Source organism: Pipistrellus hanaki, assembly GCF_964339955.1.
Source record: "Pipistrellus hanaki genome assembly, chromosome: 8".
NCBI classification, from domain to species: domain Eukaryota; kingdom Metazoa; phylum Chordata; class Mammalia; order Chiroptera; family Vespertilionidae; genus Pipistrellus; species Pipistrellus hanaki.
The window spans coordinates 17806659-17928505 of record NC_140510.1 but is presented as its reverse complement, the minus strand read 5'-3'; the positions used below and the strand labels follow the sequence as shown (position 1 = coordinate 17928505).

The 121847-nt window shown below is 44.0% G+C and overlaps 2 protein-coding genes across 3 annotated transcripts; both read left to right on the top strand.

Moving 5' to 3' along the window:
• Window positions 1-27607: 27607 nt before the first annotated feature.
• Window positions 27608-62607, top strand: MCM6 (minichromosome maintenance complex component 6). Its single transcript, XM_084892256.1, has 17 exons — window positions 27608-27818; window positions 32269-32415; window positions 33860-33970; window positions 34591-34840; window positions 35972-36137; window positions 36427-36572; window positions 37585-37735; window positions 40577-40718; window positions 44231-44372; window positions 45701-45808; window positions 47534-47689; window positions 49376-49504; window positions 52862-53023; window positions 55430-55565; window positions 56553-56708; window positions 58844-58983; window positions 62096-62607. The coding sequence occupies exons 1-17, from the start codon at window positions 27712-27714 to the stop codon at window positions 62210-62212; spliced, it is 2466 nt and encodes an 821-aa protein (XP_084748382.1). The 5' UTR covers window positions 27608-27711; the 3' UTR covers window positions 62213-62607.
• Window positions 62608-68677: 6070 nt separating this feature from the next.
• Window positions 68678-113072, top strand: LCT (lactase; the record flags this gene model as incomplete). Of its 2 annotated transcripts, XM_084892250.1 has the most annotated exons (18): window positions 68678-69191; window positions 75830-75909; window positions 78885-78968; window positions 81218-81320; window positions 82521-82605; window positions 86522-87230; window positions 89954-90599; window positions 90920-92470; window positions 93600-93868; window positions 98208-98498; window positions 99724-99922; window positions 101339-101541; window positions 104350-104459; window positions 106876-107010; window positions 109984-110207; window positions 110931-111158; window positions 111755-112427; window positions 112666-113072. In XM_084892250.1, 17 exons carry the CDS (start codon window positions 68678-68680, stop codon window positions 111973-111975), a joined length of 5652 nt encoding a protein of 1883 aa, XP_084748376.1. In that variant the 3' UTR covers window positions 111976-112427; window positions 112666-113072. The 2 variants fall into 2 exon arrangements, with proteins under 2 accessions (XP_084748376.1, XP_084748375.1); XM_084892249.1 differs by lacking the exons at window positions 68678-69191; window positions 75830-75909; window positions 112666-113072 and having other exon boundaries at window positions 78141-78968; window positions 111755-112610.
• Between the last annotated feature and the right edge of the window lie 8775 nt (window positions 113073-121847).

Here is a 121847-nt window from a genome sequence, read left to right as displayed (position 1 = left end):
AATTTAAGCCACATAAGAATAAAATGCATTACCATTCATCTTTTTCTATATTGTGTAATCCTCAGGCCCTAAACTATAATAATAAAAGCATAATATGCTAATTAGACCATACAACCAAATGACCTTCCAGATGAAGCCAGGACTGCAAGGGCCAATCCCCTTGCATGAATTTCACGCATCTGGCCTCTAGTAATATAATAAAATCGCCCTAGCCCTAGCTCAGTGGATAGAGCATCCGCCTGCAGACTGAAGGGTCCTGGGTTTGATTCCGGTCCAGGGCACATGCCCAGGTTGCAGGCTCAATCCCCAGAAGGGGGATGTGCAAGAGGCAACCAACCAATGTGATTCTCTCACATTGATATTTCTGTCTTTCCCTCTATCTCTAAAAATCAATGGGACAATATCCTTGTGTATTAAAAAAAAAACAATCACACACACACAACTCAAATGAACATGATATATCCCTTCATTTTTTTTCTTTTTTTCTTTTTTTTTTAAATATATTTTATTGATTTTTCACAGAGAGGAAGGGAGAGGGAGAGAGAGTTAGAAACATCGATCAGCTGCCTCTTGCACACCCCCCACTGGGGATGTGCCTGCAACCAGGGTACATGCCCTTGACCAGAATCAAACCTGGGCCCTTCCAGTCCGCAGGCCAACACTATCCACGGAGCTATTATAAACCAGTTTCGGCGGTATTTTTTTCTTTAATTATAAAACATACTGATATTCTTTAATATCTTTCAGAATTGCTTTTTAACTTTTAGTTTATACTAGAATACCGTACTGTTGTTGTTTTTTCATTGGGAATGGGACTTTTTCTATTACATTTTTAAGTTGTTCATTAGTAAAGCATGAGAACATTATCAGTTATCAGGTTTTGTTTGTATTTATATAAATCTTTATTGTTGAAAGTGTTACATATGTCCCCCTTCTTCCCCCATTGACCCTTCCCACCAGCCCCCACCCCCTGCCCCAGGCCTTCATCACTCTATTGTCTGTGTCCATGGGTTATGCATATATACATTCAAGATCTTTGGTTGATTACCTCCCACCCACCCAGCCTCCTCCACTTTTCCTCTGAGATTTCGCACTCTGTTCCATGCTTTCATGTCTCTGAATCCTCTCCATTTATCTGTTTATTTTGTTACTTAGATTCCACATATGAGTGAGATCATATGATACTTGTGTTTCTCTGACTGGCTTATTTCACTTAGCATGATACTCTCCAGGTCCCTCCATGCTGTCTCAAAGGGTAAAAGAGTCTTCTTTTTTAGTGCTGCATAGTATAAATACTATAAATGTACCACAGCGTTTTTATCCACGCATCTACTGATGGGCATATGGGCTATTTCCAGATCTTAGCTATTGTAAGTTGTGCTGCTATGAACATAGGGGTGCATACATTCTTTCTGATTGGTGTTCTGGGTTTCTTAGGATATAATCCTAGAAATGGGATCACTAGGTCAAATGGCAGTTCCATATTTAATTTTTTTAGGAAATTCCATACTGTTTTTCATAATGGTTGCACCAGTCTGCATTCCCACCAGCAGTACACTAGGGTTATCTTTTCTCTACATTCTCTCCAGCACTTGTCATTTGATTTGTTGATGGTAGCTATTCTTACAGGTGTGAGATGATATCTCATTGTCATTTTAATTTGCATCTATCTGATAAGTGACTTTGAGCATTTTTCATATGGCTCTTGACCATCTGTATGTCCACTTTGGAGAAATATCTATTTAGGTCCTTTGTCCTTTTTTTTTTTATTGGATTGTCTTCCTTTTGTTAAATTGTAAGAGTTTCTTATATATTTTGGATATTAAAACTTTATCAGATATATCATTTCCAAATATGTTCTCCCATATAGTGGGTTCCCTTTTCATTTTGTTGATAGTTTCTTTTGCTGTGCAGAAACTTTTTATTTTGATGTAGGCCTCATTTGTTTATTTTCTCCTTGGTTTCCTTTGCCCTAGGAGATATATCCATAAACAAATTGCTACAAGAGATGTCTGAGATTTTGCTGCCTATAGTTTCTTCTAGGATTTTTATGGTTTTCCCAACCTATGTTTGAGTCTTTTATCCACTCTGAGTTGATTCTTGTGTATGGTATAAGTTGGTAGTCTAGTTTCACTTTTTTGCATTTATCTGTCCAATTTTCCCAACATCATTTATTGAAGAAACTGTCAGGATTTGAATCCTGTTTGTTTGTTTTTATGTTTTGTTTGTTCTAGTTTTATCAGTTGCTGAAATCAGACAGTTTCAAGAAGTATTTCTCCCTATGATTCTATAAATTTTTGACTCATGTATTTTGAAACTTTATTAGTAGGCATGTACACTTAACGATTGTTAAGTCTCCCTGATGACTTCGCCATTGCATCTGATGAAACCTCCCCTTTGTAACTCTGGTAATGCTCTCTTTAAATCTGGTTTATCTGACCATAGTATAGATATTCCCATCTTCTTATGCATGTTATATCTTTTAACCTCATCTGTGGTTTTTAGCCCATCTGTGTCTTTATTTTGAGTAAATTTCTTATTTTGAGACAACATATAATTGGGTCTTATTTATCCATTCTGACCATCTCTACATTTTAATTGGAGAGTTTATCCCAAAAGATTTAATGTCGTTATTTGTATGGTTAGATTTGTATCACTTTATTATTTCCTTTTTGCCTCCTCTGGTGTTTGTGTGTTTGTTTGTTTTTTCTTCTTCATTTTTGCTTGCTTTAAAAAAAAAAATGACTAAATATTTTTTAGAATTTTATTTTAGCTTTCTAATTGGCGTTTGAACTAAACTTCTTTGAAATATTTTTGTGCTTGCTCTCAAGATTATAGTTAATATGCACTTAACTTTTACAGTTCAGTTATAGGTGTTAATTTTATATTTAAGGATTTTATATATGTTTATAACCGTAATTTTCCTTTTTCTTTTTTTCTCTTCCTATTTGGATATCTCACTTCCAGCCTGGTTGGTTGGTTGGTTGGTTGGTTGGTTGGTTTTATATTAGAGAGAAACATCAATTTGTTGTCCTATTTATTTATGCATTTACTGGTTGCTTATATGTGCCCTGACCAGGGATTGAACCCACAACTTGAGCGTATTGGGACAACTTTCTATCCAACTGAGCTACCTGGCCAGGGCCTACCAGCCTGGTTTTTTAAATAGTTTGAGACAGAGAAAACTTTATATTTAATGGGATAATGTTCATAGTATTCTGTTTTAAAAGTAATCTCAACTTTTTTTTAGCTTTTGATCCTTTTTGTTCTTTATTCTTTAGTTCATAAATTTATGCTCTTCCTGGCTTCTTTAAGATATTTCTCCTAGTTTGCTAAGTTTCAGTTTTCTTTTTTATTGTCATGGTTAATGAAATATATACTGACTTTTATCAAGTTTTGTACTCACCATTGTTCCTTATATCTGTATATTTCCTTCTGGGTTCACTTTTCTTCTTACAAAAGTACCTCCTTTAATGTTTCTTTAAGTTAGGGTCTGTTAGTTATAAACTCGAAAGTGTCCTGTACTCTTGAATAATAGTTTGGCTCAAGATAAAATTCTAGGTTAGCAATTATTTTCGCTTAGCACTTTGAAATATTATACCATTAAATTCTCTTTGTTGCCTATGAGCAGTTTGCTGTCAGTAGAGTTGTTTTTTATTTGTAGATAATCTTGCCTCTTTCCATGGAAGCTTTTAGGTTGTCTCTTTATCTTTGATATTCTACCAATTCTTTGTAATCTGTTCAACAGTTATCTTGCTTATTCAGCATACTTTTGGTCTAGGAGCCACATTTGTTTTCAAGTATGGAAAATTATCTGCAAGTATTTCTTCAAATATTGCTTATTTACCATATTTTTCTCTCTCTCCCTTTTAAACTCCAAATAGCTAAATTTGGGTTTCTAACTATTTATGTCCCATCCCAAAATTTCTACTGGTTTATTCTTACATTCTTTGGTGGCAGTTATGCCATCATTTATGCCTTTTGATAAATTCTTTATCATACTGTTCTACAAAACATTTTTGCCTATGTCTTATTTTATTTTTGTCCATTCTTGACATGTGCACATAGAAGGAATTATCACATGTAAATTCATTTGACCATCTTTAAAAAATTATAATATGGAAGAAAATAATATTTAAATAATAAGTAGATGCTATCTCCTAGTATAGTAGTTTTCAAGCTAAGTTGTGGATATTTGCAATGGCTATGGGTGGTAGGCGTTATAGGAAGTTCTCTCTTGGCCTATTGCCTGGAACAACCAAGGGTTCTGCTAGGATAGTCAAATTCATATTGAGGCTCTGTCATGGATTGGATCATCTCTTGTATCGCATAACTTCTTGCATTTGAGGTTTTTTCTATTTCTCTTTAACATATTTCTAATAGCATTTTTGAAATAAGACTTGAACTCAAGCTGAAACAAGTTTAAAAAAAAACAACACATTTTCCCTTAAGTGACTGTTTGCAAAGTTATACCTTTTGTACACTCTTCCAATTATTGTTTGTTTGTACCTTGATCAATTAAAATGAGGCACCAGGCTCTTAATTATTACCCAGAATTATTATTGCTGTTTGTCATAGATTAAGATGTCATTGTGTCCCTAGAACAAATAAATGTTCTAATTTCAACACCAGTAATCTTTTAAGGAACTCTTTTTACAAATAACTTTTTAAAAGCTTATCTCTTCAAGATGTTCATCTTCCCTGGCAATTCAATTGAAACACCAATGAGATATCAAACTGGCAATGGTGATAAACATGCTTATTGTTGGCAACAAGATGGAGAGTTGGGAACTTCGAGGTACTATTGTAGAATATAAACTGGCTCTCAGCCAGCCTTTCTGGAAATAGGTTATCAATATGTATCAAAATGTGAATGTACATACTTTTTAACCCCACAAACCTTCACTCTGAGAATTTATCCTAAAAATACAGCTGCACAAAATGATGTTGTAAGGATCTTTATTGCAGTAGTGCTTATACTAGTGAAAAAATTGGAAACAACCAAAATATCCATGAATAGGGCATTAAATAGTACTTTATCCATATTATAGGATGTTAATCATTGAAAAGCGTAATATAGGCAGTCCTTGTTTTGCACAATTGTGGAGGACTCTAAAAAATGACCACATAGCCCTACTTGGTTTGGCTCAGTGGGTAGAGTGTTGGCCTGCAGACTGAAAGTTCCTGGGTTTGATTCCAGTCAAGAGCACATGCCCAGGTTGCAGGCTCGATCCCTAGTGGGGGGTGTACAGGAGGCAGCCAATCAATGGTTCTCTCTCATCATTGATGTTTCTCTATTCCTCTCTGAAATCAATAAAAATATATTTTTAAAAAAATAAAATAAAAATGACCATATAAACCAAAACTGTGCAAAGCAATGTTAGTAATTAAAGGCAAAAGAAACAAGTTACTGTCAAAACCGGTTTGGCTCAGTGGATAGAGCGTCGGCCTGCAGACTGAAGGGTCCAGGGTTTGATTCCGGTCAAGGGCATGTATCTTGGTTGCGGGCATATCCCCAGTGGGAGGTGTGCAAGAGGCAGCTGATCGATGACTCTCTCTCATCGATGTTTCTAGCTCTAGCTCTCTCCCTTCCTCTCTGTACAAAATCAACAAAAATAAAAAAAAATATAAAAAAATAAAAAAAAACAGAAAAGAAAAGAAACAAGTTACTGCCGAAACCAGTTTGGCTCAGTGGATAGAGCGTCAGCCTGTGGACTGAAGAGTCCCGGGTTTATTTCCGGTCGGCCTTGGTTTTGGGCACATCCCCAGTGGGGAATGTTCGGGAGGCAGCTGATCGATATTTCTCTCTCATCGATGTTTCTAACTCTCTCTCCCCTTTCATTTCTGTAAAAAATCAATAAAATATATATTTAAAAAAAAAAAAAGAAAGAAAGAAAGAAACAAGTTACTATTAAACATTGGAGGAAGAACCTGCTATTGTTCCATCTGGGTGTTGCTGTTGACCTTCCTGTGTTGAGCCTATGTCTTCATAAGCTTTTTAGCAAGCATATGTAGAACACTTCTATTTCATGGTCAAGACAGGATCAGAGGCCATGTATACTAACAACAAATTGGTCTGTTTTAATCTGTTGTGTTTTTTTTTCATGACTTTATCTACTTCCTCGTCTTGATTTATAAGCAAAACCTAGAAAACCTACAAAATTTGTCTTATGGTTTATATAGGAAAAATACAGAAAATATTGCTGTTATTTTTGGTTAAGAAAGTCAATTTTGTACAGTTTATTTCGATGTAAATAAATGTAAAAAAATGAATTTGTTTAAAAAATAAAGGTGAAAAATACAATTGTTATGTGATCTTTAAAATTTGTCAAACATTAAAAATTCTCAATATTGGTTATAAGTTTATAGGGAAGAAAATAAAACTAATAATTATTTAGTACATTATAATTTAAAATAGAAGCATTGTGAATTAAAGTGCCTTATTGCTTTGTAAAAAAAAAAAAAAAAAAAGTCTTGCCAAGAGAAATGTAAACAGTGCTTTGCTTCCCTTCTTGTCTCATAACTTTCAGTATGGAGGGACCATCTCTCCATCTTGTCATACTCTTCCTAAGTTCATTCATAACAGCTTCTAACACTTTATCCTTTTTACCTGGAATATCACTAAACACCTCCAAGCATTCCTTCCATGTAAAGGTTTCTGCTTTTGTCACTTCCTCTGAAATATCACTTGTTTATGTCAATAAGTTCATCTTTACTAAGTTCCTCTGGCTGCACATCTGGAGTTTCTCAAATATTGGCAATATAAACACTCCCACAGCCAGCTATTCTGTACTCCACTTACTAGTACATTGGATCCAAACGTCAATTATGGAGTTACCACTTTTTGTTTCTTTTCTGCACTTTAATCTGTAGGCAATTTCTTCTTTCAATTATCTGTTTTTGTAACAGATGAGTCCATCTTCATCAGTGGAAGACAAAGAGGCAACACACCTCCACACTTGGCTGTCTGTGAACTGAATAATATGTGCAGTGACCAATCACTGACAGACTTGGGAAGAAGTGACATGATTGGTCAGTGATCATTATGAACATCTGTTATTTACTGAGTGATCTGTGGACTGAAGATCTAGCGGTGAAGTTTGTACAATTATTCTGTTAATATACCAATTTGTTAGGGGAATGGTGTAATTTAACAAAACTGTGATAACTGGAACTTATACTTATCAGAACCATGCAAAACCAGGACTACACATACGTATATTCATAGTCATTGAAAGCTCTTCATGTGAACTGGACATTCTCTTTTCCCCCTTCCTCTCCCCACTCTCTGCCCTTTTCCACTTTGCGGTGTGCTCTGGAAGGCTACCTCATGGACTGCATCATCCAGGACCCTTCCCACTGGCTTCTAATTGGGTTAGTCATTGGAAGACACCGCGAGATCAGATGAAGGGATAAGGGAAAGGTCAAGGTAGTTATTTTCCTTCTCTGCTGGGCCACATTTTGGGCCTGGCTTCTCTCTCAAGGTCACAGCTTTTTCCCAGGTTCCAGGTACTACTCCCTCTTCGTCCCTTCAGGCCTAGAGGTGGTAATTGCTACACAAAGTTGCTATCTCCAGGGTGCTTCACCACCCCAACCTTCCCAGACCTTTGTTTACGTCTTCTCCACGAAACTCCCTTCAAGCATACTTCTCCTGAGTGTGCCATGCTTCCCACCAGGACCCTCACCTAGCTATCAGGCCACACTGTGCATGGCAAATGATGTGTACATATCCAAACATGTGCATGTACTTAGAGTTCTGAAAGGAGTTAAGTAGCAACATTACTTTTAACACTTTTCACTTTTCCAATCTGCTTTTAAAAATAAGAAAAAAATATATAAGGGAAAGAAAAAATAAATTTCATATATTGAAGGATCATTTTAGCTTCAAAGTAGTTATTTTTCCATGACATTCTATTTATTTATTTATTTATTATTGTTTAAAGTATTACAAATAGTAGTACATATGTCTCCTTTTTTTTCCCCATTGACCTTCCCCTAGGCTCCCCTACCCCCGGCACATGCCCTCACACATCCCCAGTGTCTTGTGTCCATTGGTGTGCTTATATGCATACATACAAGTCCTTTGGTTGATCTCTTTCCCCCCCACCAACACTCCCCAGCCTTCCTGCTGTAATTTGACAGTTGGTTTGATGCTTCTCTAACTCTGTACCTATCTTTTTTTTCATCAGGTTATAATGTTCTTTGTTATCCATAAATGAGTGAGATCATGTGGTATTTTTCTTTCACTGCCTGGCTTATTTCACTTAGCATAATGCTCTCCAGTTCCATCCATGCTGCTACAAATGGTAAGAATTCCTTCTTTTTTATAGCAGCATAATATTCCATTGTGTAGATGTACCATAGTTTTCTAATCCACTAATCTGCTGATGGGCATTTAGGCTGTTTCCAAATCTTAGCTATTGTAAGTTGTGCTGCTATGAACATAGGGGTGCATATATCCTTTCTGATTGGTGAATCTAGTTTCTTGGGATATTTTCTTAGAAGTAGTATTACCAGGTCAAATGGCAGTTCCATTTTTAAATTTTTGAGGAAATCCCATACTGTTTTCCACAGTGGCTGCACCAGTCTTCATTCCCACCAGCAGTGCTCGAGGGTTCCTTTTTCACCACATCCTCTTTAGCTCTTGCTGTTTGTTGATTTGTTGATGATAGCCATTCTGACAGGTGTGAGGTGGTACCTCATTGTTTTGATTTGCATCTCTTGGATGATTAGTGACTCTGAGCATGTTTTCATGTGTCTCTTGGCTTTCTGAATGTCCTCTGTTGAAAAATGTCTATTTAGGTCCTTGGCCCATTTTTTTTATTGGGTTGTTTATCTTCCTTTTGATAAGTTATATGAGTTCCCTGTAAATTTTGGATGTTAAACCCTTATCAGAGATAACATTGGCAAATACGTATGTTCTCCGATGCAGTGGGCTTTCTTGTTGTTTTGCTGATGGTTCAAAGTAGTTATTTTTCTAATTTAGCCAAATCTTTATAGTTCTCAAGTTAATTACTTTTTAACATTCAGCCAGCCATATCTGATTGAGGGTCTTTAAAACTGTTCTAATAAAGAAGAGTTAATCATGCAGCAATTCCTATTAAGGAACTGCTGAAGAGAGACAAGTTTCAGGAATTAAATGAGATTAGTTGTCTGCTGTCTTAGAACATGCTGTATGCCCTAACAGACGCCTGCATCTGGGCTGTTGCTGGATCCAATTTAGGATAGCTAACATTTCCAACTGAAGAAAAACCACTGACATACAAAGATAGCTTCATTACTGCTCTGACTGGTTATCAATCAAAGCTCCACATATTCAACCTAATATTTCCTTCAGAACTAGACCTAATTAAAAATTCCACTTGTGAGAAGCATTAAAATGCTAACTGCAAAGTTCCTTTTTGTATTCTTATTGCTGTCACCAGAATATTTAACAAGGCCAACAGATATGGTGGCCGCTAAATATATACAAATTGGACTTTGAAAATGCTTTTGTGACTTTATCGTTTGAAATGCTTAAGGTGTTTTTTTTAATGTTAGTTCATGTCTTTTATTAATCCATATACAATTAATCGTCTTCCAGTTTGTTGAATCAATAGGTCATATATTTGTCACAATAATACTCATCAAAGTAGCTGCCCATGAAATCTCCAACACCACGTTCTTCTGAAGGGCACTCCGCATCAAGGTGACTGACTCTGCCATTGTCCTCCCCTGTGGTATTTCAGGACCCCAGCCTTGCCGTTTCCTCCCGCTGCAAGACTTCTCTTCCTTTTCCTAACACCACCAAGAAGTCTCAACACAAGATGAAGAGTGGACTCCTTTTGAAAGTTCTAATCAGAGGAGGAGGTAAGATGGCGGAAGAATAGATGGGCGGATTCTGAGCCCTCTCCCGAAGCAGAAAGAGAGAGCAACTGAGGGTCTTGTGCTGTGAGTGTTTATTGGCAAGCTGGGAGACAGCGAACACCAGAAGAAACTGCTGGGGGGCTGCTGACAGAGGTGCCCCTCACAGGGAAGCACCCACGCGGGCTGTGTCCCTGCCCGGAGCTACCTACCGGCTTGGACGGGGAAACCTCGCCATCTTGAGAGGAAGATAGGATCGTGTCAGAGGCCTGAATATCCACAGCCGCAGCGACCACCAAGCATCTGTGACCCCCAGAACGCGGATCCCAAGCGGCGCGAACACTTGCCCTCACAGGATTGCCCCACTGCTCAGCGAAAAGGTCAGATTTCGTGGGGAGAGGGTGGAGAGCGCTCGCGGCGAAAACAAAAAGCCTGTGCGCACAGAGCGCGCTCCCGGAAGCTGGAGGACAGGGGTGGTGATTACAAGTAGAAGCCCCCGCTGTTGGGCGGTTGTCACCCTTGAAAGTGGACGGGGCTCCTAACAGGGGAGATATCTAAAGAGCAACACATTTGGATCCGGCTCGGAGGGATATCGGAGAGTTGCGGGAGATTGAAGTTGCTCGGACCTGCCCCCTCCCCCCCTCCATAGTTCCAGCTTCAGAGAGGACGGAAAAAAAAAAAAAGCTGGAGAGGCTTTAGAGTCTGGGAAGTCAACCTAGAAACACTGCCCCCAGAGGCTAATTCACAAATTGACTCTAGTGTAATAAAAACAAAGCAAAACCTGCCTAAAAATCAGGACTGGATCATAACAATAGAGGAAGCGAATGACCTTCATTACTGCTAATTTTAATTAAATTTTTAAAATTTTATTATTATTTTTTTTTAATTTTTAAATTTTTGTTTTTTACTTTTGTTTTCATTATTTGCAACGTTTACTCAAGAAACTATTTTTTTCTTTTTCCTCACTTGATTTTATCTTGATAATTATTACATTGTATATGTAATCAACATTATTACTACTACTAATTTACCTTTTTCATCTTATTTTCTTTTGTTTATTTTTATTATTTTTATTCCATTTGATTATATATATATATATATATATATATATATATTTTTTTTTTTTTTTTTAAATTTCAGGATTACTGTTCTACAGTCTTTATCTATCCTTCTTTCTCCAACGCTTTATTCTATCTCAACCCTACCTTTATGCCCTCACCCTCTTTCCAATCTTTTCCTTTGATACCCTGTTTATCTTAACCCTTTCCTGCTCTAGATTTCCCCATTCCATCTGTCTACCCCCTCCTAAAATTTCACCCTACTTGTATATATCTAATTTCCAACTACCTGCTCCAAACCCATTCACACCTCCCTCGCAGTTGTCCTAAAAACAAAACAAAAAAAAAAACAGTCTTACTCTCTAACTCTGAAGTTGTATGTTGAATGTTAACTTTACTGAAGTTGTATGCTTTTCTTTTATAAGATTGATTTGCCTATGCTTTTTGTTTGATTGCATGTTTTTGTTAGCTGGGTTCTAGTCACCCTTATTGGTGGTTATTAATATCGCAAACACATTTCGATTCAGTGCCTTGTGTGTTGTACCTGGTTGTGTTGTATTTTGTGCCTTTAAATCAAAGCAGGAGAGAGAGAACTACACAACCAGACATCATAGATCATGGGGAGACCAAAAAACAGCCCGCATATGAAAGAAAAGCAGGCTTCACCAGAAAAGGAAGTAAACGATATAGAGGCAAGCAACCTACCAGAGCAAGAATTCAGAGTAACGATCTTAAGATGGCTAAAAAGAATGGAAGACAAATTTGACAATTTGAGTAAGACCCAAGAGGAAATGAAAAAAACCCAAGAGGAAATGAAGATGACTCAAGATGAAATGAAAAATGACATCGCTACTATGAAGAACTCAATAGATAGCATCAAGAGCAGACTAGAAGAAGCAGAGGATCGCATCAGTGAGCTAGAAGACAAGATGGAAAAAAATACCCAATTAGAGCAGCTTCTAGAAAAAAAAATTAAAAAGCAGGAGGAGAGCCTACGGGAGCTTTGGGACAATGCAAAACAAAACAATATTCGAATAATAGGGCTTCCGGAAGGAAAGAAAACCGAGGTAGACATGGAAAATGTATTTCAAGAAATAATGACAGAAAATTTTCCTGAGATAGAGAAGAAAAAACCCACACAAATCCAAGATGCTCGCAGAGTCCCAAGCAAAATGGATCCCAGAAGACCGACGCCAAGACATATTATAATTAAATTGGCAAACACCAATGACAAAGTTAGAATCTTAAAAGCAGCCAGAGAGAGACAGAAAGTTACATATAAAGGAACTCCCATCAGACTAACAACTGATTTCTCAACAGAAACTTATCAGGCCAGAAGGGAATGGGATGAAATATACAAAGTCATGCAAAGAAAGGGTCTGAATCCAAGAATACTGTACCCAGCAAGACTATCAATCAAAATTGAAGGGGAAATCAGGAGCTTCACAGACAAAAAAAGACTAAAGGAATTTATCTCCACCAAACCAGCAATGCAAGAAATGCTCAAAGGTCTACTGTAAAAATAAATAGGAAGCGAAGAAGGAACACAGGGGTATAGAATAAAAATGGCATCAAATGAGTACCTATCATTAATAACATTAAATGTAAATGGTTTAAATGCTCCAATCAAAAGACATAGGGTAACAGATTGGATAAGAAAACAAGACCCATACATCTGCTGTCTACAAGAAACCCACCTCAGAAAAAGAGATGCACACAGACTGAGGGTGAAGGGATGGAAAAAGGTTTTCCAGGCAAATGGAAATGAAAAGAAAGCTGGGGTAGCAATACTTATATCTGACAAATTAGATCTCAGAGTGAAGGACATAACAAGAGACAATGAAGGCCACTTCATAATACTAAAGGGAGCAATCAAACAAGAAGAAATAACCCTGGTAAATATATATGCACCCAATACGGGAGCACCCAAATACATAAAAAAACTGCTGGAGGACATTAAGGGAGAGATTAACAGCAATACAATCATAGTAGGAGATTTTAATACCCCACTGTCACCCTTCGACAAATCATCCAAACAAAAAATCAGCAAAGAAATATCAATCCTAAATGACTCACTAGACCAGATGGAATTAATTGACATCTTCAGAACATTCCACCCCAAAGCCACAGAATATACATTCTTCTCAAATGCACATGGGACATTCTCAAAGATAGACCACATTTTGGGACATAGGCAAAGTCTCTTCAAATTCAAGAAGATAGAAATCATATCAAGCATCTTCTCAGACCATAATGGCATAAAACTGGAAATTAACTACAATAAAAATAATCCAAAGAAATCAAACACATGGAGACTAAACAGCATGCTATTAAACAAGGACTGGGTTACCAGAGAAATCAAGGAAGAAATTAAAAACATCCTGGAAACAAATGACAATGAAAACACAACAATCCAAAATCTATGGGACACAGCAAAAGCAGTTTTGAGAGGGAAGTTCATATCCTTACAAGCCTATTGCAAAAAACTAGAAAAAAGTGTAACAAATGATCTAACTCTACAACTCAAAGAGTTAGAAAAAGAGCAACAAGAAAAGCCCAGTGTAAGTAGAAGGAAGGAAATAACAAAAATCAGAGCACAGATAAACGACATAGAGACCAAAGAAACAATACATAAGATCAACAAAACCAAGAGCTGGTTCTTTGAAAGGATAAACAAAATAGATGGACCTCTAGCCAGACTAACCAAGAAACAAAGAGAGAGGACCCAAATAAACAAAATCAGAAATGAAAGAGGTGAAATAACAACAGACCCCACCGAAATACAACGGATTGTTACAAAATACTATGAACAACTCTACTCCAACAAACTGAACAACCTGGAGGAAATGGACATATTCCTAGAAAAATATAATCTTCCAAAACTCAATCAGGAAGAATCTAAAAATCTCAATAAACCAGTGACTTGGGAAGAAATTGAAACAGTCATCAAAAAGCTTCCAGCAAACAAAAGCCCAGGGCCAGATGGCTTCACAGGAGAGTTTTACCAAACATTCAAGGAAGAACTAAAAACTATCCTCCTCAGACTATTCCAAAAAATCCAAGAGGAAGGAACACTTCCAAATTCCTTCTATGAAGCCAGCATCACCCTAATACCAAAACCAGATAAAGACAACTCAATGAAAGAGAATTACAGACCAATATCCCTCATGAACATAGATGCTAAAATCCTCAACAAAATTCTAGCAAATCGACTCCAGAAGAGCATCACAAAGATCATACACCACGACCAAGTAGGATTTATTCCAGGAATGCAAGGATGGTACAATATCCGCAAATCAATAAACGTGATACATCACATAAACAAATTGAAAGATAAAAATCATATAGTCATATCAATTGATGCAGAAAAAGCATTCGATAAAATCCAACACCCTTTTCTGATAAAAACTCTTAACAAGGTGGGAGTACAAGGATCATACCTCAACATAATAAAAGCTATATATGATAAACCCACAGCCAACATTATACTCAATGGGCAAAAACTAAAACCATTCCCTCTAAGAACAGGAACAAGACAGGGATGCCCACTCTCGCCACTCCTGTTTGACATAGTACTGGAAGTACTAGCCATTGCAATTAGACAAGAGGAGGAAATAAAAGGCATCCAAATTGGAAAAGAAGAAGTAAAGTTATCCTTATTTGCCGATGACATGATATTGTACATAAAAAACCCAAAAGACTCCATTAAAAAACTAATTGACTTAATAAATGAATTTGGTAATGTAGCAGGATACAAAATTAATGCCAAGAAATCCATGGCTTTTCTATACACCAACAGAGAAACTGCAGAAACAGAGACTAAAAAAGCAATTCCATTTACCATCGCACCAAAAAAATTAAGATACCTAGGAATAACTTTAACTAAGGAAGTAAAGGACCTATATGGGGAAAACTACACGACACTGAAAAAAGAGATAGAGGAAGATGTAAGGAGATGGAAGAACATACCATGTTCATGGATTGGTAGGATCAACATCATCAAAATGTCCATACTTCCTAAAGCAATCTATAGGTTCAATGCACTCCCCATTAAAATACCAACGACATATTTCACTGACCTAGAAAGAACTCTCCAAAAGTTCATTTGGAACAATAAAAGACCCCGAATAGCCACAGCAATCCTGAGAAAGAAGAGTAAAGTAGGAGGGATCTCAATACCAGACTTCAAACTATATTACAAAGCCACTGTTCTCAAAACAGCCTGGTACTGGCACAAGAACAGACATATAGATCAATGGAATCGAATTGAGAACCCAGATATCAACCCAAATCACTATGCTCAACTAATATTTGACAAAGGAGGCACGAATATACAATGGAGTCAAGACAGTTTCTTCAATAAGTGGTGTTGGGAAAATTGGACAGACACATGCAAAAGAATGAAACTAGATCACCAACTTACACCATTCACAAAAATAAACTCAAAATGGATACAGGACTTAAACATCAGACGGGAAACCATAAAAATACTAGAAGCATCCACAGGCAGCAAAATCTCAGACGTATGCCAAAAGAACTTCTTCACTGATACTACCCCTAGGGCAATGGAAGCTAAAGAGAAAATAAACAAATGGGACTACATCAAAATAAAAAGCTTTTTTACAGCAAAAGAAACCATCAACAAAACAACAAGAAAGCCCACAGTGTGGGAGAACATATTTGCAAATGATACCACTGATAAAGGTTTAATCTCCAACATCTACAAACAGCTTATACAACTAAATAAAAGGAAGATAAATAATCCAATTAAAAAATGGGCAATGGACCTAAATGGAACATTTTCAAAAGAAGACAGAAGGAAGGCCAAAAGGCACATGAAAACATGCTCAAAGTCACTAATTGTCCGAGAGATGCAAATCAAAACAACAATGCGGTACCATCTCACACCTGTCAGAATGGCCAACATCAACAAATCAACAAACGACAAGTGTTGGCGAGGTTGCGGAGAAAAAGGAACCCTCGTGCACTGCTGGTGGGAATGTAGACTGGTGCAACCACTGTGGAGAACAGTGTGGAGTTTCCTCAAAAAACTGAAAATGGAACTCCCATTTGACCCAGTAATCCCACTTCTAGGAATATATCCCAAGAAACTAGAAACACCAATCAGAAAGGATATATGCACCCCTATGTTCATAGCAGCACAATCTACAATAGCCAGAATTTGGAAACAGCCTAAGTGTCCGTCAGCAGATGATTGGATCCAAAAACTATGGTACATCTACACAATGGAATACTATGCGGCCATAAAAAATAAGGAATTCTCATCATTTGCAGCAAACTGGATGGAACTGGAGAACATCATGCTGAGTGAAATAAGCCAATCAATGAAAGAGAAACACCACATGACCTCACTCATTTGTGGATAACAAAGAGCATTATAAACTGATGAACCAAAAGATAGATATAGAGACAGTAAATCAACAAGTAGACTGTCAAATTACAGCGGGGAGGGGAGGAAGATCTGGGGGAGATAATAGATCAACCGAAGGACTTTTATACATGCATATAAGTATAACCAATGGACACAAAACTCTGGGGAGGGAGGGGATGTGTGGGAGGGAGGGTGGGGGGCAAAAAAAAAAAAATCAATAAAATATATTAAAAAAAATAATAATAAAAATAAAAAAAATAAAAAACTGTGATATATCTACAAAAAAAAAAAAAAAAAAAGAAAGTTCTAATCAGACAAAGTATATCCATCTCTCAGTTGCTTGCCAGCAAAGATCAGTCTTTGCTGACCAGGAGGAATTCCTTCCTTATCCTGGATATTGGCCTTAACATTTTCTGTGGTAGCTGAGGGTTTAGCCTCAAGAATGATGATCTTCCCTGTAAAGGTTTTCACAACAATCTGCCTTTTGGCGGTGTTTACACCACAGATGGTGGATGGGGAAAGCTGAAATGAAGGTTTGGTTGTTGTTTGGTTTGGAGTGTTTTTGTTTTCGTTTTAATATTTTAAAATATAGCCGAAACCGGTTTGGCTCAATGGATAGAGCATCGGCTTGGGGACTAAAGGGTCCCGGGTTCGATTCTGGTCAAGGGCATGTACCTTGGTTGTGGGCATATCCCCAGTAGGGGGTGTGCAAGAGGCAGCTGATCGATGACTCTCTCTCATCGATGTTTCTAATTCTCTATCTCTCTCCCTTCCTCTCTGTACAAAATCAATAAAATATATTTTTTAAATATATATTTTAAAATATATTTTTATTGATTTCACAAAGGGAGAGAAACATAAATGATGAGAATAATTAATCAGCTGCCTCCTGCATGCCCCCCATGGGATGGATCCCACAACCTAGGCATGTACCCTTGACCAGAATCAAACCCGGGGGTCCTTCAGTCCTCAGGCCAATGCTCTATCTACTGAGATAAACCAGCTAGGGCTGGTTTGTTTTAAGGTGGTAAGAAAGTAAAACATTTCTTGAATGTTTTTTAAGAAACCTATCATCGAAGAGCACCCTAAAAGATCAGGTCACTGGAATTTGCTCTTACAGTTGCAAAATGCACTGTGGGTTAAAGAGATTTCCTCCATAACATTTTTACAAATGCCCCACTTCTTATTATATTCAAAAAGTATAATAATAAAAAAAAATCCTACTTTATTTTTACTTTCCAAGTCTAGAATACATGGACCTAAAATTACTCAACAGAATACTGTGCTGACCTATCCACATGGAGTGCTGTCAGGTTTGGGTGGTTCCTGGGACAGGAGAAGCTCTTACTCAGGTCCAAACTGTGGTTCAAGCAGCAGTACCCACAGTTCTAATGGTATCAGTGGTAGGAAAAGGCACCATGTGGAGTTTATAGGAGCCCCAACATAGAGCCCTTAGCTCTGGAGCAAAGCTATGCCATCTGCCTCAGAAAAGTGCACACCATTCAATAAATAGCCCCTGGCTCGCTACACGGTTCTGGTGGCAATAAAGCACCTGTCAGTAGGACATCAAGTGACCACATGGCCAGAGCTTCCCCTTATGTGCTGAGTTCTATCAGATCCACCAAATTTTGAGGTCCAAAATCAATCCATCCAAAGACCGTGTTTAGTATATGTGCAGCTGGACAGGAATAGAAAAAAGGCTGGATAATCGGGACTCCCAAAGCCCCTTGTCATTACCCTGTTGCTTTAATGCATTTCAGCTTAAACTTATGGCCTGTGTGGGGGTGGAAGGAACCAAGGAGACTCCCTTAGGACCAGCTGTAAAGTTGTGCTGCAGACCCTCTCAAAGAACCCTGCCAGCCCTAGCTGTTTTGGCTCAGCCTGCAGATCGAAGGGTCCCGGGTTTGATTTCGGTCAAGGGCACGTGTCTCAGTTACAGGCTTCTCCCCAGCCCAGGCCCTAGTCAAGACATGTGCAGGAGGCAACCAATTGTGTTTCTCTCACAGCGATATTTCTCTCTGTCATTCCTTCTCTCTTCCACACGCTCTAAAAGTCAATGGAAAAATATCCTTGGGTGAAAATTAAAAAAATAATAATTTCCTGTTGAAACACAATTATTCTCCCCAAAAATCACCCTCATTTTCATCAAAGAGTCAAATTAAGACCAATTTATTTACTGTATTAACTCTAGTTATAATTTGGCCTGATTGTTTGCATAAACACAAGAATAATAGTTGATCATTTAGGCTATTTTGTAAAAAATATGCTTTGCTGGAATCTCATGAGGAAGTTTTCTCCCGGGGCAAAGAAGACAAGCTACACAGTCGCCCTCAGGCTTTGCCTACAATGCCTACAGAATTGGGGTGCATTCCACAAGCTGAAGTCCCCACAGGTGTCTTGAGGTTCCTTTCATGCCATCTCTCAGGAAAGTAACCTTCGTTCCTTACCTGGAGAAACCACCATGAACCATGTGACCAAGTAAGGTACTAGGCTGTTTATCAAGGGTTTTATTGATTTCAAAGTCAGTCTTCATTCCTTAGAGCTTTCTGGTGACATCCAGAGCCCTGGCATGTCTCTCTCAGACATGGCATTCCAGTAAAGTTTTGGTTTATAAAACCACAATTGGAAACTGACTTATGACTGTTGTGAAGAAATCAGATTCTTATTGGACTCATGCACACAAATACTTGCCATGAGAACAATAGTACTCATTAAGGGTTTCTAAATTTTGGAGTGGTCATGTATGGAGAAAAATATAAATTCCTCAATATTTCTTGTCAAAGTATAATTTACCAAATTGCTTTAAGAAAAGAAACAAGTTCTTTTATGTCTAGGAAACAAGAAGGTTAAAAATCAGCAATATTTTCAATAACAGTTACAAAAACCATACAATTATTTTTAGCTCATTCAATCCTCTAATCAAATTCCGTTTCTCCTGAGTTTTCTTGCCAGTATTTCTATAAATCCAGAGAACCTTTGGATTCATTGCAGCAACTCCTGGGCCTCCAAACACTTCAGTATAAAGTACTATTTTTTCTCTTTACAAGGAGAGTACCCGCCCACTCCGCTGTTGCCGCTTCGGCAGCCTATTCAAGGGTACTCCTGCAGCTCCGGCCCTTTAGGATAAATACTTGGGGAGTTTAAACGATTATTCCCATATTTTTCTTTCTCAGTAGAAACTGAAGAGTAAACTAAGTCCCCCAAAAAATAAGAAAGCAAGCAAAGAACATCAGGAACCAAGTTACATTATATACAGACAAGAACTCTCATTAGAAACCAAACAACAAAGAGACACAAAACAGCAATCAACACCGACACTCTTATATACGATATTGACAGGCATGTCAACCCACAGACAAGAACTTCACACTGTTGTTCCTAAACACGGATCTCCTCTTGTTCCCAGTTTAGAGGATATCTAAGAGTGAAGCCATAAATATAAGTGGACCAATCAGCCAGAATGCAGCCCCAGGGCTGCCAGACGGGGTTGCCAGAGCATTTCCTTATGCTTTTTGAGTGATTTGACACCCACAAACAGAAACAGAAGGTACCTTAAATATGCCACTCCTGGCTTACGTGCTTGAGACTTACAGATAATTAGGCGCCCAAACAGAATGTGGATTCAACCAATAGCAAAGGTGACTGGGAACGTTTGTAAGCACCTAAGAAAAGTCTTAGAGTAATGGTAAGATATGTACACAGATAATAATTTAATTTTTAAAAAATAAGGGGGGAAAATAAAAGAAAAGTCTTAGAGTAAAAAAAAAAAAAAACAGCTGCTAAGGAGTTTCCACAGATGCCGGCAAGAACTTGCCCAAGTCCAGGCACCCCGAAGGGTTTGACCTTAGGGCTCAGAGGAGGGTGTCCCAGCCAAGTGGCCAAACTACGTTACCGGCAAACCCCTAGTTGGGCTTCGGCTGCCTGTTGCTGTGTCCAATACGGAAGGCAGGGTTGAGTCATATTAGGCATTTATTGTGAAGGCTAGCCAACCAGGAAGACAGGGTGCTTTCAAGCCTTCAAATCCTGCCTTTCCAGCAAAGTGTAGGGAACAGGATTATAAGAGGGAAAGTGGCTAATGTGTTACATGCAGCCCTAGGGGTCCACAGATATCAGCTATTGTAGTCATCAGGCGATAAGATGATGTTGATGAGATGGTGTGTTTTTTTTGTTTGTTTTTGTTTTTTAAATAAATTTTTATTGTTCATATTATTACAAATGTTCCTTCCCCCGCCCCCCACCATTGCTCTCCTCCACCAGGTTCCCACCCCACCCTCTGCTCTTTCCCCACTCCCTATTGTCCTCATCCATAGGTGCACAGTTTATGTTCAGTCTCTTCCCACATCCCCCTCTCCCCTTTTCCCCAAGAATCGTCAGTTCACTCCCCTTCCATACCTCTGATTCTATTATATTCAACAGTTAATATTGTTCATCAGATTTTTTTTTTTAATTTCCTTGGTTTTTAGATTCACTTGTTGATAGTTAAGTATTTGTTGTTCATAATTTTTATCTTTATTTACTTTCTCTTCTGAAAGAACCCCCTTCAGCAATTCATATAATTCTGGTTTGGTGGTGATGAACTCCTTTAGCTTTTTTTTTATTAGTGAAGCTCTTTATCTGACTTTCGATTCTGAGTGATAGCTTTGCTGGATAGATTATCTTTGGCTGTAGGTTCTTACTATTCATCACCTTGAATATTTCTTGCCATTCCCGTCTGGCCTGCATGGTTTCTGTTGAGAAGTCAGCTGACAATCATATAGGTGCTCCTTTATAGGTAACTACCTTCTTTGCTCTAGCTGCTTTTAATATTCTCTCTTTGTCTTTTGCTCTTGGCATTTTAATTATGATTTGTCTTGGTGTGGTCCTCTTTGGATTCCTTTTGTTTGGAGTTCTGTGCGCTTCCTGGACTTGTAAGTCTAATTCTTTCACCAGGTGGGGGAAGTTTTCTGTCACTATTTCTTTCAGTATGTTTTCGATGAGATGGTGTTTTAACTCCTGGTGGGTTGGCCTGACCATGCTTATCTGTTCTGCTTGCTGGATTCACAGCTGGGTCACCTCCTCAATTGTTTTGCACAAGCCTTGGAAAGAAAACTTAAGAAAAACTTAACCCCCTATTCACGTGTTCTAGGATTTAAAATAATATGAATATTTTTCAGATTAATTCAGGTGCTCTATCTATCAGATTATAGGTACCCCCTCCTCCCCATCAGGAAAAGAAGTCCCTATAACTTCAGGCTGTAAAAACCAGTAAGGGAAGTGGCTGAGTGACGTGGAGGCTGCTGGAGTCCCAGGCAATTCCTCTTAAAGGGCCCATGCACAGAATTATACAGACTCACTCATTCTGAGCTCCAGCTCTGGGGCAACAGCTTGAAAGAATACAGGGGGGAACTAAATTGTCTGGCATTAGCCAGAATGCTGAACTTGGAGGCAGTTTTTTTCCAAGAAGAAAGTACTGGGACCACCCACACACACAGAGCTTACTAGCAGACATCATATCTGAGACTTCATCACACCGTTGGCCCAGTCCTGGTGATTCCCTGAGATCCCACCCCACCCAATTTGCAGCCCCACTTAAGCTTTTTGCAGTATGTTTTCCATATAAATGGCCTGTTCTGGCTCAGGCTTCAGATCTTCCTAAAATCTCTCAAACAACTGCAGCTGGACTCAGTGTATCCCACACCTCTCTATAAGTGCCCACAGTCCTAGCAGTAACTGCAGCTTGCCAAGGCTCACAGCTTAGCCTCTCCTGAGCACTTCCTAGCCCAACACAAATAGTAGCCATCTGCAGATTGCTCTGTAGCTCATGCTAGGTGACCCCAGGCAGGGCACAGGCAGTGGCTAACTTTGCACCTCCCAGGAGGCCCCAGAGCCAGTGCACCCACTGGACAGCTTCAGATCATACTATATTACAACTCTACACATCCACAAGTAACACACTCAAGAGGCAGACTCAGTGAGCACCAAAGCCCCACTAAATCAAATCCTGCTCCATAAGTGTCTCCTGCACAGCAGCTCTTCTGCTGAGTTGCAGCAGGTCCTCACAGCCAATTGGCCTGAGGGTTTAATTCCTCCCAGTGACACCAATAGCAAGTAAGCCTCAACTACAACAGGATAGTGCACACAAATTACACAGGAGCACATCTAGAGTGCCCAGTTCAGGTGATTGGGGAGACTGGGCCACTGGGCCCTACAGGACACCTACTACACAAGGCCACTCTACCAATTCCAGGAGATATAGCAGCTCTACCTAATACATAGAAACAAATACAGGGAAGCAGCCAGAATGCAGAGACAAAGAAATATGTCACAAATGAAAGAACAGAAGAAATTTCCAGAAAAAGAAATTAAATGGAAGCAAGCAAACTACTAGATGCAGAGTTCAAAACAATGGCCACAAGGATGCTCAAAAAACTTAATGAGAGTTTCAAGGAACTTAGTGAGAGTTTAAAATAAATTAGTGAGAACATCAAAAAGGACCAGTCGGAAATGAAGGATACATTAACTGAAATAAAGAATAATTTACAGGGAATCAACAGCAGAGTAGAGGATGCCAAGAATCAAATCAGTGATTTGTAATATAAGAAAGCAAAAAACACCAAATCAGATGAGCAAATAAATAAAATAAAAAATATGAAGATAGTGTAAGGAACCTCTAAGACAACTTCAAGAGTACCAGCATTTGCATTATGGGGGTGCCAGAAGGAGAAAAGAGAGAGTAAAATATTAAAAACCTATTTGAAGAAATAATGACAGAAAACTTCCCTTACCTGGTGAAAGAATTAGACTTATAAGTCCAGGAAGCACAGAGTCCCAAACAAGAGAAACCCAAAAAGTCCCACACCAAGACACATCATAATTAAAATGCCAATAGTTAAAAACAAAGAGAGAAGCATGTTATTTATTGATAGATTGATTGATTGATTGATTTCAGAGTGGAAGGGAAAAGGAGAGAGAAACATCAATGATGAGAGAGAATCATTGATTAGCTGCCTCCTGCATGCCCCCTACTGGGGATTGAGTCCATAACCCAGGCATATGCCCTTGACTGGAATAAAACCTGGACCTTTCAGTCCACAGGCTGATGCTCTATCCACTGAGTCAAACCAGCTAGGGCCAAAGAGATAATCTTAAAAGCAGTAGTTAGTTACCTACAAGGGAGCATTCATACTACTGTTAGCTGATTTCTCAACAGAAACTTTGCAGGCCAGAAGGGAGTGGCAAAAAATATTCAAAGTGATGAATAGCAAGGACCTACAACCAAGATTACTCTACCCAGCAAGGTTATCTTTTTTATAAAGGAAAGGAAAGGCGAGAAGAGGAGAGGAGAGGAGAGGAGAGGAGAGGAGAGGGGAGGGGAGGGGAGGGGAGGGGAGGGGAGGGGAGGGGAGGGGAGGAGAGGAGAGGAGAGGAGAGGAGAGGAGAGGAGAGGAGAGGAGAGGAGAGGAGAGGAGAGGAAAGAAGAACTTATATGCATATATGCATTACCCATGGACACAGACAGTAGGGTGGTGAAGGTCTGGGGTGGGGTGGGATCTGGGTGAAAGAGGGCAATGGGGAGATAAAAAGGGATGGGGACATCTGTAGTACTCTCAACAATAAGGATATAAAATTAATTAATTAATTAATTAATTAATACAAATTTTCAGGCCTGGCCATAGGCTTTCCCTAGCAGGACTCTATCCACTGCACACTAAGTGGATCACTGGAATTGATGGCGAATAGGGCCACTCCTTCCACCTCTTGAATCTTGGACTCTTGTATTCTACCTAAAAGGCACCATGCATGTTACAATGGTTATTGATTTAGGGTTACATACTACATCCTGGAGGTGATATCTCCAGTGGTCATACTCCTCACATATTTATGTTCATTCTTCCCTGGGTCTCTTCTTCTGAGGCCCTGGGCAGAAGTCTTCTTCAGGTACCTCCTGTGAGACCTCCTTATAGAAGAGAGGACGGAGAAACCTTGAAGATGGAATTAATATACAAAGTAATTGAATCTGAGAAGTGCAAGGGTGAGCAGTGGTTGATGCTGTTGTTACTGTTTGGGGTTACCAGCTGGGAGATGACAAGAAGAGATGAGGAGACGTTGGTTTTTGTCTTCTTGAGGGAGATTTCAATCAGGAGGCAAAGCGTAGAAAAGCAAGCAAGAATTTTTTATTGCAGCAAAAATATACTTAGGAGAGAGTGAAACAAGGAAGAGCATAGAAGAAACAACAGGCGAACCTAGGCTGGGCTGTGTTCGCTCATTGGGAAGTCAGAGAATAGGGGGTCCCTGAAGACAGGTTCAGGGAGTTAGCCTGGGACAAGCTGCTACTGCCCATTGCTGCCCTGGTTGCAAGTCTCATGAGGTCCCTTACAAGTTAGGGGATTACATTCCTGCGGGGGAAGGAAAAGAGGAAGGGAATGCACCCTGGAGGGACAGCACCCTGGGACTGAGCAGCTGCTGTCCATTGCTCCTCTGGTTGCAAGTTATATGCGGTCCCTTAGAGGTTAGGGCATAAGTGGGGGGTGAGGGGGGACCTTCATTTTTAGGGTTTTTATTTTTATTTTTTTTTAATATATTTTATTGATTTTTTACAGAGAGGAAGAGAGAGAGAGAGAGCTAGAAACATTGACCAGCTGTCTCCTGCACACCCCCACTAGGGATGTGCCTGCAACCAAGGTACATGCCCTTGACAGGAATCGAACCTGGAACCTTTCAGCCTGCAGGCTGCTGCTCTATCCACTGGGCCAAACCTATTTCAGCATTTTTTCAGGGGTTTTAAAGGCTGGGCGTTTAGGGTTTTAAGGGCTGATCAATAGAATATTCATCAACTTTTTTATATAATAAATCTTTATTGTTCAGATTATTACAGGTGTTCCTCTTTCCCCCTCTTCCCTCATAGCTCACCTCCACCTGATCCCCAACTCCACCCCATGCCCTTACCCCCCGCCCCTGTCTTCATCCATAGGTGTAAGATTCTTGTCCAATCTCTTCCCTCACCCCCTGAGAATTGTTAGTCCAATCCCTTTCTATGTCCCTGATTCCATTATATTCACTAGTCCATTGTTCTTCAGATTTTTTATTCACTTGATTTTTAAGTTCGCTTGTTGGTAGGTATTTTATGTCTTTTTGTTGTTCATAATTTTTACCTTTACTTTTTTCTTCTTCCTCTCCTTAAAGAATACACTTCAGCATTTCATGTAATTCTGGTTTGGTGTTGATGAACTCCTTTAACTTTTTCTTGTCTGTGAAGCTCTTTATCTGACCTTCAATTCTGAATGATAGCTTTGCTGGGTAGAGTAATCTTGGTTGTAGGTTCTTTTTGTTCATCATTTTGAATATTTCTTGCCACTCCCTTCTGGCCTGCATAGTTTCTGTTGAGAAATCAGCTGACAGTAGTATGGGTACTTCCTTGTAGGTAACTAGCTGTTTTTCTCTTGCTGCTTGTAAGATTCTCTCTTTGTCTTTTGCCCTTGGCATTTTAATTATGATGTTTCTTGGTGTGTCCCTCCTTGGATTCCTCTTGTTTAGGGTTCTGTGCGCTTCCTGAACTTGTAAGTCTATTTCTTTTACCAGGTAGGGAAAGTTTTCTGACATTATTTCTTCCACTAAGCCTTCAATATCCTGCTCGCTCTTCTCTGGCACCCGCCGTCCCGGAGGCTCCTTACACTGTCCTCACACTTTTGGATTCTTCTTTCTTTCTGCCTCTCTGGTTGGGTAATTTTTTTCTTCTTTATATTCCAGATCTTTGGTTTGATTCTTGGGGTAGGTTGATCTATAGTTGAGTTTCTGTATATTCTTTATTTCAGAGATTGTATGCTTAATTTCTGATTGGTCCTTTTCCTTTTTTTTTTTTTTTTTGTATTCTCTTTAAGGTCCTTGAAGGTCTCACCAAGCTTCTTGGAGGTCTCATCAAGTTTCTCAAAGGTTTTTAGAAGATTCTTGAGTAATCTTATAAATGTGATTCTGACCTGTGTGTCATCCATTAGTTTATTCTCCTCCATCTCTCCCATTAGTGCCATGCTTCTGTGTTTCCTCATTTTGGCCATTTCCCTGTGTTGATAGAGTAGCTTTATGTGGTTGTTGACCTATTAGGGTCAGTAGCTCAGCTTCCCCAATCACCTCAGTTTTTCAGCGCTTGTGCCCTGGATTCTGCTCTTTCTCTTTCAGTCTAGATGAAGGGCTTCCTCTCAGCCAGCTTTCGTTTGGTTTTAAGGAGATAGACGTTTGTTTTATAGTTTTTCCTTGGTCTTGTTTAGGTGTGTTTACCCAGCGCCGCCATCTTCCTTCTCTCTATTCATCAACTTTTATGTTGATGTACCAAAATGAGATTTATTCTCGTCTGTCCTTGGGTGTGGTTGGCAAATAGCACTAATTGTATTTCTGTTGTCTTCCTGAGTAGGGTAATTTAAGCTATCTACCCTCTGGGGAGGAGTGCAAACCATTTACTCTCAAGTGTCCTTGGTTTAAGGAAGATAGTATTTACTAGATGTCTCTGCAAACTACTCTTTCTAGTTCCCCCATTCTGCTTGTCCTGGAATTTTTCTAGCTTCTTACTGTTCTATAACACTGTGATGTGCCACCCAGATACCCTCTTCAGGAGTCCATTGCCCACCAGCAGCTGGGACTGTTGGCTGTTGAAGGCTAAAAGCCATAGCCTCTGGGAATTGCCTTTGACCAAAATAAGCTGCTTCACTTAGTTACACTTCTTCCCCAAGGGCATCCCGCATTCCATAACTGGTTGATGCGGGAGTCAAAGGCCCAGTCCCCATACCTCGATTTTCCCAGGTCAGCATTACCAGAATAATTATGCCAACTCTCCCCTGAGTACTCACCCCACTGGGGATCAAGCCTGAAACCAAGGTACATGTCCTTGACCGGAACTGAACCTGGGACTCTTTGAGTCCACAGGCCTATGCTCTGTCCACTGAGACAAACCGACTAGGACTAGGCTCTTTTCGTTTTACAGTTTACTTCCTCCAAATAAACAACTCAAGCATTCTACATCTTTTTTTTTTCACTTCCACAGAACTTTACGACTACTATTTAATTGATATTAGTGGAATGATTTGAAGAACATTTAAAAAAAAAAAAAACCACCGAAAGATCTGGCCTTGCTCTAGAAACCAAATCCCCCAGGGACCCGACCACCACTGCGCAGGCGCAAAAGCTGCACTCCGGCTTCCTTCGGGTCTTTGCATTTGGCGCGAAATCCCCGCGACGTGGGCGGAGCTTGGGGAGAAGCCGTGCTCATTGGGCAGGCTTGGCGCGAAATCTCCGAGTTCCTGCGCCACGATTGGCTCCGGCCGGCGAAGGGGCGGGGCTGAGACGGCGGCGGCGGCGGCGCGCGCAAAGCTGCGACGGCGGCGGCGGTAGGGGAGACGCGACTAGCGGCGGCAGAGTGTGACTGCGGCGGCTCCTCAGCGCTCAGCAGCGATGGACCTCGCGGCGGCCGCGGAGCCGGGCGCCGGCAGCCAGCACGTAGTGGTGCGCGACGAGGTGGCCGAGAAGTGCCAGAAGCTCTTCCTGGACTTCCTAGAGGAGTAAGTCGCGGGCTGCCCTTGTTGGCGGAACTTCCCGAGCCGCCCCCCTCCACTTCCGGAGCCCGGGGGGGCCCAATGCCGGCGCGTGGGGCCCGCGCGAGTTCGGAGCCGAGGGGTCGCGCGCCTCGGGGAGCGGCCCCCCGCCCACATGGTGCTTAACCCGCCCTCTGCGAGGCGCCCGGGGCGGGCCGGGCTGGTTTCCGGGGGTGAAGCCGCGGGGAGCCCTTCCTCCAGCTCTTCCCGCGCCCAGGGCCGTGCTGAGCGCGGTACTCCGGTCATTCATTCCCGCCGGCGGGCGTGCAGCCCAGGTCTCCGGTGCAGACACTGAGGCGCGGCGAGGACAGTAGCTGTCAGCTAGGCCACGCGTTGGCAGGTTGGAGCGGAGGCCGAGCTGGCGTTGGAAGCCTGGCAGAGGCCTGATGGGACCAGACAGCCGGGACCCCGGGGTCAGGGGCCCCGAGCACCTTGGCAGCCCGTGGCGCCTGGAGGTGAAAGTGCTAGAGGGGACCCTGTGGTTTGACAGATGCTTGAGTGAGCCCTGCCCTGCTGTACGGGTAGCGGAACATGCTCCCGACTCTCCCTCCTCGTTTCCAGCCTCTGTCCGCACCTTTTCTTTTCCCCTTCTGGGCTCCTGGCCTCTCCCAGCCCCCTCCTGGGCTCTCCGCCACCAGTTACTGCTGTATAGATGGTGCAGATACTCCCCTTTAGAGCATGGTCTCCGGCTGCCTCCTGGGTGGCTGCCTCCAGGATGGCGTGTAAACACTTCGGAATGTCCTATGGAATTCCTTTTCTTTCTTTTTTTTTATATATATTTTTATTGATTTTTTTACAGAGAGGAAGGGAGAGGGAGAGAGAGAAAATCAATCAGCTGCCTCCTGCACACCCCCTACTGGGGATGTGCCCACAATCAAGGTACATGCCTTTGACCTGGACCCTTGAGTCTGCAGACCGCTGCTCTATCCACTGAGCCAAACCAGTTAGGGCTGAAATTCTTTTTATTACTGTTACTGTTGTGTAAAATGTACATAGCATAAAGTTTACTTTAACCTTTTGTAAGCGTAGAGTTCGGTGGCTTTCACCTTACTCGTGCAGCCATCATCGCCCTTCTCCTCCAGAACTTTTCCTATTCCCACAGTCTAACTCTGCACCCATTAAATAACTCCTCCCCTCCCAATACTTGGCAACCTCCATTCTACTTGCTGCCCGTGAACTTGACAGTGCCTCATATGCCTGCAGTCACACAGTATTTGTCCTTTTGTGACCAGCTTATTTCACTTAGTGTGGTGTCATCAAAGTGCATCCATGTTGTGGCATGTGCCAGAATTTCCTTTTTTATTTATTGTTTTTTATTTACTTACTTTTAAAATATATTTTTATTGATTTCATAGAGGAAGGGAGAGGGAGAGAAACATCAATGATGAGAGAGAATCGCTGGTCAACTGCCTCCTGCATGCTCCCCACCGGGGATCGAGCCTGCATCCCGGGCATGTGCCCTGACTGGATACTGAACCCTGACCTCTTGGTTCATAGGTCAATACTCAACGGCTGAACCCCACCTACTGGGCCAGAATTTTCTTTTTAAAACTGAATAGTATTCCATTACATGTATATAGCATGTATATACACATTTTGTGTGTCTGTTCATGGACACGTGGGTTTTCACATTTTGACATTTAACATATTTTTATTGATATTTTACAGAGAGGAAGGAAAAGGGATAGAGGGTGAGAAACATGGATGAGAGATAGACATTGATCAGTTGCCTCCTGCACACCAACCACTGAGGATGTGCCCGCAACCAAAGTACATGCCCTTGACTGGAATCGAACCTGGGACCTTTCAGTCCGCAGGCTGTCACTCTATCCACTGAGCCAAACCTGTCGGCCTATGAAGTTCTGATATACTTAAAACAGTAATTGTATTTATATTTCCCTTCCTGTGGCAGCATTATTTTCTGACTGGCAGGCATTCATCCTTCAAAGCCCAGCTAGACTCACATCTCCTGTGAAACTGTATAAACCTTTCAGGCAGCACCAGTCCTTACTTCCTTTATGTTCCAAATCTGTTTTCCATTATACCTGCTAATAAAACTTCTTATATATGTCTTTACCTGTCAGCCACTTCATCTTCATTGTAAATCCCATCTTTAACCCCACCTAGCCACCACACCATATTAGGGTTTTGTTTTAACAAATAATATAACTGCCTTCACAACCTTGCAGTTAACATATACCTAGGTGCTGGGGATAATGATGAACAAGACAGTCCTTATACTTCATTGAAGAATAAAATGTTACTTCCTTTCAAAATACCAACTTTGGTTTGCCATTGCTTATGGAAAAAGCTCCAATTCTTCACAGCTCTTTTTCCGTTTCATCTTCCCCATCCATACTGCTGTCCACCCTTCTCCCATACCTTTTCTGACCATCATATACTTGCAGACAGCTGTAGCTAGTCTTATCTTTTCAGATTTTAAGTCTATCAAGACTAAATTTCCAATGCTACCTTTTATATGTATGAGGCCTTTCTAGATGTTAGGTAGGATTAGTTAATAATCCCCTATCACATTTCTTGCACTTTTTTTTTTTTTTTCCTTTTTCCCTCTTTTATTTTATTATGGAAAGAACACATAAGATTTACCTTCTTAACAAATTTTTAACTATACAATGTCTTATTGTTGAATATAGGTACAATGTTAGCTCATATTCATCTTTTTTGACTGAAACTTTATGCCTGTTGATTAGCATTTTCCTCTTCCTTCATCCCCTGGCAACCACCATTCCAGTTTTTTATTATAAATTTGACTATTTTAGATATCTCGTAAGTAGATTCATGCAGTATTTGTCTTTTTGGTGATGGCCTTATTTCACTTAGCATAATGTCTTCAAGCTTCATGCATATTGACACATTGCAGCATTTCCTTTTTTAAGGCTGAGTAGTATTCCAATGTATGTGTATAACACATTTTCTTAAATTATTTGTGATGGATATTTAGGTTGTCCAGTACCTCTTTTTAGAAGGAGTATCTCTTATGAAACTGTCAACCCTAGGATAGGAACATTGTCATTTTCATCTGTAGTTACTTCTGGTATAACGCTTTGCAGATAGATGATGTTTAGTAAATATTTAACAGAACATGCTGTATTTGAAGGAGGAATTGATTTTTGCTTCAAAAACTAATCTTTGCCCTAGCCAGTTTGGCTCAGTGAATAGAGTGTCTGTCTATGGATTAAAGGGTCCCAGTTTGGTTCCGTTCAAAGGCATGTACCTCAGTTGCAGGCTCCTCCTGGGCCCGGACTCTGGTTGGGGTGCATGCAGGAGGCAACCAATTGATGTGTGTCTTTCACATCAATATTTCTCTCTGTCTTTCCCTCTCCCATTCTCTCTAAAAACCAATGGAAAAATATCCTCAGGTGATGCTTAAAACAACAACAACTAATTATGTCATCTTAAAATAACAAAAAGCAGGCCCAGCTGGTGTGGTTCAGTGTTTGAGCATCAACCCAGAAATCAAGAGATCACCGGTTGGAATCACAGTCAGGACACATGCCTGGGCTTCAGGCTCACTCACCGCACTATGGGGTGTGCAGGAGGCAGCTGATTGATGATACTTCTCTCTCATTGATGTTTCTATCTCTATCCCTTAATACTTAAAAAATGTATTTTAAATCAATAAGATTTCAGAGAGGAAGGAAGAGGGAGAGACAAATGTTAATGATGAGAGAGAATCATTGATTGGCTGCCCCCTGCACGCACCACACTGGGGATCTACACTAAGGATTGAGCCTGCAACCAGGAATCGAACTGTGACCTCCTGGTTCGTAGGTCAACACTCAACCACTGAGCCATGCCAGCCAGGTGATAAAAACATATTTAAAAAAAAAAAAAAAAGAACAAAAAGTAAAAAACAACAACAAAACACCAGATTTATTTTATATGTATATATTTATTTTTATTCTGGTTCATAAACCAAAAACAAACCTATCAGTTTTCCCTATAGAAATTGAGTTTTTAGATTTTGACCTTATTTCTTAGTTGAACATTTCCTCACTTTAATCATACATAACAATAATAAAAGAATAGTTAGCATTTGTTGATTAGAAAATATTAAATGAAGAAATTCATGTTAAAATCTGTAGACCCAGATTTTCTATGTTCTGGGCTCTGCATAAAACATTTTACAGGCATTTTCTCATTTAATCTTCACAGTAATCTTATGAGGTAAAGTGATGTTATTATCTGCTTTATTTCATTTTTAATTTTTTTTTTCAAATAGGAGGGGGCAGGTTTAGGAGGATAAGTAACTTGCTCCAAGTTGCACAACTGTGAAAATGGGCCTGTCTGACCCTAAAGCTGATATCTTTAATCAATACACTGAATTACCAGGCATTTGGATTCTTCTTTTTACTGCCTAGTTCTTCAATTTAATCTGATTTGCATGTATCTACAGGTTCCAGAACAGTGATGGAGAAACCAAGTACTTGCAGTTAGCAGAAGAGCTAATTCGTCCTGAGAGAAACACATTGGTTGTGAGTTTTGTGGACCTGGAGCAATTTAACCAGCAACTTTCCACCACCATTCAAGAGGAGTTCTATAGGTATGGTATATCAATCTTCTTTCCGGGAGGCCAGTTCTGTTTGGACTGGACGTGTTCATTTGTGAGGCAGAAGGGCAGCTGTGATAAAGGCCCTTTGGTACAGGCAGTGATCATGTTATTATTAGGCCCGAAGCTGAATGTTTTTCACATGTAAATGTTGAAAACCTTTGTTTTCTATATAGTTTTCCTAAGTTTTAAGAGGACCATTTACTTTGTGTCAGGTATTCCATGCTATTGCTGGCATTCGATTCCCCAACCTACCCCATAGGAGTTTTGAGAAAGTGTGTGGATCCAGTTCTATTTATTTATTTATTTATTTATTCTTTAATAAATCTTTTTTTTTAAATATATTTTTATTGATTTTTTTATAGAGAGGAAGGGAGAGAGATAGAGAGGTAGAAACGTCGATGAGAGAGAAACATCGATCAGCTGCCTCTTGCACACCTCCCACCAGGGATATGCCCGCAACCAATGTACATGCCCTTGACCAGAATCGAACCTGGGACCCTTCAGTCCGCAGACCGATGCTCTACCACTGAGCCAAACCGGTTTCGGCTGTATTTCAGATTTTTGACTTGATTCTTGCAATCCTCTAGTCTGCTGTTGGATCTCTGATGAACAGTATAATCTGCAGTAATTCTTTCTCATGAAAGCAGCTAATTTTTCAAAGGACTCCAATTCCCTCCTTCAAACAGGATGTAGCAGCTATTGAGGACTTCTATCAAGGGGACATGGGCCACTTCAGTCTAACCAGTCAAATGGACCATTTCTGCAGATATTTGATGTACACACATTCCTCCCCTGACCTCATCCATTTTCTTAAAATATATTTTATCGAATTTTTACAGAGAGGAAGGGAGAGGTATAGAGTTAGAAACATCAATGAGAGAGAAACATCAATCAGCTGCTTCCTGCACAGCCCCTATTGGGGATGTGCCGGAAACCAAGATACATGCCCTTGTCTGGAATTGAATCTGGGACCTTTTGGTCCGCAGGCCAACACTCTGACCACTGAGCCAAACCAGTTAGGGCTTATCCATTTTTTATCAATCAAGAATTAAACCTAGAAAAATAAATTGTGGCCTTGACACCAAATGAAAAGCTGCTGTGGTAGATTGTAACTCCCTCCTCCCAGATTTTTCAGATAGTCTTCTTGGACAGAGAAGTGGCCTACAGTGTGGTTCTAAATAATTAAAGATGAGTATTTGGGCACAGCATTTTATCTTTGGTGTTTCTACTATCTTAGATCTATTTGTGGAGGGAAAGGAGAGGATTGAACCTGGACTAGATAATGTAAGTATCCTGTGTAGTTAAATTCTAAGGCTTGGGTGTAACCAGATGAAATGACTTAGTCTCAGCTATTGATAATCATGAAGTGGAAGGAGGCCTTGATAATAAGCCTCTTGAAGATGTCAGTTGATCTTTTTTTTTGCTTGCTTTTTAGAGTTTATCCCTATCTATGTCGGGCCTTAAAAACTTTCGTCAAAGACCGTAAAGAGATTCCTCTTGCCAAGGATTTTTATGTTGCATTCCAAGACCTACCAACCAGACACAAGTAAGAAACCCTTCTTTGGAAGAAAAGAAATTTATCAAATATTGTAGGCATCACTTAATTGTCTGAAAACTCAGGAGGTTGTAGTCTTAGATTTGTAAAGTTTTTCCCAGTTATCTAAAAATTTAGTTTTGGATAAATGTATTTTTCTAGGGAGATAGGATGAGAAGTTTAAGTGAAGCAATTTCTCATTATTTTCTATTTTAGGATACCTTTGAGGGATATTTGGGGAGAAATTAGTCAGTGAGAAAATTTGAAAACTGAAATAGTCACAGAAATTCATGAATTTGTGGAAAATTTTGTCAGAGCTTAAATGGCATACCATTTAAAGAACTTAAATAATTGTTTAAGAAATCGAAGTAATATTTTTGAAAACAACTACTGAAATTACTTATAAAGTTACCAATTTATTTAATATAAAATGGGTTTGCACAGTAAAATGTTTCTGAACTTCTGAGTCTAAATTTTTCCCCCATGAAACTTTATTTTCAAAATACTTTAATACATACTTATTTAGAATTTGTAAATAAGCAAAAATATTTAAATGTGATTATCTCGTTTTATAATTACTTATTTCTTTGGTGTGCTTTGTTCACCAATGGTCATTATCTTTAAACAAACAGAATTCGAGAACTCACCTCATCCAGAATTGGTTTGCTCACTCGAATCAGTGGGCAGGTGGTACGGACACACCCAGTTCACCCAGAGCTTGTGAGTGGAACTTTCCTGTGCTTGGACTGTCAGACAGTAATCAAGGATGTGGAACAGCAGTTCAAATACACACAGCCAAACATCTGCCGAAATCCAGTTTGTGCCAACAGAAAGAGATTCCTGCTAGATACAAATAAATCAAGATTTGTTGATTTTCAAAAGGTAATTATTAAATTTTTTGTTAAGTTCAGATTTAGCCTATGCTAATAATTTCTTTCTAGGCACCTGTAATTATTATTTAAAAGCTTATTTAGACAGTGTTAAACTCGGTTTTTATTTTAAGTCAAGGGTCATCAAATGTGACCACAGATTTAAGCCAAAAACTTTTTTTTTAATATATTTTATTGATTGTTTACAGAGAGGAAGGGAGAGAGATAGAGAATTAGAAACATCAGTAGGGGGTGATCAGGCCAGCAGGGGAGCAGTTAGGGGTTAGGGGTGATCAGTCAATCAGGTAAACAGTTGGGAGCTGTTTTGCTAGGTCTTAGATTTCGAGAGGGTTATCTGCTACTTACAGGATTGGGCCTAAACTGGCAGGTCAACATCCCCCAAGGTGTCTTGTATTAGAGAGGATGCAAGCCAGTCTGAGGGACATGCCCCTGTGCATGAATTTCCTCCACTGGGCCTCTAGTGTAATAATAATATACCTAGTAAAAGTATGAGTTTCTAATGTTAACTGTTGCATTGAGATGGAGAGTATAAATTATGAAACAACAGATATATAACTACATAGTCAATTTGAACAAAAAGGAAACGAGAAACAATAGTTCTCACTCATCATTGATCTCTGTCTCTCATTCTCCCTTCCTCTCTGAAATCAATAAAAATATATTAAAATAAATAAATAGATATAATCTCTTACCAAATTGAAAGGAGTTTTAGGGTAGATAATTTTTTTTTTTTTTTTTAAATATATATTTTATTGATTTTGTACAGAGAGGAAGGGAGAGAGATAGAGAGTTAGAAACATCGATGAGAGAGAGTCATCGATCAGCTGCCTCTTGCACACCCCCTACTGGGGACATGCCCGCAACCAAGGTACATGCCCCTGACCGGAATCGAACCCGGGTAACCGGAATCGAACCCGGGTCCTTCAGTCCCCAAGCCGACGCTCTATCCATTGAGCCAAACCGGTTTCGGCTAGGGTAGATAATTTTTATGCTAAATGATGGCACATGTCAAAAGTGCAAATGGTAAGATAGTTTAAAATGTGTCAATATTTGTGGCATTTAATTTAGATTGTATGACATTTGAATAAGATCTCTTATTCTTGGCCATTTGTCTTTTTTATAGGTTCGTATTCAAGAGACTCAAGCTGAGCTTCCTCGAGGAAGTATCCCACGCAGTTTAGAAGTGATCTTGAGGGCTGAAGCTGTGGAGTCAGCTCAAGCTGGTGACAAGTGTGACTTTACAGGGACGCTGATAGTTGTGCCTGATGTCTCTAAGCTTAGCACACCAGGTTGGTAATCTGAGGTTCAAAACTAACTAATTCTGTTACCTGAACTCCAGAGTATCTAGCTTCTTGAATCTTCCTTATCTTATTTTGGGCTACCAATCAGAGGGTGAACAGGGAAGTATGATGAGATGATTAAAGACTAATGGATTTTGTTACAAAAGGTACTGATCTGGAAAAAAAAAAATCAGCCTAAATGAAATCTTTGGATTTATAGGTTTTGTGTATTTGAGCAATTTTTACTTAGCACCTTCAATATTTGAGCTGTGAAACTACTTATCATTCAATCTTTCAGGAGCACGTGCAGAAACTAACTCTCGTGTCAGCGGTGTTGATGGATATGAGACAGAAGGCATCCGAGGTCTCCGGGCCCTTGGTGTTAGGGACCTTTCATACAGGCTGGTCTTTCTTGCCTGTTGTGTTGCACCAACCAACCCAAGGGTGAGTCTTAGTAGAATAGCAAAGCTTGAGAAAGCTGCCCCTCAAGGCTGCCACAAAGTTATAGGTTTCTGAAACCTCTCAGTTATCTACTCAATGTTAGAGATATGAGTTGTTGAGATTTGATCTTTTTAAATTTTAAAATCAAATTTTTTCAATTCTCTCTGACAAGGAAAAATCTTGTTTTCATGTAAGAGCTCATTGTTTTAATAGCACTGGTACAAGTATGATGGGGTTTTATGTTTTTTAATTATCACGGTTCCTCTCTCATGCTCTTGGAGAAAGTGCAAATAGAAAGATTTAGTAATCTGGAAAGTAAAGTAAATTGCTTTCTGAGAGTGATGGGCTCTGTGTGTTATAGTTGTTCAGAACTTGATCCTGTGTCCTGAATGGAAAAATAGGTAGAAAGAGTTTGGAAAAAGAAATGAATATAATAAGTATCCTGTCACTTCTTTTTGTTGTTGTTGTTAATCCTCACCCGAGGATATTTTCCATTGATTTTTAGGGAAAGTGAAAGAGAGAGGGAAAGACAGAGAAATATCGATGTGAGAGAGACACATTAACTGGTTGCCTTCTGCATGCTCCCAACCAGGGCCCAGGCCAGGTAGCAGCCTGCAACCAAGGTACATGCCCTTGACCGGAATCGTACCGGTGGTCCACAAGCCGATATTCTATACCCTGAGCAAAACCATCTAGGGCTGTCACATCTTTTTGATCTTTGCATCATTGGACTAGCATTTTAGTATGGCTCATCTCTTGACCATTCACATAAATTTAGATAGCAATATGAAACAGTGATGGTGGCTTTTTTTAAATTTTTTTTATTTGTAGGACAAATGACATACTCTCTTAATTAACTTAGAACTTACTAGTTGAGGATTTTTTTAAAAACCTTTATAGTCAACAGATTCTGAAGTTGACCTCCCAGACTATAATTGTTTATAGTGGAGTGTCTTCTCTTTCACATTATTTTGACTGTTTCTGTACTAATATTTTTCCTTTCTCTATTCCTCAGTTTGGAGGGAAAGAGCTCCGCGATGAGGAACAGACAGCTGAGAGCATTAAGAACCAAATGACTGTGAAGGAATGGGAAAAAGTGTTTGAAATGAGTCAAGATAAGAATCTGTACCACAATCTTTGTACCAGCCTATTCCCAACTATACATGGTAAGAGTTCTATCCATTTGTGCCATAAACTTGAGATTCAAGATAATGATTCAAAACAGCAACATATGATTTCTTAAAGCATACAAATCAAATCATGAAAGTTTTTTTGTAGGTTTAGAAGGTGTCTTTTTAAGTCATTTATGATGGGAAAATATATGACTTCACTTAAAACGAGATACTTAGAATAGGCAATACTTAGAGATACTTAGAATAGGCAAATTCATAGAGACAGAAAGAGGTTACCTGGGGGAGAGGATGGGGAGTTACTGTTTAATGGATAGAGTTTCTGTTTGGTGTGATGAATAGCTCTAGAAATTGATAGGAATGGTAGTTATAGAACATAGTGAATATACTTAATTCCACTGAAATGTACTCTTAAAAATGGTTGAAATGGGGGGGGGGGATGATTGAAATGTTAATTTTGTGTATACTTTGCCACAATTTTTTTTTTTTTTTAAAGAAAAGGAGATCATGTAGTCTTTGTTTTCTGACTTTCGGACAGAACTGGACTTCAGTATACTCCAATATGCTAGTTTAATATCTGTGGGGCTTTTTTAATTTTTAGAGCTGGAGATTTCTTGGTGTTTCTTGGTTACATGTACATGTCTATACATTTGGTTGTTTCATGTTTTTTTGACTCTTGGTTGCTAGTTGCTTGCTGTTATTAAAATCCTCTTGTGTGTTGAAAAGTATAACTAAATTATAGTGGGTTTTCTAATCATTACAATTAACCTATTTTTCTACCTAAATATTTGATAAATTGAACTGAAATCCTTTATGATAATAACTAAAGGCCTGGTGCACGAAATTCGTGCAGGGGGGGTGGTCATTGTCCCTCAGCCTAGCCTGCACCCTCTCCAATTTGGGACCTCTCGAGGGATGTCTGACTGCCCAGTGGGATCAGGGCTAAACGGGCAGTCGGACATCCCTCTCACAATCCAGGATTGCTGGCTCCCAACTGCTCGCCTGCCTGCCTTTCTGATTGCCCCTAACCGCTTCTGCCTGCCAGCCTGATCACCCCGTAACCACTCTCATGCCAGCCTGATTAATGTATAACTTCTCCCCTGCCAGCCCTTTTGCCCCCAACTTCCCTCCTCAGCCGGCCTGGTCACCCCTAACTGCCCTCCCCTGCAGGGTGATCGCCTTCAACTGCCCTCCCTTGCAGGCCTGGTCCCTCCCAACTGTCCTCCCCTGCTGGCCATCTTGTGGTGGCCATCTTGTGTTCACATGGGGGCAGGATCTTTGACCACATGGGGACAGCCATATTGCGTCTTGGAGTGATGGTCAGTCTGCATATTACTCTTTTATTAGATAGGATAGAGGCCTGGTGCACAGATGGGGGCCAGCTGGTTTGCCCTGAAGGGTGTCCCGGATCAGGGTGGGGGTTCCCTTGGGGTATGGACGGCCTGAGCGAGAGCCTGTGGTTGTTTTCAGGATGGCCACTCCTCCTGGCGACCCAAGTGGAGGCCCTGGTGTCTGGATATTTATCTTCTACAATTGAAATTTGTAGCCCTGAGCGGAGCCAAGCCTCCTGCTTGCTCCTTTGCTGCAGCCATTTCTGTTTGGATTTGTTTACCTTCTATAATTGAAACTTTATAGCCTGAGTGGAGGCTTAGGCCTGCTAGGACAGGTGGAAAGCTTGGCTTCTTTTGTTGCCAGAGAAACCCAAGCCTCCCTCCTGCTCCTTGTGGCTGCAGCCATCTTGGTTGGGGTTAATTTGCATACTCACTCTGATTGGCTGGTGGGTGTAGTGGAGTGATGGTTAATTTGCATGTTACTCTTTTATTAGATGGGATTGTTTATGGATTTTACAGTGCATTCCTTTAATAATGAATAGGGTAAAAAAAATTATGCTGCTTCACTTTTCCCGTAAATTATTGCTTTGTAACAAATTACCCCAAAATTTAGTGGCTTAAAAAAGCAAACATTATCTTATACAGTCTGTGGGTCAGGAGTTGACAGAGACTTAGCTGGGTGGTTCTGCTCAGTCTTTCAGGAGGTTGCAGCCAAGACATCAGCTGGGGCTGCAATCATCTGAAGGCTTTGCTGGGGCCAGAGGATCCACTTATGAGGGGGCTCACTTAAGTGGCTTACAGGTCAGAGTAGTGTTGGCTGTGGAATGGGTTTTTTAATTCTTATTTTTAAAAATTGGTTTTTGTAAATCTGCCTAGCACTTCGTTGATGGAATTCACAGAAAGTCATAATAATTAGCACAGAAAAATATTTCTAAAGATCCATGGTTTTTCTGATTTCCTTCATATATTGGATTTATATAGTTCTTTGAAATATTTTATCTAATCCCTCTGAGTTCAGTTAGCATGAATTTATATTCAGCACTGGTCACTATTGGAAACACAAAAGAAGTAAGCCATGGACCATTTCTCAAACTGTTGATTGAATTGCATGCCATTAGAAAGAACTAGCAAATATGATAGATAAGCTGAGGGGGACATAGTTTATTTATGGGGAGAGATATTTGAGGACTGCCACATAGAGAAAAGCTTTGTATAAGGTAGTGGGACTTGTGATCAAGGAAAGCCTCTTAGAAGGGTGAAACATTGGCTGGCACCTCTAATACCTGCAGTATAGGTGAAACATTGGTTAGGGGAATTGAAGTTCCAGAGCAAGAACCAAGATTAAGAGTCAGGTATTTTAACTTCAGTCTTGTGCTTTGCTTCACTTTTATCTGCTCTTTTGGTTGATAAACATGCCTTTGGAATTTCCTGTGATATGCTTATTTATTTTTTCATTTTTTATTAAGGTATCGTATGTGTACATATCTTACCATTGTCCTGTGATATGTTTAGCCTAATGTTGGAAATACCTTGGGTTTTGTTTCAGGCAATGATGAAGTAAAACGGGGTGTCCTGCTGATGCTCTTTGGTGGTGTCCCGAAGACCACGGGGGAAGGAACCTCTCTTCGGGGAGACATAAACGTTTGCATTGTTGGTGACCCAAGTACAGCGAAGAGCCAGCTTCTCAAGTGAGTGTTTGCCCATAGTAGTGCAGCAGGAAAAGCTGTGCATGGTTCAGGCTCTGCGCTACCCAGAGTGCAGTCAGTGTGCCCGTACTAGAGCAGGAGTATAAATTAGGACTGTGTTGAATATGTAACTCACTTGGATTCAAAACACCTTAATTTTTTTAATAGAATGTAACAATATGTTATAATTTTGGAATAGGGGAAAAAATTGCCTGCAATCCCACTCCCACATAGAACTTTTTTAATCTTTGTATAATGTCTTTGTATAATCCTTGAATACATAAATATGTATTTTCATTTTAATATGCCCTAAATATTTTTCCATCTTCTTTACTTTCACAATTTTTTTTGATGGTGTACTATAACTTACAAAATTATTTCCCCAGCCTGTTGTTTATTTTAATGATTATATAGATATTGAAACAGTGAATACCATGTTTAGAACTTTTTATTTAAATTATTTTGGTTTCCTATGAGTAAATTCCAACTATAGAATTGATGAGATTAAGAATACAAATATCTTGAGGGTTCTTAAACAGGACACCCTTTGCCAAAGCAGTGCTATAAGCATGAGGCATTTTTTGCCAATCTGATCAGCATGTGTATTGCAAGAACTTGCTTACTTTTAGTTTTTTAAGAAACTTAGGGGTCAAAATAATAGCAGCCTGTTTTGAGCTCTTCCTGTGTTCTTGGTGCTGTATATATGTGTATATTATGTCTTATCCAACAGTATCCAGACATGTATTGTCTCTTTTTTCAAGGAAGCAAACAAAACCCTCATATTATGTCTATTCTTAGACCAGACCAACACTATCTTGAACACTAAAGCTTTGTAATAAGTTTTAAAATCAGGAAATGTGAGTTGACCAGCTCTTTTTCCAGATTGTTTTAGCTGTTCTGGGTCCTTTGAGTTTCTACATGAATTTTAGGATTATCTAGTCAGTTTCTACAAAGAAGCCAGTTGTGATATTAATAGGGGTTGTGTTGAATCTGTAGATCAATTTGAGGTGTATTGGCCTTTTTTTTTTTTTTTTTTTAATATATTTTATTGATTTTGTACAGAGAGGAAGGGAGAGAGATAGAGAGTTGGAAACATCGATGAGAGAGAGTCATCGATCAGCTGCCTCTTGCACACCTCCTACTGGGGATATGCCTGCAACCAAGGTACATGCCCTTGACCGGAATCGAACCTGGGACCTTTCAGTCCCCAAGCCGACGCTCTATCCATTGAGCCAAACCTGTTTCCGGCGGCTTTTTTTTTTTTTTTTTTTAAGAGTTAGAGAAGGCGGCCTTGAGCTTGCTGCAGCAGACTTCAGTCACCACTGACCATGCTCTCTGGCCACTGCTTGGGCGCATAGCTTGGATCGAGGGTCTTACTCGCTTGTGGCTTTCCAAAGGCTATTGCTCCTGTAAGACACAGTGGAAGACTTATCAAACCTTCTGGATTATTTGATAGGCGTTCTTTGAATTTACTGAAATTCTACATTGTTGACTGGGATTCCAGTAGTAATTGGCATAACTCTGGTGAATGTATTCATTGGTGAAACTGAATTAGCAGGAATTCCAGAAGGCTGGGAATATTACAAGCATCCTATATCAGGATGGATTGCCCGAACTTTCTGTGATAGTCCTGAAAAGAATTATAGATAAACAATAGCTATCTTTCACATTGAAGCTGAAAACGCTGAAATGTGGCTAAAGGAGCTGGAAGTATGAAGATTAATGCATATGAGAGACAATGGTCCCTGGTTTCAGGAACCAGCCATTGATAAGGGACTTATTGATCATGCTCCGAAAACAAATTCTGACAACTGATTTTTTATTTCTCTAAATACAAAGTACATTTTCTTTATGGAAAATCAAATAATAAATATATTCTGTACTTTTGCTCAGAGTGATGAATAAAATACTTCCCTTGCTCTGTTTCCTAGTGTTGATTCAGACTAAGGCTTTTTCTATAGTTGATTTTAATTTTTTCAGCTTTGAGAGGCATAACTGACAAATTGTAAGATATTTAAAGTGTACATCGTTTGATAATATGGGTACATTGTGTGTGGCAGATTGAGGCTTTTGATTTGGGAGTTTCGGCTTCTTTTAAGAGGTTTAAACAATTTTTTAAAATAGGAGAAATAGGAATTTATGAACTCCTTAAAGGTGTAACTTTGAAAGGTTAATGTTTTACTTAGCTGATAAATGGAAGTTAGAGAAATCTGAATATGTTAAGTATCAGGAAGTATAGTAGTTTATGTCAACATTGTGGACATCTGGAATATTCAGGGGCAACTCAGTTTTAAATTATACAAGTATTGAACCAACTAGATAAAACAATAACACCTTAATAAACATTTTCAGTGAGAGGAGAGATTTATTGTTTCACTTATTTATGCATTCATTGGTTATTTCTTGTATGTGCTCTGACCAGGAATCAAACCTGCATCCTTGTATCAGGATGCTTCAGCCAACTGAGCCACCCTGCCAGTGTGTATATTAGCTTTTTAACAATATTAAGTCTTCTGATTCATAAACATGGGACATCTTCCCATTTATTTAGGCCTTTAATTTATTTGAACAATGTTTTATAATTTTCAAGGTATAAGCTTTCACTTCTTTAGTTAAACCTATTCCTAAGTATTTTAATCTTTATGATGCTATTGTTTTCTTTTCATTTTGGGGTTGTTTATTGCATGTGTATATGAATGAAATTGATCTTTTGCCTCACGACCTTATAAGAATTCTTTTATTAGTTGTAACAGTTTTGTAGATTCCATAGGATTTTCTGTCTATCAGATCATGTTATCTGCAAATAGTGATAGTTCTTTCAAACTGGCTGCCTTTTGCTTTTCCTTGCCTAATTGCACCTGCTATACCTTTGAGTATAATGTTGAATAGAAGTGGTAGAGTTGACATCTGTGTCTCATTTTCTTAATCTTGGGAAAGCATCAGCCTTTAACCTTCAAGAATAATGTTAGCTGTGGGTTTTTATAGATGCTATATCAGGTTGAAGGAAAGTCTTTTTCCTCATTTGTTGGGTTTTTATCATGAAGGGTGTTGGATTTTGTCATATGTTTTTTCTGAAACTATTGAGATGGTTTCTTTATTAATGTGACATATTATTAATTTTTAGCTGTTAAATCAACCTTGTCTTTTTTACAATAAATCTCACAGCTAGTTTTAATTTTTTAAGTTCAAGGCCTTCTAATAGATCATTGTTGCTAAACTTTTATTATTAAAGACTTTTAAAGTTGATGTTTTTGTCATGTATGAACTTCATCTTACATTTGACAGGAATGGATTTAAATCTATCCAAAAGGCCAAAGGAGAAAGGATTTAGATATATTCAGTCTGTGGTTTCATATTCATTCTATTAGAGGTATCTCTGGATTGCTTATGATTAATGCCCTTCTCAGTTTTTTTAAAAATAAATTTAAATTCTTAATTAACAAATGCTGTTAAGTGATATTCCTGCACAGAATGTTTTGTAGTCACATATTAATGAATATGATAACCTTGAATAGGCATGTGGAGGAGTTCACCCCCAGAGCTGTCTACACCAGTGGCAAAGCATCCAGTGCTGCTGGCTTAACAGCAGCTGTTGTGAGAGATGAAGAATCTCATGAATTTGTCATTGAAGCTGGAGCTTTGATGTTGGCTGATAATGTAAGAACATTTTAGACTCTTGTATATAAAGAAATCAGAATATTCCCTACCATGTTTCTATTAAAAAGATGTCCTCTAAAAAATAATAATAATAAAAATAAAAGATGTCCCTTTAAAAGGGCATTTTTAGTAAATAATCTGTATTTGACATTGATTAATTAAGGCTAGTAAGTTGTAGCTATATCTATATAGATGTAAAAGGCTAAGACCATCCAACCAACCAGTAGACCACCAGGGGGCAGATGCTCAACATAGGAGCTGCTGAGTGACAGCAATTTGCAGAGTGCCCTCTAGCACTCCGGGAACCCTGCGGGGATGTCAAGAGAGCCGGTTTTGGCCTGATCCCCGCAGATCAGGCCAAGGGGTCCCACCTGCCGGAGGCACTCTTCAAGCTCCAGCGCTGCCCCAGGTGCAGCCAGCCAGGGAGAGACCATGGGAGGGTTGGCTGCAGGGCGTATGTGTCCGGCTCATCTCCCAGTCCCACCCCACTGGCCACCTTCTAATTAGTTTCCTTTCCATGTGCACAAGTCCATGCACTAGGCCACTAGTATGCTTATAAACATTATGTTTCAATTTCTTTCTTTTTTTTTTAATATATATTTTATTGATTTTGTACAGAGAGGAAGGGAGAGAGATAGAGAGTTAGAAACATCGATGAGAGAGAGTCATCGATCAGCTGCCTCTTGCACACCCCCTACTGGGGATATGCCCGCAACCAAGGTACATGCCCTTAACTGGAATCGAACCCGGGACCCTTCAGTTCCCAAGCCGACGCTCTATCCATTGAGCCAAACCGGTTTCGGCCATTATGTTTCAATTTCACTCTTCACTTCTGCTGCCAAAAATCAATGTTGAAGTGACCCAAAATATTTTGACCCCGAGATTTACAGTTTTTTTGTTGTTGTTGTTTTTAATAAATCTGTACTGATGTCACAGAGGAAGGGAGAGGGAAAGAGAGAGAAACATAAGTGATGAGAGAATTTCATTGATCGGCTGCTTCCTGCACATCCCCTATGAGGTTAGGCATGTGCCATTGACCGGAATCAAACCTGTGACTCTTCAGTCCATATGCTAACACTCTCTCCACTGAGCCAAACCAGCCAGGCAAGGCTTTTATGTTGAGTAAAAGTGCAATAAATGTAAGTTTTAGTTTTAGTCTAAAACAAGTCAAAAGCACATGGTTCCTTCTAGCTCTGGGGTCTGTTGTACTCTAGTAGAGGGAATTAGGATGGCTTGTTTACCTATTTTACAGTATAGGTGCAAACTTTGTTTACTTGCCATTTGACACCTAAAAGGCAGTTCCTTATGCTAGCTTTGTTTGGTTACAGGGTGTATGTTGTATTGATGAATTTGATAAGATGGAAGTGCGGGATCAAGTTGCTATTCACGAGGCTATGGAACAGCAGACTATCTCCATCACTAAAGCAGGCGTGAAGGTACCTGTGTCCACTTTGTTCCACTGCATCATGCCTTATAGATTGATGTAGCTCTAGAGACATTCGCCTGGATAAAATGCACTATTTCAATATAAAATGTTATTCATTGAAATGGAAAACACAGCCCTGAGGATTATTAATCCAAATTATAGGTATTGTGAAAATGTGACACTATGACAGAAAGTAGAAGGTATTGGTGAAAATTTTAGCTTTTCACAAAGCTTCTGTATTTTTTGATAAAGCTGGATTTCAATTATAACAAATAATCTATTTAAATGAAAATAATAGTACATCATGTTCCACATAACGTTTTGGTCAAGGATGGACCACATATGTGATGGTGGTTCCATGAGATTATAATGGAGCTGAAAAATTCCTGTCGCCTAGTGACGTCTTAGTCGTAGTAATATCTAATTACATCACATTACTCACATTTGTGGTGATGCTGGTGCAAACAGACCTACTGTGCTGCCAGTTGTATAAAATAGAGCACATATAATTATGTACAGTACATAATACTGGGTATTATTGTTTTAGAGTGTTCTCTTCCTACTTATAAAAAAAAAAAGTTAGCTATACAACAGTAAGCCATACCACTCAGACAACAGCCTCATACATATTGTGTTTACATCTCTGATTGCATCATCTTCTCATGCTTGATTGACTCTCATGTTGTTTTAAACAGTAGACTATACCATCCATAAGTGTAAGTGCACTCTATGATCTTAGAACACCATAGAATTGCCTAACAACTCATTTCTCAGAATCTACCCCTGTCATTAGTGGTATAAGACTGTACAGTATTGTGACTAACACTCGAGAGAATCAAACTTTTTAAATAAAGTAATACATTCAAATAGTGAGGAAAATTTAAGCAGTACTCTAAAATATAAGAAAGAGAAATCTTTCCTTGCAACTCCCAGCACTAATAAATATTCAGAAATACCTGCTGAGTTTATGCCCCTTTTAGGAATATTTTATATAGAAACAAGCATAATACATATATTGTAGTTTTGTTTCTTACTCGTTTAATGTCATAATTTTATTTTGGCAATCTTTCTATATTGGCACATATTATATCCATTTTGGGTTTTTTTTTAAACTGCATGGTTTTCAGTTGTATGTACCCCAATTAGACACCTACAGAGTGATATTTGCGTCCTTTCCAGCCTTTTTTTTTTTTTTAATTTTTTTTAAAATATATTTTATTGATTTTTATAGAGAGGAAGGGAGAGAGATAGAGAGCTAGAAACGTCGATGAGAGAGAAACATCAACCAGCTGCCTCTTGCACACCCCCTACCGGGGATGTGCCCGTAACCAATGTACATGCCTCTGACTGGAATCGAACCTGCGACCTTTCAGTCCACAGACCGACGCTCTACCACTGAGCCAAACCGGTTTCGGCCTTTCCAGCGTTTTGATTAAAAGCAATATTGTAGGTATCCTTGAAACACATCTTTCTGTACCTAGCTGCAAGATAAACTTCTAACAAGAAATCTCAGGCTTAACGGGTATGCACACATTTCGCCATCATCATATGGGAGTACCTGTGTGCTGTGTGTTATTAGATTTTACTTTCAATGATCCAGTAGGTGAAAAATGATATCTTAGTATTTTGGTTAGCATTTATTTAATTATGTAAGAGATCAAGCATTTTGTCATAAGTTTATTGACCTTTCCAGATGTCTTTTTAAACCTATCATAATTCTTTCTTTTGTGGTCAGGCTACTCTGAATGCCAGAACATCCATTTTGGCAGCAGCAAACCCAATCGGTGGACACTATGACAGATCAAAGTCCTTGAAACAGAATATAAATTTGTCAGCTCCCATCATGTCCCGATTTGATCTCTTCTTTATACTTGTGGATGAATGTAATGAGGTAACCAACATTATCTGTCACTCTTAGCTTATTTTGTTATTTCCGATATGAATAACTGAGTGAGTCAGGCTTGATATATACTCCTGGACATGTGTTTGCACTGATCTATTTCTCTCCAATTGGGCAAAGATGTATTAAGCAATTCAAAATAAAGTCATTTGAATTGCTGGTTCCACTTAATTGTGTTAGGAATATAATGTTTTTGTTTTTGCTACTGGTTTTTTGTTTTTGTTTTAATTTTCAAAGGAAAAAGGACACGGTGCAATATAAAGATCTTGTAACATAGAAACTCACACCTGAAACCTGTATGTTCATGTTGACCAGTGTCACCCCAATAAATTTAATATATTTAACAAGAAAAGATAAAACATTATAATTAATTCTCAATCATTCTCTTTAAGATTTTTATAAGAATTTTTTGTTTTGTTGGGGATCTTTTTAATAAGCATGAAAAAATTGGAATACCAAAGAAATTTCTTTTTTTTTTTCTCCTCCAAATCAGGAGTCATTAGTCTTCCTATATTTTCTCATAAAGTGAGTGTGTATCACTTTTCTCCCTTAATTATAGAATAACTTGAAGGTTGAGTGTAAAGTGGTGGATGTAGTTGGATTTGGACATGTTAACTATTAGACTTATTTATACTTAAATATTTAGCAATACTGCACAGCTTAGATAGGCATAGAACTACAAAGTGACATTCTATAGAAGCTAATATTATAGGCTGCACTGTTAATTACTGAGCATGGGGATCCTGTATTGCATTAGGCACAATGCCTACTCTTGCTTACAGCAAAACTTTAAATATAATCTAAATAAAAGCTGCCTTCCATTAGTTTTTATGTTTTGGTTTGTTTTTATCCCTCCACAAATCCACATAAATATTTTCCCACCTACTCATAGTTGGGAGTTATCTGATTTCATATATTTCTATTGGTACATGATCCATTAAATTAGTTTTTTTTAACTGTTGGAAATAATTTCAGACTTACAAAAATGTTGCAAGAAATATAATAGTGCACATGGTACACATATACCTTTTATTCTATTCACGTATTAACATGTTGCCCTATTTGCTGTATAATTTGTTCTCATTACATCTACATGGTTTTCTATTCCATTTAAGAGTAAATTGCTTATTTTTTGTATGATTTTTTTTCTCAATATTAATTCTGTGATGATTACCTTTATATATTTACAAAGGGTAATATAATGTAGTGGCCAAAAACATAGACTTTGAAGCTGGACTGTTAAATCTTGGCTCCATTTCTTGCTGTGATATTGGACTAGTGATTTAACCTCTCTGAGCCTCAATTTACTCATCTATAGAATAGGGGTAATAATTACCTATGTAATAAGGTTTTGGTGAAGGTTGTATGAGTTAATGCTTCTATACACACTTAGGCAACAGTGGCTGGCATACACGAAGGGCCCTAGAAATCTGCTATTGTTATTAAAGGCAGTTAATTCCTTCAGGAATATTCTTGGACTGGGGCAAAAGTAAACATTTTAATTTGGTTTTAAATGAAATTGGTACAAACTTTCCTCAGAAATGTACCTATGAATACATCTTTCAGTGGTATATTAGAGCTTAGTATTTTTACTATGAATAATTTCTTAATGCTTAGGATAGTCTGGAGTGGATATTGATGTGACTGATCAAAGTGATTTTTTTTGTTTTGAATTAGGTTACAGATTATGCTATTGCAAGGCGTATAGTAGACTTGCATTCAAGGATTGAAGATTCGATTGATCGTGTTTATTCCCTTGATGATATCAGGAGGTATCTTCTCTTTGCAAGGCAGTTTAAACCAAAGGTACTGTGTATTTTTTATACTAGAATAGAGCATCGTGGGTATATTTTAAATGGCATTTAGACAAAAGGGTTACATGGAGAAATCTGAACCTGTACTTGTTTAGGTTTTTTGTTTGTTTATTTTGGGGGTTTGTTTGTTTAGATCAGTTTCTTCAGAGAGTTGAGAAAAGGGCATTTTAAAGATATCTGAATACCATTTCTTTTCCTTGTTAGGTGCTAATAACAAGTTTTTGTGGGTGAAGAGTTTTGTTTTGTAATACATTTTTATTGATTTCAGAGAGAAAGGGAGAGCAAGAGAGAGAAAGAAACTTCAATGATGAGCCGGAACCGGTTTGGCTCAGTGGATAGAGCGTCGACCTGCGGACTGAAAGGTCCCAGGTTTGATTCCGGTCAAGGGCATGTACCTTGGTTGCAGGCACATCCCCGGTGGAGGTGTGCAAAAGGCAGCTGATCGATGATTCTCTCTCATCGATGTTTCTAATTCTCTAATCCTCTCTCTTCCTCTTTGTAAAAAATCAATAAAATATATAAAAGAAAAAAAAAAAGAAACTTCAATGATGAGTGAGAATCATTGATTGGCTGCCTCCTACACACCCTCTACTGGGGATCAAGCCCTCAACCTGGGCATGTGCCCTGACTGAGCTTGAACCTGCAACGTTATTGGTGCATAAGACAATACTCCCAACTGCGCCACCTGGCTGCGGCAGACATTCTTTTATTTTAACCATTCCTAAGAATCATAAAACTGAGTATGTGTTTAGTAGTCTACTGAGTGCTCTCATATCTTTCTCTGAGGAAAAACTTGGATTCCTCTGGATAATTGTGAATGAACATGATTGTTATTTTATAGTAGTTGATGTAGTTCATTAGGTTGAATCTGCACTGGATCCAGGATAGTTACTTAGACTTTTTTTTTTTTTTTTTAATAAGCCTCCATTTAATAGCCCGGCTGGCATAGCTCAGTGGTTTAATTGCTGGTCTGGGTACATGCCCAGGTTTTGGGCTCGATCCCTGATAGGGGGCATATAGGAGGCAGATAATTCATGATTCTTGCTTATTGGTGTTTCTCACTCTTTCCTTCTTCCTTCTCTATGAAAATCAACTTTAAAAATAATAATAATAATAATAAATGAATAAACCTCCAGTTGGCAATTTCATAAAATAGAATATGGAAAGAAAAAAATTCTGGTTGATTCTAGGTTTTTACTCATTATTGTCTGGCTTGACTTTTGGAAGTTATTTTTTTTTTTTTTTTTAATGTGTCCAAAAGGTTGCGGGAATTAAACCAGCAACCTTTTGGTTAACAGGATGACACCCCAACAAACAGCCATCTGGCCAGGGCTTGGAAGTTATTCTGAGATTTTAATTCTTTATCACTTTCATTTAGTTATCTTATATTTAAAAAAAAAAAAAAAAAAAAGCCTAATATGCAAATAGACCAAATGACTGATGGAATAACCGTTTGCTGTGATGCGCATTGACCACCAGGGAGCAGACACTCAATGCAGCCAAGGCAGGGAATCCCTGATTGCTTTGCCAGTCAACCCAGAGGGAGGTAACCAGCGAGGCAAGCAGGCAGTGCAAGGCCAGCCAAGGCAGGTGCCAGTGGGGGCCCCCCCAATTGCCCTACCAGTTGCCAGCCAGGCCTAGGGACCCTACCTGTGCACGAATTTTGTGTACCGGGCCTCTAGTTTATAATATTGGGATTGACTCTCACTGTCCTAAAAGAAGTTTAGTGAGTCTTTTAAAACTAAGGGTTATGTGTGTTGAGGCATTTGTTCTCCATGACTTCATACTGGCCTCTCTGACCTTGGCATGCTTTCTTTGTTAACATGCTGTATTCCTGGCTCTGAAAAACTGAGGGTTTGCTCTAGCTGGTTTGGCTCAGTGGCTTGAGTGTCATTCTGCGGATTGAAAGGTCCTGGGTTTGAATCCTGTCAAGGGCACATGCCCGGGTTGTGGGTGTGATCCGCAGTAGGTACCATGCAGGTGGCAACTGATAAGTGATTCACTCTCATCATTGATGTTTCTATCTCCCTCTTCCTTCCTCTTTGAAATCAATAAGATATATATTAAGAACAATCCTCTTATAAGGGTTCTTTGTTATTATTTGAAAAGTAATAAAGTTTACTGAAATAGCTAGTGGATAATATATATGTGTATTGTCCTTTGTTCTTTTTTTTTTATTATTTTTTATTTTATTGATTTTCCACAGAGAAGAAGGGAGAGAGATAGAGAGCTAGAAACATCGATGAGAGAGAAACATCGACCAGCTGCCTCCTGCACAACCCCTACCGGGCATGTGCCTGCAACCAATGTACATGCCCTTGACTGGAATCGAACCCGGGACCTTTCAGTCCGCAGACTGATGCTCTATCCACTGAGCCAAACCGGTCCCGGCTGTTCTTTATTCTTAAAGACAAAATAAATTAATTGAATCTCAAGAATAGCCTGAGCATTAATTTATTTAATGGGCTCTGGCATCTTGTATGAAAAGATTACATCCTATCCATTGCTTCAGCTTGTTACATATCTTCTATATATATAAAAGCCTAGGTGTCTGTCTACCCGACCAGTAGCTATCATGTGCACTGACCACCAGGAAGCAGACACTCAGCGCAGGATCTGCCATGATGCACACTGGCCATTTAAAAATAAAAGACACTATGGACCTAGTGCTGACAAACCAACATTCGGCTTCCCCCAAGTGGGACACAGGCCCTGCCACTACCGCCCGCCTGCCCCCCATGGCACAAAATGCAGCCCACAGCCCAGCCCAGCCCAGCCTGGAAATGGTGGCTGTGGACGCTGGGAACGACGTCACATGGCAACATCCGGCTTCCTCTCCCTGGCCACTAGCATCCTTGGAGTTTCTTCAGCCCAGGAACCCGACTTGCTTTATAGCCAGTGCAAACATTTTAACAGTTTAACCAAATGTTTGTGAAGCGTTTCCTTGTGCCTTATCTCATTTGATCTTCACAGAAGTCCTGGAGTAGGTAGATAGGAGAGACTCAGTAGAATCCTATTTTCTTTTCAAGTAGCAATATTAAAATATTTATTCTAATTAATTCCCTTTCAATGTGCGTGAATCTGTGCACTGAGACACTAGGTTTTTAGAAATTGCATTTTCCTTAAATACTAATCCTGCTGCCTTCCTATTTATAAAATAGTACATGGAATCCACAGGCCTCCTTAGTTTCTATTGAAAGGCATTTCAGGGTTAATTCCTTGTCATTGGCTTCAAAGTTTTGACTTTCTCAGTTCCCCTAATGTCTCCACCTGGAAGGCTCTTAACGCTCTGTTTAACACAGCTCCCGTCAAGTAGAAATGCTCTGACCTAAGTGATGTTCTGAAACAGATTTCCAGAGAGTCGGAGGACTTCATTGTGGAGCAGTATAAGCGTCTCCGCCAGAGGGATGGTTCTGGAGTAAGCAAGTCGTCCTGGAGGATTACAGTGCGGCAGCTTGAGAGCATGATCCGACTCTCGGAAGCCATGGCTCGGATGCACTGCTGTGATGAGGTATCAAGTCACTTTAACATAATGGATGGAAAGAGAAATTGATTTGTCGGCTTATAAGCAATTTCTTTATCTTTGGTTTGGGACATACTAGCATTATATAACTGTCAAGTGCTCATAAGATATGGGACCTTGGGATTTCTCCCTTGAAGAAGGTTGCTGTCGAGCATTTATTGAGTGTAGTTAAATAGTAAAGAGATAATCATGTTATAGATTATGTAATACTTATAGAGTGAGTTACTGTTAATGCTGTTCATTCAAGAAACTGCTTATATATGCAGTTCTGATATCCAGAAAGTTTGTATTTTATTTTAGTGGTAACTTTTATTATTATAGCTTTATATTATGCCCTTGGTTATCTATTGGTTCCCTGCTATGAACAGTAATAAAACCAGCGTGTTTCATGTTTTCTACTCCCCTACCTCTCAACCATATAATTTTAGAAAATAACGTCTTAACTTTTACCTTTGTGCAGTCAGATATGCTTATCTATCACTTAACTTATCAAATTTTGACTGGTACAGATGAGAGGCAATCAGCACATTTATCTCTCAGGTCTCTCTGTTCTCTTCTGTTCCCTTCCCATTTTTATATATCATTTCATCTGAATATACAACCTTTGATATATGAACCTTTGGCTCATATTTTCTTTTTTTGTGAATTTTTCTACTGTATCCTGACATTAACTGTTGCTGTGGGGAAATCTGAGGCCAGCCCTTCATTAATTTTGCTCCCATAAGTAGCTTGATCTTTCTCTTTCTCCAAAGTATTTTTTTATTTTTCTAGGCCAGTAAGTTTATTAGGATATGTCTTGATATTGACTGTTCTTAAATGACTTAGTGTCTTTGTTAATATTTATTATCTTTTTAAAAAATTGCTCTGCTGGGTTTATCTTGTTATGGGGTTCATCTGGGTAGGGAGGGTGATTTAGAGAGATTGTAGGTTATTTAAAAAATACTTGAAGCAATCACCCCCCCCCCCAAAAAAAATGGACACGTCCTTTTTCTTTTAATAAGCTTTTTTTTTTTTAAGAAAAGTACAAAAATTGTAAGTGTACAACTCATTTAACTTTCAGTGAGCATGCCTGTGTAACCTAATTTCACTTAGCATAATGTCCTCAAGATTCATCAATGTTATAGCATGGATGGGATTTCTTTCCATGTAACATTCCATTCTGTGTATTTACCACATTTTTTTAATCCATCTATCAGGGGATATTTGGGTTGCTTCCACGCCTCTTGGCTATTTTGAATAATGGTACAATGGGCATGGGTATACTTTATTTAAGTTTTAGATATTAATCCCCATCGTATATATCAATTGCAAATATTTTCTCCCATTCTGTAGATTGCCTTTTTTTATTCTATTATTTCCTCAACTCAGAAGTTTTTTAATTGGATGTAGTCTCATTTGTCAACTTTATTTTTTGTTGCCTGTGCTTTACTTTTATTTTTATTGATTTCACAGAGGAAGGGAAAGGGAGATAGAAACATCAATGATGAGAGAGAATCATTGACTGGCTGCCTCCTGCATGCCCTATGCTGGGGTTGATCCCACAACCTGGGCATATGTCCTGATCGGGAATTGAACTGACCTCCTGGTTCATAGGTTGATACTCAACCACTGAGCCCCACCGGCCAGGCTGTTGCCTGTGCTTTTGATATCATTTCTCAGAAACCATTACTAAATCCAATGTCATGAAGCTTTTCCCCTGTTTTCTTATAGATTGTTTTTTATAGTTTTAGGTCTTTAATTTATTTTGAGTTAATTTATTATTTTGAGTTTTATTCTTCTGTATATGACACCCAGTTTTCTCAATACCATTTGTTGAAAAGATTATCCTTTCCCCAATGGATGGTCTTGACACCTTTGTCAAAGATTATTTGACCATATACAGAGGTAGTTCAATTTTCAATGCTGTATGATCTATCAATGAATATATCACAACAACTCACCATTGAACACTTAGTTCCCAACTTGGGTTCTTATGGGGTATACATATCTTTTGATCATATGATGTATATATGTATACATTTCTGTTGGAGATATATATATATATATATATATATATATATATATATATATATATATATATCCAACAGAATTGTTAGGTCTTAGGTTGTACATGTGTTCAGTTTAGTAAAGATTGCCAAAAATGATTTTCCACAGCACTTTTATCAATTTATATTTCCATTAGCGGCTAATGAAAGTTGTTCTACATTTTTTTCCTAACACTCAATATTGTTAGTCTTTTTAGCCATGTTGGTGATTTTATGGTACTATGCCATATTTTATGTCTGTGAGAGGGAGGGAGAGTGTGAGTAAACCAAAATATTGCTGTGATTTTGTTTGGAGAAAATCTGTTTGCTAAACCGAGAAGACTGACTGACCACATCTTGATTGGTTTAGGTCCAACCTAAACATGTGAAGGAAGCTTTCAGATTACTGAACAAATCCATCATCCGTGTAGAAACACCTGATGTCAATCTAGATCAAGACGAAGAAGTCCAAATGGAAGTCGATGAGAGCCCAGATGGCATCAATGGTGAGACACTTGTTTATAAATCTGTTCTGGAATTAGAGTCCAGAATGCCTCTGAGATGTCATGGTGATGGTTTTGAAGTCTGTGGCAAAGGGGAAAGTGGATATTGAATTGTAATTAACTGTTTACAAGTTAAAATTTAATTAAAATAAAAACGTATTCTTACAAGATAAAATATACCAAAAATTCCCCAGCCTTATTTGTATTGTTATTTTGCTTTTGAATTAAAATTTTCTCAAATACATTAAAACAGAAAAATTTCAGAATTTAAAGTTTTACATAAAAGAATAAAATAAAAATTTGCATGTAATATTATAGATGCATTTTAGATCATGAATTTTTTTTTTTTTAATTGATTTCAGAGAGAAAAGGAAATGGGGGGAGAGAGAGAGAAACATCAATGATGAGAGAGAATCATTGAGCCCGCACCTGGGCATGTGCCCTTGACCAGGATCAAATCCAGGACTTTTCAGTACGCAGGCTGACACTGTTTACTGAGACAAACCAACTAGATGAGATCTTTATATCTCTCATCCTTCCCATTTCTTCTAATTTAGTTATCTTTACTAATAGCTCTTTCAAATTTGCCCCTTTTTTTGTTTGTTAATCCTCACCCGAGGATATTTTTCCATTGATTTTTAGAGAAAGTGAAAAGGAGGGAGAGAGAGAGAAAAAAAAAAGCATCGAAGTAAGAGAAAGACATTGATTGGTTACCTCCCGCATGCACCCCTACCCAGGCCAGGGAAGGAGCCTGCAACTGAGGTACGTGCCCCTAACCAGAAGGGAACCTCAGACCCCTGAGTCCGCATGCTGAAGCTCTGTCCACTGAGCCACATTGGCTAGGGCTGCTTTTAACTTTTATTTGTAAAATTACTATTGTAAATACCAAATATGCCTTTATGTTTGTTTTGGAATTAGTATTACAATCTTAGTATCTGTGCAAACTTTGATGGAGCAGAAGGCAGACTCGGGTGGTTGTGTTTTCCTTAGGTCACGCTGACAGCCCCCCTCCTGTGAATGGAATCAACGGCCACAGTGACGACACAGACCGAGATTCCGTTCCCAAAGCCTCCTTAAGGCTGGGGTTCTCCGAATACTGCCGGATTTCCAACCTTATTGTGCTTCACCTCAGGAAGATGGAAGAAGGTGAGGCACCCAGGCTCAGACATTCACATAAACCGCTTCTGATCACTAAGATTGTGTTTTGTCAGGAGAGGATAAATTGTTAGACAAGCTTCCCTCGGCAGGGTGTCAGCCTATACTTTTCCCCACAAGTTCATTGTCAGACAAGATTTGTGGTTTAATAGTTTTGAAGAAGAATTTGGGGTTCTACAATACAAAAAGAAGTCCTTAATAATGTTTTTAAAGATGCAAAATCACTATTCCTTACTATAGCTTTATTTTAAATGTTTCAACTCCTAGGTTATTTATATTTCATAGGCAAGTAATTGAACTCAAAAGACTGTATCAGCACAAATACATCCCAGGCTGGGATGAACTCATTTCTTCATAGATAAAGTGATATATCTGGACAGTCATACATTTTCTACCCGTAAGTGCTTTCCCACAAGGTAGAAGGAGAAATAATGAAATCAAGGGGTCAAGCTTAAAATCTTAATTTGGTGATTGACCATCAGACATTTCTTATGTAAAAGTTCCAATATTCCAGCTTTTGGACAGATGCTGTCATCATAGCATCCTATCTGAGATGGAGTCAAGGAAGACCAGAGACTATCTTGGCTTTACTAGAAGTGTGAGCCCTGCAACCTCTGCTCTTTCCCTTCATAACTGGCCAGTGGGCGGGAGGAAAAAAGATAGTAAAGAAGCCACTAGAACATACAGGTGCTCCCTTTTCATTTAAAAAGATTTGGGAGCTTACGTGTTCTTGTGTTCACATTATACTTTAAACAAGTTTTAAACATGGCAGACCATTGATGGGGCAAAGATATGATTGGCACCCAGATAATCTGCATTCCATAGATAAATTCTAGTAGGTCTTCCTTTCTTAAAAAAGAAAAGAAAAAAAATCACTGTTTACCCGGCCAATTAGATGTTGTTTTAATTAAAATTGCAGAACCTATTGACGATGTTAAGCGAGTACTTACTGTACAGCCATAATAAACTTTTCAAAGACAGTTGTCAGTAAAGCTAGAATTTTCCAATTTTTATTTTGCATTTTATTAGCAATTGCTAGAATCAAGACTAAATAGACCTTTTAGATTATATATATATATATATATATATATATATATATATATATATATATATTTATTTTTTATTTTTTATTTTTTATTTTTTATTTTTTTTTTAATATTTTACTGATTTCTTACAGAGAGGAAGGGAGAGGGATAGAGAGTTGGAAACATCCATCAGCTGCTTCCTACACACCTCCTACTTGGGATGTGCCCGCAACCAAGTATATGTCCTTGACCGGAATCGAACAAAGGACCCTTCACTCCACAGGCTGAAGCTCTATCCGTTGAGACAACCTGGTTAGAGCTAGGTTGTATTTTATTTCAGTGTTATAATATTATGCAGGTTTCCTTATGAATTTAAGATTACTGCTTTGGACTTTTAAAACCACACAATTCAGTCAGTATGAATAGACCTTGCTGGGATAAATTGTTATTTGAGTAAATTCTTGTGGTTTTGTTTTGTGGGGGTTTTTTGTGTGTGTGTGTTTTTTTTTAAATGTTTTTATTGATTTCAGAAAGGAAGAGAAGGAGAGAGAGAGATAGAAGCATCAAACCTGGGCATGTGCCCTGGTCAAGATTTGAACCCGTGATCTCCTGGTTTATGGGTTGACTCTCACACTGAGCCACAGCGTCTAGGCAATTCCCATGGGTTTTGCTTCTCAGTAGACCTCAATTCCAGTCTTTCTTTTTCCAAAGAAGAAAAGTTATATTTAAGTTTTGATTGCTGTTGTTTCATTTCTAATTTATGCCTTCAGTTGCTGTTGGCAGACATTCTCTTAGATGATGAAGCATAAAAAGGTGAAGGAAACACCTTATACTCTGAAATATTAGTAGCTTTAAAACTTGTTTCTTATATCTATTTAACTTGATTTTTCTCTTCAGGATAAAGTCAAGCATACGCGTAACATGACAGGTTATTTCAGGCTTATGCTGGAACACTGCAAATCTTACTTCGGCCGATGTACTTTCTGTCTGGTTGGTGGTTATCTAATCTGTACATATCTTGTGTGTGCAAACCCCCAGGATTGACAGTACAATTTGCTAGAAAGATAATTTAATCTTTTTCAAATGTATTTTTTGTTGCAGAAGAGGATGAGTCGGCATTAAAGAGGAGTGAGCTTGTTAACTGGTACTTGAAGGAAATTGAATCAGAAATAGATTCTGAAGAGGAACTCATAAATAAAAAGAGGATCATAGAGAAAGTAATTTACCGACTCACCCACTATGTACGTACAGAACTTTGCTTGCTTGGGTTTTAATGAGGGAGGGAGCTCATGCCTCTTGTGTAGGTTCATTAAATGTTTATTTATTTTGAATAATTGTGTCTAGTCAGAATTATGAATTGTAACAGAATTAATAGCATTTGGTTGACTTATTTACTCTAAAAGCAGAATGTAAGTCAAATCTGGGAAGGTGGATTTAGGGTCTTATTATTTGAGTGTTTTTAATCTTTGTTTTCTCTCTCATTACTCACACTTTCAAATATCAACCACTATTACCTAACTTTTATATTTCACCTTCCTCAGATCCTTACCTTCTTGTGTAGTTTACATTCTAATAATCACTCTTTTCTTTTACTTTCAACTTCATTCTCTGTTACTTGTTTGGCCAGGCCCCAGTCTTGGTTAAATCTAACTCTTTCTTTATACCCATATCCAGGCATTTAAAAATATCTAGAATAATATTTAATAATAATAATATAAAAATATCTAGAATAATATTATTTCCTGGAAAGCAGGCAACCATGTGCCCATTCTTATTTAAATGTATGACCACAAGTCTCCAGTGGACAATTCTGTATCTTACAGACTTTACAGTAGCCCTGCCGGTGCTGTTACTTTTCCCTGTCAGTTCACTTTCCCACTCTGTTAAAGGACCGTTATATTCATACTTTCTCTCTGCTCAAATTAATTGACCCTTCTCAGTATTCAACCTTGCAGCAGGTTGTCTCACTGGTTATTTCTCTTTAGTCTCTTTTTCTTAATCTTTTACTTTGTCACTTTTTAAATGGTCTGCTCATTCCTCACACCTCTTTTCTATTTACATTCACTACCTAAGTGATCTCATTTAGTTCTGTGAATTTAAACCCAGCTGTCGATTCCCAGATATAAATTTCCAGCTCTCACCTTTCCTCTGTACTCCAGATGTATGTGCCAGCTGTCTATTTGCAAAATAATAGGCATCTCCCATTTAATGTGTTTAAAACAGCGCCCCCCCCAACCCCTCCGAGTTGATCCCATTTACTCGGTTAGTTTAGGCCAGACACCTTAGAATCATTCTTGATTCCACTTTTCCCTCAAAACTTCTCTTTTAGCAGCAAGTTCTATGAGCTTTGCCTTCAGTATGTGTATTTTCTGTTCTTTTCTCACCACCTATGTCTGTCCCCCTTTGTATTGGCTTTCTGCCCAGTAGCGAGGCATCTTTTTACAAGTCCAATTATTTTAGTGCCCTCCTTTCCAGTCCTTCCCTTCCATTTAGAATAAAATCCAGTTGCTAATACCTGGTCTGCAGAAGCCTACACAGACAGTCTGTCTGTCTTGTTCACTTCATTTTATTGCCCCCTTTCTCTTCCCAGTCTACTCAGCGACACTGGCCTTGACACGGTTCCTTTGACACACCACACATGAAGACCTTTGCACTCGCCCTTTGCACTCGCCTAGATCCCCTCCTCCATCCGAAAGAGGCTTTTTATTGCCCAACCTGTTGAAATAGCCTCCTTGCTGTCACCCCCTTGCCCTGCTTTGTGGTTCTTCATAGTGCTTATTGCCTGGTAGTTTATTCCTTAGGTGTTCCGTTTGTCTCTCTCATTAGAAGGCAGGCACCATGAGGGCAGGGACTTTGTCTTGTTAACCACGGTATCCTGGTGCATAGAGGAGTCAAATATTTCCTGAATAATTGAAATTTTCTGTTCAAATGGCAGAGATTCAATTGTCCTGCATTTCGCTTCAGTGCTCACTATATAAATATTGTAGGTATCACATCTGAGGGTTGTCTTATCTGTTTACCTGTGAGAGCAGATGCAAATGAGTGTATACTTTCAGGGGTTGGGGGATGATGAGAACAGCTATTCATATCAGAACTTAATAAGTAATATATATGGAAATAAAGCTAATCATCGCTCCATAGCCGGGGTAGTGCGTGCTCAGAATTGTCTTTCCAATAGCAGGCAGTGTTTTTGCACCAGGCCAGCCCTTCCCTCCCTAGAGTCCCCTGGGATCGGTGTAAGGTAAAATGATCAATGCGGAAATCCACAGTGGGACACATTGCGAAATTAACTGATGTACACTGATTAATTTGACCCACTGCCTGAGCTAATTCACCGCAAAGACTAGAGAACTTGTACGGTGCTCATCAGCCTTCTTCCTCTAAGGGTGTGTTAGTACATAAAGTGCTTGAAAGTGTCCAGTCCCTCTTAATGGCATTAGGCTCATTCCGTGGGACTTTGGTACCTTCTTAGGATCGAATCACTATTCCCCGAGTTCCTCCACATAGGCTTGGCTAGGAGTCCTTCTCATTTGTGGACATTTTAGGTTGATGTATAGGTACATCATAGGCTTGAAATCTGTCATCAGTATTTTTAAGCCATGTGGCATGTTCTTTTTTTTTTTTATTAGCTCATAGATTAGAGTGAAATTTATCCTCAGATTCTACTTCTGATTTATGAATGGATAGTAAAGAAAGAGTTCAGTGATCAGTAATTACAATTATCAAAATATTAAGTGAAACTAAATACTTTTATCAGAGTGATAAACATATCAGAGTATTTTACACAGTTGCAAATCTTAAAATTCATACATCTTGCCTTTTGAAGTTATATTTACAAGTACTTGATGTAGTATGCCAGGAAACCTTATTAAAACCACAATGACTGTTGAGCTAACTTACATGTTCCTTAATTTTTCTTTAAAAAAAAAATTTTTTTTTTTAAATATATTTTTACTGGTTTTTGAGAAAAGAAGGGACAGAGGAGGGGAGTGGAGGGAAGAGACAGAGATACATCAGTTGGCTGCCTCCTGCACAACCCCCTGTTGGGATTGAACCCAAAACTGGGCATGTGCCCTGATTGGAGGTCGAACCGGCCACCCGAGCCACATAAGCCAGGTCCATATTTCTTGATTTTTCAAAGGAGGTTGAGGGTGAGAAAAGGTCTATATCCTAATGGGGACAGGTTTAGCAGATCCTTAATAATGATTTTAAAGTATGGTCCTTTTTCTAAGAGTGTCTGGAGGGGGAATGAAAGAAAATGCTAGTAGCAAACACTTAGAAGAGTCAGGTGCTATGCACCTGGCATGTCTATGATACTGTGGAGCCCTGAGGACGAATGTTTGTGCTTCACAGGATCATGTTCTCATCGAGCTCACCCAGGCTGGATTGAAAGGCTCCACGGAAGGGAGTGAGAGCTATGAAGAGGATCCCTACTTAGTAGTGAACCCTAATTACTTGCTTGAAGATTGAGATATTGAAAGCAACTAACCAAAGCAACTGTGGCCCTCTGCCTCCTGGCCTGCCTGGAGCCGGGGTCTGATGGAGCTCTGCTGGGGAGAGAACGTTTCTGGGAGCAATGCTTCTGGAAGATTCATTGTTGAGTAACGAACTGAGTTGAAGGTCCTGTGTGCCACATTCCTGTCATACACTTCTATGCCAACGTGGGCTTTAGCCTTTGTTTAGTGTGCTTCTTATCTAAATGAAGTTGGAACCCAATAATGTGTGGTTTCGGTAACTAAGACCTTTGCTTTCATTTGTAGGAAAATGGTCCATTACTTTTATGGTATGTAGTATTTTATTGGGGAAATAACTTTCAATTGCTAACTATTGCAGTTTTTCATCAAAATAAAATAACTTGTTTTGCATTTGTCTTGAATTTATTTATACCCTTACTAGAGGCCTGGTGCACAAATTCATGCACAGGTGGGGTCCCTCGGGGCCTGCTGGGAGGTTGGCCAGCCGGCGGGTGGTGGGGGAGGGACTGCGGGAGGTTGGCTGGCCACAGGTTGGTTGTGTACCGGTGGGGTCCCTTGGCGTGTCCTGCAGGGATTGGGCTGAAACTGGCAGTCCAATGCCGCCTGCTGCTCCTGCTCATCCCAGCCCTGCTGCGCCTGCCACAGGCTCGTGCCCAGTCGTGATCAGGAGAGGCTTCTGCCGCAACAGCGCTCGCCAGCATCTGGCTCCCATTGGTCAGCTGAGCAGTGTTCCCGCTGTGAGAGCACACTGACCGCCACAGGCCAGCTCCTGCATTGAGTATCTGCCCCTGGTGGTCAGTGCGCATCATAACAACTGGTCAACGAGTCATTCGGTCATTCAGTCGCTTAGGCTTTTATATATATAGATTCCATCTACTTGTAACTATGAGTCTTATTATTTTTAAAATATATCTTTATTGAGCCGAAGCTGGTTTGGCTCAGTGGATAGAGCGTCGGCCTGTGGACTGAATGGTCCCGGGTTTGATTCCGGTCGGGGGTATGTACATTGGTTGTAGGCACATCCCCGGTAGGGGGTGTGCAGAAGGCAGCTGGTCGGTGTTTCTCATCGACTTTTCCAGCTCTCTATCTCTTTCTCCCTTCCTCCTCTCTGTGAAATATCCATAAAATATTTAAAACATATATATATATATATATATATATATATATATATATATATATATCTTTATTGATTTCAGAGAGGAAGAGAGAGATAGAAACATTGATGATGAGAGTGAATCATTGATCAGCTGCCCCCTGCATTCCCCCTACTGGGTATCAAGCCCCCAACCCAGGCATGTGCCCTAGACTGGAATCAGTCTGCAGGCTAAAGCTCTATCCACTGAGCCAAACCAGCTAGGGCATCATCACTTTGTAATAGTCTAACTTCTGTGCCCTAGGAGTTATTTTCTAACTTTTTTAAAGGGAAATATGATTTTATATATATAAACCATTGCCAAATTTTATGGCTTTCTTCCAGGTAAAAGTTATTGCTGTTTATGATACTAACTTCCTGAAACTTAGTTATGATCAGTATACTGATGATGCAGTTTCTATTGCTGCAGCTTTTACCAGATGTCATTCTTGGCCTGTAGGGCCAGTTAGGGCATGTTCATATGTGAGTTCACTACTAGTAATTTCACTCTCCATTGGCTTGAAAAAGATAGGGTGGGGACACTGGAAATAGAAAACCTGCACAGTTAGCAAATGCAGGGTTATAAGCTCCTTCAAAAGTATGTTTCTAATGAGGGTATTAGAGGCTATTGGGAGGAAGATACCTTGGGGTCTAAGACTTGCTAGTGAGGCAGGTATGAGATACTGGTGTGGAAAATGGACAAATGTCAGGCAGGACATTCAGTAACAGGTGTTAAGAACTTTCTAGACTCTAGAAATCTAGAGAATCTAGAGAAAAGCTAGGAGACAACAAGAAAGAGCCCTTCTCTGTATTGACTCCCACTCGATAAAGAAAATGGTGTTAAGAGGTCCTGAAAGAAGAGAAACAGCCTGACAGGAATTTGAACTTTTAATTTGGTCCACTATCGGCCCAAAGGAAAATTTGAAGTTTATGAAATGTGAGGTTTGTTTTGATGAATCTCATCCCCTTCCCAATTCTGCCATTAGTGGGAGTGCAGGCTCCAGAGCAAGGCGAGGTAATTACTATAAATGCAGTCAGAGTTCTTTTTTTATATATATATTTTTATTGATTTCAGAGAGTAAAGGAGAGAGAGAAACATCAGTGATGAAAGAGATCCAGTGATCGGCTGCCTCCTGTGCACCTTATATTGGGAATTGAGCCCGCAATCGGGGCATGTGCCCTTGATTGGAATCGAACCTAAACCCTTCAGTCCACAGGCTGATGCTCTATCCACTGAGCAAAATCAGATGGGGCTACAGTCACTTTTGTCCATCTGAATGAGTGCTTACATTTCCACATAACCTCCCTTCCTCCACATGTTACTTGTCGGGAAGGTAAAATGGATAAATGGCATACAAGATCTTTATGAAGAAAATTAGACAAGTGTTTAGTAAGTGGGTAGATACAACATATTACTGAATGGGACTATTGGAATGTTGAAAGTATCAACTATAAATTTAATGTATTTTCAAATTCTAACATATCCATCAACAAGAGGGGAGTTCATAAATTTTTAGAAACATTACAACTTACCAAGACTTAATCATAAAGGAACAGAAAATCTGATCAGACCAATTTTTAGTAAGGAGATTGAATCAATAATCAAAAACCTCTCATCAGCCCTGCTGGAGTGGTTCGGTAGTTGAGTGTCGACCCATGGACCAGGAGGTCCCCAGTTTGATTCCCGGTTAAGGCACATGCCTGTGTTGCTGGCTCAATCTCCAGGAGGCAGCCAATCAATGATGACTCATCATTGATGTTTCCATCTCTCCCAATCCCTTCTCTCTAAAATCAATAAAAACATATTTAAAAAAAAACAAAACCTTTCAACAAAAAAAAGTGCAGGACCAGATGGCTTAAATAGTAAATTCTACCAAACATTTAAAGAATTGATACCAATCTTTCTCAAACTCCGTAAAAATAGAAAAGGAGGAAACATTTCCAAACTCAGTTTAGTAGGCCATTATTACCCTGACAGCAAAACTAAAGGAGGTTGCCAAAAGAAAAAATTACAGGCCAACATCCCTGATAATAGATGCAAAAGCCCTCAACAAATTATTAGCAAACTGAATTCAACAATACATTAAAAGGGTCATACACCATGATTAAGTGGGATTTATTCCAGGGACTCAAGAATGTTCAATGTCCACAAATCAACCAATGTGATTGATACTCCACATTAACAAAATGAAGGCTATCCTATGACTCAGAGATTTCACTTCTGGGTATACGTATGTCCGAGGAAAACGAAAACACTAATTTGAAAGAGTATGTTCCTTGCAATATTACTTAAAATAGCCAAGAATTGGAAGCAACTCAAATGCCCACAAATAGACAAATGGGTAAGAAAGCTGTGGTACATATATGCAATGTAATGTTAGCCATTAAAATAGTGAAATTTTACCATTTGTGACAACATGGATTTATGCTAAATGAAATAAGTCACACAGAGAAAGAAAAATACCATATGATTTTACTTACATGTGGAATCTAAAGAGCAAAATTAATGAACAAATAAAATAAAAACTGACTTATAGATACTGAGGTCAAACTGATGGTTGTGCCCTAGCTGGTTTTGCTCAGTGGATAGAGCATGGTCTGTGGACTAAAGGGTCCTGAGTTTGATTCCGGTCAAGGGCACATGCCCAGATTGCAGCCTTGATCCCCGGGGTAGGGGGTGGGTGGGCGTATGCTGGAGGCACCATTCAGTGATTCTCATCATTGATGTTTCTATCTCCCTCTTCCTCTTTGAAATCAATTAAAAAATACATATTTCTTAAAAAATCAGCTTCATTTCAGCAAAACCTAGATTCTGATTGTTCGTTGAAGGAGTTGGGGATGGCCAGGAACTTGATGTGAAAACACTTACCTGTAAAGATTCTAGTATATGTACCCCTATGTTCATTTCAGCTTTATTCACAGTGGCTGAGACATGGAAACAGTGTCCTTTGGTGGACAATTGGATACAGATATGCTACATATATTCAGTAGAATATTGCTCAGCCATTAAAAAATTTAAATATTGCCAGTTGTGATCACATGGATGGATCTTGAGAGTATTATGCCAAGTGAAAAAAGTCAGATGAAAAGGATAAGAACCACATGATTTCACTCATATGTGGGATAATACACAAAAAGCAACAAACTCATTGATAGAGACAACAGAATGATGGTTACCAGATTTGAAGCTTGATGTGAAGGCCATCTTTAAAATTCCAGTAAGTGAAAATTGTTTCTATTTTAAAAAAATAGGGAAAAAGTGAATGTGTGTGTGTGCACACCAAGAAAACACCAGGAAATAGAATGAAAGGAGAGGCTATGTCCTAACATAAAGTGAAAAGTACTACACACCTATAGAAATTTAAATTGTGTGGTATTGTCACAGGAATGGATAATCAAGCAGTAGAAAGTCCTGAAATCTCTATGTCTTTATAGATATTTTGTTCCTGATAATGTAGCATTTCAAATCATGGAAGAAGATAGCCTATTCAATAACCATATTAGAAATTGATAATCCATGCCACACAATATACATAGTTAAAATTCAAGAGGAGCTAAAGATGTAAAGACTTAAAACGGGATAAAGAAATGTAGGTTTGACATGAGGCTTAAACTATGGTACCAGGAATGTACTTTAAAAGACACCATAGCCGAGACCGGTTTGGCTCAATGGATAGAGCGTAGGCTTGGGGAGTGAAGGGACCCGGGTTCGATTCCGGTCAAGGGCATGTACCTTGGTTGCGGGCATATCCCCAGTAGGGGGTGTGCAAGAGGCAGCTGATCGATGACTCTCTCTCATCGATGTTTCTAACTCTCTATCTCTCTCCCTTCCTCTCTGTACAAAATCAATAAAATATATTTAAAAAAAAAAAAAAAAAAAAAAGACACCATAAACCATATTGAAGAACCGGGGGAAATTGTTTCCTATCATGTTTTTTGTTTGTTTCTCCTGCTCACCTGAGAACACAGGAGAGAAATGTGTGGGCTGCAGGACTGGCACGGCTCTATCATGTTTTAATATATGATATCCAAACTCTTAAGAGTTTTTATTTCAGTAATAAGTTAAAATAATAAAAATGTACAAAGGATATAAACATAAATCTCAGAAGAAAAACAAGCAGCCAATTAACAGGAAAAATAAGAAACCAATAAAGATAATAATTTCATTTTCATTTTTCCAAGTGTCAAAAATGTCAAGTTTTATAAAAAGTGTTGGCAAAGCAGAGAGATTTAAGCACACTTCTGTCTGTAGAATTTAAATTTGAAGAAGCCTGCAGTGGAAGACTCTGTATTTCAATCAGAATTCTAAACAGGTATGCCATTGGGTCAACTTAATTCCTAAGAATCTACGTTAAAGAAATAGTCACACATGTGGGCAAAGCTATGCAATGTATGGGTAGAAATGTATATCTATACACATTTGCAACCAATTAAAATTAAGATAGAACCAGTGTTCAGTAGGCAAGAGGTTAGCTTATGTTACCTCCTTTCTACAGAATGAATGCTTAAAAGAGGTGGGTCTGTACATTCTGATGAGGGCAGAGCTCCAGCAGCTATTAAGCGAAGAGAAGAAAGAAGGCTGAGGAACAATCCTAACCCTTGTGTTATGAATAATACGTTAAATTATATTACACATTTAAAATGTTACACACCTACATTCGTTTGCAACGAGTATATGCAGTAACAGCTACCTCCGAGATGCATTGTTTAAAATGCTAACGAACGACCCCACTTCGTTCTCGCTGCCATCTACTTCCATTCTGTTTCCATTCCGCAGGCGAAGAGGCAGGCACGGAGAAATTCAGTGGATTTCTCCGGGTGAGCCTTCAACCAGCTTTCAAACTCCTGGATTACCATTCGGCCACACAGAGAAGGAAAACGGGGAAGGAAGCGATGCTGAAGAGGCAGTCTGGCAGGGGAGAGAGAATTTACAGGGTTATTTCCTATGTTTCTATATTGTTTGAATATTTAACAAAATGTTTCATCATTTACTTACATATTTTAAAGGGACGGGGGAAAGGTTTGGCAAGGGACTAGTGTTTGTTGTGTTATGTAAACACATTTTAAAATGTTTTGTAAGACCAAAAAATAAAAATAAAATAAAAATGTGGAGACCGTGTTTTCCTGCAGACATTTTCCAGGTTCCTCGGCTTAAACCGTGCAGACATTTGGCATTTTGCTATCTCTTATGGCGTTTGCATTTTCCATATCGCACCGTGAGCCACGCACGGATTGCATTATCATAGATGGCCGGTTAAATATTAAGTGTTAATAATCTCTGCTGCGGTTATAAAGGAAGGATCCCACAGCCTCCCAGCGCCCTCGGACATGGAGCTGGCCTGGCACCTCGCCCTGGTGGTTTTCCTGGGCTTTCCGTGCGGCGGGCTGGGCTGGGAGCCCGGCGGGAGCCCGCTGTGGGCGGCGGGGCCGCTCCCCGAGGCCCCGGGGGGCGCGTGTCCCGGGCCGCCGCCCGCGCTCCTGCCCCAGCGGCTGGGCCGCCTCCGCGCGCGCGGCGCCACCCACCTCAAGGTGCCCGTGTCCGCGGCGCGGCTGCTGCCCGCGGGGCCCGGCGCGCCCCCCGCCGCCGGGGCGGTGCGCTGCTACCGCCGCCTGCTGGGCGCCGTGCGAGCCGCGGGGCTGCGGCCGCTGGGGGTGCTGCCCCGCGGGGCCCTCCCGGCCGCCGCCGCCGCCTTCCGCGCCCTCGGGGACCTGGTGGACGCCTGGGTCACCCTCAGCGGCCTGGAGGGGGCGCTCGCGGGGCTGCCTCCCGCGCGCCTGCGGGCCCTCGCCGACGCCCACCGGAGAGCCTACGAGGTTTACCACGAACGCTACGCCCCGCCGGGTGAGTCCCCGCCCCGGCCGGCACCGCGGCCTGTGTCCCCCCTGCACCCCCGTCCCCCCTTCCTCCTCCACGCGGGGCTGGGCGCTCCGCCCGCTCCGCAGCCGGCTGGTCATTTCATTCAGAGCGGGGTGGGGGAGGCTCCCGTGGAGAGGGCAGGGGCTCCCCCACAGCGCCCGGCACTCCCTCACCCCTTTCCCATCCCTCCTCCAGTTCGGCCTTCCTGGCCGTTCCCACCCTCCAGCCTCCAGCCTCCCACCCTCCTCCAGCCTCCCAGCCTCCACCCTTCTCCAGACTCCCAGCCTCCAACCTCCCAGCCTCCAGCCTCCCCCTTCCTTACTCAGAGCCGCTTACACGGCCTGTCTCAGAGGAGACAGACAGATACAAAGACACACATGATGTGCTGACAGTGGTGAGGAGAGCATGACTCCCTTGTCCATAGTCTGGCGGGACCAGGGCATTCTGACTTCTTTAAGTTCTCTAGGTGAATCTGAGGAACACCAATTTTGAGAACCAGTTCTGGGTTCTTGATTTTATTATATATACATATAGTATATACTATTATATATGCATACCTGCATATTCTACTTTACGAGTATCTTCTCATTTTACAAAAAGCATGATTTTCAGTGGTCTTATAGGTTCCCTCAATATGAATGGATCATAAAGTTTAAAATATTGCACTCATTTTAATATATGTTTATTTTTTTCTATTGCAAATGATAAAGCTGCCTGTATATAAACGCTTGCCCAGCTTCTGACGAATTCTTTCTGATCGATTCCTAGAACTGAAATGGCTAGATGAAGAGCTGCACATTCTTTAAGACCTTCTTAAAGCATGCGGCTAAACTATTTCCCAGGAAAGATGTAATAGTTTATACAACGGTTATAAAATGGTTTTTCTGACCCCGCTCCGCCGGTTTTCCATGATGCGATTATTTTTTAAAAATATATATATTTTATTAATCTTTACACAGAGAGGAATTGAGAGAGATAGAGAGTTAGAAACGTCAATGAGAGAGATACATCGACCAGCTGCCTCTTGCACACCCCCCACTGGGGATGTGCCCTTGACCGGAATCGAACCGAACCCGGGACCTTTCAGTCCGCAGACCGACCCTCTATCCACTGAGCCAAACCGGTTTCGGCGATGATGCGATTATTTTTTATCATTGATAATCTGACAGCTAAAAACTGTTTTCTCCTTCTAGTCTCCATTTGCCTGTATTTGGTTATAGAGAGGTTAAACTTTTTCTTCTATGTGAAAAATGAAAGGAGTGTGAGTGTGAAGGGCTGTTTTCTATAGGATTGTGAGGAAGGCTGACCTCGGGCCCCCTGGGGCAGCCTGGAGGGAAAGGAGGGTGGGCGGGGAGGAGAGAAGAGGCAGGACCTGGGGAACGGGACCCCAGGCGGGGAGTGGAGGCCGCTGCTGTGGGAGCAGCGCCACGAAGGGCAGGGCCGTCTGCTGAGTGAACCGGGAGCCGAGGGTGGGACGTGCGATGTGAGTTTGAAACTGATCCCCGGAAAGCACACGGTGGGGTGGGTGAGGGAGTAAGTGTTCGCTGGCTGTCCTTTCTGCTGAAGAAACTCTGAGTAAAATGAACTGAGAGAAGGCAGCACTGAACTTGGATCATCCCAAATAAAGGGGCATCTGTCTTACTCCGAGGTCAGATTCCATAGAATTACTTACATTATGAATTATATATACATGTTTCTTTAAACGTTTTACAGATTTCGTTTTTAATTTCCATCAGGTTCCTAAAAACTGTTTCTTTCTTTTTTACACTTAAATTTTCCTTCTTTTCCTCTTGTGCTCATTTTCCCCGTTCTTCACTTTCTGTTTCATCACTATCACTACATGATCTGCCCCCAGTGTAATATGGGAAACAAAATTCTCTTTTAAATTTCTTTACTATTTTAAAAGGTGGTTCTCTCCCTCTCTCTCTCTCTCTCTCTCTCTCTCTCTCTCTCTCTCTCTCTCTCTCTCTCTCTCTCCTTACCCCCCTCCCTCCTTCTTATTCTCCACTTCCTCTTAAGTACAATCCATAGCCTGTTGTTCTTTTTAAAATTTATTATTTAACATACTCAAAAAGTTATACAACTTATGTTGGTTAAAAGCAAAATACAATAACAAATGCACATGGAGTGACTACTCAACCCAACAATTAAAATAGAACATAATACCACTTCAGCTAGGATGGCTGTAATAAAACAGTGACAAGGGTGGGCGATGCTGTGGAGAAATGAGAACCCTTATGCATTGCTGGTGGGGATGACGGACGGGGCAGCCAGTCTGGCAGATCCTCAAGTTAAACTTTAGCATTACCAGGACCCGACACTGCCTCTCCTGGGTGCGTACCGGAGAGAAATGAAAACAGGTGTCCGGGTAAAACTCGCTACCAACCTTTATAGCAGCCTTCTTTATAATAACCCTAATGTCCGTCACCAATGGGTAAACGAAATGAGACATAAACATGCACTGGAGTATTATTCATCCTTAAAAGGAGGAAAGTACCGATACATGCTGCAACATGATGAACCGTCAGTCGCAAAAGACTGCACGTTATGTGATTTCCTTTATGCTCTGTGTCCTGAACAGACAGCTCTGCGGGGACTCTAAAGCAGATTAGCAGTACCTAGGGCTCAAAGAAAACGGTGACTGCTACTGGATACGCGGCATTTCTCTTTAGGTGACTAAAATATTTTGGAATAGTGCAGATGGTTGCACAGTTTTGTGAATATATTAAAAAATAAAACCACTGAATTGTATACTTAAAAGGGGTGAATTTTTTCAATTCAAGTTGACATTAAATATTATTTTATGTTATTTTCAGGAGGAGTGAATTTTTTGCTACATGAATACATATTTTAATTTTTAAAATGTAAAAAAAAAATAAGTGGGAGGGTTGAGGGTTTATAAAGCAAGGCAAAACAAACCACAACTTACTACCATCCCATCTTTTATTTTATTTTTTTAATCTTCACCCGAGGATATGTTTTTATTGATTTTTTTTTAGAGAGAGAAACATCAGCTGGTTGCCTCCCGTACGTGGTCTGACCAGGGATTGAATCTGAAACCTAGCTGTGTGCCCTGACTGGGGGAATCGAACCTGCAAACTTCCCGCGCACAGGACAGCTCCCGGCAGCTGAGCCCCCTGACAGGAGCCCTGTCCCTTCTTTTATCCATCCCCTCCCCTCCCAGGTCACACTGTGCAGTTGTTCTGTTTACCTTTTATTGATAGCCTTCTCTCCCCCCCTCCTACTCCCGCCGTTTGGTGTCCACAATGGTTTCCAAATATTATAGTACAAGGTCAAACATTTTAAATTTAAAAAATGTTCAGTTACAGAACACGTAGCAGTTTAGCAAATAAAGCACATTCCAAGTGTTTTTTAAAAATATGTTAAAGAAGTCGATTTCCATTTACTACCGATGAGAAAATACAATATCAAATGCAGTTCTGATACTTTTCTAAGAATTACTTTTATCAGAGTGTGATTTACATGTAGTGAAATGCGTGATCTTGATTTTACAGTTTGATTAGTTTTGGCAAACACACCCATGTAACCCATTCCCGTACCGAGATAAGACCTAACTGCCGGCCGGCGTGGCTCAGTGGTGAGTGTCAGCCTTGAACCAGGAGGTCATGGTCAGGACACATGCTCATGTGCAGGGGGCAGCCAGTCAATGGTTCTCTCTCATCATTGATGTTTTCTGTCTCTCTCCCTTCCTCTCTGAAATCAATTAAAAAATACATTTTTATATATTTTATTGTTTATTTACAGAGAGGAAGAGAGAGAGACACAAAGAGTTAGAAATATCAATGAGCAAGAGACATCGATCAGCTGCCTCCCGCACACCCCCCACCGGGGATGTGCCCGCAACCAAGGCACATGCCCTTGACCGGAATCGAACCCGGGACCTTTCAGTCTGCAGGCTGACGCTCTATCCACTGAGCCAAACCGGTTTCGGCTCTCAGACTTTTCTTTTAAATTTTTATTTATTGATTTTTTTTGAGAGAGAGAGATATTAATTGTTGTTTCACTTATTTATGCATTCATTGGTTGATTCTAGTATGTAACCTGGCTGGAAATTGAACCCATAACCTGGTACAGCAGGACGATGCTCTAACCCAGCGTTTTTCAACCGGCACTAGTGTGCCGCGAGATGTTGCCTGGTGTGCCGTAGGTGCAGACAAGACAAGAATTTTATAATTTTTCACTATTTTGTTTACTTAATATTTCATAATAAAGTAATTATAAAATACTTTCTTTGTGTTTATTTGATTCCTATTCAAGAGAATTACTTTATATATAGTCAATGTAGGCACAGAGTTAAATTTTTTAACATTTTCTAATGGTGGTGTGCCTCGTGATTTTTTTCATGAAACAAGTGTGCCTTTGCCCAAAAAAGGTTGAAAAACACTGCTCTAACCAACTGAGCTATTCGGCCAGGGTTCTCAGACTTTTCTTGTTTTGATAAACTGATGACAGTTTCTGGGAGTCCTGGCCAGGTATTGTGTAAGACGCTTGTTTTTAAAAATCGCTTTCTTGAGATATTATTAATGTACCACGAAATCCACCCATCCAAAGTTTTTAGTATGGTTTTTATTCTGCTCATGTATGTGCAATTATCAATATGGTCGACTTTAGGACATTTTTATCACCTCAAAAAGAAAACTTGTAACCTTTAGCTATAACATCCCTACCCCCCACATTGTCCTCCCCAATCCCAACCACTAATTAACTGTCTCTATAGAGTTCCTGTTCTGGATATTTCACGGGAATGGAATAATATACAATAGTATGTATGTGGTCTTTGTGATTGTGTCTATTGGAATTTGTCTGATGATTTCTCAAGGATAGACTGGGATTATGGGTTTGGGGGAAAGGAAGGACCTGGTTTATGTGGAGAACGGCAGTGGGTTTGGAGGAACACCTGCTCTTTACGCGAAGACAGGAATGAGCTGGCCCTGCAGTGAGGTCGTGATGCCTGAGGCGGGGGTGGAGGGGAGAGAGAGAGACAGGAATTACCCACAGCTATGCAACCATGTTCTAACCCGGCTTAACACAGTCAGCTCGGACTCTGAGTCCCATGGGTGTGAATGTCTGTCTGTAACCGCATTCAGCACAAACTACAGGGTAAGTCCTCTTTCCCCAGAGAAGTTGCTCCCCTTTCAGTCCTAGAGAAACATGCGCTGCCAGCTCAGAGTGAGAGCATGGTTGTGAGGAGTCTGCATCTTCCACTGTTATAAGAAGTGCGGGTTGTGCTGGCATGGGAAGCAGGTGCAAGCATAAGCCATGTTGGGGAAGTTCAGTCATTTTGTGTATGAGAGCTTCTGGAACTCTCCCAGGTACATTTGTTCAGTCTAAATTCCAGAAACCGTTTGCAAAGTCAAACAGAAATGATTTGTGGGTTAATTGTGCTTAGGAATTAACTGTACCCTTGTTTCGTTTCATGGTCAAGAGATAGTACTAAACTGTACATTTTATTTGTTTATTTTTAAAGTATCTTATTGATTTTTTTACGGAGAGGAAGGAAGAGGGACAGAGAGTTAGAAACATCGATGAGAGAGAAACATCAATCAGCTGCCTCCTGCACACTCCCTACTGGGGATGTGCCCGCAACCAAGGCACATGCCCCCGACCAGAATCGAACCTGGGACCCTTCAATCCGCAGACCCATGCTCTCTCTACTGAGCCAGCCGGGTTAGGGCTAAACTGTACATTTAAAGTGTGGAGCACAAGCCGAGAGCATATGTTCTGTGTGTGCCGACGTGATGACAGACCGCAGTCAGTAAATTCCTGGAATCGGTGTTATCTTATCGGAACGGGCACTAAGTGTGTCTGGGCGGTAGTCCCTGCGCAGAGGATGCCAAAGTCCCGCTGTGCTTGTCGGAAGAAGCACTTGGCGCTGGCAGCGGTGCCCGGGGTGGCTCCGTTGGCAGGAAGAACTCTCCCGTGCAGCACTGGTCGGATGTAAGAGGGAGGGCAGGCACATCGAACAAACTGTGGCTCTGTTCTCGTTTGTTTGGCGTTTTCACGTCTTGGCCTGAGCACCTGTCAGGCACCAGTCCCCAGCGTGATCTTTGCAGGGGCTGAAGACGTGGTTAAGTTTTGCAGGTCAAGGAGCCTGCACTGCAGTGAGAGAAAGATGTGTGTGCACCTGAGCGTCAGGGGGCGATGCAAACAGGGAGGCTGCAGCCCGGCTCAGCCCGGCTCCTGCTCCGGCCGCAGGTGGTCCGGTGCACACAGATCGGAGCCCGCTGTGCTGTTAGGTGATCGGGTGTCAAAGCAAGTGGGTGCAAGCCGCACGTTTGTTTCCATCTCCTCGTGGCCCCCTCGGGCACAGGAGGGCCGAGCTGCTGTTTGCACAGGGAACAGGGCGCTGAGAGCTCCTGCCGGGAGAGGCGGAGGGGGCCGCGGAGGCCTGCAGCCCTGGGAAAGGCTCTTAGAGGCCAGTGTCCACGCAGCCTCTCTCACCGGGCATTTGTAAGCCGCCTTATTTTCTAAATCCTTCCAGCGGGAGTGCAGCTCCTTTTAAAAGGGTGCACGTGGAGTAGAAGTTGATGGGAAGCGAGTCCCCACGCGGCCTCCGAGGCCGGGCCCCCCCTCGCTCACCCGCTCTCCTCCCCGTGTTCCAGGTGGAAAGCTCTCGGTGGTGCTGCCGGCCGAAGCCGCCTCGGAGCTCCTGCGAGACCCCGCCACCGCCTCCCTGGCCAAGGTGAGGACCTCCTGCCCCCAACAGCCAGGAAGTGCCATCACCCAGACACCCAGCCGGGCGTCCACTGGCTTGGCTTTCGCATCGTGCCCCGTAGGGTCTGCTCTCGGGACTCACAGTGACGCCCGGTGAAACCCCCTCATTGGAGCCTCCGCTCCTGCTGGCCAGGTGTCAGCTTCTGCCGCTGGTCGCTCTGATTTCTTTCTTTCTTTCTTTCTTTCTTTCTTTCTTTCTTTCTTTCTTTCTTTCTTTCTTTTTAATATATTTTTATTGATTTTGTACAGAGAGGAAAGGAGAGAGATAGAGAGTTAGAAACATCGATGAGAGAGAGTCATAGATCAGCTGCCCCTTGCACACCCCCCACTGGGGATATGCCTGCAACCAAGGCACATGCCCCTGACCGGAATCGAACCCGGGACCCTTCAGTCCCCAAGCCGACGCTCTATCCATTGAGCCAAACCGGTCTCAGCATCGCTCTAATTTCTTACTAAAAGAGTCAAAATAGCGTTTTAGGAGGGCGGGTCAGTTTATAGCAAAACAGGAACCAAGGTAGAGGGTTAGTTCTTACCATTAGTAATGTGCCCTCTAGAGTCCCCATCCAGGTTTTTAACTCCTCTAATATAACTTTTATTTTTTAAACCCTATTTATTTATTTACTTATTTATTTTTAGAGAGAGAGGGAGGGAAAGGGGGAGAGGAACATCAGTGTGTGGTTGGCTCCTGTCTGTGCCCTGACTGGGGATGGAACAGGATGGCGCTCTAACCTCCGCGGCCGCCGGCCGGGTGCATACACCTTTAAGCCGCGGCTTATGGGAACTGGGAGCACCTGAGAGGGAGGAGAGGGACGGCCCTCGGGAAGGACGGGCTGGCTGCGGGCGGGGGAGAGCGGGCGGGGAAAGCTGCGTTGGCAGTTCCTGGGCCCCGGGGCCGGCCGTGCCAGACACCGGCTGGCATCTGGATACGGGAGGCCCCGCACCCCGCCTTCGGTTTACAGCTCGGAAACTTCAGTCCAGACAGATAAGTGCCGGCTCCAAGGCCGAGCGTGCGGCCGGCGGTGTCTGAGTGGATTTACGAGGGGCAATCAGGGCCTTGTCCCTGAGCTCGGAGGCCAAAGTGCTCTCCGGGAGGCGCCGGCGGGCAGCAGCCTTTGCCCGGCCCCTGCCCTGGCCCGCCGTGCTGCTGGATCACCTCCTACAGCGGGAGCCGCCGGCCCCTGCGGGGAGGTGCCCTCCCTCCGGCTCTCCCTGCCCTCTGACCTCACCTCCCTTTCCCAGCCTGGGCCCCACTTTCTTCCTGTCTCCCGCCCCCCCTCCCCCCCCCAATCCTCCAGCCTTCCCCAAAAATCCAACAGCCCTCTCCTGGGAGGGTGTCTTCATCAGGAGGCCGCCGGCCGGCCGGCTGGGGCCTCCCCACCTGACACCCCAGCGGGTGGTTGGCCAGCGGCTCCAGGTTCTGTGTTTATCCCGATCGCCTCCGTGAGGTCCTCACCTCTGTGAGGCCCGGCAGGCGGGCGGCCCTGACCTGGAGGCCGGGACCGGAGGCTGAGGACGGCCCTGGCCTGCAGAGGCCGCCGGTCCCCGGGGAATGTCCGGCCGCCGAGGGCTGAGGACCCAGAGGGCCTTCCCTGTGACCCCGGGGCGCCTGCCTCTGCCTGTGCGGCGTTTGCTGACTGCACTGCGCTGGCCGCTCCGGGACTGTGGCTCCCGCCCCGTGGCTTTGGAGAGTAGAGCCTCAACGGCGAGCTGTGAGGACTGGACAAAAGCAGGAGCCGAGCGGACGGGAGCGGGAGGCTGGGGTCCCGCCAGGCAGGGGACGGTTAGTAACGCCGGTGAGAACGTGATGGGGAGCCAGAGGGCTCCCGGGGAGAACCGTCCGAGCCCACAGCTCACACGGTGGTCACCAGGCAAAACCCAGGCTTTGTTCTTAGGGACAGATGATGGGGGTGTGTGTGGGGGGGGGAAGAGGGTCAGGAGATGGGTTGCTGAGAAGTGGGGAGGGAATCACAGTGTCTGTGTATGTGTTTAGACTGAATCTGAAGTTCTTAGAGAGCATGCCGGCCGGAGGCAGGGCGGGCGGAGGGCATGTCCTTCCCTGGGCGAGGGGGCGTGGGGTGGGGAAGAACAGGCCGGAGAGCGGAGTTCTCGGGGAATAGCATGGCCAGGCGAGGGCCCGCCAGGGGCAGACTTTGTTTTGTTTTTGTTTTTTATATATTTTATTGATTTTGTACAGAGGGAGGGAGAGATAGAGAGTTAGAAACATCGATGAGAGAGAGTCATCGACCAGCTGCCTCTTGCACACCCCCTACTGGGGATGTGCCCGCAACCAAGGTACATGCCCTTGACCGGAGTCGAACCCGGGACCTTTCAGTCCCCAAGCCGACGCTCTATCCACCGAGCAAAACCGGTCCTGGCCTGGGGCGGACTTTAAACTGCCGCTGGAAGTCGCCAGTGGCTACAGCCTCGGATGGAACTAAAGCTCCACACTGCAGGGGGGTCTGCAGAGATCCCAGCGGGAGGGCCGTGGGTGGCAGGGGCATGTACCTAGGTACCAGGCTCCTCCCTGGCTGGGGCTCAGGTCAGGGCTCATACATGAGGCAAACAATCCAAGTGTCCCCGCCTCCGTCCTGGCAAAGTGAGGCCACGTGGAGGTGCGGCCCAGGGCAGCCCTGGCCTCCGACTCCCTCCTGGGGCTTATCCCCAGGTCGGGCACACAGTGCTCCAGGCACTCCTTCGTTTACTCATGGGATTACTGAGCACTTACTGGGTGCCCAGCACTTGGCTGAGCACATAGGTGATGTATCCCCAGCGGACCAGCTCCTCCCAGAAACACACACACTCCTTCCCAGCTTCTCCTCTTTTCCCTGGGAAATCCCACCTGGGCGTGTTCCGCTCAGTGACAGGGAGAAACTGAAGAACGTTTCTGGGCAGCTCCTCATCTTGAAATCGCTTGTCTCTGATGACCCTTTTCCTCCTTTCCAGGACGCAGTGGATTTCCTGTCTCTCGATTGGTCCTATGATTGCCGAGGAGGGCGGAGCTTGCTGCAGGAGCTGAGGGAGCTGCAGGTGAGTGGCTATAGGTCAAGGGGCTGATGTCTGCTCACACTGGGCAGACCTGCTGCACTGCATCGGGAGCTTCCCCCAGAGCGTCGCTAGGGGACGTGCGGAGGCTAGGTCTTCCCCGGGAAGGACGGTGCCGGTGGGCTGTTAGGGTAAATATTTCCATGCAAGCCCTGCTTTCCTGTGTAGAAATCCACTGAGAATCCAAATTCCAGATGAACACAGACAGTTCCTGGGTTTGGCTCCTGGTTGCACAACAATGTGAATGTGCTTAATGCCTCTGGACCAGGGGTCCTCAAACTTTTTAAAGTGGGGGCCAGATCACGGTCCCTCAGAGAGCTGGAGGGCCGGACTATATGAACTACTAATTCCTACTGTAACACCTCGGCTGCGCTCACTGCCCAAAAAACCTGGCGGGCCGGATCAGACTCTTCTGCGGGCCACATGTGGCCCGCGGGCCGTAGTTTGAAGACCCCTGCTCTGGACTGTCCTCTTACGCCTGGCTAAGATGGTAAAGTTTATGTTATGTGTGTTTTACCACAATTTTTAAAAAGTGACATTTGACACCCAGGTCTGCAAAAATCAGATACCAGCTTTCTGGACTTTCTTATAACCTCTGACCCCTTCTTCCCGTCCCCAGTGTTGTTTTTCTCAAGTCTAATGATCCTGACTCCTTAGAGAGAGTATGTCAGGTGTCTCCTACCCGACTCTTAGCTCCTCTCCTGTGCCTGGTCACCGCTGTGCGACTTCCTGCTTAATTCCTGGAATCCCGACTGTTCCCTCCTGGCAGAGTGTAATGGACTACCTGCCCCGCAGTTTCCCTCTGGACCTGCCGAGCCCGGCAGTGTTCCTGCCTCACCCCTGAAGAGCCAGCTGCCCTCCTGCGGCCTCTCTAATTCCAGCCTCTGCAGGTTCAGGCACAAAGCCACTCGCCTTGCTCTGTGCCTCCTGGTTTGGATCCCACCACCTCCAACACCACGGAGATGGATTGTCAGAGGAATTATTCATTTAGATTTAAAGGCCAGCCGAGACCGGTTTGGCTCAGTGGATAGAACGTCTGCCTGCGGACTGAAAGGTCCTGGGTTCAATTCCGGTCAAAGGCATGTATCTTGGTTGCGGGCACATCCCCAGTAGGGGGTGTGCAAGAGGCAGCTGATCGATGGTTCTCAATCATTGATGTTTCTAACTCTCTATCCCTCTTCCTTCCTCTCTGAAAAAAAATCAATAAAATATATTTAAAATAAATAAATAAATAAATTTAAAGGCCATGCACATTAATGTCCAGGCTCAGTGCTGCAGCTAGGGGGCCTCCATTTTTCCCGAGACGGGAGACCCGACATGGGCAAACCAGCATCAGTCCCATCCCCGTAACTGTGTTTCCAGCTGACCGTGTAGATGCTGCTGCTTTTGTTACCTGCACACAGGACGATCCCTCAGAATAGCGGTGCTAGCTACTCAGGTTTCAGGGCCTGCTTACCCCGGGCACCGGGCGGGCCCTTTTCCTCACATGACCTCCCTCTCAGCACTTCAGAGACCCTCCCTCTCAGCCCCTCACAGACCCCCCTCTCAGCCCCTCACAGACCCCCCTCTCAGCACACCCGAGACCAAGCTCTTGAACAAACGTCAGACCCTGGGTCGGAAGCCCGAGCTGAGGTTGGACTGGGCTTTCCCAGGACACCATAGCGCCTCTCAAAAACCAAAACAAGCCCATGGTGTTGGACATGCTCATTGGTGGCCCTTTTGAAAAGCACACGTGGTCTTAGTTGTTCTGTAAGCACCTCCTAGGAGCCTGCTGCTAGGCTTCTGGGCCGCAGGCGGCTCCATGGGTCTTCGAGGCCTGCAGACGCCTGTGCTGGCTGAATCCGTGTCTCCTCTTCCTCCAGGAACCCAACCAGGGCCTGTTGCTCAGCTTGGGGCTGAGGCATGGGGCGGGGTCGGGGGGTTGGAAACCCCGGGGTTATGCGGTGCAGCATTGGGACACGCAGCAGAGCCCTGCCTCCTAGCTGCTGGAGGGTGTGGGGGGCAGTCAGATGAGCCCGTCTGCTTGGTGGGGTCGGTGGGCGGGTGGCCTGTGGTGTTAGAAAGTTGGCTCTTTCTCCCGCAGAGCCTGGAGTCAGCTCCTGTATTAGCTGGGGTGGCTAGAGATAATTTCCAAGGCCAGAATTGAGTATTCATCGCTTCCCATCTTTAAATGTCGGTCCCTGTTATCAAAAGATGTACCGTTTCGGTTCACTTGCCGGCCTTTATCTTTTCAGAGAATTGAGCCAAAAGTGAAGGTTTTCATCTTCAGTCTAAAGCTCCAGAACTGCCCCTCCACCGGGAAGAGCCGGGCGGAGCTGCTCCTCAGCCTCTTCGAAGGTGAGCGGCCGTCCCTGGAGCGGCTCTGGGTGGCCTGTGGTGCGCTGACTCGGGGGCGGGGGGTACAGTCCTGAAAGTCTGGGGTTCCCAAGGAGAGTTGGTGTGAGAGCCCATCCCGATGGCTTCGGTGTCCCCTGCCTTCCTGTTGTTGGTCCTTAGCTCCCATTGGCCCGAGAAAGGTGGCAGGTTCTGTTGAGGATGCCGAGGATATGGAGTAAAGACCACCGGGCACCAGGCGTCTGGTGTAAGCTCTGTGTCTCTCTGTCCACGACCTTTGCCTCTCTCCAAGGCTCCTCCCCTCTGCACCCTAGGCACGGCTGCCTCTCTGCCCCCAGCCAGCCCCCTCTGCTCACCCTTGTTCATTTCCCCACTCCCTCAGCTTGCACTTGGTCCTGGTGGGTACCTGAGCTGTAGGCCTAGGACCACCTCCTCAATAGCTCTGGTTCTTAACAGTGAATCTGATTGGTTGGCATGGTTCGGGAGGTTGCTCCTGCTCCAATCAGCTCAAGGGAAAGGTGGGGCCTATTAAGCCATCAGGACACTATAGGAGGGGCCGAGGGGCATGTTCCTAGGGCCCTGATAGTCCAGTCGCCCTAAAGGTCAGAGTATGGGGCAAGTCAGTCGTGCTCTTCCCACCACTTGTAACCAGTGCTGAGCTGGCTTCACAGACCTCATGGAACTACTTACTAACCCTCCCCTAGCTTACCTTTCACGGCATAGCAAGTTCTTAAATTCCCTCCCTTTCAAAATGGCTAAAATGGTCGATTTTATGTTTAACATATAGTTCACTGCATTTTTTTTAAACCGCCTCTTTCTGATAGGTGACCTCTAAATCAATTGTCCTCAGTGTGTGGTCGCCAGACTGGCAGCATCACCTGGGACCCTGTGGGACATTCCCAGGCCCGAGCCCATGTCAGGCCAGAACTGCCCAGAGACTTTTGGGGGGTGGGGGCCCGGCCATGTGTGTTTCATGAGTTCTATGGGTGATGCTGGCGCACACAGAGTTTGAGAGCTGCCGTCCTATATAGGTAGGGACCACTTCTGGCTTCTTCAATCCTTGGCCCAGGGAGTTCTCCAGAGGGGCCTGGAGCCATTGCCTAGAGGCTGGGTGTGCCGTACACGTGAGGAAAACCATTGACTGCACCATGGGCATCGTCGGACTTAACAGTGAATCTGTTAATTAAACTTCTTCTCTTACAGCCCTCAATAAAGGCCAAGAGAAGAATATATTAATTGGGTCTGACATTAACATATTCCTGAACTGTTCATCAAGTCTCGAGGAAAGGTAATGTAGATTTCCTGTCACACTATCCGTAATTGGTATTTGCAGACGACTCTGCTATTCTTTCACACGTGTAATCTCATGGGACCGTTGTCACCTGCCTCTCAGGCCAGTGAGTGAGTTGTGGACACTCTTGAGGAGGAAGGTGAAGGCTCAGAGGGGACAGCAGGGGGAACCCATCCCTCACCGAGCCTTCCTCTGGGCCCGGCGTGGTTCTGGCATTCTCACCCGTCGTTGGCCACCTTGCCGTTCACACACGAGCGCACGCAGCTGGGATTTGCACCCCTGCCTTCTAGTGTGGACCCTGTGAGTGCGTGGCAGAACGGGCTGGGAAGACAGGTCTGAACATCCCACCGAGCTACGCGGTCTGAGTAAGAGCTGTACAAAGAGGTGGCGGGGACTGAGCCGTGCTAGTAACGTCTGCGGCGAACACAAGGAGTGCGCTCGCTGATGGTCTGGCAGCCAGTGATGGCCTCTGCCCTCCCCTAGTGCCCGGTGCAGGAGCTCCCTCATGTGGCCGCTGGCAGAAGCCTAACTCGGGGGTGTTCTCGGGACAGATTTTAATTTATCCTGGGGTTGCCAATAATTTCTTAACAAATAACCAAAATTTGTAAAAGACATCTTAAAAAATAGAGTAGATTTGAGCTTCTCCCCACGATTATAGGACTTCACCCACTCACATCCCAAGGTGCTTCTCGGGGGAGCGAGAACCGGACGGTGTGGGAACCAGCACCGGGCGTTCCCCAGAACCTCACCTCCAGGGGGTGTCTGTCACCAGGGCGCCCCAGGCACCGGGCACTAGGGGAGGGCAGAGGCCATCACTGGCTGCCAGACCATCAGCGAGCACACTCCTTGTGTTCGCCGCAGGCGTTACTAGCACGGCTCAGTCCAAGGTGGTAAGCTTCAGTCCCCGCCACCTCTTTGTACTTCTCCTCTGGCAGCTCTTGGCTGTGCTGTGCCGATTCTCCTTCTGTTGTTCAATCCTGTCAACGCAGTTCCAATCAGCAATTCCCGTCAACACCCGGGGCCGCTGCCTGCCACCTGCCGGGCTCCGTGCTGGGAGCCTGCGCAGTGCAGCGGGCAGATAGGCTGGACCTGCTCCCCAGCCACACTCGACGTCAGCGGGGCTCTGTCTTCTCAGAGAGCAAACTCAGCCCCGCTGGCGGGGCTCAGCAGCTGAGCATCGACCTGTGAACCAGGAGGCACGTGCCTCAATCCCCAGTGTAGGTGAGCAGGAGGGGACAGATCAATGATTCTTTTATCACAGATGTTTCTGTCTCCCTCTCCCTTCCTTTCTGAAGACAATAAAAATATATGAAATTTTTTTTAAAAAAAGAAAGCAGAACTCAAGGGGTACCCTGAGAGCTTAACGATTATAAAACCACGAGATGATACATGACACCAGCTCCAGGGGCCCCCTGATCTTTGCCTGAAGTGAAGGTCACACTGCCCGGTGTTAAGCTGACAGTGGGGTCCTCACCCAGGTGATGATGGAGAACCTCTGGGTGCTGGGGCCGGTGAAGGGGGTTCTAAAGGGACTAACATTGCTTTATCATTTGAGAGTTTTAGACCGTGGTGGGGAGACAAAGAGGCCCATCAATGGCTCTAACACAAGAGGGTGGCATGAAACACCCACTGCTCCCCAGCGTCTTATCTGGGATGTTCTGAGATGGTTTGGAGCAGGAGGAGGGTCGGCTGAAGGAGGGACAGCGGGAGGGGCTGGGCAGAGACTCCCAGCTCCAAGGTTTACGTGGCAAGTTCTGTTTTATCCAAGGGCGGTCTATTTATTTCTTCAAAGCCTCTTCCCACCCAAGTTCGGAGAGTCAAGTCAGAGCAGCTGAGGCTGTGCCCTGAGTGGGTGTCATCTGTTGTGTTCCAGAGTCGTGCATATGTTTTGGGTAATTCACAGCTCCAGCTCATCATTTCCCCTCACCACTCTCACAGCAAATGTGGATGAGCTGATGCTTCATAAAACAGGAGGCGCTTAGTTAGGTTGGTAAGGCCCAGGCTTCCCTGAATGGAGGGAGGCCCCCCTGCAGCACCCCTGTCACTCCCACCAGTTCTTCATTCTGGGCCAACCCAGGAGAAGGTCATCCCCTCCACACGCTGGCCCTCCGGCAGGGAGATGCTCTGTACTCACCCTGTTTTCCCCAAGAGTGTTCTCTTCTCCAGACCAAAATCTATGGCCATCCTTCCTCAAGGTCGCCCTCTGCTGGTGGAACTGTGCAGGCTCCGGCATGGCCCTTTCTAGCCTGCCGGACATGACTCATAGATTGGGAAATCAATTTAGAAGTTTGATTTGAACCATTAAAAAAAAAAAAAAAAGTTTTTCCCAAAAAAATGGAAGGAAGGAAAGAATCAGACTTTATTGCTTATGACTAGAGCATTTTTATGTTTTATTTCAGATACATTTATTACTATTTTTTTTTAATCCTCACCCGAGGATATTTTCCTATTGATTTTTGGAGAGAGTGGCAGAGAGAGGGAAAAACAGAAACATCGATGTGAGAAAAGCACATCGACTGGTTGCCTCCGGCATGAGCCCCAACCAGGGCCCAGGTCTAGGAAGGAGCCTGCAACGGAGGTACGTGCCCTTAACCAGAATTTAACCCAGGACCCTTCAGTCCACAGGCCTCCCTTCTACCCACTGAGCCAGACTGGCTAGGGCCAGATATATTTATTTCTGAAATAAAACAAAACACAAGAGATATGTACATAAATGTCTATACATCTACACACATACATAGTGATATGTGTTTAAAAATACAAACACTACTCTACCATTTGCAAACTATGTGATCAAGGAGAAGTTTTCATTTAAAAAAAAACCATGCCCTAACCGGTTTGGTTCAGTGGATAGAGCGTTGGCCTGTGGACTTAAGAGTCCCAGGTTCGATTCCGGTCAAAGGCATGTACTTTGGTTGCGGGCACATCCCAGTGGGGAGGTGTGCAGGAGGCGGCTGAATCTGTTTCTCTCTCATCGATGTTTCTGGCTCTCTATCCTCTCCTTTCCTCTCTGTAAAAAGTCAATAAAATATATTAAACGACAACAACACACACGCACGCGCACACGCGCGCACACACACACACACACCAAGATTTGAGTTCATTTACATGAAGTCTGGAGGTGGGCAGTCTAGAGCGGTTATAACCGCCAGGAATCCAGGCTCCTCTCCTGTTGCTTTGTCAGCCTGAACCAGGCTCCTCCCTCCTGGGGCAGCGTGGATGCCTGAGTCCTCGCAGCAGGTAGGGGCGAGGAGGCTGCAGCCGGGCTGGTCTCTGGCGGCTACACGTCAGCAGAGGCGTACAGTGGTGTGATTACCGAAACCTCTGTGCCAGCTGCCAAATAGCTGGTGCCAGTTACTCATTTCTCTAAGTCTCAGCGTCCTCCTCTGAAGGGTGGAGAGAAATAGTCACTGTACCTCGCTCATAAGTGCATTGTGAAACTCAAATGACATACATGCATACGTTTTTTATCACAGGGGCCAGCACAGAATCAAGGCTCAGTACACTGAAGTTAGCATTCGCGTTACGTGTGTTTTACAAACAACAAACTATAAGAAAAGTGTGGCATGAAAACTGAAGACAGTCCGCAGGGGGAGCTAGTACAGAAAACAGTTGCATTGGTACAGTGTTTGTGTTCACACGGGAGCAATGATAATCCACGTAAGAAAATTGGAAAACAATTCAAAATGTCTGCAATTAGCATGAGCTGGAAATGAATAAATGACTCAAGAAGGGGCCATAATAATAATTTCCCCCGACCAGCCACTCCCTGCCTGTGACTTTGTGGACATGGCTTTCCACTCAGTGCCTCTGTGTCTTCACCAATTACAGACGTTGTCACTGTCCATCAGTCTGGGGGCATGTGTACTCAGAGTCATCACTAACCATGTCCTTTCCTGTCACTTCTTCGTAGCGGGTCTTGTCCCCTGACTGACAGCCCGGCCCTGCAGGGCGCGGGGCCGTGGGGCTCGGAGACCGCCCTGGGCTCCCCGCCCCGCTCCGCCTACCAGAGGGCCTGGGCCGCCTTCGCTCGCCAGCCCCCGGCGGAAAGGGATGCTTTCCTGCGGGATGTCTTCCCCGAAGGCTTCCTCTGGGGCGTCTCCACCGGAGCCTTCAACGTGGAAGGAGGCTGGGCCGAGGACGGAAGAGGGGCAAGCGTGTGGGACCGACCCGGACCCCAGCGGGCCGCCCCGGGCGTGGCCAGCGACAGCTACCACAAGGTGGACTCGGACGTGGCCCTGCTCCGCGGCCTCCGGGCCCAGGTCTACAAGTTCTCCATCTCCTGGTCCCGCATCTTCCCCACGGGGCGCGGGCCCGGCCCCAACCCCCGGGGCGTCGCCTACTACAACAGGCTCATTGACGGCCTGCTGGCCTCGCACGTGCAGCCCATGGCCACGCTGTTCCACTGGGACCTGCCGCGGGCCCTGCAGGACCGAGGCGGGTGGCAGAACGAGAGTGTGGTGGACGCCTTCCTGGACTACGCAGCCTTCTGCTTCTCCGCCTTCGGGGACCGTGTGAAGCTGTGGGTGACCTTCCATGAGCCGTGGGTGATGAGCTACGCGGGCTACGGCACCGGCCAGCACCCGCCGGGCATCTCCGACCCCGGAGTGGCCTCCTTTAAGGTACTTCGCATCTTGGCGGCTCCTACTCGTCATGGGAAGTAGGACATTCGATAGGAGAAAGTCGTTTTATCTTCCTCTCAGCAAGTGTTTACTTTTTGTTGTTTAAAGGAAATCGGAGGGAGGGAGGGAAGGAACCATAAAGTGTTAATCACCTTATTTTGTGCAAGCACAGTGGTGGCTCTTTACAAATAGTCTTGACATCTGCAGAATGGCACTGATGGGTGTGACTGCATCCTCAGGGTGGCACTGATGGGTGTGACTGCATCCTCAGGACACCTGATGGGTGACAAAGGTGGGGCTCAGGAGGAGAATCCATTTGGTCATGATGACATCACTAGCGGGGCAGCTAGAAGCCAGAATTTGAGCTCAAGTCTGCCCAACTCCAAAGCAAGTTTTCTGAGTCACCCAGGACTCTCAATTGACGGAAAACCCAACTTCAATCAAGCAGGTAGGGGAAGTATGAGCTCAGGAAACTGGAAAGTCTTGGTGTAGGTGATCAGACCACAAACGAAGCTGCCAGGACCCAGTTTCCCTTCTGCTCTCGCTCCCTTGTTGGCTTTACTCCTGAGCTGCCTGGTGGCCAGGAGGCAGCAGCCCTCTCTCATCTGTCAGGACCAGTGGGAAGCAAGCGTGCCTCTATCTGTCATCGCAGAAGCCTCCCTGTGCCTCTGTCTCTGTGTGAGTCACATGGGCTCTGACAGGTTGGGTTCAGGTCCCAGCTCTACCCCTCAGCACAGTGGTTGAGAGGCAGGGAGCTGGGGAGCAGCACGGGTTGGCTTTCCAGAGAGCAATCAGGGTATCAGTTCAACAAGAAGGAGATGTATATAATGGAGACAAAATATAAAATGGCTTCCTTCCATCGTTTCCTTTTTCTTCAAAATCTCCAGAAAACCCACCAGCTTTCCCTGTCCGCATTCTCTGGGAGAAACATGTTAGCTGGCTCTCCCCTGCCACACTTCGGGGTTTTGTTCTGAAGGGGTATTTGTTGTGTCCCATGCTGGGTCTTAAGGAGGACACACAGCCTATGTCCGTGAGGTCTTAAAATCTTTGGGGGGAAATGATGCTAACACACATAAGAAAATTGAAAAAATGTCTGCGATTAGCATGAGCTGGAAATGAATAAATGACTCCATAAAATGCCCAGATCACTGCACTTCATCAAGGTTTCTATTCTGCTCTTGTTCAGCAAGTGCACCAGGAAGAGAAATACACTAGGAAGAGAAATACACTTCTGAAGATGGAGGTTCAGACCGTTCTGCGTGTCTCCATGTGAAACTCACCCAAACCTTTTCTCCTTAGGCTTCTTCTTTTCCTACGCATACTTAAAATATATATATATATATATATATATATATATATATATATATATATATGTGTGTGTGTGTGTGTGTGTGTGTGTGTGTGTGTGTGTGTGTATATATATATATATGTTTTTATTGATTTTAGAGGAATGGAAAGGAGAGAAAGAGAGAGAGAGAGAGAGAGAAACATTGATCAGTTGCCTCCCGCACATACAGAGAGAGAGAGAGAGAGAGAGAGAGAGAGAGAGAGAGAGAGAAACATTGATCAGTTGCCTCCCGCACATACCCTGATCAAGGACTGAACCCGCACCCAGGCATGTGTCCTGACTGTGAATCAAACTGGCAGGCCAGGCCAAGGGACCCCATTAGTGCATGAATCCGTGCACCGGGCCTCTAGTTTTGATATGAACTTCTTCAAAAGTAAGTGTAGTCATCTTAAGATGAGAAAAAGGAAGGGGAGCTGAGCAGTAGCAAGCTCTCCTCTGCACTCCCAAGTTTCTGCTTGTATATGTACAGTCTCACTTACTTCTCCTCTGTGGATCCATAAGTACCTGCTGCTTACGGGCTAGGGACCTGAAGTTAGAAGATGGTTTGAGCTTAACGAGCACGTTAGTGACAGAGTCAGGACTTTAATCTGGGCATGTTATACTCCAGACACCCTGCTTTTTCCCGTCTTCCCATAGTGCTCCACCAAGGAGAGCTGTTGATCTTTGTAAGGCTATCAGTTAAGTCTGCAGAGAGATTCCTGGTGGTGATGTCTCCTTCCTAGATTTTGTTAAGTGGAAAGGAGAATAAGTAAGCTAGGAAGAATTGTCCCCTCCTTTGTGTAGTAACCAAAATGATCTCCACTCCCCACTAGTTGTTGACTAATAAGTCAGTAAGCACATATTGAGAATGGAGGCAGACTAGTATTGTGGGAGACAATACAGGCTGGAGTCGGAATGCCTGCATTTTACCCTCTCTGGACCTTGTTTTCCTCACCTGGATAGCAGGGATAATAGCTTGCCCCATAGGTTACTGTGAGGATTACATGAGTAAATGCATTAACCATTGCTATGGCTAATATGGTTGCCGATGCTGTTGCTATGAACCTCTCTGGGGTGGTGTTGACTTGTTGACATTGTTGTCCACATTGCTGACATTGGGGGCATTGGTGGTGATGTTGTTGTCATCAGCACTGTCCGTATCGCTGACTTGTTGATATTGTGAGCATCAGTCTTAACCTCTTGTTGGCATTGTTGATATTTTAATGACAGTGATAGCATTAGTGTTGATGTTATTAATGTTGACATTTTCAGTGTTGCTGTTGTTAGTAATTTGCTGATATTACTGACATTGATGTTCATTTGTTGACATTATTATTGGCTTGCTATTGGCTTGTTGGTGTTGTTGTTGACACTGTGCCTCCTTTCCTCTTCACAGGTGGCTCACTTGGTCCTCAAGGCTCATGCCAGAGCTTGGCACCTCTACAACAGCCAGCATCGCCCGCGGCAGCAGGGCCGTGTGGGCATCGTGCTGAACTCAGACTGGGCAGAGCCCCTCTCTCCAGAGAGCCCCGAGGACCTAAGAGCCTCTGAGCGCTTCCTGCACTTCATGCTGGGCTGGTTTGCACACCCCATCTTTGTGGATGGGGACTACCCAGCTGCCCTGAGGGCCCGGATTCAACAGATAAACAAGCAGTGCCCCAGGCCCGTGGCCCAGCTCCCTGAATTCACCGAGGCCGAGAAGCAGCTCCTGAAAGGCTCAGCTGACTTCCTGGGTCTGTCCCACTACACTTCCCGCCTCATCAGCACGGCCCCACAGGACACCTGCAGCCCCAGCTATGATACCATCGGAGGCTTCTCCCAGCACGCGGACCCTGCCTGGCCCCAGACCTCCTCCCCTTGGATTCGCGTGGTGCCCTGGGGTATAAGGAGGCTGCTGCGGTTTGTATCCTTGGAGTACACAAGAGGACAAGTTCCTATCTACCTGGCTGGGAACGGCATGCCCATCGGGGAAAGTGAAAATCTCCTTGATGATTCCTTGAGAGTAGACTACTTCAATCAATATATCAACGAGGTGCTCAAGGGTAAGCGCAGCGGGTATGCTGGTGATCCAGCGTATATAAAACCAAGGAGTCCTGATACTAGCGGATGGGGCACATTCTCTCCATTATTCATTTTAAGACAAGGATGCTCCTTTGAACTGAGTGATGGCCATGGATGTGGCCTGATGTTTTGTGGGCTCTTGTGAATTTTCCTTATCCATTCTGAAGGAGCAAAGAGATTCATGATTTTGGAGTAACCCTCTAAATCACCTCCAAAACTTTCCTGTCAAAGGAGAACCTTTAAAGAGCAAACTAACAGAGGCGTTAAAATAACACTATTGTATTTTTGTTCTTCCCCACAGCTGTCAAGGAGGACTCAGTGGACGTTCGATCTTACATTGCTCATTCCTTCATCGATGGCTTCGAAGGGCCCTCTGGGTACAGCCAGAGGTACGGGCTGCACCACGTCAACTTCGAGGACAGCAGCAGGCCCAGGACTCCCAGGAAATCTGCCTATTTCTTCACCAGCATCATCGAAAACAATGGTTTCCTCACCAGAGAAGTGAAAAGACTGCCACCCCCCCGGACAGCAGCTTCCCCCACTCCAGTCAGAGCCTTCCCTTTTCCATCCGAGGTGCCCTCCAAGGCCAAAGTCGTCTGGGAGAAGTTCTCCAACCAGCCCAAGTTTGAACGAGACTTGTTTTACCACGGCACGTTCCGGGATGACTTCCTGTGGGGCGTGTCCTCCTCAGCCTACCAGATCGAAGGAGCGTGGGACGCCGACGGCAAAGGCCCCAGCATCTGGGACAACTTCACCCACACGCCGGGCAGCAACGTGAAGGGCAACGCCACGGGGGACGTGGCCTGTGACAGCTACAACCAGCTGAGTGCAGACCTGAACATGCTTCGAGCTTTGAAGGTGAAGGCCTATCGCTTCTCTATCTCCTGGTCTCGGATTTTCCCGACGGGGAGAAACAGTTCTGTCAATCGCCAAGGTGTTGATTATTACAACAGGCTGATCGATGGCTTGGTGGGAAGCAACATCTTTCCGATGGTGACGCTGTACCACTGGGACCTGCCCCAGGCCCTGCAAGACATCGGAGGCTGGGAGAACGCGTCCTTGATTGAATTGTTCGACAGCTACGCGGACTTTTGTTTCCAGACCTTTGGCGACAGGGTCAAGTTCTGGATGACCTTCAACGAGCCCACCTACCAGGCGTGGCTGGGCTACGGCTCAGGGGAGTTCCCCCCGAATGTGAAGGAACCAGGCTGGGCACCTTACAGGATTGGCCACGCACTCATCAAAGCTCACGCCAGAGCCTACCACACGTACGATGAGAAGTACCGGCCAACGCAGAAGGGGGTCATCTCCCTGAGCCTCAGTGCACACTGGGCAGAGCCCAAGTCGCCCAAACTCCCGCGGGATGTGGCGGCGGCTGACCGGATGCTGCAGTTCTCGCTGGGCTGGTTCGCCCACCCCATCTTCCGAAACGGGGACTATCCCGAGGCCATGAAGTGGAAAGTGGGGAACAGGAGTGAACTACAGCACTTGGCCTCGTCCCGCCTGCCACGCTTCACCGAGGAGGAGAAGAGGTACGTCAGGGGCACGGCCGATGTGTTCTGCCTCAACACCTACTCCTCCAGGATCGTGCGGTACACAACGCCGAGGCTAAACCCGCCCTCCTACCGAGATGACCAGGAGACGACCGAGGAGGAGGACCCTTCGTGGCCGGCCACAGCACTGAACAGAGCTGCGCCCTGGGGGATGCGGAGGCTGCTCAACTGGGTCAAGGAAGAGTATGGTGACATCCCCATTTACATCACCGAAAATGGGGTGGGGCTGGAAAATCCGAAGGTGGAAGATACTGATCGGATATTCTACCACAAAACCTACATCAATGAAGCTTTGAAAGGTATGTGAGGGTTCATTCCCCCCGTTACAAAATCTTCCAATATCCACATGTCATGTGCCTGAAATGGTTTGGCAGAGTAGATTACAAACCGCCAGCAAGGATAAGTCTCGTGTGCTAACTCCATTATTCTTTCCCTGTCTGGGGTTACATTTCCCTTTGGGAATCTGAAAAAAGCTATGGTCGTCTCCCCAAATGTACACACATGCAATCCCCATAAGAACGTTTTTATGAGTCCATTCATCTATTACTGAACAACTACTGTTGGACAAGTTTTACTCTAAATCATAGGGAAACAGTAGTGAACAAAACAGATAACTTTCTGCTGATAGGGAGCCTGGTGCACGGATTCATGCACATTGAGAGGAAATTAATTAGAAGGTGGCAGGTGGTGCAGGACCGAGAAAGTCAGGCCACACCTGGGGTGGCACTGCAGCTCGAAGGGTGCCTGCGGGTGAGTGGAGTGCCTCCAGCAGGTGGGGTCCCTCAGCCTGGCCTACAGGGATCAGGCCGAAACTGGCTCTCTGACATTCTCTGACATTCTCTGAGGGGTCCTGGATTGTAAGAGGGCAGTTCTCGGGTGAGGCACCCTGGAATCAGGCTCCCTCCTCTCTGCTTCTGGGGAACATCATCCAAGAACCACTACTGCCAAGTCACCACAACTCGGCAGCTCCTGTGTTGAGTGTGTGCCCCCTGGTGGTCAGAGAGCATCATAGCTACTGGTCGGACGGTAGCTTAGCCTTTTATATATACCGATGGGTTCCATGCAACCCCAGAGGAAGAAACTGTTCTCAAATTCACATTTGTGTTTCGTGTCTAAAGTGGGCTGAGACTCTTGAATTTGAAGCACATCCCTTTACCCCAACAAAATAATTTGATTTTACAAAGATCAGTCATTAATACTTGTTTGGGGGGCATGAGTGTGGGCAAAGGAACAAAGACACACAGATGATCTGCCCACCAGGGACACGTTACCTGTGTGTACATGTTGATGGTTAGGACGACTGTCTTGAGCTGAGAGGCCAGTATGTGGCTGGGCTTCTTGGGGCCCCTGCCTGATGGGGGTAAAACTCTCCTCTCTCTCTCTCTCTCCCCCCCCCCTCTCTCTCTCTCTCTCTCTCAATGTTCCCAGCCTACAGGCTCGATGACGTAGACCTTCGAGGGTATACCGCGTGGTCCCTGATGGACAACTTTGAGTGGCTGAATGGTTACACAGTCAAGTTCGGGCTGTACCATGTTGATTTCAACCACACGAGCAGGCCTCGCACAGCCAGAGCCTCCGCCAGGTACTACACGGAGGTCATCACCAACAACGGCATGCCGCTGCCCCCGGAGGACGAGTTTCTCTATGGGCAGTTTCCCGAGGGCTTCATCTGGAGCGCGGCTTCCGCTGCGTATCAGGTGAGGAGCGCAGGGCAGTCGGCAACATCTGTTGCACACCTACTATGCGCCAGGCTCGGGCTCCGTGCTGGGAAGGGCCAGGTGAGCAGGGGGTTGTCATAGGCTGTGGGAGGGAAGTGAGGGATGCCGTTGGGGGAATTGTGGAGGACCTCTTCCCAGATGGTCTGGGCTCTTCACCCCTCTGTCCACCCCCAAACCCAGGCAGACCAGCAGTGACAGGGCTGTGCTGAGATGGGTGTTCGCAGGCGAGAAGGAGCAGGTGGAGCTGGGCAGACACACTTAGGCTAAGGCATGAATGTGAAGATTCTCTGCTGGGTGCTTGTCTCACCTGGTCTCCTCCAAGCAGGAAACATGTCTGTCATGGTTTTTTTTCTAGAGCACATGTGTCAAACACAAGGCCCGCGGGCCAAATCCAGCCCGCCAGGCCTTGCAATGTGGCCCGCACCGCGCTGTCATCACTGCACTCCGCTGTCAGTTTATGACATTGTCAGTTTATGACTGTTCAGTAAACCATTCGGCCCGCGATTTAGGCTGGATTTTAGATTTTGGCCCCTTCTCTGATTGAGTTCGACACCCCTATTCTAGAGTCACCAAGGAATGGGTCATCGCTGCCATGGGAAGGGGCATGCGATTTGGCCTGAGGTTATCCAGAGACAGGTTTTTTGTGGTTTTTTTTTCTGATGTTCTACCATCCTGCCATCACCTTATACATGCCAGCTGAAGCTTACTCATGCAGAAAATATGAGGGTTTTGCCTTTTCCCCAGAGAAATAAAAGATGACAAGCAAAGAGCGCCTTGCTCAGGCCTTCGGTTGCAGGCCCGTGGTTGACATCGTCTTTATTTTCTCCGCTATGGGAGGGGCTGTGTGCGCTCGGGGTGAGGGCGGGGCAGGGTCAGTGGGATGAGCTGGCCTGGCGGGGAGTGCCCAGCCCTCAGGTTTTCCTGGACGGCTGTAGCTGCTGAAAACGTGTTCGAGGTGGACGCGTGTTAGCAACCCCCCGATGCCCACACCACCAGGTGTGAATGGAGTCTTGGGGCACGTTCTGCCACACCCAGACACGTATCAGCCAGACACACAGAAACCGTTCACGTAGCCTATAGTGTGGGCCGGAGGAAGCCCTGTGCGTGGTCCCGTCAGGTGCTCTGGCCAACACTTCGCATGAAAGGTTCACTGAGGAAATGCCGAGGCTCCCGAGGCAGGGACCTTCCTCAGGCTCGGACTCCCGCGGGAGGACCCCAGCGTGGCCTGGACGACGGTCTGGGTGGGCAGTTCTGTTGTGGGCTCTCCTGTGCACGGTGGGGTGTCCAGCAGCACCCTGGGCTCTGCCCACAGATGCCAGCAGGCTTCTCCCCCAGTTGTCACAATCAACGCTGTCTCCAGGCAATGATCAATGCCTCCGCTGGGTGAGACCCACGGCTCCCGGAGTCACAGGAGGGGACACAGGCAGGCCTGGGGGGTCTTACCCCTGTCCGTGCACGGGCGGGACAGTCTTGGAAACATGTTAGTAACCACGTCTTGAATGATTAAATTGGTGTCAGGGAGCAGTCAGCAGGCACGTTCCCCCATCGGTGACGCTGACTATTCTAATGAGCCAAGTGTGGGATGTGAATCGAGAATGGATGAGCTGTGCCTACAGTGTAGGCTTCCTGATTAGATGCCATCTGACTGGATTTTTTTTTTTTTTTTTTTTTTTAAAGCCTTTTCTTTGGAAATCTGTTTAAACAGAGAAAAGTTGCAAAAACAGTAGAGGACTCCCATGTACCCTTTCCCACACTCCTCAACCGGTACCATTTGCCGTATTTTCTCTCTGCATGTGCATGTGTGTGTGTGTGTGTGTGTGTGAAACTGACTTTATCACCTGAATGAGCAGGTGTCTACCAGGTTTCTCTACCATAAAATTAAGAAGTATTTTGTAGTTGTAAGTGATTTAGGGGTAGCTACTTGGAGACTATACAAATATCCTGTTTCTCATCAAGTTTCAACCACTAGCTTTAGCAACTGTTGGTAATTTTGGCCTGAATCAGTTATCACTATGATGGTGGACAAATGGTGATTTTCTAATTTCATCATTCCTTTATTACTAGAGGCCAGTGCCTGAAAATTCATGCACCGGGTCCCTCAGCCTGGCCTGCCCCCTCTAACAGTCAAGGAGCCCTCAGGGGTGAGAGGCGACCTGGCGATCAGGGGAAGGTGACGCCCCATCACACCTCTGCTGCTGCCACTGCCGGCAGCACAGGCCTTGGCTGGCCCTGGTTACCTGAGCCTCGGGCAGCCCTGGGTGACTGGGCAGCTGCCTTCTGAGGCTTGCCTGTGCCTTGGGCAAGCCCTGGGCAGCTGGGGGGCTGAGGGGACTGGGGGACTCTGGAGGCAGGCGCAGTAGCGGAGCTGAGGGGACTGGGCACCGCCATCTTGTGGCTGTGGGTGCCGCCATCTTTGAGGGTGGGACAGTCAGTTAGCATATTCCCACCTTATTGGCTGTGGGCGCCACCATCTTTGTGATGGTGTGAGGGTCAATTAGCATATTTCTTCTTTATTAGAAAGGATGTGGCATTCAACACATAATGTGTTGAGCTTTGCCTTTTATCCTACTTTTATTTTATTTATATATAAATGTGTATTGACATATGGCATCAGTTGGTCTTACGGAGTCCTGTTGTATTCAGTGGGTGGCACTTTTGCTGTCATGGATTTAGATGCTCCAATCGCTCCACATTTTGCCAGGCACAATGCCTTTTGGACATGCCCGTCCTTCTCTGAACACTTCCCTAATTCTTCCCGGCACAAGGTGTTCCGAGTTCATCTTGTACCTCTTCTGCTCAGCCCCGTCATCAGCTATTTCTCTCATGGGCCCTGGTTCCTTGTATTGGACAAGGGCACTTAGAAACCAGATGTGCCTGCTAGGGGTGCTCACTGCTGCTGTGTCACCCCTTCCAGCTCCTCAGTGGACAGAGTAGGGGGTCCATGCGCACACACACATGCACGCAGACACACACTTACATTCGCTTCTGCATCCACGTACATCTCCATGTACATTCAAGACCATGAGTTCACACTGGAATCTCCACAGGGTTAATGCTAGCTTTCCCATTTTCTGTGTTAACACTCCTTCCTCCAATGGTGAGGAACCTCGTCCTAATATCCTCAACGCGGTCACTGATTTGCTCAGTCCCCTGCACTCACTAACCTCCCGGCCAAGGCCACCTCCTCCACCCACAGCCCACAGGGTGCGTTCTGGCCACTCTCACGGGGGCTGTGCAGGTCGTATCTCTGGTGAGAGCACCACCCCCCTTACCAGTCACATAATATCACACAGTGTGTGCCGAAGTGTTCTGAAGTCGCACCTGTCAGACTACCTGAGCCTGTAGGGAGGTGTTTGCACAGTTGCTTGCAGTCAGTTTCCCCTTAAGATCGGTGGGAGGACCAAGAGAAAGCACCGAGGCAGTGACATGTCCTGAGCAGAAACCCTGCCCCCACGCCCGGCATCGCTGGGATCGGTTTGGCCATGACTGGGGCTGGGGCTCGTGGCATCGTTCATTCGAACTGTTAGTGAGCACCCACCATACACCAGATGCTGCCACAGTAACTGCTGGGACACAGGATGACAGAATCAATGCCAGGCCGTACAGTCTGTGGGATGCAGGTGACAATGGCAGAGATTATGTACGGGAAGCTGCAGGAGTTTAGAACTCGGAGGGAGCCACCGAAGGCTCCCAGAGGACTTATCTCCTTCTCGGGACTTTGCTGCTCACAGAAAGGAGCATGTGAGGGCCCAGCTGTCATGGCTCAGTGGTTGAGTGTCGACCTATGAACCAGGAGGTCAGGGTTCGATTCCTAGTCAGGGTACATGCCCAGGTTGCAGGCTCAATTCTAGTAGGAGACATGCAGGAGGCAATCAATCAATGATTCTATCTCATTATTTTTTATATATATAATTGATTTTTCACAGAGAGGAAGGGAGAGTGAGAGTTAGAAACATTAATGAGAGAGAAACATCGATCAGCTGCCTCCTGCACACCTCCCACTGAGAATGTGCCCACAACCAAGGCACATGCCCTTGATGGGAATTGAACCAGGGACCCTTCAGTCCGCAGCCTGACGCTCATATCCACTGAGCCAAACCGGTTAGGTCTCTATCTCATTATTGATGTTTCCATCTCTCCCTCTCCCTCTCTGAAGTCAATAATAAATAAGAGAAAGAAAAAAAGAAAAAGAGAAAAAGAAAGGAAGAAGGAAGGAAGGAAGGAAGGAAGGAAGGAAGGAAGGAAGGAAGGAAGGAAGGAAGGAAGGTGTGAGGGCAGGACTGCAGGACTTAATTAGGTTGTGTCTTGTCATCTTGAGATTGAAGGTGCGTGGAGAGAAGACGGCAAAGGACTGAGCATTTGGGACACGTTCTCCCACACGCCACTGAAGGTCGGCAACGACGACACGGGAGACGTGGCCTGTGACAGTTACCACAAGATCGCCGAGGACGTGGCTGCCCTGCGGAACCTGGGCGTGTCCCACTACCGCTTCTCCGTCTCCTGGCCTCGCGTCCTCCCGGACGGGACCACCAAGCACATCAACGAGGCGGGCCTGCGCTACTACACGCAGCTCATCGACGCGCTGCTGGCCGCCAACATCAAGCCCCAGGTGGGTGGCCCCAGGTGAGGGGGGCAGGGAGGCCTGCCCACGTGGGGGGCCAGCTGGGCCAGAGAGCTCCTTCATTGTGTAAACAAAAGCTGTTTTCAGCCGAAACCGGTTTGGCTCAGTGGATAGAGCGTCTTGGGTTCGATTCCCATCAAGGGCGTGTACCTTGGTTGTGGGCACAGCCCCAGTGGGGAGTGTGCAGGAGGCAGCTGATGGATGTTTCTCTCGAATCGATGTTTCTGACTCTCTGTCCCTCTCTCTTCCTCTCTGTAAAAAATCAAAATATATTAAAAAACAAAACAAAACTGTTTTCAAATTTAATTTTTGAGTTGTTAACAAAGTCACATGAGAAGAGGTCAAAAGCATGAAGGAGTCTGCAGTGTAGATTTTCCTTCCGTTCAGTTCCTCCTTCTCTGGGCCCAAGTTTGCTATGTTCTCGTGTCCTTTTGTGGGTAGGAGCCAGTAGATGTGTCTGTGTGTGTATATTTCTTTTCCCCTCTTTTCTCATAATGGTAAATACTTGCTTTTTTTTTTTTTTTTTTTTTTTTTTTAATGTTTTTATTTCAGAGAGAGGAAGGGAAAGGGAGAGAGACAAAAACATGAAAACAATGAGAGAGAAACATCAATTGGCTGCCTCCTGCATGTCCCCTACTGGGGATTGAGCCCACAACCCGGGCATGTGCCCTGACTGGGAATTGAACCTGGTGCATGGGACAATGTTCAACCACTGAGCCACACCAACTGGGCAAGATACTTGCTTTTATTTAACAACTAGAGGCCCCGTGCACGAAATTCGGGAGAGAAAGGCCACCGCTAAGCACGGCCAGGCTGCTCCTCCCCAGCCAGGGCTCCCTGCCGGCCGCCGGGAAGACGCTCCGGACACGGGAGGTGATGACCCTCTGTCTCCGTCCTCCTGGGACCCTCAGGGCCTCAGACCCTCAGCAGTGGGTCCAGGCAGGTTCTGATCCGAGAACCATTGTGGCTCACGCTGAAGAGATGCCGGCCTCATGCCCTGGGCCTCACAATCGCGTCACGAAGTGGAGGCCTTAGCCCCTGAGCCCGGGACAGTAGATGTACAGCTGGGACTCGAACCCAGGCTTCTCCACTCAGCACTGTGCCCGCCCCCTGCCGCCAAAGACCCATGGATCTTCCGTTCTCGGTGCCGGCGGCTCCGGTGGCTGCCCGCGCACAGCAGGCTGACGGGCCGGCTGGTCTCCCTCGCCCGCAGGTGACCATCTACCACTGGGACCTGCCCCAGGCCCTGCAGGACGTGGGCGGCTGGGAGAACGAGACCATCGTGCAGCGCTTCAGAGACTACGCCGACGTGCTCTTCCAGAGGCTGGGCGGCAAGGTCAAGTTCTGGATCACGCTGAACGAGCCCTTCGTCATCGCTCTGCAGGGCTACGGCTACGGGACGGCGGCCCCAGGTGGGCCCGGCGCGGGCAGCTGGGTGGGCTTTTCCGGCCCCCGGGGGGCGGGGGAGGAGACTGAAGTCGGGCGCTTGGGAGGAGGGGCCGGGAGAGCGCAGGGCAGGGCCTCGGCTCCCGCAGCAGCGGCTTCCCCTCCACACCACCTGGGCTCCACCTGGATTTCACGTGGGCGCCTCCCGGGGCCGCTCTCTTTGCTCTGAGACCGACGTTCCTCGGAGGAGAAGCTCCGCAGCCGGGAACGTGAACTGATCAGTGTGGGAAGAGGCAACCCCTCGCCCTGTTCCGGTCCACAGTCTGTTTCCTGCGACCCCCAGGCCCCCGTTTGGGGTAACTGGTTTGGCTGCCCTGACCCAGCAGGAGGCTGCCCGGGGCCTTCCTGCCCGGGTTCTGCTGCAGGCGGGCCGGTCCCCGCGGGGACCCGCTCCGGGCCCTGGGGGGCCACACGTACAGCCCATGTAGGCGATTCGTTACTTTTCTTTATTTTTCTTTATTTTTTAAAATATATTCTATTAATTTTTTACAGAGAGGAAGAGAGGTGGATAGAGAGCTAGAAACATCGATGAGAGAGAAACATCGACCAGCTGCCTCCAGCACCCCCCTACTGGGGATGTGCTCGCAACCAATGTACAGTACATGCCCCTGACCGGAATCGAACCCGGGACCCTTCGGTCTGCAGGCCGACGCTCTGTCCACTGAGCCAAACCAGGTTCAGCTCTTTACTTTTCTAAGGCGACAGACCTTTTTGTTCCCAAACACATTTGACCCAAAAGCTCTGATAGGGACGGTGGGCCTGTCCTGCCCCTCCAGAGCCATCCGCTCACCTCTCCTCGAGGCCTGAGCTTCGGAGCGAATCTGTGCTCATCTCTGTGAGCCTGTCGTCACGTGTGAACGCTGGGAGGTCGCAGGGGGCCTCGGAGTCACTACCAGGGGCAGCTCCCGTGGGTCCTTGGCTGGCGCTTTGGTTTTCCGTTCCTTCGGCCCGAGAGGTGGCCTCAGACCATCGGCTCTCAAGGATTCTGCCGGCTGCTCCCATCAGCTGGATTCTCCAACTCTGCCTCCACAGCGGGCTCCCCGGCGCCCGGTGTCAGCGCCCACCCGAGGCGGCTCCTCCGGGCACTTTGCCCAAGGCCCGTGGGCACTCTGGGGGGTGGGGGTGGGAGAGCAGAACCCAACACCCATCCAGCGCCTTGTCTGTGCGGACACGGCTGCTGGGCAGACACGCCCTGTTCCACTTCCTTCTCCCGGGAAGAAGCTGCGGGGCTGAAGCCCTCGCCCAAAGCCTCACGCCGCCAGCAGGCAGTGGAGCCAGGATTTAAGTTCCATTCCCTTCCCCAAACACGTAGTGGACATCCTGGCAGAGTGACACTCAGGGCCACATCCCCTCCGTGCTGACATCCGTGTGTGTGTGTCCAGGCATCTCCTTCAGGCCCGGCACCGCCCCCTACATCGCCGGCCACAACCTGATCAAGGCCCACGCCGAGGCCTGGCACCTGTACAACGATGTGTACCGCGCCCAGCAAGGCGGCCTCATCTCCATCACCATCAGCAGCGACTGGGCAGAGCCCAGGGACCCCTCCAGCCAGGAGGACGTGGAGGCGGCCAGGAGATACGTCCAGGTCTGTCTGCCCTCCGGGCATTGCTTTTATGCGTCTCTTTTTCCTGTCATGATCTCATGGGGATAGAATCAGATCGCAAAACGAAGCGTGAGGGAGCAGGCCTTGTTCTGAACTTGGTAATATCACCTAAGCTTGTTGGATCTTCGTTTTCTCACCTGTGCAGTGGAGAGGACCTACCTACCTCATAGGTTTGCTGTGATGAAAGTTCTGTGGGTCTGTTATCTTTTAAGTCTCACAGATGATCTGTACCTGTAGGCCTTGCTGGGGGTAACATTGGCTTGAAGCTATCACATAGAAATCCTCTTCAGTGTCTGGTTTGACTACAGTACAGAACTAGGCTGCAGTGCCCCATCCAACCTCTAGGTGTCACCGCACGACCTTACTTCCTCACCCTAAGGATTCCATAAATTGGGAACTTCAGACTCCACGAAACTCGTGAGTGCCCCCAGTGTCAGGAGTTTAACAGAAGGACATGCATCTCTTGGTCATGGAACTTTGTTCCAAGGAAGTAGAGAGACTAGTAGGCAGATGCCAACAACAAGACTCGCCCCTCCTTCAGCCTGGGCCCTGACAAAAGGCCATAGAAAAGAACGCCCACACCGCCCAGTTTTTCTCTGGCTCCTGTTAGTGACTGAAGGGTGAGAGGGCACCCTCGCCCCGGTTCACCTCAGGAAGCATTTGGCTCTGAGGAGGAGCCTCCAACTGCAGCTCTCAAGAGGGGACACCAGGGCCTGCGTTTGCCAAACTCTTCACAAGAAAATTTGACAAAGGCAGTCAAATTAGTAAATGAAAATAGAAGCTTAATTTTCTTGTTTGCAAGCCAGCTGTGGGAAAGTATTAAAACAGAATCAATGCTTCCCTCATTCCAGATATATCGAATTAGAGCAATCATTTGTTTTCTGAAATCCAAACCTCAGGACACGTTCGTCTCGTTAGATTGAGACGCCTGCTGGCTGTCTGTGGAACTGCAGCCTGGAACTGGGACACACCCTCTGGTAAAACCAGCTTTTCAGAAGGGCCCCGTTACCTCAGAACACGGGAAGCCTCTTTACCAGAGTGTGTCCCGGGCCGCATCTCAGATGGAAAGGCTCCCCGCACCCCACCATGCGGCATCGGCGGCAGGTGCGGGGAGGAAGTGGGAGACAAGAAGCCTGTCAGGAGCCCAGCCTCTCGGCCTCATTCAGGAGAACGGATGGGAAGGCTCCCACTCTAGGACTGCGGATCCGGTGCCCATGAGACGCCATCCTCTGCCCGGGTACGGGACCGCCTGGCAGCTCAGGCCTCCCCAGGAAGTGTGTGTGAGCTGAGGTGTGATGGGGCGAGCGGGACCGCAGCCTGGAGGCGGATGTCTCCCTCCTCTCCCGCAGACCTTCTAAGCTCCGTGCCTCTCCCTTCCAGCTGCCCTGAGCGGGATGGCAGCTGACAACCAGAGGAGAAGAGGGCTTTGGGCACTTGAACTGCAACATGCAAACAGCCACAGAGATGAAGGTTTAAGAATGGGATTTGGAACAAGCAAGCAGAACAGAAGCCAACTCAGAGATATAGAGAATATTTTGGTGCCTGCCAGATGGGAGGGGGCTTGGGGAATGGGCAGAAAATGTGATGGGATTTAGAAGTACGAATTGGTAATTGCAGAATAGTCATGGATGTAAAGTATAGCTTAGGAAATGTAGCCAATAATATCCTAATAACGAAGAACGGTGCCAGATGGGTATTAGATTTATCAAAGTGATCATTCATAAGTTGTACTAGAGGCCTGGTCCATGGAATTCACGTTCGGGGACAGGGTGTTCCCTCAGTCTAGCCTGCACCCACTCCAATCCGGGACCCCTCGAGGGATGTCTGACTGCCAGGATCAGGCCTAAACTGGCAGTCAGACATCCCTCACAATCCTGGACCACTGGCTCCTAACCGCTCACCTGCTGCCTGCCTGCCTGATCACCCCTAACTGCCCCCCACCCCCCACCAGCCTGATCACCTCTGCCTGCTGGCCTGATCGCCACCAACTGCCCTCAGGCCGCCGGCCTGGTTGCCCCACCCACTTGCTGCCCGGTCATTTGGTCACTAACGCCCTGCCGGCCAGGTCGCACTACACAGCCTGTTAGCTCATCCATTCGGTCGCAACGGTCACTTAGGCTTTTATATAGAGAGATAAAGGTCTAATCATGGAGTTGTACAACTGAAACATTGTGCATCAACTGTAACTGGAAAATAAAAAGGTTTAATTTCTTTCTCTTGAGATTGATTTCAGAGAGAGTAAGGGAGAGGGAGGATGGGTAAGAACATCGATGAGAGAGAATCATTGATGGGCTGCCTCCTGCATGCCCCCTATTGGGGACTGAGCCCCCACCACAGGCATGTGCCCTGATTGGAAATTGAACTGTGACCTCCTAGCTCATAGGTTGACACTCAACCCCTGAGCCACACTAGCCAAGCTAAATGTCTTCGTTTTTTTCCTAATAAAATAAAATGGCAACTACTAAATACCTAAAAAGAAAAGAAAAAGGATGGCCCAGATGGTGTTGCTCAGCGGTTCAGCGTCAACCCATGAACCAGGTCATGGTTCGATCCCCAGTCAGAGAACAAGCCTGGATTGCAGCCTGACCCCCAGTGTGGGGTGTGCAGGAGGCAGCCAATCAATGATTCTCTCTCTCATCACTGATGTTTCCTTCTCTCTCTCCTTCATCTCTGAATTCAATAAAAACATATGTTTTTTAAAAGAATGGGATATGGAAAGAATGTGGGGTGGGGGAGTGTCAGGGGCACACCTGCTAAAGCTGAGGCTGCCTGTCCCACCCCCACCTGCAGTTCATGGGAGGCTGGTTTGCACATCCCATTTTCAAGAATGGAGATTACAATGAAGTGATGAAGACCCGGATCCGCGACAGGAGCTTGGCCCAAGGCCTCAACAAGTCTCGGTAGGTCCTGGTGCCCACACACTCAGCCAGGAGAGGGGAGGGAGGGAGTCTGGTCTGTGGGACCAAACAGAAGCTCCTGGGTGGAAGGACAGGGGTGAGAGCGTGGCTGTTGGGGTCAGAGGGGCGAGTCTGAGACAAGTTCCTGTATCTCTGAGCTTCCTGCTTGCTGAGAAGATTAAACATGATTGTGCATGTGAAGCTCTCAGCTTAGGTCCTAGCACTGCTATGTGCTTGACAAAAGGCAGTTGCTATTATTATTATTATTATTATTATCCTTTGGAACAGCCAGGAAATCTATCTTTAAGGGCACCCACTTCTTATCAACCCACCACCTCCCTCTAAGGATAAATTCCCCAGCTCATCCTACCCCAGTCCATCACCTAGGAGTGAATGTGTATAGCAGTGGGTGATGGCCAGCGAGTGTTTGTTGTTTGGCCAGTAGGTGGCAATGGTGTGCACTAAGCAGTCCTACTTCCTGTCAAAAAAGTAATGGCAACATCAACAGCAAAACGTGTATTCATCTTCTATTGGAACTTCTATTCCTATTTAAAGATAAGGCACAAATACTGAAGCAAGATCATAGCTATTAAATGATGGAGCTGGGATATGAAGCGGGGCTGTCTGATTCCAGGGCCCACACTAGGTTTGAATCAACCAGCTGGGATTAGAGATATGGGACGTGGATGGGGACGGAATGGCCTGGCCTTATGGAAACATATCCACAAGCTCCAAGGTAGTGCATGTGGTTAGCATAGGTCAAAAGGCCTTTGAGTCTTTCCCATAAACTACCGCATAAAGTGACCAGACGTCCCGATTTTTAACAATTTGTCCCGCGTCCCGCAGCGTTTTTAAAAAGTCCCGATTTTTGGAAAGATTAAATGTTTCCAAAAATCGGGACTTTTTTAAAACGCCGTGGGACAAATCGTTAAAAACCGTGACTGTCCCGCAAAAAGCGGGACGTCTGGTCACCTTACCATAGAGCCCAGCTGTAAGGATTAAGTAATCCAGTCCCCACCCTTACACACATCCTGGCCTTGCTAGGGCAAGTCCTGCTAAGCAGGCTGTGCCTACGGGTCTGGTCAGCCAATCTGGTCTCAAAAAAGCAAGTGAGCACTCCTGCCCATGAGCGTAGCTTTACTGATGCCAGGTCAGAGTCTGTGTGAACAGGAGCCTCCGAGGCAGGGTCCTCACGTGGCCGACACACCACCCTCATCACTCCAGGGAATTCTATTCCCCAACTTGTTGATTCAGCGAAAGCTCAGAAGATGAGATCATGACAAGGCAGGGCACCCGCTGAGCGGGGCATTGGCAGTGAAGAGCATTTGGGAGAACAGAGGGCATTCATTCCATCCAAGAGGAATGGTGTGAGCACCAGCCCAGCGGGAGCCATGAGTTGACGAAAGGGGCATGTGCAGTTGGTGGGAGAGGGGTATTGGCCTGGCGGCCGTGGAGGCGAGGCCACACGCTGAAGGGCCCGGAGGCCAGGTAGAGGGGCTCAGCTTTGGTGTCAGGGGCCCTGAGGCCGCTGCTGGCTCCTGGGCAGAGCTCCAGTGTCCTCCCAGCCGTCTCAGAGACCTCAGGGACGGAGGGCTGTGCTCCCCCAGGTTAGTGACAACAGGAAGGTCAAGATGAAGGTGTCAGCCGCCTAGCAGGGCAATCCCCAGGCAACCCTAAACCAGCAGCACCGAGTCTGCCTGTCAGCGGCACCTGTCGGCAGTTGCGCTGAGAGGAGCCTGTATGTGTTGTATGCAAGCACGTGCTAATCCAATTCTATAGAAAAGTCTCAGAGAACACGGAAAACGCTCCAGCAAATGCTTACTTTACACAAGCGTAGTAGTGAGATCATGTGAGCAGAACAATTCAAATCTCCAAAGTTTCAAAAAATTTAATCTGTAAAAATATTTCCCCTACTAATAAGGATAGACTTTGGAGAAAAGAGGCAAACCTAAGGAAACCACAACAAAAGCAGTAGTTAGGGCAGATTATGGAGATACAAATTATAAAAGATAAAACCGTAAGGGTTAGTGTTAAGGTACATGCCTCAGACATGTCCTTGATCTCAAACTCTACTGGAGATGGTAAATGTCAGAAGTTGCATGTTAATTTTTGAAGGAAATAAAAAAATGTGTATCTGTGATTGTGTGTCCCAGACCGGGAGGTTTATAAAAGAGTAGCTTTTACTTTCATTTGCCAATAGGAGGAGGGTCCTGTAACGGGAAGGAGGCACAGGGGGTGCAGGGGGTTACAGGGCGGTAGGAGCAGCCTCGGTACCTCCTGCAGCACTGACAGGGCCTCTTCTCGCCCCTGGCCCTGCACCTGTCACCTGTAGTTTACAGAGGCCAACCCTGCCCAGAACATTCTCCTCCCAAGTATGGCTGCTCCTGAAGCCCGCCCCTTCTCGCTTCCCTCCCCGCAGGCTCCCGGAGTTCACGGAGAGTGAGAAGAGGAGGATCAATGGCACCTACGACTATTTTGGGTTCAATCACTACACCACTGTCCTGGCCTACAATCTTGACTATGCCTCTTGGGTCTCTTCCTTTGATGCAGACAGGTAAGATCCAGCAGGGCCCCCAAGAACAGACTCTGGAAAAGACAGTGGCCCCTCTGCCCACCTGTTGTTTGAAGGCCTGCGTGGCCCCGGAGAACGCCTCCCGATGCCGAAGGCCTGGGGTTTCTGCGATGAGTCCTGTCTCCGGAGACTCCTAATCAAACCCCATCAGCCTGACAGCGACACACTGGCTTTCCAGCACGCCTCCCGTGGAGATAGTCATGCCTGGAGTTCTTCAATAACTTGAGAAAAACCTTTTTCTTCCCCTTTCCTTTTTTTGTCAAATTTGTTTTACTTATTAGATGATGTATTTCAGTTAAAATAACAATAAGATCTTTTTGTTTTGTTTTCAGAATAATGGCCAAAGTATTATTTTTGTATTACACGAATAATATATGTTCACAGTGGAAACATTAGAAAGCAAGAATAGGCGATTCTTTAGTTTTAATCATCACCCAAGGACATATTCCCATTGATTTTTAGAGAGAGTGAAAGGGAGAGGGAGAGAGAGAGAAACATCAATGTGAGAGAAGTACATGGATTAGGTGCCTCCGCCCCCACCCCACCCAGGGTCGGGGATCAAGCCTGCAAATGAAGTGCATGCCCTTGACGGGAACCGAACCCAGTACCGGCCAAAGCTCTATCCATTGAGCCAAACCTGCTAGGGCGGATAAGAAATTCTTGTGTGTTATTTCAGAAGTTATGTCTGTATATGTATATTCACATTACATAGTTTGTATAGTATATATTTGTACATGTATTTACTTGTTAGAAAAAAAACAAAACAGGATTAGCCCAGCCAGTGTGGCTCAGTGGTTGAACATCAACCTATGAACCAGGTCGTCACAATTCGATTCCTGATCAGGGCAAATGTCTAGATTGTGGGCTCAATCCCCAGCCCGCAAGGGGGGCGTATAGGAGGAAGCTGATTGATGATTTTCTCTCATCATTGATGTTTCTACTTCTCTCACCCTTTCCCTTCCTCTCTGAAATAAAAAAAATATGTATATTTTTAAAAACTAGAATTATATGTATATATACTATTTTGTTTCAATTCTTAATTTTATTTTTAAAAATATTTTTTATTGATTTTTTACAGAGAGGAAGGGAGAGGGATAAAGTAAGAAACATCGATGAGAAACATCAACCAGCTGCCTCCTGCACGCTCCCTATTGGGGATGTGCCCACAACCAAGATACATGCCCTTGACCGGAATCGAACCTGGGACCCTTCAGTCTGCAGGCCAATGCTCTATCCACTGAGCCAAGCCAGTTAGGGCCATTTCAGTTTTTTAAAAAAGCTATGTTTTTATTGGTCTTAGAGAGAGGAAGGTAGAGAAACATCTCTCAACTGCCTCTTGAATGCCTCCTACTAGGGATCAAGCCTGCAATCTAAGCATGTTCCCTGACCAGGAATTGAACCGGGGACCTCTCGGTGTAGGGGACAATGTCCAACCAACTGAGCCACACTGGCCAGGGCTGCTCGTTTTCTTTTGTTTTCTAAGTTATTTTTTATTTTTATTATTATTATTATTATTATTATTATTATTATTATATAACTACAGGTCGAATGCACGAAATTTGTGCAAGGGGCTCGGCCCTCGCAGCTCCAGCTGCCTCAGCTGGCCCTGGCAGCCCCTCGCAGCCCTGGCTTCATCAGGATAGTCATTTGGCTGTTTGGTCTAATTAGCATCATAGCTCTTTATTATATAGGAATTAAACTTAGAGAGAGGAAGGGAGAAAGATTTGCTGTTGCATTTATTTTTAAAAAAATATATATATGTTTATTGATTTCAGAGAGGAAGGGAGAGGAGGGAGAGATAGCAACATCAATCATCGGTTGACTGCCTTCTGCATGCCCCACACTGGGGATCGAGCTGCAACCTGGGCATATGCCCTGACCGGGAACCGAACCGTGACCTCCTGGTTCATAGATTGACTCTCAACCACTGAGCCACGCTGGCTGGGCTCCACTTACACATTCACTGGCTGATGCTTGTATGTGCCAACAGGGGATAGAACTGGCAACCCTGGTGTATTCAGACGGCGCTTTAAGCAACTACCACGCAGAGCTATATTCTGTTCCTTTTCTATCAAGCATCCTTCCGTCCCAGTAGTGTGAATCTTGTCCAGGTTTTCTCTTTGAAAACAAATGTGTACACCCCACTGTCCTGAGTCCACCATTCAGGCTTGGCAAAGGGGACTGAGAAGACCCCTGCTGGTCCCCAGTCAGGCACCCAGGGGACTCTCGCTGCCTCACTGGTCCCCGGACCCTCCACAGGGACCCGGGCTCAGCTATGGAATGCCCCCATTCACTCTCAGCTGAGCAAGATAAATCCAGTTGTTGGTAAAACTAAATGGTAGGGTTTTGTTTTTTAAAAAATTTGGATGTAAGTAAAATAACTATTTGAAATGTTTGACTCAGAGGGTTGAGTTTCCGTGCCTCCCACAGCAGGCTTCCCTTTGGCACAACCTGTTGCCCTCTCTTCTCTGCCACTGGAGAGAGGGGCAGGGTCTGGGGCACTTGAAGCAGGTCCCAGCCTACCACCCCCTGTCCTCACCCACAGGGGCTGGTGCCTGTGGCACTGACCAGACATAGGAGACTCAGGGAGGCCCGTCCTCTGAAGACATGACACCTGCACCCACCGGAGACTGGGAAACCCAGTGCCCTTTCACAGCCCGTGTGAGGTGTGGGGCCTGTGGAGGGCTAGGTCTGTGAGTGAGACGGTCCCGCTGGATGTGGAGAGCTGGCACAGAGCTAGCGTGGCTGGTCCGGTTACACCAGCATTAAGCAGTGAATCTAGAGCTTACAGAGAGAGAATTGGGGTGATTTGACTCTTCTGGGTTCACTTAAGACTCTCACGACTAGGCAAAAAACTTAAGGTTCCTCCTCGTATAAATCCTGCTTTGTTTTTTGTGCAAACAAAGGGCCTCTGGGGATCTACAAGACAGAGCTAATCTGTGTTTGAACTGGCAGGGGAGTTGTCTCCATCACAGATCGCTCTTGGCCAGACTCCGGCTCCTTCTGGCTGAAGATGACACCCTTTGGCTTCAGGAGGATCCTGAACTGGTTAAAGGAGGAGTACAACAACCCTCCCATCTACGTCACAGAGAACGGAGTGTCCCAACGGGGAGAAACCAGCCTCAATGACACTGCGAGGATCTACTACCTCCGCAGCTACATCAACGAGGCACTCAAAGGTATGGCAGGCCCACCCTCCACACGGGCACCTCGCACTGTGGAAACACCTGCATTCAGGGTGGTTTTGTACCCAGGAACCCCATGAGAAAGATGAGGCTCCTTACTCCTGTTGGGTTAGCCGCTCTGCTTTTTTCCCTTCCTAGACTTAAGCTCAGCAGGCAGACAGTGGCCTGAATCAGCTAGACCTGAGCTCTCCGTATGCTCACTGATGTCTGAGGCCCCTGAGCAGCAGAGCCCTCCTGAGGACGGTTTGGGCAGGGCTAGCAGGAATGGGCGGAGGGGACTGTCTGAGGGTCTTTTGTTCCTGAAGCAGAAGTTCGAGGTCACCAGCTCAGCAGAACTTGGGAGGAGACTATGACAAGGAAACAGTAACACGGGTGAAAGAGAAGGAGAAATGCAGCTGTGAAAACAAAAGATGAGGAAATCCAATTCCAGCTAAAATCTTTCCCAAGGGCCACTTCCTAGTATTTTCATGGAGAGGAGCACTGGTCTACCCATGTTCCTGACGCCCTTCAGGGCTGAGCCTTTCTAGAAAAATGCTGATCCGTCCAGAGGACCAGATAACTGACACTGCATGCAGTGCCCGGGCAGCTTTCTCAAAGAGCTAAAGAAAAGCCGGCCTGGCCTGCACACGGGGCTGTGGGAGCTCTGGGCGTCGGCCTCGGCAGGCCTGGGGGAGGACATCTTGTGCAGGAAGCTCATGCCGGCCTCTCTCTGGACAGCTGTGCGGGACAAGGTGGACCTTCGAGGGTACACTGTTTGGAGTGTGATGGACAACTTTGAGTGGGCCACGGGCTTCGCAGAGAGGTTCGGTCTGCATTTTGTGAACTACACTGACCCTTCTCTGCCGAGGATTCCCAAGGCGTCAGCCAAGTTCTACGCCTCCATCACCCGGTGCAATGGCTTCCCCGACCCGGCCGCAGGCCCGCACCCTTGTCTCCGGCCAGAAGGTGAGATGCAGCTCTGGGAGAGGCTAAAGCAGAGGGAGGGGCTGAGGGGGCCTTTTCCAGGCTATTTTCTTCAGGTTTATTACCCTCCTCTCAGCCTTTCCCTTCCCTTCATTCATCAGCTAGTATTTATTTTCTTTGAATGTTCTTAGGGTGGAACAAGGCAATGCTACATCTAGAAACTAGGTCCTGCTCTGGGAATAAATAGCCCGTCTAGAGTCTCATCTCAGCCCTGCCATTCACCTGCTGTGCGACCTTAGGCAGGAAACAGGCCAATGTCTGGGCTGATGCAGGATCACACACGGTGCCTGACACAGTGCAAGACGACAGGATTTGTGAATGACTGAAAACATATGGGCTACTATACACAAACATTAGACAATTACCTAATTTAGATTATACCCTGAATTGCTGATAGAGATGATTAAAATAAATCTTAACTTCATCCAGAGGCTCATCTGCCAGTGACAGGGATGTGCCCTCAGCAAGGCGCTCACGCGGGCTCCTGTACCAGGGACCTAGCGGGGGCTTAACACAGGTTAGCACGGGCCATCACCACGTCGGTGCGAGTGTGAGCGCCCTCTGTTGTCCTCTCCTAGATGCCGGACCCACCGTCAGTCCCCAGAGAGAGGAGGAGGTCCGGTTCCTGGGCCTGGCCCTGGGAGCCACCGAAGCCCAGACCGCGCTGTACACGCTCTTCTCGCTCATGCTCCTCGGAGCCTGCGCCGTGGCCTTTCTGTCCTACAAGTACTGCAAGCGCTCCAAGCAGCGGAACACACCGCCAGGCCAGCAGGAGCTGCGCCCTGCTTCTTCCTTCTGACCACAGGCACCGCCTCTTCCAGTTCTGCGAAACAGGCCCAGTTTCTCTGTACACCTTTACCACCCACAAAACCCCCGAGGAGCTCCCCTTGTGCCCGTACCGGAGTGCTCACAAAGGCCTCCTGCTAGGATTTCAGGCCCTGATTAAAATGGGAATGTCTGCATCTTGCCCCAGGATCAGAAACTCATTTGGGCATTAGAAGACCCTGCAGCTGGCTCTTGTGCAACTGTGCAGGCACTGAACTCACCCAGTGGTTCTGTGAGCCAGTCATCTGGGCAGTTCCAAGCTGAAGAGATTTTAAAGATAGAAATAGGAGTGAAAACCAATCCTTTTTCTAAGAAATCAACTCCATTGCATAGATGGACTAGTGTCATCTCCTGCCCTCTCTCTTCAAACTCCCTTCCAGCCTCATATCTTGTGTGTCTCCGAAAATAAAAATGGTACCGTGACTTGTGTACTGTCCCCTCTGAGAGATTCTCCTTGAGAAAGTAGGTTGCAGAGAATTTATGAGGTCATACAGGCCATTTGGGATATCTATGCTTTCCCACCAGACCAAGGCTTCCTGCCTACATTATACACTCCCTGGCAGAGAAACCTAACATACAGAGATGGCTTATGAGTGATCCTTTACTCCCACCACCGCCACCTTCTATCTATGTGCTCCTTCCCTGTGTGAGGCAGGCATGTAAGGACCCAAGCATGGCCTTCAAGGCCTATGTGATCTCACCTGGTTCACTTAGCCCCGTGGTCGGCAAACTGGAGCTCGCGAGCCACATGCAGCTCTTGGGCCCCTTGAGTGTGGCTCTTCCACAAAATACCATGGCCTGGGCGAGTCTGTTTTGAAGAAGTGGCACTGCCCTAGAACAGGCTGTAAAAACCAGAGAGGATTTTGTCTGAATGAGACAGGGCTGCTGGAGACTTAGGTGCGCCTCTTAAGGGATGGGGGGCACGCACAGACTTTCCCACACACAAATTTAATATGGGGCCGCAGCACAGGAGCCGAAGCTCAAAAAGTGCCAGGTACATATAAGAAGAACTAAGTTGACTTACTTCAGAGAAAGGGTGGAAGGGGCAGGTGGTCAGGAGAAAGCTTTCATTGTTCCTTTGCCCAAATGCTCCTCTCCTGCAGCCAAGTAGGCTCAGACAAGCGCCAACTCTGTGCTTTCCATTAACCAGCTGGGCTCACACGGGCCACCCCACTCATTGGGGTGCTCAACCACACTGGCCCAGCCAGTCATTATTCCTTCCGGCGGCTTTTCCGCACAAATGGCCTGCTTCCATCAGCACTGAGGACTTTCCCAAAATCTAAGGGCCACAAACCCCAAACACGCAGTGGCTGGCCTCAGCGTGTCTTGTAGCTCTTGCTATGTAGCTTGTCCAGCACAAGCAATGAGTGGTCTCCACTTGCACTGCTACTCCCACCGGGTGGTCCCAAGCACATGCAGCAGCCAGTTTTGGCATAGACTGTAGCTTCAACTAGGCGGCCCCAAGCCTGATACAAGAGGCAGCTCACCCTGGCCTACCCTGGAGTCCCAAGAGGCTCCAGAACAAACACACGTGATGGCCAGCTTCACCCCACACCAGAGCACCACCACCGAGCCCCACAAACAACAGTCCTGAAGGGCCTGGCACCTCAGCCCTGCTACAGCCACTCCTGCTCTGTGGTGTCGGCCCACACACAAGTCTATTGTAGTCACAGCCTAAAGGTCAACCCCACCCACTAATGTGCCAACATTAATCAAGATAAGGGCACACACAACCCACACAAGGGACACCCACGGAGCAACTGGCTCAGGTGAATAGGGAGACTGCACCATCGGGCCCCACAGACCTCCTACTAGACAAGGCCACTCTTCTAAGACCAGGAGACGTAGCAGCTCTACCTAATACACAGAAACAAACACAGGGAGGCTGCCAAAATGAGATAAATATGTTTCAAATGAAAAAAAACCAAGACGAAAAAGAAAAAAAAAAAAACAAACTAAATTAAATGGGGGCAAGTAATCTACCAGATGGAGAGTTCAAAACACTGGTTATACCCTGGCCAGTTTGACTCAGTGGATAGAGCATCGGCCCGTGAACAGAAGGGTCTCAGGTTTGATTCTGGTCAAGGTCATGAACCTTGGTTGTAGGCTAGATCCCTGGCCCTAGTTAAGGTTTGAGGCACATGCCAGAGGCCACTAAATCAATGTTTTTCTCTGTATCTCTCTCCCTCCCTTCCACTCTCTAAAAAAATCAATGGGAGCCCAGTTGGCATGAATCAATGGTTGAACATTGACCTATGAACCAGGAGGTCACAGTGTGATTCCAGTCAGGACACATACTCGATCCCCAGTGCAGGATTGGCTCTCAGCATTGATGTTTCTATCTTTTCCCCTCGCCTTTCCTCTCTGAAATAAAAAATGAAAGTACATATTAAAAAATAAATCAATGGGGAAAATACCCTTGGGTGAGGATTAACAAAAAAAAGAAAAAAGAAATGAGGATAGGTTAAGAGACCTCTGGGACAACATCAGCATACCAGCACTTGCATTATAGGCATACCACAGGGAGAATAGAGAACGAGGGTCTGAAAACTTATTTGAAGTTTTGACTGGCTGGGCCAGCGTGGCTGAGCGTCAACCTATGAACCAGGACGTCATGGTCTATTCCCAATCAGGGCACATGCCCAGGTTGCAGGCACGTTCCTCAATATGGGACATGCAGGAAGCAACTGATCAATGATTCTCTCTCATCACTGATGTTTTTCTCTCCCTTTCTCTCTGAAATCAATAAAATATATTTAAAAAAAGAAAAAGACTGAAAATGTCCCTAACCTGGCAAAAAAAAAAATAGACATATAAGTCCAGGAAGTACAGAATACAAAACAAGATAAACTCAGAGGCCCACACCAAACTGCATCATAATTAAAACGCCAAAGTTTAAAGACAGAGAGAAAATCTTAACAGCAAGAGAAGAGTAGTTATTTATGTACACGGAAGCTCCCATAAGATTGTCAGCTGATTTCTCTCTCAACAGAAACTTTGCAGGCCAGAGGAATTGGCATGCAATTTTCAAAGTGATAAAAATCAAAGACCTACAACCAAGATTACCCAGCAAAGCTATTATTTAAAATCAAAGAGAGCCGAAACCGGTTTGGCTCAGTGGTAGAGCGTCGGTCTGCGGACTGAAAGGTCCCAGGTTCGATTCCGGTCAAGGGCATGTACCTTGGTTGCGGGCACATCTCCAGTAGGGGTTGTGCAAGAGGTAGCTGGTCAATGTTTCTCTCTCATTGACGTTTCTAGCTCTCTATCTCTCTCCCTTCTCTCCGTAAAATATCAATAAAATATATTTTAACATAAACAAATAAATAAATAAATAAAATCAAAGGGAAAGAGAAAGATAAGAAAAAGCTAGGGTTCATCACCACTAAATCAGTATTATGAAAAAAGTTAAAGGGGCTTCTTTAAGAAGAAAAAATAGCCCTAGCTGGTCTGGCTCAATGGATAGAGCAGACTGAAGGGTCCAGGGTCACTTCTGGCAATGGGCACATGCTGGGGTTGTGGGCTTGATCCCCAGTAAGGGGTGTGCAGGAGGCAGCCACTCCATTTTCTATCACTGATGTTTCCCTCCCTCTCTCCCTCCCATTTCCTCTCTGAAATCAATAAAAATAAGTTTTCTAGAAAAAAATATTAAAAATATGAATAAAACAATATAGGAAAGAAAAAATTCTCACTGACAAAGGCAAACACTTTATAAAAGCAGTGGACCAATTAAAAATTTAGTATAAAGGTTAAAAGACAAAAGTAGGAGTTGGTCCGAAGGTTGTGTGTTATTGTTAAGCTGATTAACAAAAGACAAAAGTAGGAAGATAATATGTAATAATAAATTAAGGGATACATACAAACACACATGAAGTAAAAAATGACAAAAAAACATAAATGGGAAGGGGTGAGTGATTTTAGGATATGTTGGAACTTATGTGACTATCAACTTAAAATAGACTATTACAACCCTGGCCAGTGTGGCTCAGTTGGTTGGGTGTCATCCCATGCACCAAAAGGTTGCCGGTTCAATTCCTGGTCATGCCCCTGCCCCAGTTGCAGGCTCAATCCGGCTAGGGGTTGTGCAGAAGGCAGTTAATTGATGTTTCATTCTCTCATGAATGTTTTTTTTAAATTCTCCCTCTCTCTTCCTCTCTATCTAAAAATCAATTAAAAAAAAAAATATATATATATATATATATATATATATATATATATATATATATATTTTTTTTTTTTTTTTTTAATTGATTTTTTTACAGAGAGGATTTTGTATGGGAGGAAGGGAGAGAGATAGAGAGAAACATTGATGAGAGAATCATTGATCAGCTGCCTCCTGCACACCCCACACCGGGGATGTGCCCGCAACCAATGTACATGCTCTTGACCGGAATCGAACCGGGGACCCTTCAGTCCTCAGGCTGACGCTATATCTACTGAGCCAAACCGGTTTTGGCTAAAAATCAAATTTTAAAAAAGTCTTTTAAAAATACTGTTACAAACATAGCTTGGGGTATATATATAGCATATGGTAGCCACAAACCAAAAGTGTACAAGAGAAAAAAATAAAGGAAACAGGAATCTGAACACAAAATTGTAGAAAGTTATTAATATACAAGAGAAGAGAGTAAGAGAATAAGAAAGAAACAGAGGAAAGAAATCATAAAAATAAAATGGCAATCTATATCTATAAAAGGCTAATATGCAAAATGTCCCTTTGGAAGTTTGACCAGGAGACCCAGAGTTCGGCTGCTCACCAGCGGGAGGTGTGGAACTAAGGAAGGCCCTCATCGCCCCGATTGCCGGCCAGGCCTAGGAACCCTACCCGTGCATGAATTTCATACACCAGGCCTCTAGTAACTACAAAGTCAGCAATTACTTTAAACGTAGATAGATTAAATGCTCCAATCAAAAGACATAATGCGGCTCTTTACAGCAGCGCTGAGCCATGGGCTTTCTCAAGACAACTGGCACAAGCACAAGACCAGGGGCAAGAGAAAGCTACACCACAAGAAGCGACATTATGAGCTAGGACGCCCTGCTGCTGACAACACTGAGACTGGCCATCCCACATACACAGGTCACATGCAGGGAGGCAACAAGAAGTACATACCTTCAGGCTGAACAAGGGCAACTTCTCCTGGGCTCAGAGTGTTGTACACACAAAACAGGGATTACTGATGTTGTCTACAATGCATCCAACCACACACCAGTTTGTGTCGGCACCACAACCCTAGTAAAGATCTGCATCATGCTCACTGACAGCTCACTGTGAGGACAGTGGTATGAGTGCCACTATGTATTGCCCCTGGTCCACAAGAAGGGGGCCAAAAGCTGACTCCTGAGGAGGAAGATATTTTAAACAAAAAGCTATAAAAAATTTAGAACAAATATGACGAAAGGAAAAAGTATGCCACAATCAGCAGTGTTCTAGAGGAGCAGCTCTAGCATGCAGCACTGAGACCAGGCCAATGTGGTCATGTGCTTGAGGGAAAGGAGCTGGAGTTATATCCAAGGAAAATCAGGCCCCAAAAGGCAAATAATCTTCCTCCCTCCTCTCTCAGGCAATAAAGGTGAAAAAAATAAATAAGAAAAGACATAATGTGGCTGAACGGATGAAAAAACAAAAACTGTACATATGCTGTCTAAAAGAGACCCATCTCAGATGGAAAGACACACACAGAATGAAAGAGACGAGAAAAAAAAAATTCACGCAAAGCAGGTGTAGCAGCAATACTTATATCAAACAAAATTGACTTTAAAACAAAGGCTGTAACATAAGACAAAGGGCCTTTTATAATGATAAAGGGATCAATCCAATAAGAGGATATAACTCTTGTATGCACCCAATGTAAGAGCACTTAAATATATAAAACAAATACTATCAGACATAAAGGAAGAGATCAACAGAAATACAATCATAGTAGGGAACTTTAACATCCTATTGACATCAATGGCTAGGATCATCCGTGCAGAAAATCAACAAGGAAACAGTGGCCTTAAATGACACATCAGACCAGATGGACTTAATATTTTTAGAACATTTCACCTAAAAGCAACAGAATATACATTCTTTTCAAGTGCACGGGGAACATTTTGCAAGACAGACCACCTGTTAGGCCACAAAACCAGGCTCAATAAATTTAAGATTAAAATCATATCAAGCATCTTCTTTGATAACAATGGTATGAAACTAGAGGTTAATATAAGAAAAAATCTCACTACCCAAAGCAATCTACACATTCAATGCAATCTATATCAAAATACTAATGGCAATGAATTGTAGAACTAGAATAATCCTAAAATTTATATGGAACCACAATAAAACTCAAATAGCCAAAGCAATCTTGAGAAAGAAGAACAAAGTTAGAGAATATATTCAATATCAAACTATATTATAAGTTTATTGTAATAAAAAAAGCAAAAAAAAGCATGGTACTGGCATAAAAACAGACACATAGATCAATAGAACACAACAGCCCAGAAATAAACTCATACCTACATGGTCAATTAACCTATGACAAAGCATATACAATGGGTAAGTCTCTTCTATAAATAAAATAGTATTGGAAACACTAGACACATACAAGAAAAAATTATGAAACAAAATCACTATATTCAAGAAAAAACTCTAAATGGATTAAAGGCTTAAATGTAGGACCCTAAACCATAAAACCCTTAGAAGAAACCATAGCAGTAAATTCTGACATTGCTCTTGGCATTTTTTATTTATTTATTTTTTATATATCTACTCTGGCAAGGGAAACAAAATTAAAAATAAACAAATGGCACTACCTCAAACTAAAAAGATTTTGCAAAGTAAACCATCAATAAAACAAAGAGACAAGATACTGAATGGAATAAGATATTTGCCAATGACACATCTGACAGAGTTAATATCCAAAATATGTAACCTGGATGGTGTGGCTCAATGGTTGAGCATCAGCCTATGAACCAGGAGGTCATGGTTCAATTCCCAGTCAGGGCACATGCCCGGGTTGTGGGCTCTATTCCCAGTGTGGGGGCAGGAGGCAGCCAATCAATGACTTCCTCTCATTGATGTTTCTCTCTCTCTCTCTGAAATCAATAAAAAATATAACAAAAAGCTCTAAAACAACAATAAAACCCCCCAAAATAATACATAAAGAGCTCAGACAACTCAACATCAATAAGACAAATAATCCAATTAAGAAATAGAGACTTACGCCGAAACCGGTTTGGCTCAGTGGTAGAGCGTCGGTCTGCGGACTGAAAGGTACCGGGTTCAATTCCGGTCCAGGGCATGTACATTGGTTGCGGGCACATCCCCGGTAGCGGGTGTGCAAGAGGCAGCTGGTCGATGTTTCTCTTTCATTGATGTTTCTAGCTCTCTATCTCTCTCCCTTCCTCTCTGTAAAAATATCAATAAAATATATTAAAAAAAAAAAAAAAAGAAATAGAGGACTTAAATAGACACTTCTCCAAAGAGGATGTACAGAGACGAACAGAAATATGAAAAGATGCTCTGTTGTAAAATTGTACACCTGAAGCCTGTAGAATTTTGTTAACCAGTATCACCCAAATAAATTTACCATATTTTTCGGACCATAAGACGCACCGGACCATAAGACCAGTTTTTAGAGAAGGGAAATGAAGAAAAAAAGATTCTGAAACAAATGGTGTCCTAAAATATTTTATGTGCATTAAAACCCAACATCACAGTCATAAACACATGTAATCAACCCTGTAAAGTAAACAGCAGCATTTAGAACCATTTTAGAGCCGGGCAAGCACACAGAGACCACACAGAGCCCGGCAAGTAAAAAAACTTTTTTTTAACAGTATATGTGTAGGCTATATTTGGACCATAAGACGCAGGGACTTTTCCCCCCCACTTCTGGGGGGGAAAAAGTGCGTCTTATGGTCCGAAAAATATGGTAATAAAAAGGGAAAAAATGCTCAACACACTATCAGAAAAATGTAAATGAAAACCAAGTAAGTTATCACTGTACACCTGTCAGAATGGCTATGATTAATAAATCAACAGAAAACAAGTGTTGGCGAGGAAGTTGAGAAAAGGAAATCCTTATGCAGTGTTGGTGGGACTGTAAATTGTTTTCTAGCTCTAGCCGGCTTGCTCAGTGGATAGAGCGCTGGCCTGCGAACCAAAGGATTCTGTGTTTGATTCCAGTCAAGGGCACCTATCTGGGTTGCAGGTTCCTCCCCTAGCCTAGGGCTTTGGTAAGGGCACATGCAGGAGGCAAGCAATGGCTGTGTTTCTCTCACATTGATGTTTCTGTCTCCCTCTCTCTTCCACTATCCCTAAAAATCAATGGAAAAATATCCTCAGGTAAGGCTTAACAACAAAACAAATAAAAATAAGTAAATTGTTTTCCAGCCACTATAGAAAACAATGGAGACTCCTCAAAATATTAAAATAGAACTACCATATGACCCACAATTCCACTCCTGGATATTTATTTGAAAAAATCTAAAACACTAATTAGACAAGATATATGTTCACTGCAGTATTACTTACAAAGCCAAGATACAGAAGCAACCTAAGTATCCACTGATAGACAAATAAAGAAGAGGTGAGCCCTAGCTGGTTTTGCTCAGTGCGTAGAGTGTCAGCCTGTGGATTGAAAGGTCCCAGGTTCGATTCCAGTCAAGGGCACATGCCCGAGTTGCAGGCTCCATTCCCAGTAAGGGGTGTGCAGGAGGCAGCCGATCAATGATTCTCTCTCATCACTGATGTTTCTCTCTCTCTCTCTTCCTTCCTCTCTAAAAATCAATAAAAATATACGTATATTAAAAAAAATAAGAAGAAGAAGAGATGGTGGTACATACCGTGTTTCCCCGAAAATAAGACATCCTCCGAAAATAAGACCTACTTACAGGTTTCCTTCTGAAATATAAGGCATCCCCTGAAAATAAGGCCCCCCCTAGGCTAAACATGAGAGATTTGGCCCACGGATTCTGAAAGAAATGGAGTCACAAGAAATTCACCAGGAAATTCAGGAATTGGATTGTTATGATGATGTTCCAGAAGATGGTGACACAATTGTCATTGAATAAATGAGTAAATTCTTGATACTATAGGATTCACAGTTTGTCTGGTTTGTGTTGACAACTACCGTACTACTGTATCGGATACAGGTAATAAATTTCCTTTATTTTTATTTAACAATAAATGTGTATCATATTCTTTTTCATGGAAAAATAAGACATCCCCTGAAAATAAGACCTAGCGCATCTTTGGGAGCAAAAATTAATATAAGACACGGTCTTATTTTCGGGGAAACAGGATTCAGCATAAAAAAAAAAAAATCACAATGAAATCTTGCCATCTGTAACAACATGGATGAACTTCGAAGGGTATATATATGATAAGGAAAATAAGTCAGAGTAAAACAAATACCATGTAATTTTACTTCTATGTGCAACCTAAAAAACAATAAACAAAACGGAAACAAACTCAGATAGAAAACAAATGATGGGGAGAAGGATCCAAGATGGCTGCTCGGGTAGACACCTAACCGCAGCAGCACACAACAATTTCTTTTTTTTTTTTTTAAATATATATTTTATTGATTTTGTACAGAGAGGAAGGGAGAGAGATAGAAAGCTAGAAACATCGATGAGAGAGAGTCATCGATCAGCTGCCTCTTGCATGTCCCCTACTGGGGATATGCCCGCAACCAAGGTACATGCCCTTGACCGGAATCGAACCCGGGTCCCTTCAGTCCCCAAGCCGACGCTCTATCCATTGAGCCAAACCGGTCTCGGCAGCACACAACAATTTCAATGGAATACAACTAAAATGTAGAGTGGACATCGCCCAGAGCTACAGGTAGTCGACTGACTGAA

Coding starts and splice junctions, on each gene's coding strand:
- MCM6 (XM_084892256.1), top strand. CDS start 27,712: ATGGACCTCGCGGCGGCCGCGGAGCCGGGCGCCGGCAGCCAGCACGTA. Junction 40,719..44,230: donor GCGAAGAGCCAGCTTCTCAA/GTGAGTGTTTGC, acceptor AACCTTGAATAG/GCATGTGGAGGAGTTCACCC. Junction 56,709..58,843: donor CCTCAGGAAGATGGAAGAAG/GTGAGGCACCCA, acceptor TTTTTGTTGCAG/AAGAGGATGAGTCGGCATTA.